At 38.0% G+C, this 116,921-nt stretch overlaps 1 protein-coding gene, 1 long non-coding RNA gene and 1 other non-coding gene across 5 annotated transcripts; 1 reads left to right on the top strand and 2 right to left on the bottom strand.

Annotated features, from left to right (window-relative positions):
• Nucleotides 1-5,187: 5,187 nt before the first annotated feature.
• Nucleotides 5,188-88,508, bottom strand: Gm4788 (predicted gene 4788). 3 transcript variants are annotated; one of them, NM_001160303.1, is made up of 15 exons: nucleotides 88,365-88,508; nucleotides 81,746-81,940; nucleotides 81,199-81,375; nucleotides 61,498-61,680; nucleotides 60,243-60,419; nucleotides 47,684-47,857; nucleotides 46,726-46,908; nucleotides 46,460-46,639; nucleotides 44,067-44,243; nucleotides 40,680-40,856; nucleotides 40,309-40,518; nucleotides 39,572-39,745; nucleotides 38,799-38,975; nucleotides 9,068-9,250; nucleotides 5,188-5,560 (listed from the first exon to the last, which is right to left on the bottom strand). In NM_001160303.1, the coding sequence occupies exons 1-15, from the start codon at nucleotides 88,435-88,437 to the stop codon at nucleotides 5,364-5,366; spliced, it is 2,637 nt and encodes an 878-aa protein (NP_001153775.1). In that variant the 5' UTR covers nucleotides 88,438-88,508; the 3' UTR covers nucleotides 5,188-5,363. The 3 variants fall into 3 exon arrangements, with proteins under 3 accessions (NP_001153775.1, NP_001025148.3, NP_001153776.1); NM_001029977.3 differs by having other exon boundaries at nucleotides 46,726-46,911; NM_001160304.1 differs by lacking the exon at nucleotides 38,799-38,975 and having other exon boundaries at nucleotides 46,726-46,911.
• Nucleotides 88,509-94,251: 5,743 nt separating this feature from the next.
• Nucleotides 94,252-94,355, top strand: Gm25619. The gene has a single exon (XR_003949200.1). It is a non-coding gene; the product is annotated as a U6 spliceosomal RNA (small nuclear RNA).
• Nucleotides 94,356-111,433: 17,078 nt separating this feature from the next.
• Nucleotides 111,434-113,968, bottom strand: Gm41963. Its single transcript, XR_878587.1, has 2 exons — nucleotides 112,637-113,968; nucleotides 111,434-111,649 (listed from the first exon to the last, which is right to left on the bottom strand). It is a non-coding gene; the product is annotated as a predicted gene, 41963 (long non-coding RNA).
• Between the last annotated feature and the right edge of the window lie 2,953 nt (nucleotides 113,969-116,921).

Raw genomic sequence — 116,921 nt, forward strand, 5'->3', positions numbered from 1 at the left:
CACAGTAAGGTCTGCTAGAGCAGAACCCCCTGGTGCTAGCTTTCACAAGGCTCAAAGGATTAGCATAAATTCTGACTAGGGTGTGAAATCCTTACCTGACATTAGCTGACTCTAGCAGGGCTGTTTTTTTTTTTTGTTTTGTTTTGTTTTTTCATTTTTTATTAGGTATTTAGCTCATTTACATTTCCAATGCTATACCAAAAGTCCCCCATACCCACCCACCCCCACTCCCCTACCCACCCACTCCCCCTTTTTGGCCCTGGCATTCCCCTGTACTGGGGCATATAAAGTTTGCATGTCCAATGGGCCTCTCTTGCCAGTGATGGCCGACTAGGCCATCTTTTGATACATATGCAGCTAGAGTCAAGAGCTCTGGGGTACTGGTTAGTTCATAATGTTGTTCCACCTATAGGGTTGCAGATCCCTTTAGCTCCTTGGGTACTTTCTCTAGCTCCTCCATTGGTAGCCCAGTGATCCATCCATGTGTGAGCATCCACTTCTGTGTTTAGCAGGGCTGTTTTATCTAAACATTACTTGGTCCCTGTCAGTCCTTTGAAGTCATTTCTCTGTTTTCTATATTATATAAGACTGGTGTTCACTTTGTGAAAGATTACATTCAGATTCAGCACTCCCTTGTGTCTGTGTCCCTTTGTCAATTCTCACCAACTCCATGCCCACCTGTCTGGAACCTCGATTTCCCATGGATTGAGGAAGGCAGACCACCAGAATCAATTTTCTTTCAGTTTTCAAGAGCAGCAGTAGACTTCCTCAGTTTAACTTAGACTTCCTCAAGGATATATTATCAGTGTCATAACTGAGTTATAAGGTGCAATGATTTGAATGTAAATGGCCCCCACAGGCTCAGAGATTTGAGGACTTGATCATGAGGAAGTGTAACCTATTGGAGTAAAGTATGTGTTTTTTGGAGGAAGTATGTCACTGGAGGTGGGTTTTGGGATTTCAAGTGCTTAAGCCAATACCAATGTCATTATTTTCTGTTGCCTGCTGATATGCATGAAGGACTCTCAGTGACCTCTCCAGCACCATGAATGCCTGCATGCTACCATGCTTTCCATCATGACAATAATGGACTAAACCTCTGAATCTAAGCAAGCCTCAATTTTATATATATATATATTTAAGGAGCATAATGGTCTGGTGTTTCTTCACATATACAGAACATTGTCTCTGAGAGACAGGATCTTGATTATCTATAAATTCTTCAAAGTATTACGTTAATGAAGTATAATGATGGCATGGTGATTGGACCAGGTAAGCAATAGGTAGCAACCATTTTAAACTCATTGGTAACACATATGGGTAGCAGAAGATGGATTTTAAAAAATTGTATCTGGTCTCTCTCACCAACAAAAGGAAGTAAAACTTCTAGTGGGCCTATTTAGATTCTGGAGAGATTACACTCCTCACTCAGGTGTATTACTCTGGTGCATCTACTAAGTGACTGCTAGCTCTGGGTCAGGCCTAAAACAGGAGAAAGTTCTTTCAAAAGTCTAAGCTGATGTGCAGGCTGATCTAATACTTGAACAATATGATTCAGAAGACTCGATGGTACTTGAGGTGTCAAGGGCAGATAGAATGCTTTTTGGAACATGTTGCAGGCCCCCATATGTGAATTACAGAATAGACATTTGAGATTTTGTAGAAAAGCTCTACCATCACCTGCAAGCAGCTATTCTCCATTTGAAAAACAGCTCTTAGCTTACTATTGGGCCATAGTTATCATTTGACCTTGGAAGCACAGGTGAGGTAAGGGTTACCTGACCCACCAAAACATAGGTGTGAACACTTTGCCCCTTCTTAGAATTGGGAACAAAACACCCATGGAAGGAGTTACAGAGACAAAGTTTGGAGCTGAGACAAAAGGATGGACCATCTAGAGACTGCCATATCCAGGGATCCATCCCATAATCAGCTTCCGAACACTGACACCATTGCATACACTAGCAAGATTTTGCTGAAAGGACCCTGATATAGTTGTCTCTTGTGAGACTATGCCAGGGCCTAGAAAACACATAAGTGGATGCTCACAGTCAGCTATTGGATGGATCACAGGGCCCCCAATGGAGGAGCTAGAGAAAGTACCCAAGGAGCTAAAGGGATCTGCAACCCTATAGATGGAACAACATTATGAACTAACCAGTACCCCGGAGCTCTTGACTCTAGCTGCATATGTATCAAAAGACGGCCTAGTCGGCCATCACTGGCAAGAGAGGCCCATTGGACATGCAAAGTTTATATGCCCCAGTACAGGGGAACGCCAGGGCCAAAAAGTGGGAGTGGGTGGGTAGGGGAGTGGAGGGAAGGGTATGGGGGACTTTTGGGATAACATTGGAAATGTAAATGAGGAAAATACCTAATAAAAAAAAGCAGTTTATTCTCAAAAGAAGGCTCTGAATAAATGATTGGGTCTGAGAAGCTCCTGAAGGCTGGAACAAGTCAATTACATGAAGAAGTCAGCCAAATGATTTTAATTCCTGTTAAAATGCTCCCTGCTGAAAAGTGTGCTTCTAGAGCCTCATGGTGTGTTTTTTGATTTATTAACTGATAAGGAGAAGACTGGGGCCTGGTATATTAGTGGTTCTACATGTTATACAGGCACTAACCAGAAATGTACAGGTGCAGTATTACAAACCCTTTTGGTAATGCTGAAAGCCATGGGTTAAGAGAATTCTGCACCACAGGCAGAAGTTCAGACAGTATATGTGGTCATATATTATGTTTGAAATGAGGAATTATCAGATGTAGACTTGTTCACTGATTTATGGGCTATAGCTAATTTGTTGGTTGGATAGGGCTTAAGGAAGATCATAATTGGAAAAATGATGATAAGGACCTTAGGGTAAAAAGATCTATGTGGATAGGTCTTTCCACATTCGTAGAAGGTGTGTAGAAACTTGATTACCATGGAAATGTTCATCAATAAGTGACTTTTGCTGAGGAAGATTTCAATAAGCAAGTAGCCCAAATGCCTCATTCTGTGAATAGTCAACTTCTTTTCACAGACATCCTGGTAAATGTCCAATATGCCCTTGAACAATGTGAAGATGGTGAAGTGATGAGGTATATACCTGGAGTTGACAACATGAAATTCTACTCACCAAGTCAGGGTCAAATCTGCCTATAGCACAGACCAATACTGAGCTCCTAATGTGGCACCATTCTCTTGGAGACTAGCCTGCAACCTGGTGACAAATTGCCTAATATTGGACCACTCCTTCTGTGAAAAGTACACCTTTTTATTTTTCTGGAATGGTTACATGTTCTAGTTATAGATTTGACTCTCCTGCAAACAATGCCTCTGGCAAAATGACTATCTGTGGACTTAAATAATGCCTCAATCACCATCGTGTTATTGCACACAGTTTTGCATTTGACCAAGACCCATGATCATAGAATCCACTGATCTTATAATGTTGCCCATTATTTTGCAGCAACTAGTCTGATGGAGAGATTAAAAAGGCCTTTGCAGATACAGCTATAGTGTGAAATTACATGGCAGCAGCTGGAAGAGCTGTTGCACCATTCTCAAGAGAGTAGAATATGTTTTGAATATTTGCACACTATACAGTATGATCTCTCCTGTAGCCAGGATCCATTGGTCAAGGATCAGGGGTTAGGAAACAGAAACCTACTATAACCCCTAGTGATACACTAGGAAAAGAATTGCTTCCTTTTCCTAAGACCTAAAGCTTGGCTACACCAGAAGTTTTTTTTTTTTTCAGAATAGAGAATGTTCCTGCAAGGAGCCACAACAAACATTCTATTGACATAAAAGGTAAGACCCCCATCTGGCGACTTTGGGAATCTAATATTCTTTAACAAAAAGGATAAGAAAGAAATAACGGTTTTAAAAGAGGTGATAGATCCAACATTACATGGGAAAATTGGATTGCAACTCTATAAGGGATGTAAAAAAGATTATGTCTCACATGCAGAGAATACTTATACAATGTATATACGTATATAATATATTATATATATTATATGTATATATAATATATGTGTGTATAATATGTATATATAATGCATATATATAAACAATATATTGCTTATATAATATATATGTGTATATATGTACATGAACAAATGTTTATATATATATATAATAGAAAAATTAATGACACATTAGCTGAATAAATGTTACATTTTCAATATCAAAAGATGTATAAGACTAACCTCTGTAAATAACACTCTCTTTAAAGATAATGACTAGAAACACTTTATAATACTAATTCTATAGATAACTATAGTTTTTACGAAATAATTTATATTTATTATATTTTTACTTTATTAATTTGGTTTCAGAGTATGTAGGTGTATGTGGTAGTTTCAATAGCTGTTGTACCCAAAGACTAATGTGCTTGAATTATTGTCTATCGGACATGATACTATTAGGAGGTGTAGCTTTGTTAAAGTAAGTGTGGGCTTGTTGGATGAAGTGTGTCACTGTGGAGACAGGTTTTGAGGTTTTCTATGCTAACACTATACTCAGTGTGACATATTGTCTTCTTCTGCTTGTGAATTAATATGTAGATATCTCAGCCTTTTCGTCAACATCATGTTTGCCTGGACACTGTCATACTTTCCACCATGATGATAACGGATAAATATATTAACTTTTAAGCCAAACCCAATTAAATGTTATTCCTCATACGAGTTGCCTTGGCTAATATGTCTCTTTACAGCAATTAATTCCTGCCTAAGACAATGCTCATTGCCTGTTTGTAAGTGATACCAAATATTTATAGTTTTTAGGTCAATATTATTACAGTTATAGAATCATACACCTTGTGAAAATCTTAATCCCTTTGTAAAATTGCTTGAATCTTTTATTATTTCAATGTACCAAATATTAGAATTTCATATGCAAGAAGTTTCTTAGAGATTCTTTTATTTGAAAGTATTATATAGTGATTAATTATATGCATTAGTGATATAATATATGATAGTTTGGTTGTTACATGCTTTGGGAAATCATATTAATTTGAAGAATGATTCAATATATCTTTCATTCACTATAAATCAAAACATTACATCAAAAGATATCTAGGAAAATCTGAGGAAGTTCTGAATAGAAAAACAATGCTGAAAAACATACATCAAATTTTCTTGTTTGAGTTTGTCCTTGGACATATAATGGTTTGGATTAGGAGTTTTGAATGTACTGCATTTGCATTTTGGCAATCATCTTTAAAGTTAAAAATTAATCACTATATAAAAAAATGTTTATATTTATGAGAAGACATGAGTTAAACAATATTTCAAATGCAAATTGAAAGTATATTAGTGACATGCTTGTGCATTTCTAAACAATAAAATCAATTAATAAATGTATTACAATTTTATTCACAAATGGGATAATTGATGGTGCCACTAATGCACTTTGTACGAAATGGCGGTGATCCTCTTGCTTTATGATATCCATATTTACATTCAAATTCAATATCCTCCCCTGAATGGGAATAAATATTTTTAGTGTGTCTCCATTTAAGAATTATTTTGCGTGCTTCCATAATGTTTTCTGGTATTATACATGCATCTGAAGGAAAAATTACCAAATTTCATTAAGTAATACATAAACAACAGAAATTACCCATATCTATAGACCAATTCCATTTATTTCTGAAAATTATCTATAAATGTAATGTCATTATCAGTAACCTCAAAAATTAATTTTTGATTTGAAAACTAATCTTTGTATCTGCAGTTAACTTATCTCAATAGACGTTCCAAAAAAAATTGTGTTAGAGAACTGATATCATATACAGTAAATGATATAAGGATAATTGGGAGATAATTAAAATTTCATACTGTCTGTCATTCTTGGCAAAGTCAACTGAAAGTTGGTCAATGACAGAGATGTAAGAACAAACCACTGAAAGTACAAGGAAACACAACAGGGAAACAGTTCATTGGTTTTGGACACTGAATGTGTGGAAGGGATTCCAAATTGTAAGGCAAAAAGCAAACCTTGACCCTTGGATTTCATCACAATGAGGTACTTGTGGATAACATAGAGCATAATCAATACAACTAAGAAATAGGAAGCTAGGTGAATCAGAGTAAATCGTTGTCTATTGTTTGTCTCTAGATAATTACATATCTTTTTAGGGGTATCTTATGCCAAGAAAATATGAAAAAGTGAAAATTAATTGTTTTGGTTTGGGTTGGATTGAGTTTGGTTTCATTTGATTTGATTTGATTGATTTGGTCCTGGTTGGAAGTTATTACGCTACTTCCTCTAAATCGACAATATCTTTTTGAAAAGGCTTTTCAGTCTTATATTATACTTAAATAATTGATCAGGATTTTAGTTTGTTGATAACTTTTAAATGAACTGTCATTAGTCTGTGGTAAAATGCATTTTAAAAGAAAAATAAGCCAACCAAAATTGTATAAATGATACTTCTCAAAAAAAAAAAAAAAAAACCCCGAGTGGGGGGAAAAAAAACCTTAATATCATTTGCTGTCGTTTTTTTTTAATCAAAGCCATAATAAAAATATTTTGTCACTCAGTTAAACAGCATTAGGGAAAGGAGCCCTTAAAATTACAAACGCTAATGAATGTGTGGTGAAAAACTCATAAGCTCTTGATGGGAATGTGACTAGGAGAAGTTACTATAGATGACAACTGAGATTTCTTAAAATTTAAAAATAGATTTTACATATATCATTGCTATATGCTTTTTTTGCTATACACTCAAAAGAAATAAAATGAACCTTCTAAAATTGCATGTGTATGATTATTGGAAACTGCTACATGACTGTAGATAAGATGCAAAAACTTTCTAAACTAATACCAATTTGATGAATTTATAAAGACAACATGGTATACTTAAGTGTGAAATTTTGTTCAGGCATTAAAAATATATTTTATTATTTTAGTTAGAAAAAGGCATTGGAGGATGCTAAGTGAAATAAACCAAACACAGGAATACAGCTACTTTGTGTTCTTTCTTAGAGAATGAAATGAAAGACTCAACTATCTCTAGAATGCATGACAGTGACTAATAGAAGTTACTTGTCTTTATCTAAGGGCAGGGGATGTTGTATGAGTTTAATAAATGCAGGATGTAGATAGTTGTGATTTGAAAAAGAATAGCTTCTATAGGGTCACATATTGCTTATTCATTGGGGATTGGTGATACTCAAAAAGGACTAGGAGCTATTGGCCTTGTTGGAGTTGGTATAGCCTTGTTAAAAGAAGTATGCCTATTTCTTATTTATTATCCTATTTTATTTATTGAACTCCCTATTTTATTAATATGTCCTTGGACTTTTTCTAATGTACTGTTTTATGTTTCAGAATAGAATTAGTCTACCCTAATAACAATCATCATGTGACAAGGTTGGAGGGCATTAGTCAGATACTTTTTAAAATATCTTTAAATTTGTGGTTTTCTAACTTTTGTATGGCTAGGGTAGGATTATAGGTTTGAGGGAAGAGCGCATAGAGAATTGTCCTCATTCTATCTTATCAAGGATATATGACATAAAAATTACATATTGATAATAACTTTGATCACCTGGCCAAGACAGAAATTGCTAGGTTTTTATAAAATTATATGCTTCCCTCTTCCTACACTCTCCTATGTGGAAACAAGTTTATCACTAACAACCACAATTAAGAAGTGTAAATGTCAACCACCAGTACCTTATAACTAGGATGACATATCAAATGAGTCTGTTCTGTCAGTATTGCTCCTAATAGTCATTGTGACTCACCATCTCTTCTGTTTCTTTATGCATATTATACTGAATGTCTTCACATCTTATTGTGTCTTTTAAATTCAGATATGTTCACTATATGTCAGAAAAAAACATCTTCTTTCCCATATGTGCTGGTTATTTTTCTTTTGTTGTTAACTTGATAGAAACTAGTCATCTGGGAAGAGGGAACCTCAACTGAGAAAAAGCCTCTCTATCAAAGTAGTCTATAGTCTGTGGTGCATTTTCCCGATTAATGATTGATGTGGGAGGATACAGCCTACTGTCAGCTGTGTCACTCTCTGGGTATGCATGTCCTAGGAGGTATAATAAAGATAACTGATGAGTATGGAGACCAAGCTAGGAAGCAGCATTCCTCTGTAGTCTCTGCTCAGTTCCAGCTTCCAGGCTCTTGCCCTGCTTGAGTTTCCATTCTACTTTTCCTCAATGATGGACTGTGGTGTGGAAGTTTAAGGCAATCAACACTTTTCCCCCCATATTGCTGTTGGCCACAGTGTTTATCATGGCAATAGAAAACAAGCTAAGACATATAGATAAACTAAGTCTCTACATAGAGAAATTCATCTTATTTTATCATAAATATTCCTCTTTTTTTAATTATAGAAAAGGACATTATAGCGATTTTCTTAAGATGGAGTCTTACTATGTTCCTGAGGTTCATTTCAAACTGGACTGAAACAAACTTTCTGCCTCAGTCTTTCAAGTAACTAAGAATACAGATATGTACCACAGTATCAAGAGTCTATTATACTGATATTTTAAAATTAAAATTATGTATTTGTTATCTTCTATGACTATATTTCAGGTTATATATAGATTTAAATGATATGCATATTATATATACAATATATTGTATAGTTATATGTGTATAAAATATATATACAACTAATTATATATGATATATGTGTATATGATGCACATAATATATAAAATAGATAATGTATATAAAATATACAAATTATGTAAATATATTCAATCTGTTATATGAAAATGTTTGGTTCAAAAAGAATAAGGTTATTCTCCATAGAGAATTTATAACATTTATGAAACTAGAAATTTGACTAATTGCATGCTAATAAAATTAAGAAATAAATTTTTGTTTCCAAAAAAAAAAAAAAAAGAGTAACATGCACAATTTTAGTTGACAGGTGGGTTTTATAAAATTTATCTAATAATTTTGTTTTTATTACATGCTAATGTTTAGTACTGGAGAACAAACAAAACAGTACATGTATTTTGTGAATGTTCTATTATTAACAGAAAAATATCCATAATATAAAACAAAATCCCCTATAATCTACGAGAATAAGGTACTTACGTAAGCAGGTTGGTGGCTCAGACCACTTTCCATTTCTACATGTTATTGTCTTCTTTCCCTTAAGGAGATAATACTTCTGGCACTGATAGTCAACTGATGAGAATGGTTCATATTCTGGTAATGACAAGGAGGTGATGTCTCCATTGTCAATAGGTGGAGGAGGCCCACATTTCCCTCTTGAGTCTAAGAAGAAATCGTTTGAAGGTTTGAGAATCAAGTCAAATTACAGACATAAGCAGAACCAAAAATAATATAATATTAAATAAGACTTTAGTGTTTTCTAGCAAAATAAATGATTACTTGAAGAAATATTAATCATATAAACAGAGTTGCAAGTTCTTCCTTCCTTTTCATCTAAAGCCCTTGCTTAACTACAGCAAACATGTCTGCTCTGAAGCCTTCAAGTACTAGTAAATACCTTAACAGCTTCTGAACACACAGATGCCAATGTAGATAGGCAACTTTTAAAAGAAACTTGATAGTATATGACCCTATATATTCCCACTCTTTATCATTTTTCTAGAAATACATTTGTAAATAAGATTTTAAAGTTTATAATGCTACAGAAGGCAAATGAGGGTTTCTGGGTTTTTGGTAGGGTCAAAATAAGCATAGACATCTATATATTATACTTTTGCTAAGTATATCTGAAATGCTTGGACCTAGTATTTTTAGTAAACATTACATGAAGAGATGAGACATTGAAAATTCTAGCAAAAATTCAGAGCTCATCTAACTGCATAATACTTTGCTATATGTTTTTGTTTTTGACTACTGAGTGCCCTTGTGAGGACATAGGAGAAGTCTGAAATCAAAACCACTAATTCCATTCAGTAAGATCTGAATAGGAGCATAATGAAACTAAACCAAATGCCAACATTTTTAAGATAAAAACAAAACATTCAAGATTCAAACAAAATTAATCTTTTAGTGTAAAAGAAAATGAAAACAATAGGTCGTAAGGCATGAATGGTCATATTCAAGAACTGAGTAAACTTAAATAGGACAAGTCCCATGAAGCTCCTGGAAATCCATCTACTGGAAATGCTTAAAGAAAACATCTTGGAAAAAAAATCAATAGAATGTCATCATCAACCACACTTTACCAAGATTCCAAAAAAGTTACCCCTATCTATGGCCACACCATAGGAAGTTAAAAAAAAAATGAGTGTCAGCCTTAAGTTCCATATCCTGTGGTCGTAGCCTTTTGAATAAAGACATCAATGAAGACATTGTCCAATAAAATAAGATAAAGGGGATTTATCTCCAGCAGAGTTTTTCCTAGAGAATAACGACCAGAATTCATTGCATAAGTAAATAAAAATTAACAATAGGCAAAATTTAACTGTAAAATTAGGGATATATAGTAGATGATCTTTGTACTCATAAAATTAGGTTTGTGTTTCAAGTGTAACATAGCATTTAAGAATAGTGATAAAAAACATAACCATAGGAGGCAGAGGGAGAGAGGAACATGAATGGGAGAAGGGAGGAAGAGGGAAAAAAAGTAGGGCAGGATCAGATATGGGGGAGACAGGACAGAATCCTAGAGGGTCAGGAGAATTAATAGAAATGTGCACCACTGTTGTTTGGAGGACTGGGGAATCTCAAGAAAGTGCAAGTCAGCAAGGATATAAGAGGCTCTGGAGATTCAATGGGGATACACTTAGCCAAAATATCCAACAATGAGGAGGTTGAACCTAAATAGACCACCAATACATAGGCATGGACCCCAGTTGAGGGATGGGATCACCCACTCATCTTAAAAATGTTTGAGCAAGAATTGTTCCTATCTAAAGGAAATGCAGAGATAAAAATGGAGCAGATCTGAACTTGGGATTGATGTGGGCTACTGGTTTGCTGTATATTGCTTTTACTATGTTTAGGTATGGGCCTTGATTCATGACATTTCCTAGACTCTTCAAATGCTATCTCTGCATCTAATGAAATGATCATGTGGTTTTTTTCTTTAAGTTTGTTTACATAGTGGATTACATTGATGGATTTCCATATATTGAACCATCCTTGCATCGCTGGGATGAAGCATAATTGATCATGATGGATGATCATTTTGATGTGTTCTTGGATTCGGTTTGCAAAAATTTTATTGAGTATTTTTGCATCAATATTCATAATGGAAATTGGTCTTCAGTTCTTTTTCTTTGTTGGGTCTTTGTGTGATTTAGGTATTAAAGTAATTGTGGCTTCATAGAATGAATTGGGTATTATTCCTTCTGTTTCTATTCTGTGGAATAGTTTGAAGAGTATTGGTATTAGGTCTTCTTTGAAGTTCTGATAGAACTCTGCACTTAAATCATATGGTCCTGGTCTTTTATTAATTTTTTTATTTATTTTTTATTATTATTATTATTTTTGGTTTGGAGACTATTAATGACTGCTTCTACTTTTTTAGGTGTATGGGACTGTTTAGGCTATTTGGGTTAATGAGTAGGGCCAGGGGCTTGTGGTAGGGGTATGGGTATTTTTGGAGGGGACATGAGGAAAGGGGATAACATTTGAAATGTACATAAAGAAAATATCTAATAAAAAAAAACAAAAAATAAGAGTTATCAAGCCATCATTTCTGTTGTTCATAGATGTCATCATTGAGTATCGCTGATGGTTGCTTCCCTCTTTTGGAAGTTTTCATGATACATTCTGGTATGAAAGCCAATTCTCAAGGAGGAATCTTTCAGATCAATACCAGCTCAAGATTCTCTTGGCCCTGTAGCTAAAGTATGTGGGTTATTCAACTACAGAAATTACTCAGATTCTATTCTGAGTAATTTATACATACTGACAAGAAAATCTTGGACAACCATGACTAATATCTCAAAATTGGTTTCTCATGCTTAATGTTGGGTTTATTGTTACATGGTCTATAGTTCTTGGAATAGAGCACTGTCAACCCATATGGAAACTTTTCATTTAAACTTTTACTTAATAAAATTTTCATTAAAAAAAGAAACTATTAGAGATAACATACTCAGATTGTATATTTGAAAGCAATTAAAAGTTCATGCTTCCATTAAATTCTTGAGAAACTCTCCTTCAAATCAAAGTGAAAAAGTAGAAAAATACCTGACCAGCTTTGCTGCTCTTCTGTAAACATCACAGCATGAAGGCCTCCCATGAGTTCTGAGAAAGAGATGGCCAGAAATGTACAAGAAGCCTATAGAACACCAAATAGATTGGACCAGAAAAGAAAATCCTCTCATAACATAATATTCAAAACATTAAATGCACAGAACAAAGAAAAGTATTAAAAGCTGTGAGGGAAAAATGTCAAGTAACATGCAAAGGCAGACTGAACAAAATCACACCAGGACTTCTCAACAGAGACACCAAATGCCAGAAGAGCCTGGACAGAGGTCATGCAGACACTAAGAGAAAACAAACACCAGCACAGGCAACTATACCCAGCAAAACTCCCAATCAACATAGATGAAGAAACCAAAATATTCTAGGACAAAAATAAATTCAAACACTATCAATCAATCAATCAATCAATCAATCAATCAATCAATCAATACAATCCTGCAGAGAAGTCTAAAAGGAAAACTCCAAAACACAGAGGGTACCCTCACCAAAAAAGTAAGTCATTAATAATCTCACAAAAAACAAAAAGAGAATCACATCCACATAATGCCTCCTCCTACAACAAACATAACAGGAACTAACAATCATCTGATTTAATATCCCTCAATATCAATGGACTCAATTCTCCAATAAAAAGACATAAGGTAACAAACTGGATATGTAAACAGGATCTAACATTTTGCTGTATACAAAAAACACACCTCAAAACAAAGACAGATACTACCACAAGTAAAAGGATGGAAAAAAAGGCTTCTAAAGAAATGGTCCCAAGAAACAAGCAGGAATTGCCATCAAAATATCCAATAAAATAGACTTTCAGTCCAAAAGTTATCAAGTGAGTTGAGGGAATATAGTTCATGCTCATGAAAGGAAAAATCCACCAGAAGAAAGTGTCAATTCTGAACATCTATGCCCCAAATACAAGGGCACCAATATTTGTAAAGGAAACTTTACTAAAGCTCACAAAAACAAAAACAAAACAAAAACAAAAAACAAACAAAAAACCAAACTATACACATTGAACCTCACACAATAATAGTGGGAAACTTCAAAACCCCACTCTCACTAATGGACAGGTCATTGAAACAGAAACTAAACAGAAGCATGGTGAAACTGATAGAGGTGATAAACCAAATGGATTTAACAGGTATCTACAGAACATTTCATCTTAAAATCAAAGAATATACCCTCTTCTCAGCACCTCATGATACCTGTTCCAAAATTGATTATATAATGGGTTTCAAAACAGGCCTCAACCGGTAGAAGAAGATTGAAATAATCCCTTGCATCTTATCAGATCACTGTGGCCTAAGGCTGGCCTCCAATAACACCAAAAATAACAAAAAGCCTACATACATGTGAAAACTGAACAACTCTCTATTCAGTGATAACTTGTCCAGGAAAAAAATAAAGAAATTTGAAACTTCCTAGAATGCAATAAAAAGAATTATACAGCATACCAAAACTTATGGGAAATAATGAAAGCAGTGCTAAAAGGAAAATTCATAAAACTAAAAGTATTGGTAAAAAATTCTAGACATTCTACACTAGCAACTTAACAGTATCCCTGAGTGCTCTAGAACAAAAAGAAGGTAACATATCCAAGAGGAGTACAGGGCAGGAAATAGTCAAATTGGGCAGAAATCAACCAAATTAAAACAAAGAGAAGTATAAAAGAACCAGCAAAACCAAAAGCTAGTTAGTTCACTAGTTCTTTGGGAGTATCAACAAGATAGATAAACCCCTAGCCAAACTAACAAAAGTACCCAGAGGCAGTGCCTAAATCAACAAAATCGGACAGGAAAAGGGAGGCAGAACAAGAGAAATTTAGGAAATACAAAAGGTTATCAGATCCTACTACAAAAGCCTATTCTTAACAAAACTGGAAAATCAAGATGAAACAAAGGATTTTCTAGACAGATACTCTGTACCAACGTTAAATTAAGAGCTGATAAACTAAACAGACACATATCCCATAAGGAAACAGAAAAAATTTCATTAAAAATCTCCCAACAAAAAAGAGCCCAGGTCAAATGGCTTTAGTGCAGAATTATACTAGACCTTCAAAGAAGAGCTAACACCAACATTCTTCAAATTATTCCATAAAATAGAAACAGTAAGAACACTACCTAATTCACTCTATGAAGGTACAATTACTCTGATACCTAAACTACGTAAGAATCCAAGAAAAAAAAGAGAACATCAGACCAATTTCACAATAAATGTCAAAGCAAAGATACTCAATAAAATTCTAGCAAACTGAGTCCAAGAATACATTAAAGCCATCATTTACCATGATCAAGTAGACATCATCCCAGGGATGCAAGTTTGGTTCAATATACAATAATCCACCATATAAACAAACTCCATGAAAAAAAATCACATGGTTATCTCATTAGATGAAGAAAAAAGCATTTGACAAAATACAACACCCCTTCATGTTAAAAGTATTGGATTGATCAGGAATTCAAGGCTCATACCTAAACAGAACAAAAGCAATATACAACAAACCCACAGATAATATCAAACTAGATAGAGAGATACTTGAAGCAATTCTACTAAAATAAGAGACAAGATAAGGATGCCAACTCTTCCTATATCTCTTCAATATTGTACTCAGAGTTCTAGCTAGAGCAATAACACAACAAAAGGAGATCAAGGGAATACAAATTGGCAAGGAAGACTTCAGGGTATCTCTATTTGCAGATGATAGTAAACATAAGTAACCCAAAAAAACTTACCAGAGAACTTCTATAGGTGATAAACCACTTCAGCAAAGTGGTTGGATATAAAATTAGCTCAAATAAATCAGTATCTGACCTTTATACAAATGATAAATGTACTGAGAAAGAAATTAGGGAAACATTGGGCAGTAGTGATACATGCCTTTAATCTCATCACTTAGGAGGCAGAGGCAGGTGGATTTCTAAGTTCGAGGCTAGCCTGGTCTACAGAGTGAATTCCAGGACAGCCAGTAAAATCCTGTCTTTAAAAAAAAAAAAAAGAAAGAAAGAAAGGAAGAAAGAAAGAAAAGAAAAGAAAAGAAAAGAAACTACACCCTGCGCAAGAGTCACAGATAATGTAAATTCTCTTGGGGCATCTTAGGGCAACTCTAACCAAACAAGTGAATTATCTGTATGACAAGAACTTTAAGTCTCTGAAGAAAGAAATTGAAGAAGACCTCAGAAAATGGAGAGATCTCCCAAGTTCATGGATCATCAGGATTAACATAGTAGAAATGGCCATCCTACCAAAAGCAATCTACAGATACAATGCAATCCCCATCAAAAGTCCAACACATGTCTTCAGAGACATGGAAAGAACAATTCTCAAATTTACCCGGAAAAACAAAAAATAAACAAACAAAAAGCAGAATAGTGAAAACAATTCTTAACAATAAAAGAACTTATGGGGGAATCACCTCTTCTGACCTCCAGCTCTACTACCCAGCAATAATGATAAAAACTGCATGGTACAGAGACTGACACACTGATCAGTGGAATAGAATTGAAGACCCAGAAATAAAATCACTTACTTATTTGACAAAGAAGAAAAAAAAATTGGAAAACAGAAAGTAACTTCAATAAATGGTTCTGTTCTCATAGTCAGTATGTAGAAAAATGTAAATAGATCCATGTTTGTCATCTTTCACATAGATCAAGTCCAAGTGGATGAAGGCCCTAAACATAAAACCAGATGTAGTGAACCAAACAGAAAAGAAATTTGAAACGGGCCTTGTACTCATTAGGACAGGGGGAAGTTTCCTAAATAGAACTACAGTGGCTAAGGTCATATGATTAAGAATTGATAAATGGGACACCATGAAACTGAAAAGATTCTATATGGCAAAGGATATAGACAATAAGAAAAATCTGCAACCTACAGATTGGGAAAAAATCTTTACTAACCATACATTCGGTAGAGGACTAATATTCAAAATATATAAAGAACTCAAGAAGCTAACCACAAAGAAACCAAACAACACCATCAAATGGGATATAGAACTCAACAATAGAAAAAAAATCATAGGAGGAATCTTGATTGACTGAGAAGCACTTAAAGAAATGTTCAAATTCCTCAGTCATCAGGAAAATTGAAATCAATGTGACCCTGAGATTCTCCCTTACACCAATCAGAATGGCTAAGGTCAAAAACTCAAGTGACAGCACATTTTGACATGAATGTAGGGAAAGAGGAACACTCTTCCATTGCTTGTGAGATTACAAACTGGTAGAACCACTCTGGAAATCAATCTAGAGTTTCCTCAGAAATTTGGAAATAGATATAGCTGAAGAACCGGTAATGCCACTCTTGGACATATATATCCAAACAATGTCCCAGGGCATGCCACAGAGGAGCATGTTTCACTGTGTTCATAGTGACTATCATTTGTGATAGCCAAAAGTTGGAAACAACAGAAATGTCCCACAACAGAAGAATGGATACAGAAAATGTGGTTCATTTACACAGTGGAATATTACTCAGCTATAAAGAATTAGGACATGCTGAGTTTTGCAGGCTAATGGATGGAACTCGAAATATTATCCTCAATGAAGTAACTCAGATCTGAAGGACATTCATAGTATGGTTACAATCCTCATAACTCAAGAAGTTTAAAAAGCCATAGGACCCAATTGAGGATGCCCCAGTACCACCAGGGAGGGATAGGAAAGTAATCATGGGTGGAAGGGGGAGGAAGGGAGCATGAGTGGGAGAGAGGAAATGGGGAATATGATCAGGTGTGAAGAACAGTCAGAGGGCAGTCTGGTAGGGAGATAAGGAATGGACTGTAAAAAAATAAAAAAAAATTAAAAAACAAACCCAAACCTATAAACAGAGAATCCAAACACAAAGTAACAAATGAACTGATATACAAAACAGACTAAAAATTGTTTCACATGCAAATGATCTGAATAGTGAGATTTGATTGTTGGACCAGGCAGTTTATGTTTCTTTATAGGTATGATTTAAATATGTCTACCACAAATATATAGTTCATATTTAATAATAAATAATTGAGAAAAATTAGAAAAATCCTGTGCTTATAAATCTAACTTTTAGCATGAAGTCATTGAAAATTCATGAGAGCAGGTGAGGGAGCCATCTTTTGTCCTGGGTCCCTCTGAGATCAGTCTGCGCAGATCAGCTTGCAAACTGTGAGGGTGAGTGAGCGGACTGCAGAAGTTACACAGCTTCTGGGAAAGGCAGAAGCAACACAGCTTCTGGGGATAGACCCTGTTTCAGGCTCCAGACATCCAGGCACCTTTCTCTCCAGAGGAGAGGTAACTGCCCAGGAGGGCTCTGACCACCAGAGCAGGTGAGGAAGCCATCATGTGTCCTGGATCCCTCAGAGACTAGTCTGTGCAGGTGAGTGCACAGACTGCAGAGGCAACACATCTTCTGGGACAGGCCCTGTTTAGGGCCTTCGTCTTCAGCCAGGAGGCAGGTCTGAACACCAGATTTCTGTCAACCTTCCCTGTAAGAGGAGAGCTTGCCTGCAGAGAGTACTTTGACCACTAAGACTCAGGAGAGAGCTGGACTCCCAGGACTGCTGACAGAGCCTAACAGAATCACAGGAGGAACAGGCTCCAGAAAGAGACACTATAAAAACTAACACCAGAGATTACCAGATGGCAAAAGGCAAATGCAAGAACCTTACCAAGAGAAACCAAGATCACTCACCATCATCACAACCCAGCACCCCCACTTCAGCCAGTCCTGGATACTGCAGCACAAATGAAAAGCAACATTTGGATTCAAAATTATATGTAATGTTGCTGGTAGAGGACCATAAGAAGGGCATTAATACCTCACTTAAAGAAATACAGGTGAATACTGCAAAACAGGTAGAAATCCATAAAGAATTACAGGAAAACACTGCTAAACAGGCTGTGGTCCTTAAAGAGGAAATGCAAAAATCCCTTAAAGAATTACAGGAAAACACAACCAAACAGGTGATGGAATTGAACAAAACCATCTAAGACCTAAAAAGGGAAGTAGAAACAATAAAGAAAACACAAAGGGAGATAACTATGGAGATAGAAACCCTAGGAAAGAAATCAGGAAACAGAGATGCAAGCATCAGTAACAGAATACAAGAGAGGGAAGAGAGAATCTCAGGTGCAGAAGATTCCATAGAGAAAATGGGCACAGCAATCAAAGAAAATGCAAAAAGATCCTAACTCAAAACATCCAGGAAATCCAGGACACAATGAGAAGACCAAACCTACGTATAATAGGAGTAGAAGAGAATGAAGATTTTCAACTTAAAAGGGACAGCAAATATCTTCAACAAAATTATAGAAGAAAACTTCCCAAACCTAAAGAAAGAGATGCCCATGAACATACAAGAAACCTACAGAACTCTAAATAGACAGGACCAGAAAGAAAATTCCTCCCAACAAATAATAATCAGAACAACAAATGTACTAAATAAAGATAGAATATTAAAAGCAGTAAGGGAAAAAGGTCAAGTAACATATAAAGGCAGGCCTATTAGAATTACACCAGACTTCTCACCAGAGACTATGAAAAGCCAGAAGATCCTGGACAGATGTTATACAGACCCTAAGAGAACACAAATGCCAGGCCAGGCTACTATACCCAGCAAAACTCTCAATTACCATGGAGAAAACAAAGTATTCCATGATAAAACCAAATTCAAACAATATCTTTCCATGAATAAAGCCTTTCAAAGGATAATAAAGGGAAAACACCAACACAAGAACAGAAACTACACTCTAGAAAAATCAAGAAATTAATCCTCTAACAAACCTAAAAGAAGGCAGTTTCAAGAACAGAATCCCAACTTTAACAACAAAAATGACAGGAAGCAACAATTACTTTTCGTTAATTTCTCTTCAAATCGATGGACTCAATTCCCCAATAAAAAGACATAGACTAATAGACTGGCTACACAAACAGGACCCAACATTTTGCTGCCTACAGGAAACTCACATCAGGGAAAAAGACAGACACTACCTCATAGTGAAAGGCTGGAAAACAATTTTCCAAGCAAATGGTCTGAAGAAACAAGCTGGTGTAGCCATTCTATTATCGAATAAAATCGACTTCTAACTCAAAGTTATCAAAAAAGACAAGGAGGGGCACTTCATACTCATCAAAGGGAAAATAAACTCTCAATTCTCAATATCTATGCTCCAAATCCAAGGGCATCCACATTCATTAAAGAAACTTTAGTAAAGCTGAAAGCATACATTGTACCTCACACAATAATAGTGGGAGACTTCAACACCCCACTCTCACCAATAGAGAGATCCTGGAAACAGAAACTAAGCAGAGACACATGGACACTAACAGAAGTTATGAAACAAATGAATCTAATAGAACATTTCATCCTAAAACAAAAGGATATAACTACTTCTCAAAGTACCTCTTCCAAAATTGACCATATAATCAGTCACAAAACAGGTCTCAACAGATACAAAAATATTGAAATTATCCCATGCAGCCTATCAGATCACCATGAACTAAGGCTGATCTTCAATAACAGCATGAATAACAAAAAAGCCAATACTCACGTGGAAACTGAACAACAGTCTACTCAATGATACCTTGGTCAAGGATGAAATAAAGAAAGAAATTAAAGACGTTTTAGAGTTTAATGAAAATGAAGCCACAACATACACAAACTTATGGGACACAAAGAATGCAATCCTAAGAAGAAAACTCATAGTGCTGAGTGCCTCCAAAAAGAAACTAGAGAGAGCATACACTAGCAGCCTGACAGCACACCTAGAAGCTGTAGAACAAAAGGAAACAAATTCACCCAAGAGGAGTAGACGGCAGGAAATAATCAAACTCAGGGCTGAAATAAAAAAGAACTATTCAAAGAATCAACCAAATGAGTAGCTGGTTCTTTGAGAAAATCAACAAGATAGATAAACCCTTAGCCAGAATCACAAGAGGGCACAGGGACAGTATCCTTATTAACAAAATCAGAAATGCAAAGGGAGACATAACAACAGAACCCGAGGAAATCCAAAACATCATCAGATCCTACTACAAAAGGCTATGCTCAACAAAGCTGGAAACCCTTGATGAAATGGACAACTTCCTAGACAGATACGAGTTACCAAAGTTAAATCAGGATCAGGTTAGTGATCTAAAGAGTCCCATTTCCCCTAAAGAAATAGAAGCAGCTATCAGTAGTCTCCCAACCAAAAAAACCCCAGGACCAGATGGGTTTAGTGCAGAAATCTATCAGACCTTCAAAAAAACTCTCCTCAAACTATACCACAAAATAGAAACAGAAGGCACTCTACCCAATTCATTCGATGAAGCCACAATTATTCTGATGCCTAAACCACACAAAGATCCAACAAAGAAAGAGAACTTAAGATCAATTTTTCTTATAAATATCAATGCAAAAATACTTAATAAAATCCTCACAAACCAAGCAGGGCGTGGTGGCGCATGCCTTTAATCCCAGCCCTTGGAAGGCAGAGGCAGGTAGATTTCTGAGTTCGAGGCAGCCTGGCCTACAGAGTGAGTTCCAGAACAGTCAGGACGATACAGAAAAAAACCTTTCTCAGAAAAAAACAAACAAACAAACAAACAACAACCAAACAAACAGACAAAATCCTCAAAAACCGAATCCAAGAACACATCAAAAAGATCATCGATCATATACAAGTAGGTTTAATCCCAGGGATGCAGGGATGGTTTGGTTTAATATATTCAAATCCATCTATGTAATTCACTATACAAACTCAAAGACAAAACACACATGATCATCCTGTTAGATGCTGAGAAAGCATTTGACAAAATCCAACACCCCTTCATGATAAAAGTCTTGGAAAGATCAGGAATTCAAGGCCCATACCTAAACATGATAAAAGCAATCTACAGCAAACCAGTAGCCAACATCAAAGTAAATGGAGAGAAGCTGGAAGCAATCCCACTAAAATCAGGGACTAGACCAGACTGCCCACTTTCTCCCTACCTATTCAACATTGTACTTGAAGTCCTAGCCAGAGCAATTAGACAACAAAAGGAGATCAAGGGGATACAAATTGGAAAAGAGGAAGTCAAAATATCACTATTTGCAGATGATATGATAGTATATATAAGTGACCCTAAAAATTCCACCAGGGAACTCCTAAACCTGATAAACAGCTTCAGTGCAGTAGCTGGATATAAAATTAGCTCAAAAAAAAAAAAAATCAACGGTCTTTCTGTACACAAAGGATAAACGGACTGAGAAAGAAGTTAGGGAAACAACACCCTTCACAATAGTCACAAATAATATAAAATACCTTGGTATGATTCAAAGTCAAAATGGCTATCCTGCCAAAAGCAATCTACAGATTCAATGCAATCCCCATCAAAATTCCAACACAATTCTTCACTGAGTAAGAAAGGGCAATTTGCAAATTCATCTAGAATAATAAAAAACCTAGGATAGCAAAAACTATTCTCAACAATAAAAGAACCTCTGGTGGAATAGCCATGCCTGATCTCAAGCTTACTACAGAGCAAATGTGATAAAAACTACATGGTATTGGTCCAATGAGAGACAGGGAGATCAATGGAATGGAATTGAATACCCAGAAATGAATCCACATACTTATGGTCACTTGATCGTTGACAAGGGAGCTAAAACCATGCAGTGGAAAAAAAGACAGCATTTTCAACAAATGGTGCTGGCTCAACTGGTAGTTATCATGGAGAAGAATGCGAATTGATCCATTATTATCTCCTTGTATGAAGCTCAAGTCTAAGTGGATCAAAGAACTCCACATAAAACCTGAGACAGTGAAATCTATAGAGGAGAAAGTGGGGAAAAGCCTAGAAGATATGGGCACTGGGAAAAAAATTCCTAAACAGAACAGCAATGACTTGTGCTGTTAGATCAAGAATTGACAAATGGGACCTCATAAAATTTCAAAGCTTCTGTAAGGCAAAAGACACTTTCAATAAGACAAAAAGGCCACCAACAGATTGGGAAAGGATTTTTTTTACTAATCCTAAATCTGATAGGGAACTAATATTCAATATATACAAAGAGCTCAAGAAGCTGGACTCGACAAATTCAAATAACCCCATTAAAAATGGGGTACAGAGCTTAACAAAAATTTTCAAGTGAGGAATACCGAAGGACAGAGAAGCACCTGAAAAAATGTTCAGCATCCTTAATCATCAGGGAAATGCAAATCAAAACAACTTTGAGATTCCACCTCACACCAGTCAGAATGGCTAAGTTCAAAAATTCAGTTGATAGTAGATGCTCGCGTGAATGTGGAGAAAGAGGAACAATCCTCCATTGCTGGTGGGATTGCAAGCTTGTACAACTACTCTGGAAATCAGTCTGGTGGTTCCTCAGAAAATTGGACATAGTACTACTGGAAGATCCAGAAATACCTCTCCTGGGCATATGCCCAGAAGAAGTTCCAACTGGTAATAAGGACACATGCTCCACTCTGTTCATAGCAGCCTTATTTATCATAGCCAGAAGCTGGAAAGAACACAAAAGAGTACTACTCAGCTGTTAAAAACATTGAATTTATGAAATCCTTGGGCAAATGGATGTATCTGGAGGATATCATCCTTAGTGAGGTAACCCAATCCCAAAAAACAATCACTTGATATGCACTCACTGATAAGTGGATATTAGCCCAGAAACTTAGAATACCCAAGATACAATTTGTAAAACACATGAAACTCAAGAAGAAGGAAGACCAAAGCGTGGATATTTCATTCCTCCTTAGAATAGGGAACAAAATCCCCATGGAAGGAGTTACAGAGATAAAGTTTGGAGCTAAGGCGAAAGGATGGACCATCCAGAAACTACCTCACTGGGGGATCCATCCCATAATCAGCCACCAAACACAGACACTATTGCATATGCCAGCAAGATTTTGCTGAAAGATCCTGACATAGCTGTCTCTTTTGAGGCTATGCCAGTGCCTGGCAAACACAGAAGTGGATGCTCACAGTCAGCTATTGGATGGAACACAGGGCCCCTAATGGAGGAGCTAGAGAAAATACCCAAGGAGCTGAAGGGGACTGCAATTTTATAGGTGGAACAACAATATTAACTAACCAGTAACCCCCCAGAGCTCCTGTCTCTAGCTGCGTATGTAGCATAAGATGGCCTAGTCGGCCATCATTGGGAAGAGAGGCCCCTTGGTCTTTCAATCTTTATACGCCCCAGTAGAGGGGAATGCCAGGGCCAAGTAGTGGGAGTGAGTGGGTTGGGGAGCAGGGCGGGAGGAGGGCATAGGGAACTTTTGGGATAGCATTTGAAATGTAAAAGAAAATATCTAATAAAAAGATTAAAAAAAAGAAATTTCACACATGTTGAATTCAAAATGTAAGAAATAAGGAAACATCACAAATAAAATATATTTTCTCATATAGATATTCTATTACATCATATTTACATTTGAAAATAATTATTTAGAAAATCTTTTCTCGATCTTTGTCCGGGACCCACCGAACTTAGGAAATTAGTCTGAACAGGTGAGAGGGTGCGCCAGAGAACCTGACAGCTTCTGGAAGAGGCAGAAGCACAAAGCCGCTGAGGCAGCGCCCTTTGTGGGCAGGGGACAGCTGGCCACAGTCCGGACCGGAGGTCAGGTGCCCGCCCGGCTGGGGAAGCGCCCTAAGCCACAGCAGCAGCGGTCGCCATCTTTGTCCGGGACCCGCCGAACTTAGGAAATTAGTCTGAACAGGTGAGAGGGTGCACCAGAGAACCTGACAGCTTCTGGAAGAGGCAGAAGCACAAAGCCGCTGAGGCAGCACCCTTTGTGGGCAGGGGACAGCTGGCCACAGTCCGGACCGGAGGACAGGTGCCCGCCCAGCTGGGGAAGCGCCCTAAGCCACAGCAGCAGCGGTCGCCATCTTTGTCCGGGACCCGCCGAACTTAGGAAATTAGTCTGAACAGGTGAGAGGGTGCGCCAGAGAACCTGACAGCTTCTGGAAGAGGCAGAAGCACAAAGCCGCTGAGGCAGCGCCCTTTGTGGGCAGGGGACAGCTGGCCACAGTCCGGACCGGAGGTCAGGTGCCCGCCTGGCTGGGGAAGCGCCCTAAGCCACAGCAGCAGCGGTCGCCATCTTTGTCCGGGACCCACCGAACTTAGGAAATTAGTCTGAACAGGTGAGAGGGTGCGCCAGAGAACCTGACAGCTTCTGGAAGAGACAGAAGCACAAAGCCGCTGAGGCAGCACCCTTTGTGGGCCGGGGACAGCCGGCTACAGTCCGGACCGGAGGACAGGTGCCTGCCCGGCTGGGGAAGCGGCCTAAGCCACAGCAGCAGTGGTCGCCATCCTGGTCCGGGACCCGCCGAACTTAGGAAATTAGTCTGCTTAGGTGAGAGTCTGTACCACAGAAGGTGACAGCTTCTGGGAACTGCCAAAGCAACACAGTGTCTGAGAAAGGTCCTGTTTTGGGCCTGCTTCTTCGGCCAGGAGGAGGTCCAAATACAAGATATCTGCGCACCTTCCCTGTAAGAGAGCTTGCCAGCAGAGAGAGCTCAGAGCACTGAAGCTCAGAGAAGAGAATCTGGCTCCCAGGGCTGCTGATAGACGGTAACAGAATCACCAGAAGAACAATCTCTAAACAGAGTCAACTATAACTACTAACTCCAGAGATTACCAGATGGCGAAAGGTAAACGAAGGAATCTTACTAACAGGAACCAAGACCACTCACCATCATCAGAACCCAGCACACCCACTTCGCCCAGTCCAGGGAACCCCAACACACCTGAGAACCTAGACCTAGATTTAAAAGCATATCTCATGATGATGGTAGAAGACATCAAGAAGGACTTTAATAAATCACTTAAAGAAATACAGGAGAACACTGCTAAAGAGTTACAAGTCCTTAAAGAAAAACAGGAAAACACAATCAAACAGGTAGAAGTCCTTACAGAAAAAGAGGAAAAAACATACAAACAGGTGATGGAAATGAACAAAACCATACTAGACCTAAAAAGGGAAGTAGACACAATAAAGAAAACTCAAAGCGAAGCAACACTAGAGATAGAATCCCTAGGAAAGAAATCTGGAACCATAGATTTGAGCATCAGCAACAGAATACAAGAGATGGAAGAGAGAATCTCAGGTGCAGAAGATTCCATAGAGAACATCGGCACAACAATCAAAGAAAATGGAAAATGCAAAAAGATCCTAACGCAAAATATCCAGGAAATCCAGGACACAATAAGAAGACCAAACTTACGGATAATAGGAGTGGATGAGAATGAAGATTTTCAACTCAAAGGTCCAGCAAACATCTTCAACAAAATTATTGAAGAAAACTTCCCAAATCTAAAGAATGAGATGTCTATGAATATACAAGAAGCCTACAGAACTCCAAATAGACTGGACCAGAAAAGAAATTCCTCCCGACACATAATAATCAGAACACCAAATGCACTAAATAAAGATAGAATACTAAAAGCAGTAAGGGAAAAAGGTCAAGTAACATATAAAGGCAAGCCTATCAGAATTACACCAGATTTTTCACCAGAGACTATGAAAGCCAGAAGAGCCTGGACAGATGTTATACAGACACTAAGAGAACACAAACTGCAGCCCAGGCTACTATACCCAGCCAAACTCTCAATTATCATAGATGGAGAAACCAAAGTATTCCACGACAAAACCAAATTCACACATTATCTGTCCACGAATCCAGCCCTTCAAAGGATAATAACAGAAAAAAACCAATACAAGAACAGGAACAACGCCCTAGAAAAAACAAGAAGGTAATCCCTCAACAAACCTAAAAGAAGACAGCCACAAGAACAGAATGCCAACTTTAACAACAAAAATAACAGGAAGCAACAATTACTTTTCCTTAATATCTCTTAACATCAATGGTCTCAACTCGCCAATAAAAAGACATAGACTAACAAACTGGCTACACAAACAAGACCCAACATTTTGCTGCTTACAGGAAACTCATCTCAGAGAAAAAGATAGACACTACCTCAGAATGAAAGGCTGGAAAACAATTTTCCAAGCAAATGGTATGAAGAAACAAGCAGGAGTAGCCATCCTAATATCGGATAAGATTGACTTCCAACCCAAAGTCATCAAAAAAGACAAGGAGGGACACTTCATTCTCATCAAAGGTAAAATCCTCCAAGAGGAACTCTCAATTCTGAATATCTATGCTCCAAATACAAGAGCAGCCACATTCACTAAAGAAACTTTAGTAAAGCTCAAAGCACACATTGCACCTCACACAATAATAGTGGGAGACTTCAACACACCACTTTCACCAATGGACAGATCATGGAAACAGAAACTAAACAGGGACACACTGAAACTAACAGAAGTGATGAAACAAATGGATCTGACAGATATCTACAGAACATTTTATCCTAAAACAAAAGGATATACCTTCTTCTCAGCACCTCATGGTACCTTCTCCAAAATTGACCACATAATAGGTCACAAATCAGACCTCAACAGATTCAAAAATATTGAAATTGTCCCATGTATCCTATCAGATCACCATGCACTAAGGCTGATCTTCAATAACAAAATAAATAACAGAAAGCCAACATTCACGTGGAAACTGAACAACACTCTTCTCAATGATACCTTGGTCAAGGAAGGAATAAAGAAAGAAATTAAAGACTTTTTAGAGTTTAATGAAAATGAAGCCACAACGTACCCAAACCTTTGGGACACAATGAAAGCATTTCTAAGAGGGAAACTCATAGCTCTGAGTGCCTCCAAGAAAAAACGGGAGAGAGCACATACTAGCAGCTTGACAACACATCTAAAAGCTCTAGAAAAAAAGGAAGCAAATTCACCCAAGAGGAGTAGACGGCAGGAAATAATCAAACTCAGGGGTGAAATCAACCAAGTGGAAACAAGAAGAACTATTCAAAGAATTAACCAAACGAGGAGTTGGTTCTTTGAGAAAATCAACAAGATAGATAAACCCTTAGCTAGACTCACTAGAGGGCACAGGGACAAAATCCTAATTAATAAAATCAGAAATGAAAAGGGAGACATAACAACAGATCCTGAAGAAATCCAAAACACCATCAGATCCTTCTACAAAAGGCTATACTCAACAAAACTGGAAAACCTGGACGAAATGGACAAATTTCTGGACAGATACCAGGTACCAAAGTTGAATCAGGATCAAGTTGACCTTCTAAACAGTCCCATATCCCCTAAAGAAATAGAAGCAGTTATTAATAGTCTCCCAGCCAAAAAAAGCCCAGGACCAGACGGGTTTAGTGCAGAGTTCTACCAGACCTTCAAAGAAGATCTAACTCCAGTTCTGCACAAACTTTTTCACAAGATAGAAGTAGAAGGTACTCTACCCAACTCATTTTATGAAGCCACTATTACTCTGATACCTAAACCACAGAAAGATCCAACAAAGATAGAAAACTTCAGACCAATTTCTCTTATGAACATCGATGCAAAAATCCTTAATAAAATTCTCGCTAACCGAATCCAAGAACACATTAAAGCAATCATCCATCCTGACCAAGTAGGTTTTATTCCAGGGATGCAGGGATGGTTTAATATACGAAAATCCATCAATGTAATCCATTATATAAACAAACTCAAAGACAAAAACCACATGATCATCTCGTTAGATGCAGAAAAAGCATTTGACAAGATCCAACACCCATTCATGATAAAAGTTCTGGAAAGATCAGGAATTCAAGGCCAATACCTAAACATGATAAAAGCAATCTACAGCAAACCAGTAGCCAACATCAAAGTAAATGGAGAGAAGCTGGAAGCAATCCCACTAAAATCAGGGACTAGACAAGGCTGCCCACTTTCTCCCTACCTTTTCAACATAGTACTTGAAGTATTAGCCAGAGCAATTCGACAACAAAAGGAGATCAAGGGAATACAAATTGGAAAAGAGGAAGTCAAAATATCACTTTTTGCAGATGATATGATAGTATATATAAGTGACCCTAAAAATTCCACCAGAGAACTCCTAAACCTGATAAACAGCTTCGGTGAAGTAGCTGGATATAAAATTAACTCAAACAAGTCAATGGCCTTTCTCTACACAAAGAATAAACACGCTGAGAAAGAAATTAGGGAAACAACACCCTTCTCAATAGCCACAAATAATATAAAATATCTTGGCGTGACTCTAACGAAGGAAGTGAAAGATCTGTATGATAAAAACTTCAAGTCCCTGAAGAAAGAAATTAAAGAAGATCTCAGAAGATGGAAAGATCTCCCATGCTCATGGATTGGCAGGATCAACATTGTAAAAATGGCTATCTTGCCAAAAGCAATCTACAGATTCAATGCAATCCCCATCAAAATTCCAACTCAATTCTTCAACGAATTAGAAGGAGCAATTTGCAAATTCATCTGGAATAACAAAAAACCGAGGATAGCAAAAACTCTTCTCAAGGATAAAAGAACCTCTGGTGGAATCACCATGCCTGACCTAAAGCTTTACTACAGAGCAATTGTGATAAAAACTGCATGGTACTGGTATAGAGACAGACAAGTGGACCAATGGAATAGAATTGAAGACCCAGAAATGAACCCACACACCTATGGTCACTTGATCTTTGACAAGGGAGCCAAAACCATCCAGTGGAAGAAAGACAGCATTTTCAACAATTGGTGCTGGCACAACTGGTTGTTATCATGTAGAAGAATGCGAATCGATCCATACTTATCTCCTTGTACTAAGGTCAAATCTAAGTGGATCAAGGAACTCCACATAAAACCAGAGACACTGAAACTTATAGAGGAGAAAGTGGGGAAAAGCCTTGAAGATATGGGCACAGGGGAAAAATTCCTGAACAGAACAGCAATGGCCTGTGCTGTAAGATCGAGAATTGACAAATGGGACCTAATGAAACTCCAAAGTTTCTGCAAGGCAAAAGACACTGTCAATAAGACAAAAAGACCACCAACGGACTGGGAAAGGATCTTTACCTATCCTAAATCAGATAGGGGACTAATATCCAACATATATAAAGAACTCAAGAAGGTGGACCTCAGAAAATCAAATAACCCCCTTAAAAAATGGGGCTCAGAACTGAACAAAGAATTCTCACCTGAGGAATACCGAATGGCAGAGAAGCACCTGAAAAAATGTTCAACATCTTTAATCATCAGGGAAATGCAAATCAAAACAACCCTGAGATTCCACCTCACTCCAGTGAGAATGGCTAAGATCAAAAATTCAGGTGACAGCAGATGCTGGCGTGGATGTGGAGAAAGAGGAACACTCCTCCATTGTTGGTGGGATTGCAGGCTTGTACAACCACTCTGGAAATCAGTCTGGCGGTTCCTCAGAAAATTGGACATAGTACTACCGGAGGATCCAGCAATACCTCTCCTGGGCATATATCCAGAAGAAGCCCCAACTGGTAAGAAGGACACATGCTCCACTATGTTCATAGCAGCCTTATTTATAATAGCCAGAAACTGGAAAGAACCCAGATGCCCCTCAACAGAGGAATGGATACAGAAAATGTGGTACATCTACACAATGGAGTACTACTCAGCTATTAAAAAGAATGAATTTATGAAATTCCTAGCCAAATGGATGGACCTGGAGAGCATCATCCTGAGTGAGGTAACACATTCACAAAGGAACTCACACAATATGTACTCACTGATAAGTGGATATTAGCCCAAAACCTAGGATACCCACGATATAAGATACAATTTCCTAAACACATGAAACTCAAGAAAAATGAAGACTGAAGTGTGGACACTATGCCCCCTCCTTAGAAGTGGGAACAAAACACCCATGGAGGGAGTTACAGAAACAAAGTTTGGAGCTGAGATGAAAGGATGGACCATATAGAGACTGCCATATCCAGGGATCCACCCCATAATCAGCATCCAAATGCTGACACCATTGCACACACTAGCAAGATTTTACTGAAAGGACCCAGATGTAGCTGTCTCTTGTGAGACTATGCCGGGGCCTAGCAAACACAGAAGTGGATGCTCACAGTCAGCTAATGGATGGATCACAGGGCTCCCAATGGAGGAGCTAGAGAAAGTACCCAAGGAGCTAAAGGGATCTTCAACCCTATAGGTGGAACAACATTATGAACTAACCAGTACCCCTGAGCTCTTGACTCTAGCTGCATATGTATCAAAAGATGGCCTAGTCGGCCATCACTGGAAAGAGAGGCCCATTGGACACGCAAACTTTATATGCCCCAGTACAGGGGAACGCCAGGGCCGAAAAGGGGGAGTGGGTGGGTAGGGGAGTGGGGGTGGGTGGGTATGGGGGACTTTTGGTATAGCATTGGAAATGTAAATGAGCTAAATACCTAATAAAAAATGGAAAAAAAAAAAAAAAAAAAAGAAAATCTTTTCTCAAACCTTACATAAATATTGTTTTATACATTTAATATTGAATGAATAAATGAATATCTTTTGTTGTAAAGTGATTCATTTCTCCTTAGTAGCAATGTTGTTCCTCTAATCTGATTCAATTTTGCTCAAAATTTCCACCATATTTCTTTATTATATTCCCCCAAACTGTATCATCTTATTTTCATTTTTTTTTAAACAAATGCTTCTCTTATCCCTTCGGTAGTGAGCCTAGTCTTTAACAACTGTATCATCTCTTGAATGACCATGCTCTACATTGGCTGAATGGTTAGTAACCAAAGACTGGACAACTCAGACACCTAGAACTGGTGTCTTGCCAAATTGTCCTCAAATGGGCTTTCTCTGGCAGCCAATGGGAGCAGAAGTGAGAGTCTAAATTAGAGGTTTTCATTGGGTACCTTCCCTTGGAGATCAAGGAATTCCGACAGAAGATGGCAGGTGAGCAGAAATGTTGGAGTCAGAGGGCATGGAGGACACCAGGAGAACCTGGCCCAGTGGATTAACTAAGCAGGACTCACATGGGCTCACAGCGACTGAAGCAGCAAACAAGAGGACGTCATGGATCTGCACAAGGTCTTCTGTGTATACTTTATGGTGTTAGCATGGTGTTTTTGTGAGACTCCTAACAGTGGGAGTGGTTGTACATCTGACTATTTTGCCTGCTCTTGGGACTCTTTACTCCTGTTAGGTTGCTTTGTCCAGTCTCAATATGAGAGGATTTTTAACTTGTCTTACTGTATCTTGTGTTGTCATGCTTGGCTATTGTCTCTTGGAGGACTATGATTTTCTAAAGGGAAGCAGAGGACAGGGGATTTGGGCGAGAGGTGCAGTTTGAGAAAGCTGAAAGAATTGGAAGGGGAAGAAACTGGCCCATTATAAAAAATAAAGTTAAAAAAAAATCAACACCCTAAGTCATCAAAGAAATGCAAATCAAAACAATGCTGAGATTCCTCCTTGCAACATCCAGAATGGCTTCTCAAGTCATTCAAGTGACAGTACATGCTGGCCAGGATGTGGAGAAAGGGGAACACCTCTCCATTGTTAGTGGGATTGTAAATTTATACAACCACTCTGGAAAACAATCTGGCAGTTCCTCCGAAAATTGGAAATCCTTTTACCTGAAGACCCAGTTATACCACTCTTGTGCACATACCCAAAAGATGCTCTACCATACCACAAGGAAAAGTGCTCCACTAGGATCATAATAGCCAGAAGCTGAAAACAACCCAGATCTCCCTTAAAAGAAGAGTGGATACAGAAAATGTGGTTCATTTACATAATGGAATGATATTCAGGCAATTTGGTGAAACTAGAAAAAAAATCATCTTGACTAAGATAACCTAGACCCAAAAGGACATTAATGGTATATACTCAGTGATAAGTGGCTATTAGCCCAAATGTACATAGTACCCATGATACACCCCACAGATCCTAAGAAGTTAAACAAGAAGGAAGGTCCAAATGAGGATGCTTCAGTCCGACTTAGAATGTGAAAGAAAATATTTATGGGAGGTAGAGGATGGGCATTACTGTTGGGAGCCGCGCCCACATTCGCCGTTACAAGATGGCGCTGACAGCTGTGTTCTAAGTGGTAAACAAATAATCTGCGCATGTGCCAAGGGTATCTTATGACTACTTGTGCTCTGCCTTCCCCGTGACGTCAACTCGGCCGATGGGCTGCAGCCAATCAGGGAGTGACACGTCCGAGGCGAAGGAGAATGCTCCTTAATAGGGACGGGGTTTCGTTCTCTCTCTCTCTTGCTTCTTGCGCTCTCTTGCTTTTCGCTCTCTCTTGCTTTTCTCTCTCTCTTGCTTCTTGCTCTCTCGCTTCTTGCACTCTGTTCCTGAAGATGTAAGAATAAAGCTTTGCCGCAGAAGATTCTGGTCTGTGGTGTTCTTCCTGGCCGGTCGTGAGAACGCGTCTAATAACAATTGGTGCCGAATTCCGGGACGAGAAAAAAAAACTCGGGACTGGCGCAAGGAGGATCCCTCATTCCGGAACCAGAACTGCGGATCACGTTTATAAAGGTTCCCGTAACACAGACTGTTGAGAAGGATTCAACTGCCGAATTCAGAACTCATCAGCTGGGGAACGACGGTGATAAAGGTTCCCGTAAAGCAGACTGTTAAGAAGGATTCAACTGTATGAATTCAGAACTTTTCAGCTGGGGAACGGCGGTAACCCGTAAGTATAGCTTTACAAGATAAGTCTGATCTTGAACTTTCTAACGAAATTCAAGACAGTCTATCAGAAGTAAAGTGGAAAATGTTTGGCCTTGAATTTTTTCTGGTGTTAGGAGCCCTTTTGTTCCTTTTCACATGTTATCAAGTGGTTAAGATAGGGCGGATTCTAGATGAAATTCAGGACAAGCTATCAGAAGTAAAGTGGGGAGAGAAAGTAGGAACAAAGAGGAAATATGGTACACAAAATAAGTATACAGGCCTTTCCAAGGGTCTTGAACCCGAGGAAAAGTTTAGGTCAGGTAAGAATACCTGGAGAGAGATTAGAAGAAAAAGAGGAAAAAGGGAAAAGAAGAAAGATCAATTAGCGGAGGTCTCTAGGAGAAGGAGCCTGTGCTCTGAAGAAACAGACTGGGAGAAAAAAGCGGCTCATTATGAAAGAAAAGGATACCAGCCGCCAAGTAAAGTGCTAACTAGTCATTTAAGGAAAAAGCCAAAAGCGGCTGGCGAAGGCCAGTTTGCTAATTGGCCTCAGGGCAATCGGCTACCAGGTGCACTCCCGCCCTATGCGGAGTCCCCGCCCTGCGTAGTGCGTCAGCCCGTAGTGCGTCAGCAATGCGCAGAGAGGCAGTGCGCAGAGAGGCAGTGCGCAGACTCATTCATTCCCCGAGAGGAACAAAGGAAAATACAACAGGCATTTCCAGTCTTTGAAGGAGCCGAGGGTGGGCGTGTCCACGCTCCGGTAGAATATGTGCAGATTAAAGAAATTGCTGAGTCGGTCCGTAAATATGGAATTAATGCTAATTTTACCTTGGTGCAGTTAGACAGGCTTGCCGGCATGGCACTAACTCCTGCCGACTGGCAAATGATTGCAAAAGCCGCTCTCCCTAGTATGGGCAAATATGTGAAATGGAGATCTCTGTGGCGAGAGGCTGCACAGGCGCAGGACCGAGCAAACGCTGCTGCTTTAACTCCAGAGCAGAGAGATTGGACTTTTGACTTGTTAACGGGTCAGAGAGCTTATTCTGCTAAACCTGATAAGAGGTATCAATGGAAGGTCTTACCACAGGGGATGTCCAATAGTCCTACAATGTGCCAGCTTTATATGCAAGAAGCTCTTTTGCCAGTGAGGGAACAATTCCCCTCTTTAATTTTGCTCCTTTACATGGATGACATCCTCCTGTGCCATAAAGACCTTACCATGCTACAAAAGGCATATCCTTTTCTACTTAAAACTTTAAGTCAGTGGGGTTTACAGATAGCCACAGAAAAAGTCCAAATTTCTGATACAGGACAATTCTTGGGCTCTGTGGTGTCCCCAGATAAGATTGTGCCCCAAAAGGTAGAGATAAGAAGAGATCACCTCCATACCTTAAATGATTTTCAAAAGCTGTTGGGAGATATTAATTGGCTCAGACCTTTTTTAAAGATTCCTTCCGCTGAGTTAAGGCCTTTGTTTAGTATTTTAGAAGGAGATCCTCATATCTCCTCCCCTAGGACTCTTACTCTAGCTGCTAACCAGGCCTTACAAAAGGTGGAAAAAGCCTTACAGAATGCACAATTACAACGTATTGAGGATTCGCAACCTTTCAGTTTGTGTGTCTTTAAGACAGCACAATTGCCAACTGCAGTTTTGTGGCAGAATGGGCCATTGTTGTGGATCCATCCAAACGTATCCCCAGCTAAAATAATAGATTGGTATCCTGATGCAATTGCACAGCTTGCCCTTAAAGGTCTAAAAGCAGCAATCACCCACTTTGGGCAAAGTCCATATCTTTTAATTGTACCTTATACCGCTGCACAGGTTCAAACCTTGGCAGCCACATCTAATGATTGGGCAGTTTTAGTTACCTCCTTTTCAGGAAAAATAGATAACCATTATCCAAAGCATCCAATCTTACAGTTTGCCCAAAATCAATCTGTTGTGTTTCCACAAATAACAGTAAGAAACCCACTTAAAAATGGGATTGTGGTATATACTGATGGATCAAAAACTGGCATAGGTGCCTATGTGGCTAATGGTAAAGTGGTATCCAAACAATATAATGAAAATTCACCTCAAGTGGTAGAATGTTTAGTGGTTTTAGAAGTTTTAAAAACCTTTTTAAAACCCCTTAATATTGTGTCAGATTCCTGTTATGTGGTCAATGCAGTAAATCTTTTAGAAGTGGCTGGAGTGATTAAGCCTTCCAGTAGAGTTGCCAATATTTTTCAGCAGATACAATTAGTTTTGTTATCTAGAAGATCTCCTGTTTATATTACTCATGTTAGAGCCCATTCAGGCCTACCTGGCCCCATGGCTCTGGGAAATGATTTGGCAGATAAGGCCACTAAAGTGGTGGCTGCTGCCCTATCATCCCCGGTAGAGGCTGCAAGAAATTTTCATAACAATTTTCATGTGACGGCTGAAACATTACGCAGTCGTTTCTCCCTGACAAGAAAAGAAGCCCGTGACATTGTTACTCAATGTCAAAGCTGCTGTGAGTTCTTGCCAGTTCCTCATGTGGAAATTAACCCACGCGGTATTCGACCTCTACAGGTCTGGCAAATGGATGTTACACATGTTTCTTCCTTTGGAAAACTTCAATATCTCCATGTGTCCATTGACACATGTTCTGGCATCATGTTTGCTTCTCCGTTAACCGGAGAAAAAGCCTCACATGTGATTCAACATTGCCTTGAGGCATGGAGTGCTTGGGGGAAACCCAGACTCCTTAAGACTGATAATGGACCAGCTTATACGTCTCAAAAATTCCAACAGTTCTGCTGTCAGATGGACGTGACCCACCTGACTGGACTTCCATACAACCCTCAAGGACAGGGTATTGTTGAGCGTGCGCATCGCACCCTCAAAACCTATCTTATAAAACAGAAGAGGGGAACTTTTGAGGAGACTGTACCCCGAGCACCAAGAGTGTCGGTGTCTATGGCACTCTTTACACTCAATTTTTTAAATATTGATGCTCATGGCCATACTGCGGCTGAACGTCATTGTACAGAGCCAGATAGGCCCAATGAGATGGTTAAATGGAAAAATGTCCTTGATAATAAATGGTATGGCCCGGATCCTATTTTGATAAGATCCAGGGGAGCTATCTGTGTTTTCCCACAGAATGAAGACAACCCATTTTGGTTACCAGAAAGACTCACCCGAAAAATCCAGACTGACCAAGGGAATACTAATGTCCCTCGTCTTGGTGATGTCCAGGGAGTCAATAATAAAAAGAGAGCAGCGTTGGGGGATAATGTCGACATTTCCACTCCCAATGACGGTGATGTATAATGCTCAAGTATTCTCCTGCTTTTTTACCACTAACTAGGAACTGGGTTTGGCCTTAATTCAGACAGCCTTGGCTCTGTCTGGACAGGTCCAGATGACTGACACCATTAACACTTTGTCAGCCTCAGTGACTACAGTCATAGATGAACAGGCCTCAGCTAATGTCAAGATACAGAGAGGTCTCATGCTGGTTAATCAACTCATAGATCTTGTCCAGATACAACTAGATGTATTATGACAAATAACTCAGCAGGGATGTGAACAAAAGTTTCCGGGATTGTGTGTTATTTCCATTCAGTATGTTAAATTTACTAGGGCAGCTAATTTGTCAAAAAGTCTTTTTCAGTATATGTTACAGAATTGGATGGCTGAATTTGAACAGATCCTTCGGGAATTGAGACTTCAGGTCAACTCCACGAGCTTGGACCTGTCGCTGACCAAAGGATTACCCAATTGGATCTCCTCAGCATTTTCCTTCTTTAAAAAATGGGTGGGATTAATATTATTTGGAGATACACTTTGCTGTGGATTAGTGTTGCTTCTTTGATTGGTCTGTAAGCTTAAGGCCCAAACTAGGAGAGACAAGGTGGTTATTGCCCAGGCGCTTGCAGGACTAGAACATGGAGCTCCCCCTGATATATGGTTATCTATGCTTAGGCAATAGGTCGCTGGCCACTCAGCTCTTACATCTCACGAGGCTAGACTCATTGCACGGGATGGAGTGAGTGTGCTTCAGCAGCCCGAGAGAGTTGCAAGGCTAAGCACTGCAATGGAAAGGCTCTGCGGCATATATGAGCCTATTCTAGGGAGACATGTCATCTTTCATGAAGGTTCAGTGTCCTAGTTCCCTTCCCCCAGGCAAAACGACACGGGAACAGGTCAGGGTTGCTCTGGGTAAAAGCCTGTAAGCCTAAGAGCTAATCCTGTACATGGCTCCTTTACCTACACACTGGGGATTTGACCTCTATCTCCACTCTCATTAATATGGGTGGCCTATTTGCTCTTATTAAAAGGATAGGGGGAGATGTTGGGAGCCGCGCCCACATTCGCCGTTACAAGATGGCGCTGACAGCTGTGTTCTAAGTGGTAAACAAATAATCTGCGCATGTGCCAAGGGTATCTTATGACTACTTGTGCTCTGCCTTCCCCGTGACGTCAACTCGGCCGATGGGCTGCAGCCAATCAGGGAGTGACACGTCCGAGGCGAAGGAGAATGCTCCTTAATAGGGACGGGGTTTCGTTCTCTCTCTCTCTTGCTTCTTGCGCTCTCTTGCTTTTCGCTCTCTCTTGCTTTTCTCTCTCTCTTGCTTCTTGCTCTCTCGCTTCTTGCACTCTGTTCCTGAAGATGTAAGAATAAAGCTTTGCCGCAGAAGATTCTGGTCTGTGGTGTTCTTCCTGGCCGGTCGTGAGAACGCGTCTAATAACACATTACCTGTGTGGGAGAGGGGAAAGGAAGGGAAATGGGGGTGGGGGCAGGATCAGGTATGGAGTGGAACAGAAGAGAAACACATAGGGCCAGGAAAATAATTGGAACCCTGAAGCTTCCTTAAAGTCCCTGAGACCCAGGATGGGAGAGGCTCCCAGGTCTCATTATGGGTGACCTTAAGCAAAAGTACTCTGGGAGGGGGCCACTGGTAAGTGATAACATTTGGGATTTAAATAAAGTAAATTTAAAAAATTAAAAATTTTTTCATTTTATTTTCACTAATGTACAATAACTAAATTACATTGTAAATAAACATTAGCAAAAATGATGCCCTATCTTGGCGCTTCCGTTGTTCTGTTACATCTAATTAAATGAGTGCCAGAGGGGTCGCATGGAACTCCAAAAGAACATAGTCAGCCTGTTGACAAGACTATAGATTGTACCCCACAACGTGAATGCAAGGCTACATCGTGAAAGACACCTATGCATCTCACTTAACATAGCAAAGTTGCACTGTTACCTACATAGGACCTTCACGCCTGAAGGCAACCATCTTTGGTATAGCAAGGTACTTTGCATGCTGTCTTATATATTATGGCTTTCAGGTTAGTATTTTAATGGAATTCCTGAGTGTATAAATTGGGGCTTTGTGTCTATTAGTTTCTTATGCCTTTTCTTCTGCTGTTTTCTCTAAAATTATTTGTTTTGTCACCTCCCAGTGTGTTTGCTTCCATTTTATTATTATTACTCCTTAGAAAACTATTTCCTTTCTCCTGAAATACTGAAAGGGTATAGATCAATGATACAGGAGGTGGAAAGAAACTGGAACAAGTGGAGGGAAGAGAAAACATAATCAGGATATTTTGTGTGAGAAAAAAATCTATTGGCAATGTTAGACGAAAAAAGAACCTTGTTTTAAAAAATCCCATAGCCATAAGAAAATTATGATCACATAAAACATCTTAATATCCTAACAAAATTGATAAAATGATAGGTAAGCAAGATCTCAATTGAAAGATAATTATTTAAAAATGTATCAAAAATATTTAGAGACTACAGAACCTTCCAAACTGAGTCATACACAGATCCCTGCAAAGGCATTATGGGAGGCTGAAGGTCTCATCTCTAGATGTTTTCCCATTGAGGATGTCTACCATGTACTCCTCGGTGTTAATTTACAGTTTCAAAACATGGTCCGAAGATATTGGTGCTGATGATTTTGAAATTAAACTCTGAACACCATCATGCTATCAACTTAACCATTGGGTTTTCAATTCAGTGCTTCTTATTATTTTTTTAATAAAACCCAATTTGATCACCCTGTAAAACTAATACCTGTACCCCTTTCAATTATGTCATTCTCAGACACTAAAATAAATACATGTTAAAAGCCCATCCAAATACCTTTGCATACTGGCTTTCCAATCCACCGGCCATTAATACATGTCACAGTGTCTGAGCCATTCATTTGATAAGGAGATTGACATCTGACTGTCACTTGTTCTCCTGTCCTATATGATTTTTTGTTCTTTCCTCTTATTATGGCATTTTCAATTGTGGGTAAAATGTCACAATCCGTTTCTAAAAAAAAAGTTTGAACATATATGTTTTCAGAAAGTTGCAGAATATAAAATATATGGAATAATAGGTAGCTTCATAGAGAAAAATATAGTAGTAGTTTTCCTATTTTGACTTAGTTATATTGAATTCTTCCATATTTATGAAAATGAATAAAGTAGATATAGAACGCTGATGATCAGAATTCTTGAAAGTTTTACATTGAATTTTATCTCACATTTTCCATGCTTATAGAGTATTTCTACTTTTGTTTTATCAAATGTAAATTACTCATGATTATTATTTCAAAATTTTAGAGCATATGTAATTGCAGTAGCATTGTTGCTAAAACTGTCATTGCAGTGATGACCCTGTTTAGAGGAGCTTGTGTGTTCTGGAAATCTGAGGATTCTGATATCTCAGACTACATGGAACAAAACAATTTAGATAGGCTGAAAGATAAAACTATGTTTTTACCAGTACTGTATTTGACTTCCAGCATCCAGAGCTATGCAGCAAAACCTTCTTATATGCTAGAATTAAGGCTTCATTTCTTAAATGTGCCACATAGAGATTGAATTAGATTATATACTACACAAAGAATGATAATAAAACTATACTTATGCATTTTGGTGGGTCAGACCACTTTCCTCCTTCACATTTAATAAGTGCTGGTCCATCAATTCCAAAGCCTGTAGAACAATGGTATGTAACCTCTTCCCCATGTTGGTAACTCTCTAGCTCAAGAGAAACAGTACCAAGAGGAATTGAAGGTGGAGGTCCACAAGGAAGTCCTGAAAAAGACACAAATGAGAGTAACATAGTTAAAGCATTCCTCATTGCATTAAATTCACTTGTTTGTGTTAGTTCTGTATATAACTGTACTAAAAGGAAATGTTAATAAGCAAAATGTGCCATCAGAAAGAAGGTGGGAAATGCTTCCTAATACCACATTCTGTTGTTTTGCATCTGTTAAACAACAAATTAATAATTATAAAGAATTAATAATCTCAGAAAATACAATATATTGTGGAATGGGTGGGAGGATCATATTCTGAGAAAAAACATTTTGGATTTTAATACTTGGAGGCAAATCAAAATATACAAGAGTGGGTGAATTCTATAGACTTTATATATATCTAAAAATAGAAATGCGAAAGTGAAACTAGATTTCAATAGAAAGAGTACAATCAACTAAAGCAGCATAGATTGAATTATGCAAGTACAAATTCATGATTAAAATATATAAAAGTGTATATGTTCTGATCTAAATGATTCTGTCTCCTGGCTTGGTTGAGAGTAGACTACTGGTAATGATTTGTTTAAAACCACTATTGTGTTTTCATGTCACTCTCACCAACACAGCGAGGTGGAGTGCTCCATTTTCCCATGTAGCAGGCTACCCCATTTTCTTCAGGTATCCTGAAACCATCATCACAGACATAGCTGAATGTAGTTCCATGTTCATGACTGCTGAACTCAATGGATTTTCTCCTTTTTTCAGATGTTCTGGGTAATTTAATAGATCCATGTTCTATTGTAGGGGGCTGGGAACATGGGATTTTTTCTACATGAAGAAATAGTCAAATAAAAATAAAAACTTACATTAGAAAATAAAAACACAGTGTTTTAATTATGTGTCCAGAATATTTATAGTATGGCCTTGTTTTTCAGTACCCATCCCTTCATCTGAGTTCTTTTGGTATAAAGTAAGTCATAGCTACTGACCAATGCAGTGAGGTAATGACTGCCACCTTCCATCTTTGCACATCATTTCTTCTGGGTCCTGAGTTAGGTAATTGTCTTGGCAAAGAACAGATAATTTTTCTCCATCCAAGTATTTCACAGTGGTTTCAATCACTTGGGTATTTGGAATCTGTGGTGGAGGAGGGCAGGATATTTTCCCTTTTCATAGAAAACATAAAAAATCATAGTTCTTACTAAAGACAGTATCTTACATTATGATGTAATAGTTTTTAGTAAATAGTAAATTAGTTATGGCAATGTAAAAATTACCTATATTTTATACATTTCATTTGCAATTTAATATTGTAATTTTTGTTCTCCTTTGAAATTTTTCTCATTTGAATGCAGTTTTATATTATTTTTATAAAACTTGCTTCAATTATTTCTAGACTTTAAGATATCTTAACTGAATTATACACTTAAATATATTATGTTAAGTGTAAGCTAACATGAATATTTCTCCAGAGCTGTCTATGGATATTTGTGATCTAATATGTTGGATTACATTAAAAATCTTCTCATTTCTGTGATAAAATACCTGAAAAGAGAAGCTTAGGAAGGAAGGGGAGGAAGGAAGGAGAAAGAAAAGGAAAGAAGAAGAGAAATAAAGAAAGAAGGAAGAAAATGATGGAAAGAAGAAACAAAGAAAGGAAGGAAAGAAGGGAAGATGGAAGGAAGAAAGCAGGAATTGTTTAAGTTAGCTCATCGTGTAGGAAAACAATGGCATCAGAAATGTGAAGCTGCTGCTAAGATTGAATCTATAGTCAGGATACACAGTCACCTTTCCCTTTGCATTACCTTAGGAATCCGGCCCATAAAATGGTGCCACCTACACATATCGTTCTCCCTCAGTTAACCTAATCTAGAATCGTCCTTACAGATATGCTCAGAAGTGGCTTTCCTAGGAAATTATCAACTCATGAGGTAGAAAATAAGTACTAGTCATCACAATTGATAATCAATTTTACCTTGACTCTTGGTCAATAAGAATATGGAGTATGATCAAAAGTGGTTTATATTATGTTATTCAAAGTTTCAGACAAGTGACCAAGCTCCACCTTCAGACTACTATAATGGCTATTTCCCTTGAGATGCTAATGACCAAGTTCCTTCCTACAGGGGGGAAATGACCCAAGATGAGCTCAAAATCTCACCAATCACTGAGCTTGTTCCCATACCTTGATTTAAAAAAAAATCCCACCAATCCCAAGGTGCCCTTGAAAGCATATGCACCTCCCTAGGCCCCCAGAATATCCTATGCAAATCAAACTCCTGCTAAGTCTTTGCTGCTTCAACCTGGAGCAGACACAGCTTTCTCAAGTCTTTTTAAATAAAGCTCTTGTGTGAGGTTTGCTATTTGTGCTGTGACTTTGTACTTTTCCTTGGCTCCTTGCTGCCAGTGTATCTTTCCCTTCAGCGCTTTCACACCTGCACTGGGAAACTAAGAGCTGCAGCACCTCCATTGGGGAAGTATTTCCCTTCAGAGCTGTAACACAATTCCTATATAACCCAGACTGGTCTGTATTTCAAGAAATGTCCTACTTCTACCTCCCAAGACATCTTGACAGGGGTAGACATCCACATTTGAGTGGACCTTTGAATCTGCAAATCAAATTTCTCAGTATCTGCTACTAGTTTTTTTAAAAAAAATGTTTTTTTTTTTCAATTTTATTGTCGTTTATCCTCTGCCCTCGTACTGTTCAAGGTTTCCTTTTTATTTCTATTACGTCAGAAATCCTGCCCATAAAATGGTGCGACCTACACATATAGTGGATCGTTCCCCCTCAGTTAATCTAAACTAGAATCGTCTTTACAGACATGCTCAGAAGTGGTTTTCATAGGAAGTTGTGGTCTCAGTCAGGTAGAAAATAAATATTAGGCATCACAATTGATAATCAATTTAACATAGACTCTTGGTCAATAAGAATATGGAGTATGATCAAAAGTAGTTTATATTATGTTGTTCAAAATTTCAACTACCCTGGACGTTCTATTTAACCTAAAGTAGCTAGAGATGTGAAAACCGATGGTTCACAACCAGGATAATTTAGTGCTGGTATTAACACCCTTCTGACAAGTTTTCACTAAATCACTAAAAATCAAGACACCTCAGATTCATCTCTCAGATTCAAAACGTGAAAGGGTACTTTCTAATGGTTACTGATAATTTCATTCTTTTATTATATTTCTGTTTAAGTAGAGTGGAATTATTAGAAATAAATCAACACTGTGTAGTAAATACCTTTCTCTACATTATTTGAACAACTAGCTAGCCATGCAGGAAAGAAAAACAATTAATATCTTAATAGTACAATCAAAATAGTAGCAGCAATGATAAAATAACAGAGACAACAAGTGTACTCCATAACACTCATGTAGTAGGTTTAATTTTGTAATGGCATGAAAATACTTTCTGTGAAATTTAGTCTTTGAAAAATATTTAAAATATCAAATGAAGCAGGGCCTCCATAACAACAGTGATAATACAAATAGGGAAGCAGAAATAGTAGTAGAATGCCTCTGTTGTCTACTGACGTGGAATGGAAGGTGTCAAATAAACCGAAATTTTCCAGGTAAGCTGATTACTAGAAGAGTTAAATAAATTGTTAGGTTGACAGATCACACAATCATACTGAATGGCATGATGATTTAGCATAGGCATAGGAATAACATAGCACATTTGTTGTGGTACAATTATCATATGTAGTGGAGCTCTAAGAATAAGGGACCATATGACACATAGGTAAAGCCATGTTGATTAGGTTTGTTTGTGTGTTTTACAATTCAGGTAAAAAACAAACATGAGACTGTAATTACAAACTTTTTTTTTTCAGAAAATATGTTAGAAGATAATATCTTCATATATGGCAGGGTACCTGAACTCATGAAATCTCAAATGTGTGGTCACCTAACAAGATATGCATATTGACAATACCAACTGAAATATTAGTATGGATAGAGAAAATGCTATACGGCCATTCTCCTAAATGAAGAGCTACAGGAAATTAATGGAGGTCTACACTGGAATAATCAGTCTTCTCTCTGGATGAGAGAGCCAACAAATAAGTTATCCAATCCCATGAACTTAGTCCTGAGCTCATAGCCATAGAAGAAACACTTAATGGACTCATCAGGTTTAATTTACATATACAAGTTTTATATGTAATATATCAAGAAGAGGTCATAAAATGGATATTAAATTGGAGGGACACAAGAGGAGTTGAGTTGGAGAGAGAAAAGGGAGAGGTAGAAATAATATGAATAGGATTTCATATATAAAATTCTAGGAAAATTTTATTAAGGAAATAAAGACACTACTACTATAGTTGAAAATGCTAGGACACTCAGACAGTGCCAATAAGCACTTACTTATACAGTTTGGTTCAGGATTCCATTTTCCATTGATACAGATGGAGTGTTCATACTCCTGCTTGTCTCTACATTTGTAATACATGGTGGAGTTATGCTGAAATTCTTTTCTTTTTGGTTTAATTGCTTCTATGTCAGTTGACTTCAGCACTCTACACTTCTCCAGTTGGTCTGTTGCTATATGAAAATATTTCCATGAAAATAAAAACACGTAATGAGTGAGTGAGCTACTACATTAAATATATATATATACAATAAATGTACTATGAAACTATGTCTTAATACACTAAATTCTGCCAAACAAAATGCTGAGATTCACCGTGCAGAAGTGGCCTATGTGTGGAAATGGGATATCATGTCCACTCTTTTATGTCTCAGCAAAAATTTGTGTCATGAAGGGACTTGGTACTAGGCAACTACAAAAGCATAAAAGAAATCACTGTCTCAGATGCTGTATATAAGATATGATTATGACATGATCAGCTCAGGTCATAGCCTTAAAAGCTGAAAATGTTCAAATTCATTACTCTCCCATTTTTTTCATAACGGTAAAATGTTAAAATTTTCAAAATTAAAAAAAAGGTGGGGATAGGATGTAGAAATTTTCTACTTCACATTTCCTTCTTTGATAAATGTGATACAAGAAAAGAACATTTAAGTTATACTATGTAGAATATAAATAATTCAAAAAAATTTTTGAGATAATTGGTATAAGAAAATAGATGCTTTTAGTCACCATCTGTCTCCTTTATATTCCCTTCATTTGAGTCTATAATAAATACTTTCATATTCTAGACTATTCTATAAAACAGAAATATTAAGTTATAGTAATAAATTGTTCTAGTTGTGTTATGAGTTAAGTAAGTACTATATATTTGGGCTTTTTAGTATGTTATTTATTTTAATTATTTGGTGTAAATGAGAGTCTGCTTTTAATTTAACATTTTAGTACAGGCCCTGGATAACATTTGTTAATAATTTTAAATCTAGAGTGAAATAAACATAGTGCAAATAAAAGTAAATAATTCGAACAAATTGTATAACATTTAAAATGTTGATGAGAGTTCTGCGAGAACTAAACATCCCTGAGAATCAGCCCCTTCCTAAAAATTGGTCCACCAAAGAGAGATACTGATGTTCTGTGAAGGAAAAAGAAGGTCAAAGGGGCATGGTGGCTATGTGGTTGATTTGCTTCTGAGTCTATTAGTCATCAAGAGAAAGCTAAGGATATGCAAAAAGGTAATGTATACAGTCAAGGTAAAAATATTTGACTCATAACATTAAGTTTGTAGCCCAGCAAGACATAACTGGAGAGAGTCATATTAAGGTGGCTACAGGCAGATTAAGCAAACTAAACCTCTGATATCTGAATGAATAATAAAGTAGAATAGAGCATAGAAAAATAAGTATAGAATATAAAAAAGAATTATTTTTATATGATATTATGCCTGATTTTCTCCATATGAAATTAGCTGTTAGACAGTTTTAAAGCAATGATGAAGATGACTTTGACAAAATGTGTTTGTTGAGCAAAAATTTATTAGGATTAATATGCAGTAGAGGTATTTGTTTACATGACAAATTAGTACGAAGTTTGGATGTCTGGACATGGATAACAGGTCATTAAATAACACAAGTATAGGTACTCTATACAAAGGTGCTCCGTGTTTCCCTGGCATTAACAATTACCCAAAACTCCAATAAATATTAAAAACTGGATACCAGGGACCATGCTTAAAAAATGACCAAGATCATGCTAAGAAAACCTTCCATTTCAGAGAAAATAGAATGTAGACAGCAAGATGATTTCAGCTACTCATTAAAATTGAATCACCAAAAGAACACAGTGAATCAGTGCAGAATGATAAGTGGGACAAGGTTTCCCATCCAATCCCTGGTATCTACAGCTGCTAGCAAGGCAGATGGTTCCAGCTCCAGAACATTGACTTTAGAATGCAGCCCGTAAAATAAAAACAAGAATTAGAGCTGTGCTTAGGGAGGAAAGTCTGTGATGGAAGTAGGAAATGGGTGATTAGCTGACTTTATTTCTTAGCTTTCCAAGAGTAGAGTCGCATACAATAAAGGCAATGATATTTTTGTGCCATAGTCATATCTACTTGGGTGTTAATATTCACATTTCAGTCACATGAAATTTCATAATTAACAACTAGACTTATATTAGGGTAATGAACAAAATTTTATAGGTTATATTAATGATTTCTGTTCTTCTGTAAAAATATAGCAAATTATAGACAATGAAAGTTTGGATTCATATTATGTAAGACTAGTTATTTCCAAAAAGATCACTAACTTCAACAGTATACAATAGTAAATATTTCTACAATACAAATATTAAACTTTATAAAGTATCCATTTTATGCACACATACTTACCAACACATTTAGGAAGCTGGGTCCACTTTCCACTAAGGCAAAAAACTGACCCAAGTCCAATCATTGTGAAGGTTTCTGCACAAGTGAACTCCACTGAATCTCCATGGTGGTAGGGAGGGACAGAAAACTTGACAGAGCCATGTTCAAGTTCAGGAATGTCTCCACATGTTCTCTCCTCCTCTGTAGATGTTTCACAAAAATGTACTTATGATCAATGCACCACTTCAAATACAAAATATCTTTGAAGTAGTAATGTTTTTACTTACCAACACATACAGGCAAGGTTGTCCACATCCCATCAACACACTGGATTTTATTGGGTCCCTTCAGTAGGAATCTAGGTTTGCAATCATATCCCACCACCTCACCATGGCTGTATTCAACTCTTTTTGCTCCATTAATTTCCCCATTAGGAATTTCAGGAGGTTGTGCACATGATGCTACTTGACCTGCTGCAGAAATAGTGCATAAATATAAGTGAAACTGTCCATCTCACAGTCTAAAATGTTGGTAAATAAATATAAGTGAAAGTGTTCATTTCACAGTCTAAAATGTTAGGAAATGGAGAAATTTAAAGTTTACTCACCATATCACTTTTTATAAAACTTTTCTAAGTAAATGGTATTTACACTAGATTTACATTTCACAGCTGTAATACATTTGCTGAAATAGCATTCCAAATGTATTGAAGGTGGAAGAATTATTGGTAAACCTGACAGCTTGAAGATACATGCAAATCACTCAGTAATCGTTGTGTTGATTATAATAATTTTCACATTGACTGGTACTATTTTATCATACAGTTATCACACTGTGAAAAACATCAGCACTGTACCTTTTATCTATTTTAATTTGTTTAAAACATGGTATGAATTAATTGAAATCTGCTTTTAGATGTTTGGACATACTCTATGAAATATGAGAGAAGGCCTATGCTATAAAAACACCAGCACTAACAGTAATGCAGACAAAAAGAAAGAAATCTCTTCAGTCTCAGCCATCATGTGTGCATGCGTAACATATTGATAACACATTTAAAGGAGCAAGTTAGCTTGGTATTAACCTCATAAATATGTGGCTGTGTATTGGTCACATAAAACATCTCCTTCATGGATGTCAATTTCCCTGAAGATTTTAATATTATAGACATACTGGATAAATGGGGAACATTAAAAGAAGAGAAACTTCTGATCCTAACTGATCAAGTATAAAACACATACTGACCTTTACATGTAGGGAAACTAGGAGACCATCCAAAGTGGTAGCATTGCACTGAATCTGGCCCAACTCTGTGTCCTGAACGGCAGGAGAATTCCAACAAATCTCCAACTCTGTATTTTTCTTTTCTGGGAGAAACGACTAGTTTTCGGTCTAGAATGGGAACGCTGCATTCTATTTCTTGAAAAGTAAGATAATTAGAATATACAATTAATCATTGATAAGTAGGTTTATCTATCTCAAGTACATTCACAGGAAAGCTTCAGTAACCCTTTTCCGTTGCATACTAGCACTAATATAGCCGCTAAATCAATATGGTATTCTGTGAGAATTATAAGAAATTTAATAATATATTATAGTCAAAACTGATTTAAAAATCAACGTATTTTTACTGGATCTGATTTGCTGCACATAAATATTAATATGAAAGTAATAACTTTCCTATTCTTACAACATAAAGTTGTTTCCCTCAGATTTGAAATTGGTGTCATACAATTACTAAATGACATATTAAAATACTTTCAGTTTAGTATAATGGGAATGTAAAATATATTAAATAATTTCTAATGTTTCTGAAGTCAGGTAAATATAGTTAGTATATTTTGCAATTAAAAAAAACAGAAGAAACATGCACACAACCTTTACATTAAACAATTTGTTATACTTCTAGTTCTAATTGATAATTAATTGTCAATTATTCAGATGCAAATTAAGAATATAAAACATTTTCCAATATGATAAAATTTCTTTCAATTTTTGAAATTGTTGAGTTTTACCCCAATAACTAAGTAAATAAATAAATAATATAAAATAATAACAAATAATAATAAAATAATTTTCTGCCTGAAAATTCCCCTTCTTCTAATGTATAAATTAAAAGTCACAATTTTTAATTAGGGTTATTTATAAAATATAATTGCTGAATTATCAAAACTGAAGGGATGGTATCAGGTGGAATCAGGTGGGGTAGAGTGAGAAAGTTTGGAAGAGATGACTAGAATTTGGGGCATTTCAGGGGCAAGATGGAACCTTAGTTCAATGGAACTCCAAAGAATCTTTGAGGGTATGTCTAGTAAAGACTCCTAGTAGTGGGGTTTAAAGAACCTGAACCAGCCATCTTCTGTAATCAGGCAAGATTTCCAGTAGAGGAATTGGGACACCAATCTAGTTATAAAATATTCAATCTACTATTTGTCCTTCCTGAAAGATATAACTACAGCATTTGTGGGAATGGCCAACAAATGGTTAGTACAGTTTAAGAGCCACGGAGTGAGAGAGAGTCCTGTCTGACACAACCTTGAAGGCCAGCAACCAGAGGCTGGATACCTTAAAAACCTAGATGCCCTACACCTGAGGAATGAATAAAAATGTGGTATATTTAAAAAGTGATATATTACACAGGTTGTTAAAAAAATGTTATCATGAAATTTGCAGGCAAATGATGGAACTAGAAAAAAGAAACCATCCTGAGTGATGCAACCAGACCCGGAAAGACAAAAAATAATATGAATGCTTAAGTAGTTATTAAAGATTAAGTAAAGGATAATCATGATACAGTCCATAGACCAAGTGAGGCTAAGTAAGAAGGTGGGTTAAGTAAGAAGGAGATCACCCTGGGAAGCGGCAATAGAATGAGTTTTGTGGATGAATTGAGGACAGCAGGGAAATATGGTCCACAGAATCAACTAAGGAGGAATCATAGAGGCTACAGAGACTGGAGCTGCAATCAAAGAGCCTGCATGTGTCTGTGCTCCATCCTCTGCATACATAGTGTTGTTTTTCTTGGGCATTTTGTGGGACTCCTAACATTGGAATGGGAAATGTCTCTAATTCTTTTGCTTGCTTTTGAGATCATTATCCTACTTGATTACTTCATCCAGCCTTGACATGAGAATTTGTGTTCAGTCTTATTGCATCTTGTTATGTCATGTTTGGTGGATATCAATGAGAAGCATGCACTTTTCTGAAGGGGAAGGGAGGAGAAATGAGTCTGGTGGAGAAGGGAAGGTGGGAACTGGGAGGAGTCAATGAAGGGAGGCTGCAGTTGGAGTTTATTGTAAGAGAGAAGAATACGTAAAAATAAAAATAAACAAAAGTAAAGAAAACAAAAGAAAAGACGTTTGGATTACTGGAGTTCCTGATGTAAGATATCTAACAGTTTGTTTTTTGCTTTTGTTAGACAGGAATGAAGTGGTCGTTTTACTAGTGTACAATGGTAAAGATGAACAATTGAGGGGAGTAAAACACTTTCTTTTGTTCAGCTGTAGATTCTGTAGATAATTGTAATGCACACCTTTTGGTATCCAACTTTATAAACGCTCCCTTTATCCCCCTTTCTGTGCTGCTAGCAGTAAGAATAAATTAATTTAATCTAAACTTGAATTGAGTCTAAGTGTGTGCTCTTTCCCAGTGGAAAGAATGAATGCCATAATACAACCAGCTATTATTATAGTTTGATTTGTTCTATCCTGTTTATGTATTTTTGCCTCTTTTATACAAAGTATTTAGTAAGGATACCATAATACTCTGTTTTAATGTGAAAAACAATCATTCCTCAGCTACTGTATTTATACAGAGTGTGCCAGCCCATAAATTATGTCTGTAATACCTGTGTGTGTGTGTGTGTGTGTGTGTGTGTGTGTGTGTGTAATATAACACTATCTGATCATATCAGTTCGCATTGCCATCTCAGTCACTCCATTTCCTCTCCTCTGATTCACATTTCCTGTCTGGCCTGGAGATATTGAAAGTCCATGGGAATTTTTTGGGTAACTGTTTCTTTGAGATTAAAATACTCCATCCTTCAGGGGAGTTCCTTAAGCATGGAGGTAAACAACTCAAAATAGCTTCAGGGAGTCCCTGAAAGTGAGCAGATTCAGCAGGCTTCTCCCTACCAGAGTAAACCAGATAGTTAGATTGTTGAGAATCACTCAGACAAGCAAAGCTGCAAGGAAGGAGCTCAGACCACCCTAGATGCAAAAAAGAAAAATGACATCATACCAACTTCCCAGAAGAAGCAGGATCCTACCCAGCACCTGGAAGGTGCTTAGTCAGCTGAGTCACTTGGAAAAAAAAAAAAAACACATTCTTAAACCTATTGTGCTGCCTACCAGTTATGTATTATGCTCATCTGTGTTTTTGTGAGCTGTCAGCCAGAATGGGTAGGCTTTGGGGATATAGCTCTCTATGAGTCATTTCTTCTCTTATAAGAAATCCTGGAGAGCCACAGAGCTCCTGAGGCAGCACCATTTTCGGCTCCAGACAACCGGCCACCTTCGAGTCCAGAGGACAGGTGTCCACCCGGCCCCGGAGGTTTCTGCCTCAGGTTCCGCAGGAGCCATCTCAGTTCCAGGACTCTGCAGCAGGCAGTCTGCAGGTGAGAGTGTGGACTGCAGAGGCTAGCAGCTTCTGGGACAGGCGAGAGCCACAGAGCTCCCGAGGCAGCGCCATTTTTGGCTCCAGACAACTGGCCACCTTCCTGGCCAGAGAACAGGTGTCCACCCAGCCTGGGAGGCATTAGCCTCAGGATCTGCGGAAGACATCTTGGTTCCAGGACTCCGGGGAAAGTAGTCTACACAGGTGAGAGTGTGGACTACTGAAACATTGACTTCTGTGACAGGCCAAAGCAACACAGCTTCTCAGAAAGATCCTGTTTGGGGCTTTCATCTTCGGCCAGGAGGGGGTCCAAATGCCAGATAACTGTGCACCTTCCCTGAAAGAGGAGAGCTTGCCTGCAGAGACTGCTCTGACCACTGAAACTCAGAGGAGAGATCTAGTCTCCCAGGTCTGCTGATAGAGGGTAACAAAATCACCAGAGGAACAATCTCTAAATAGAGACAACTATAACAACTAACGCCAGAGATTACCAGATGGTGAAAGGTAAACAATAAGAATCTAACTAACAGAAACCAGGACCACTCACCATCATCAGAACCCAGCACTCCCACTTCGGCCAAACCAGGGCACCTCAACACACCCGAAAAGCTGGACCTGGATTTAAAAGCATATCTCATGATGATGGTAGAGGACATCAAGAAGGACTTTAATAAGTCACTTAAAGAAATATAGGAGAACACTGCTAAAGAGTTACAAGTCCTTAAAGAAAAACAGGAAAACACAACCAAACAGGTAGAAGTCCTTATAGAAAAACAGGAAAACACATTCAAACAGGTGATGAAAATGAACAAAACCATACTAGACCTAAAAAGGGAAATAGACACAATAAAGAAAACGAAAAGTGAGGCAACGCTGGAGATTGAAAACCTAGGAAAGAAATCTGGAATCATAGACACGAGCATCAGCAGCAGGATACAAGAGATGGAAGAGAGAATCTCAGGTGCAGAAGATTCCATAGAGAACATCAGCACAACAATCAAAGAAAATGGAAAATGCAAAAAGATCCTAACTCAAAACATCCAGGAAATCCAGGACACAATGAGAAGACCAAACCTACGGATAATAGGAGTGGATGAGAATGAAGATTTTCAACTCAAAGGACCAGCATATACCTTCAACAAAATTATAGAAGAAAACTTCACAAATCTAAAGAAAGAGATGCCCATGAACATACAAGAAGCCTACAGAACCCCAAATAGACTGGACCAGAAAAGAAATTCCTCCCGACACATAATAATCAGAACAACAAATGCACTAAATAAAGATAGAATACTAAAAGCAGTAAGGGAAAAAGGTCAAGTAACATATGAAGGCAAGCCTATCAGAATTACACCAGATTTTTCACCAGAGACTATGAAAGCCAGAAGAGCTTGGACAGATGTTATACTGAAACTAAGAGAACACAAATTCCAGCCCAGACTACTATACCCAGCCAAACTCTCAATTACCATAGATGGAGAAACCAAAGTATTCCATGACAAAAACAAATTCACACATTATGTTTCCACGAATCCAGCCCGTCAAAGGATAATAACAGAAAAAAACCAGTACAAGGACGGAAACCACGTCCTAGAAAAAGCAAGAAGATAATTCAACAAACCTAAAAGAAGACAGCCACAAGAACAGAATGCGAACGTTAACAACAAAAATAACGGGAAGCAACAATTACTTTTCCTTAATATCTCTGAATATCAATGGACTCAACTCCCCAATAAAAAGATATAGACTAACAAACTGGCTACACAAACAAGACCCAACACGTTGCTGCCTACAGGAAACTCATCTCAGGGGAAAAGACACTACCTCACAGTAAAAGGCTGGAAAACAATTTTCCAAGCAAATGGTGTGAAGAAACAAGGTGGAGTAGCCATTCTAATATCTAACAAAATGGACTTCCAACCCAAAGTAATCAAAAAAGACAAGGAGGGGCACTTCATACTCATCAAAGGTAAAATCCTCCAAGAGGAACTCTCAATTCTGAATATCTATGCTCCAAATACAAGGGCAGCCACATTCATTAAAGAAACTTTAGTAAAGCTCAAAGCACACACTGCACCTCACACAATAATAGTGGGAGACTTCAACACACCACTTTCACCAATGGACAGGTCATGGAAACAGAAACTAAACAGGGACACAGTGAAACTAACAGAAGTGATGAAACAAATGGACTTAACAGATATCTACAGAACATTTTATCCTAAAACAAAAGGATATACCTTCTTCTCAGCACCTCATGGTACCTTCTCCAAAATTGACCACATAATTGGTCACAAAACAAGCCTCAACATATGCAAAATTATTGAAATTGTCCCATGTATCCTATCAGATCATCATGGGCTAAGGCTGATCTTCAATAGCAAAATAAATAATAGAAAGCCAACATCCACGGGGAAACTGAACAACACTCTTCTCAATGATACCTCAGTCAAGGAAGAAATAAAGAAAGAAATTAAGGACTTTTTGGAGTTTAAAGAAAATGAAGCCACAACATTCCCAAACTTATGGGACACAATGAAAGCATTTCTAAGAGGAACACTCATAGCTCTGAGTGCCTCCAAAAAGAAACTAAAGAGAGCACATATTAGCAGCCTGACAACACAACTAAAAGCGCTAGAACAAAAGGAAGCAAATTCACCCAAGAGGAGTAGAAGGCAGGAAATAAACTCAAGGGTGAAATCAACCAAGTGGAAACAAGAAGAACTATTCAAAGAATCAACCAATCGAGGAACTGGTTCTTTGAGAAAATCAACAAGATAGATAAACCCTTAGCCAGACTCACTAGAGGACACAGGGAATGCATCCTAATTAACAAAATCAGAAATGAAAAGGGAAACATAACAACAGATACTCAAGAAATCCATAACACCATCAGATCCTTCTACAAAAGGCTATACTCAAAAAAACTGGAAAACCTGGATGAAATGGACAAGTTTCTAGACAGATACCAAAGTTAAATCAAGATCAGGTTAATAATCTAAACAGTCCTATATCCCCTAAAGAAATAGAAGCAGTCATTATTAGTCTCCCAACCAAAAAAAGCCCAGGACCAGATGGGTTTAGTGCAGAGTTCTATCAGACCTTCAAAGAAGATCTAATCCCAGTTCTTCACAAACTATTCCACAAAATAGAAACAGAAGGTATTCTACCCAAGTCATTCTATGAAGCCACAATTACTATGATACCTAAACCACAAAAAGACCCAACAAAGATAGAGAACTTCAGACCAATTTCCCTTATGAATATCGATGCAAAAATCCTCAATAAAGTTCTTGCTAACCGAATCCAAGAACACATCAAAACAATCATCTATCCTGACCAAGTAGGTTTCATCCCAGGGATGCAGGGATCGTTCAATATATGGAAATCCATCAACATAACCCAGTATATAAACAAACTCAAAGACAAAAAACACATGATCATCTCGTTAGATGCAGAAAAAGCATTTGACAAAATCCAACATCCATTCATGATAAAAGTCTTGGAAAGATCAGGAATTCAAGGCCCATACCTAAACATGATAAGAGCAATTTACAGCAAACCAGTAGCCAACATCAAAGTAAATGGTGAGAAGCTTGAAGCAATCCCACTAAAATCAGGGGACTAGACAAGGTTGCCCACTTTCTCCCTACCTATTCAACATTGTACTTGAAGTCCTAGCCAGAGCAATTTGACAACAAAAGGAGATCAAGGGGATACAAATTGGAAAGGAAGAAGTCAAAGTATCACTATTTGCAGATGATATGATAGTATATATAAGTGAGCCTAAAAATTCCACCAGAGAACTCCTAAACCTGATAAACAGCTTCGGTGAAGTAGCTGGATATAAAATTAACTCAAACAAGTCAATGGCCTTTCTGTACACAAAGGATAAACAGGCTGAGAAAGAAATTAGGGAAACAACACCCTTCTCAATAGTCACAAATAATATAAAATACCTTGGCGTGACTCTAACTAAGGAAGTGAAAGATCTGTATGATAAGTACTTCAAGTCTCTGAAGAAAGAAATTAAAGAAGATCTCAGAAGATGGAAAGATCTCCCATGCTCATGGATTGGCAGGATCAATATAGTAAAAATGGCTCTCTTGCCAAAAGCAATCTAAAGATTCAATGCAATCCCCATCAAAATTCAAACTCAATTCTTCAACAAATTAGAAAGGGCAATCAGCAGATTTGTCTGGAATAACAAAAAACCTAGGATAGCAAAACTTCTTCTCAAGGATAAAAGAACCTCTGGTGGAATCACCATCCCTGACCTAAAGCTGTACTACAGAGCAATTGTGATAAAAACTGCATGGTACTGGTATAGTGACAGACAAGTAGACCAATGGAACAGAATTGAAGACCCAGAGATGAACCCACACACCTATGGTCACTTGATCTTTGACAAGGGAGCTAAAACCATCCAGTGGAAAAAAGACAGCATTTTCAACAAATGGTGCTGGCACAACTGGCGGTTATCATGTAGAAGAATGAGAATTGATCCATTCCTATCTCTTTGTACTAAAGTCAAATCTAAGTGGATTAAGGAACTCCACATAAAACCAGAGACACTGAAACTTGTAGAGGAGAAAGTAGAGAAAAGTCTGGAAGATATGGGTATAGGGGAAAAATTCCTGAATAGAACAGCAATGGCTTGTGCTGTAAGATCGAGAATTGACAAATGGGACCTAATGAAACTCCAAAGTTTCTGCAAGGCAAAAGACACCGTCAATAAGACAAAAAGACCACCAACAGATTGGGAAAGGATCTTTACCTATCCTAAGTCAGATAGGGGACTAATATCCAACATATATAAAGAACTCAAGAAGGTGGACTTCAGAAAATCAAATAACCCCATTAAAAAATGGGGCTCAGAACTGAACAAAGAATTCTCACCTGAGGAATACCGAATGGCAGAGAAGCACCTGAAAAAATGTTCAACATCCTTAATCATCAGGGAAATGCAAATCAAAACAACCCTGAGATTCCACCTCACACCAGTCAGAATGGCTAAGATCAAAAATTCAGGTTACAGTAGATGCTGGCGAGGATGTGGAGAAAAAGGAACACTCCTCCATTGTTGGTGGGATTGCAAGCTTGTACAACCACTCTGGAAATCAGTCTGGCGGTTTACTCAGAAAACTGGACATACTACTACTGGAGGATCCTGCAACACCTCTCCTGGGCATATATCCAGAAGATGTCACAACCGTTAAGAAGGACATATGCTCCACTATGTTCATAGCAGCCTTATTTATAATAGCCCAGAAGCTAGAAAGAACCCAGATGCCCCTCAACAGAGGAATGGATACAGAAAATGTGGTACATTTACACAATGTAGTACTACTCAGCTATTAAAAAGAATGAATTTATGAAATTCCTAGGCAAATGGATGGACCTGGAGTGCATCATCCTGAGTGAGGAAACCCAATCGCAAAGGAACTCACACAATATGTACTCACTGATAAGTGGATATTAGCCCAGAAACTTAGGATACACAAGATATAAGATACAATTTGCTAAAGGCATGAAACTCAAGAAGAACGAAGACCAAAGTGTGAACACTTTGTCCCTTCCTCGAAATGGGAACAAAACACCCATGGAAGGAGTTACACAGACAAAATTTGCAGCTGTGACGAAAGGATGGACCATCTAGTGATTGCCATATCCAGGAATCCATTCCATAATCAGCTTCCAAACGCTGACACCATTGCATACACTAGCAAGATTTTGTTGTAAGGAACCAGATATAGCTGTCTCTTGTGAGACTATGCCGGGGCCTAGCAAACACAGAAGTGGATGCTCACAGTCAGCTATTGGATGGGTCACACGGCCACCAATGGAGGAGCTAGAGAAAGTACCCAAGGAGCTAAAGGGAACTGCAACCCTATATGTGGAACAGCAATATGAACTAACCAGTATCCCGGAGCTCTTGACTCTAGCTGCATATGTATCAAAAGATGGCCTAGTCAGCCATCACTGGAAAGAGAGGCCCTTTGGACTTGCAAACTTTATATGCCCCAGTACAGAGGAACGCCAGGGCCAAAAACGGTGAGTGGGTGGGTAGGGGATTGGGGGGGTGGGTATGGGGGACCTTTGGGATCGCATTGGAAATGTAAACGAGGAAAATCCTAATAAAAAATATTAAAAAAAGAATTAACTTTTATAGTTTAATCACTCATTTTATATTTGCTGAATACTATATTTTAGTGCAGGTGCTTTAAGTTATACTTTATAGAAGCCAATTGTATTGACTGTTGAGCTTCTGTATAGACTTACAGCTTTTTTTGTGAAAAAATAAATACCATCAGACTTTGAAAAAAAAAAAGAAATCCCTCCTCCATATTTCTGAAAGCAACATTAATAAAATTCTGAAGAGGTGAAAGGCAGCAATAGTTATTCATTCTTGTGCTCTACACTCTATTTTAAGCTGCTCTCCATGGAGAAATCTGCTGTCCTTGGAGAAAGCTGGTGTGCTTGGAGTAATATGGCCCCAATTCTTGGACTCTGGGAAAGTGACCACCAAACATTCAAAGTAAACAAAAATAGATATAACATCTATGGACAGCTTACAGCAACAGGAAAAGATGGTCACAATAACAAGATAAATTAAGAAAACATGAATAATTCCCAAGACAAACTGCCCTGTTTTAGATGTGTGTTATTTCCCTGACAATATCAGTTTGAATGTTAACATTCCTTTATTCATTTACCCAATCATGTAATACGAGGCTTGAATGCCACAGCGTGCAATTTTTTCCCTCTAGAAACCCTAAGTCCCTAGATCTGTGTGCCTTTCTCCTTTCTATTCCATCAGCAAAGTTTGTGGCCCAAACTTGAGCTTGAGTAAAGACTTTCATGGACTTGCATTGTGGTTTCTGGTAGGGTTTTTTTTTTTTTTTTTTTTTTTTTTTTTTTTTGTCATTTTGGGCACAACTAAAGGTTCAAGTTGGAATTTGGTGGTATCTGTACATTGGTCTGTCAAGAGCTCCTTATCTGGGGTAGGTAGATGTTTGTATATTCCCTCTATGGGAAAAAATTCTCATACATGAGAATGGTATATAAATAATTTCATATTATATTTTATTTCATATTTGACATGGTAGCACTGACCCTCAGGTAAAGTACTGTCTCATGGAACTAATATCGCTTTACTTACCTTCTATTTTAGTATTGTATTGTAGAAAGTCCTGATTTCATAATTTTGAACTGCTTTTAATCAGAGAGAAACTAAATCATCACCCTTTGTTTAATTTGATTTTTTTAAATATGTAAGTCACTTGTTTCTGTTTGTTTGTTTGTTTATGAGATTTCTTCATTTAGAGTAAAAGATCTTGAGCCCATTTCCAGGTTTAAAACCTACCCAAACCTATCAATCCTTAAATCAGAAATCCCACCAATCTCTGAGTATGAATACGCACCAATCCCTGGATTTATCTTGAAATCTCATCATTTCCCCACCCTGGAAATGTTCATCCTCCTAAACTCACTCTATGTACACCCCTCTGTCCCCCCAATCTTATATTTACCTGCCTCCTGCTCAGTTTCCTGCTGCATCTTGGCCAAGCAGAGGCAGCTACCTCCTTACTGTAAGCCCCTTGAGGTCAGACAAGGGACCAAGCTCCACCTTCAGACTACTATAATGGCTATTTCCCTTGAGATGTTAATGACCAAGTTCTTTCCTGGTGGTGGGGGGGGGGGGAATGACCCAAGATGAGCTCAAAATCTCACCAATCACTGAGCTTGTTCATACCTGTTATACCTGGATAAAAAAAAAAGCTTGTTCATACCTGTTATACCTGGATACTTGTTATACCTGGATAAAAAAAAAAAATCCCACCAATCCCAAGGTGCCATTGAAAGCATATTCACCTCCCTAGGCCCCCAGAATATCCTATACAAATCAAACTCCTGCTAAGTCTTTGCTGCTTCACTCTGGAGCAGACACAGCTTTCTCATGTCTTTTTAAATAAAGCTCTTGTGTGAGGTTTGCTATTTGTGCTGTGACTTTGTGCTTTTCCTTGGCTCCTTGCTGCCAGTGTACCTTCCCCTTCAGTGCTGTCACACCTCCAAGGGGCTGCAGCAACTCCATTGGGGAAGCATTTCCCTTCAGAGCTGTAACACAATTCCTATATAACCCAGACTGGTCTGTATTTCAAGAATGTCCTACTTCTACCTCCCAAGATATCTTGACAGGGGTAGACATCCACATTTGAGTGGACCTTTGAATCTGCAAATCAAATTTCTCAGTATCTGCTACTAGTTTAAAAAAAAAGTTTTTTTTTTCAATTTTATTATCGTTTATCCTCTGCCCTCATATTGTTCAAGGTTTCCTTTTTATTTCTTTTTTCTTTTCTTTTTAAAGATTTATTTACTTTATGTATGAGTGCTCTATATGTATGGACACCTGCATACTAGAAGAGGGCATCAAAACTCTTTACAGTTTATTGTGAGCCACCATGTGGTTGCTGGGAATTGAATTCAGAAACTCTAGAAGAACAACCCATGATGTTAACCACTGAGACATCTCCCCAGCCCTCAAGTTTTCATTACCTAATTTCATACTTCAATTCATAATTTTGATACTGGAAACCTAGCCTACATAAGTAAGAGCTTGAATATTAAAAGTATTGTCTTCTAATAAGAGATACATGATATACCCAGGCTACACAAAGGATTCATTAATTTAATGAAATTTTTGGTTTGTTTGCTTTTGGAAACAGAACTTAGTATGTAGTCCAATATACCCTCAAAATTAAAATTTCTTGATCCTGGGTCTTAATTGCTAGAATCATAACGGTATCATATACAACTGATAAAATATATTATTTTAAATACAGATTATCAGGCCAGAATGATGGCTGTCAGTGAGAGTGCTTGCCTCTAAGCCTTGAGTCCTGAATTCAATACCTCAGACACTTATGATGAAAAGAGAGAGCTGACTCCCACAGGTTCTCTGACACCTACATGTGTATTGCAGTACATATACCTTCATAAATGTACACACACAGGATAAATAAGTGAATGTAATGAAATAATAAATGCAAATATAAACATCAATGTCTTAGAAAATGGTCCTTTTTCGTAGGTTACATAAAATCATAAGGAAGATTCTAAGAATTTCAATTTTTAGCACACAAGTTCACTATTTTTCTTTAAAAAATATTCCAGAGAAAATATCACTCACCATAACATGAGGGCGTATCAGACCATCCATAATAAGTACACGTTATAGAGCCTTTGGTATGTTTATATTCATTTTCATATCCAATGAGACATTCATAGTCTAATTTGTCATTGAGCTTAAACCATGTACTATTATTCTTAGTTACAGAATTCTCAAATACTGGTCTTTCACAAGACTCTAATGAAAAATAAAAGAGATAATTTTATTTCAGATATGTCAATAGTCATTATGAGTAATTAGCATGAGAACAAAAGTCTTAATAGATTAATATATGATAACAAATTAAATACACTATTTAAGAACATAAGGAGAACAACAACAATTTACTTCCTTGAAAGTTATTAAAATGGAAGATAAAATTCTATATAGCATTGATATTCTTAAACATTTATAAAATATTATTTTAGAAGTAGCTTCTTAGCTTAATTTTTTGTATACTTATTGCACACTCCAAAAGAATAGACAAGTGAAAATGTGTATTTTTTAGGGGAATATGATAGCATTTTGTGAATTAACATCCTACATTTAGTAATTAAAATGATTCATAAAATAAGGAAGTAGATTAGCTGAACTTAAAACTGGAACTATACCAAGGGTTTAATTTTTAACAGTAAAAAAAATCCAATAAATATTTGTCAGTTACAATTTAATATAGATGAATATTACATGGGTATAATTTTAATTGCCATTTCTTTAATAAGATCTTGTAAAATTACAGTGGATTAAAATATTAGATATTATAAAATTAGTGAATATCTTAAATCACCTTATTATTTAAGTTATGTTGAATATTTTTTGAAAAAGAGCACTGGGTATTTTTCTAATAAATAAGATTAGATGAACTAATTGCTGATCATAGAAAATCTTTATTAACCTTTTGTCCTAAAACAAGGGATTGTTTCCAAACACCAAAATTTGTTGGTACCAGGAAGCATTTCTTTCTTTCCAATATCAAAATATTTAAAAAGATCTTCTAAGAGGGATATGTTCTGACATGGACCTTAACTCACAGTGTCAAATACATATTATAAGGTCATCATGCTTTCAGGGAGTTGCAGCTCTTCAAAGACTTCTTCACTAGATTTAAAACTATAGGATATTTTAAAGCACTGTAAAGGCAAATGAACGGATATTCTACAATGCAGGAATAAGTCAAAATAGAAAAAAAAGTGGTGTGTATTTTTTCTTGAAATTTACAAATGAAAAATAATATCTTCAGTATAACTGCAACAATAAAATAAAATAAAATACTCACTAATGCATGAGGGTTGAGGTGACCATCCATTTTGAAGGCAAGTTATTGATCCTGATGTTTCTCCAGTATTTGTCACATATCCCTGTTTACATCTATAGGATGTTTCTCTATTTAGAGCATATGTACGAAAAGATTCAGAAAAAAACCCATTCTCAATTTCTATATCTGATACTGAACATGTCTCTGAAAGGGTAAAAAGTGAGGGAAAATTAGTGTATGCACAGCAGCTTAAGGATTTACAATATTAAAAAATACAAAAGCAGCCATTAGTCATTTATACATGAAAACCAGAAATAATCAAAATCATTCACATTACTAGGCCACAAAAAATAAAAATGAACAACAACAAATCTTATAGGTTTTAAGATAGATCATCATAGTCATCTGAGATTCTGAACACTCAAGTTTTACCAAAAAAGTTTGCCAAACAAATCTAAATAATTTCAAATGGAAATCAATCAAACTCAGTATTCCTATTCTGCAGTTTTCCAATCTCAAGCACTAGCAGTAAGTTTTCCCAGAGCGCTGCTACTTTATTCAAGGGATTGTGGTGGATATGAATGAAAATACATACATTTGTGGCACCAATTTATTCCTCCAACAACAACAACAAAAATTTCCAGACACACATTTGGTAATGTTCACCCATTATATGCAAGTATCAATAAGAAAGGTACATAGAAAAATCTGTGTAATGACCACAAAAATCTGTCTGTACTCAATATTCACATAGAAACCTATGTTAGTAACCTGAGACACTTCAGAGGTTAGGCATGGCCCCCTGGTTGTGCGATTGGTCCACCTACCCATATCTAAAATTTTAACCCAGAATTGTTCCCATCTAAAAGAAACTTAGGGACAATGAGAAGAGCAGAGAATGAAGGAAAGGCTATCCAGAGACTGCCCTACCTGGGGATCCATCCAACATGCAGACACCAAACCCAGACACTATATTAGATGCCATGAAGTGCTTGTTAACAGGACCCTGATACAGCTGTCTCCTAAGAGAGTCTACCAGAACTTGATGAATACAAACATGGATGCTCACAGCCAAACTTGGGCAGAGCACAGGGTCCTCAATGGAGGAGTTAGAGAAAGGGTTTGTCCTTCCCTAAATTTCTTTAAGAGAGACTTCTTCACCTCTTCTTTTTGGACCACTATCATATTCATTAAGTAGGTTTTATTGTCATTTTCTTGTGCTTCAGATGTTTTGGAGTACTGAGGGCTCCATGGAGTAGGATACATGGGCTCTAGTCGAAATATGTCGCCTTATCTGTTGTTGGTTGTATTCTGGTTTATAAACAACTGTGTTTAGAATGAATTTTATCTCTAGATATTGATTTCTGGGCTTATGGTTGTTCGATGGTTTTCATTTTTTCCCTCTCTGGTTTCTGTTTCTTCTGTGGTCTTTGGATCTCTGTGGATGATTGAGCATGGAGCCTCCACCAGAGATGGAAGATAGACTTCTGTTGGCCTGTGTGGACTCTGATCTAGTACATATTCATTTTCTAGTTGGAGGTTGGTCTTCTGACAGGAATAACCTATAGTTGGTGAGTGGGTGTCAGGGTGAGGGAAGCAAGAGAGCAGGGAATGTTTGTAGGAGGCTGGCCTACTGGTCTATTGGTTGTCATTGGCTGTGCATTGTTTTCTACCTTATTCCATTTCTTTCAGTAGTATGTATGTATTGTTCTTCTATGTTATTCCTTTTATAACAACTGAATTTTATTTGAAAGATGGATTTATATGGATCTATAACAATTAAGCTATTTATACAACTGGAGGAATATTTTGACTATTTTATAATGTGTTAAATAGTGAGCTATTTATGAAAATTTGAATATGTTATTAAATTTTATAAAGAATTTATTATAAAAATGTCTACAACTAAAACTAATAAGTACTATGACATTGTGTAGGATTCATTCTAGTAATCTAGCCTATGGCTTATAAGTATGATTGGGACATTTTGCATCCATAATAGCAATGAGCAAGGCTTCCAGTTGAATTGTTGAATGAATACCTTAAGGAATGTCAAGGATTCAAAAAAAAGAAAAAAAAACCTGAAGGGGAAAATAAAACTCAACAAGATCTAAAACTGGAAACAAAAACAACAAAGACAGCAAAAAGTGAAGAAATTCTTGTAAAAAATCTAGATAAATAAAGAAAACATTGGATGCAAGCACCACCAGTAGAATACGAAAGATGAAAGAGCTGTTGTAGACACAGTAGAAAAAACACATACACTGATCCAAATAAAATGCTAAATCTGAAAATTTCCTAACACAAAATAGTCCAGGAAATCATATCTACTATGAAAATAACAAACCTCAGAAAGATAGGAATAGAAAGAGAATCCAACTCAAAGTCTTTAGTGATTTAAATATGATTAGCCCATTGAGTGTGGTCTTGTTGGAGAAAGTAAGTTACTGTAGGCATGGGCTTTAAGACCTTCATTCTATCTGCCGAGAAGCCACTCTTTTCCTAGTGGCCATCAAATGAAGCTGTGGGATAGTGAGCTCCTCCTGCACCATGCCTGCCTGAATGCTGCCATGTTCCTGTCTTGTTGATAATGGACTGAACCTTTGAACCTGAAATCCAGCCCCAATTATATATTGTCTTTATAAGAGTTGCCTTGGTCCTGGTGTCTTTTCACTGAAGTAAAACCTAAGACAATGACCCAGAAAATAATGTCAACGAAGTCATAAAAGAAAATTTTTCTTACCCTAAATTAATAATTCCTTATAAAGATACATAAAGCACACAGAACACCAAATAAAGGGGATCAAACAAGAAAGATCCCCTAAAACATAATAAACAAATTACGAAGCATTCAGAACAGAGAAAGAATATTGAAAGCTACAAGGAAAAAAGAGCAATTAAGGTAGACATATTAGAATTACATCTGACTTCTAAAAGAAAATATCTAAAGTAAGACAAACAGGTATCCTTCAGACTCTAAAATATCACAGATGCCAGTCCAGACTACTTTATACAGCAGAACTTTTGAACACTGTAGATGGAAAAGGCAAGAGTTTCAATGACAAAGCCAAATTTAAACCATGTCTATCTACAAACACCACCCTCCAGCAGCTACTAGAACGAAAAATCTAGCCCAGTGAGTTTAACTATACTCACAAAAACAAAAGTAATAAATACACTCTCACTAGCAAAACCGAAAGATGGAAAAACACACACACAATTCCACCACCACCACCAAACTAGTGAATTAAATGAATTAATAATCACTGTTCATGGATATTTCTAAATATCAATGAGTTCATTTCTCCAGTAAAAAGAAAAGACTAACCAAATGGTTTTGAAAACAAGAAAAATCTTCTGTGACATGTAAAAACATACCACATCAAAGATAAACATCGAATCAGTGTCAAGGATGTTAAAATATGAGCAAATTGGCCTAAGAAGCAAGCTGCTGTATCCAATACAATACCTAACAAAATAGACTTCGGACCAAAATTATTCAAAATATATAAGGTAGCAATACTTATTATTCATCAAGGACATGATTCACAAAGATTATATTTCAATTTTTATCATCTATGCCCCATCCACATTTGTAAAAGAAAGTTAGTAAAACTTAAAACACATCAACCCTCAGACACTGGTAGTGAAAGACTTCAACATCCCACTCTCTCCAGGTGACTGGACATCCAAGGGAATGATAGAGCAAAAAAAAAAATGTTATAGAGAAAATAGATATCTACAAACATTTTATCAATTCCATGTGTTTATATATGTGCATAAAATTTATGGGACACAAAGAAAGCAGTACTAAAAAGAATACAAATATACACATATATATCAAACTACACAAAACTGAAGTCCAAGTGGACTGAAGACATCAACATAAAAACATACTGAAACTACTAAAAGAGAAAAGGGAGAACTTCCTTGAACTCATTGGCACAGAAAACAAATACCTCCACAGAACACTAATAGTTCTGATACAAAGATCAACAATTAATAAATTGGACCTCATAAAACTGAAATGTTTTTGCAAAGATAAGGGCATCATCAATAGGACAAAGTAGCAGCCTAGAGAATGGGAAAAGATATTTACCAATCTTACATCTGGCAGAGAAATAATATCTAAAATACACAAAAATCCTAAGGCAGCAAACCAAATATGCCAATTGAAAAATGGAGTACAAAGCCAAACAGAGAATTCTGAGCTGATGAATCTTGAAATGTTCATAAATGCTTAAAGAAATTCTCAATACCCATAGCCATCAGAGAAATGCAAATCAAATGGATGCTGAGAAACCATCTTATACCTGTCATAGTGGATAAGATCAAAGACACATGTGACATGACATCTTGTTGAGGATGTGCAGGGAAGGGAACACTCCAGCATTGCTAGTGGGGAGTCCAAACTGGTACAATCACTTGGAAATCAATTTGTCAGTTTCTCAGAAAATTCAGACCCAGCTATATCACTCCAGGGCATATACCAAAAGATACCCTACTATTCTTCAAGGACACTTGCTCAAATATGTTCGTAGCAACTTTATTCATAATAGTCAGAAACTGAAAACAATCTAGATGCCCCTCAACTGAAGAATGGATAAAGAAAATGTGGTATAGCTACACAATAGAAATACTACTCAGCTATTTTTAAAAAAAGGTATGAAATTTTCATACAATTCAATGGAATGAGCATATATTGTCTTGAGTGTGGTAGCCCCTCTCTGGGAGTAGATAGAGACTTGGGGTGAAGGAGTGAGGTTCTGAGAAGTCTATTGAGGTAATGCTAGTATATTGCTGTAATGCTAGCTGAGATTCCTACCAGTAGGGGATATGGAGACTGAAATGCATACCTTTTGTAAACATGTGGAACTTCCAGGTAGGGGGACACCAATTCACCCACAAAATCTTCAACTCAAACATTTTTTATTAGATATTTTCTTTATTTACATTTCAAATGTTGTCCCCTTTCCTGGTTCCTGCCTTGAATACACCCTATTCCCTCCCCTCTCCCCCTGCTCACCCACTCCCACTTTCTAGCCCTGGTATTCCCATATACTGGTGTATAGAGCCTTCACAGGACCAAGGGCCTCTCCTCCCATTGATGTCCTACTAGGCCATCCTTTGCTACATATGCAGCTAAAGCAATGTGTCCCACAATGTGTTTTCTTTGGTTGGTAGTTTAGACTCAGGGAGCTCTGGGGGTACTGGTTAGTCCATATTGTTGTTTCTCCTGTGGGGCTGCTAACCCCTTCAGCTCCTTGGGTACTTTCTCTAGCTCCTTCATTGGGGACCCTATGCTCTAATCAATGGATGGCTGTGAGCATCCATTTCTGTATTTGTCAGGCATTGGCAGAGTCCCTCAGGAGACAGCTATATGAGGTTCCTGTCAGCTAGGATAGCAAAACAATTATCAACAATAAAAGAATTTCTGGTTGACCTACCATTCCTGACCTCAAGCTGTACTTCAGAGGAATTGTGATAAAAACTGCATGGAACTGGTACAGTGACATACAGGTAGATCAATGGAATAGAATTGAAGAAACAGAAATGAACTCACACACTTATGGTCACTTGATCTTTGACAAGGGAGCTAAAACCATCCAATGGAAAAAAGACAGCATTTTCAACAAATGGTGCTGGCTCAACTGGAGGTTAGCATGTAGAAGAATGCAAGCTGTTCTTTTCTTATCTCATTATACAAAGCTCAAGTCTAAGTGGATCAAGGAACTCCACGTGAAACCAGAGACATTGAAATTTATAGAGGAGAAAGTGGGGTAGGGCTTGGAACTTGTAGAAACAGGGCAAAAAATCCTAAACAGAACAACAATGACTTGTGCTGTAAGAACAAGAATTGACAAATGGGACCTTATAAAATTATAAAGCTTCTGTAAGTGAAAGAACACTGTCAGTAAGACAAAAAGTAAACCAACAGATTGGGAAAAGATCTTTATCAACTCAAAATTTCCTCTGCCTACTATATATGCAGATATAAAGATGGAGCAGAGACTGAGAGAATGCCCAACCAATGGCTGACCAACTTGAGACCCATTCCATGTGAGAAAGACAACCACTGACACTTTCAATGATACTCTGTCATATTTACAGACAGAAGCCTAGCATAAATGCCTCCTTAGAGGCTGCATACAGCAGTATATGGAAAGAAATACAGGGATCCATGTCATGTGAGATCGACAACCCCTGACACTTTCAATCATACCCTGACATGCTTACAGACAGAAGCCTAACATAAATGGTTCCTGAGAGGCTGCATCCATCAGTTTACAGAAACAGATAAAGGGGCCTACAGTCAAGTATTAGGCAGTGATTGGGGTCCGTTGTGGAACAGTGAGGCATAGAATTTAATAAATAGGAGAACTCAAGAACACCACAGGAAGTCCCACAACATCTACTATCCTAGGCCCATGGAGACTCACAGATACTGAACTAACAACTAAAGAGCCTGTCAGCACTGGATCCAGTCAATCTATGCACTTGTAGCAGATGTCCAGCTTAGTTTTCACGACTTCTGTCTAATTATAGAGGAGGCTGTTTTGGTTGCCTGCCATTGCATTCCCTTCCCCTAACTTGACTGCCTGGTTTGGTCTCAATACTAGAGAATGCACTTGGCCCTTCTGCAACTGGATGTCCCCAGGGTGTGGTCATAACACAGGAGGGCTTCCTCTTCTCCTTAGAGTAGGGGAGAGGGTAATTTTTTTTTGGGGGGGGGTTATAGTTCTGGGACTGGAAAGAGATGTGGGAGGAGAGTCTTGATCAAGATTTAAGTTAATTAATTAATTAATTAACTAAAAAAACAAACTCTGTTTCAGGGTCATCATCAGTCATGATTTAAGCTCTATTACAGATATGTAGTAAAAAAAATCCAAAACACTGCATAGTATTGGCATAAATACCAAAAAACAGACAGGATTACCTTTGGAATAAAATTGAAGATCCAGTTGTAAATTCATAAAACTATGAACACCTGGTTTTTAAAAGCAATCTAAAATTAAATTATGGGAAAAGGAAAGCATCTTCTACAATGGTGCTTGTAAGATTAGGTGCTCCATAATCCCATCCCACAACTTGAGACTGCATAACTCCCAGGAGCTCCATCATACCCAGGCTCACAGTGAGTCCCACCAGCCCAAACGCCTGGCCTAACTGGGACCCCTTGTGGATGTTGGACCTATTCATCCTATCAGAGACACATCTTTATTCCAGTCCACAACCCTGCCCAGGGCAGACTTGGCATTCAAACCCCCTTAACCTGTAACCCATACCCCTTAGAAACTGCCTGACTCTCAGGAAATCTGCCATAACCAGGGTCATAGGACATCTACCATAACCTGGATGGCAAGAAGTCTTCAATAACTAGTGAAAAAGCAGACCCCCCCTAACAAGAGAAAATACTCTTTGCCTCCCAGAATATCTGTTCTAATTCGGCTTGCAGATCTGCACCTACCTACGAGGAAGGACAGGCTCAAGGCAGAGACAGTAAGGCCAGTTATCACTAGAGATAGACAGATGGTGGTAGGCAAGCACAAGGACTTAAGCAACAAAAACAAATGCCACTTGGCACCATCAGAACTCAGTTATCTCACCACAGCAAGCCCTGGATACCCTAACAAATGTACCACATTTTCTGTATCCATTCATCTGTTGAGGGACATCTGGGTTCTTTCCAGCTTCTGGTTATTATAAATAAGGCTGCTATGAACATAGTGGAGCATGTGTTCTTATTACAAGCTGGAGCATCTTCTGGGTATATGCCCAGGAGCGGTATTGTTGGATATTCTGGTAGTACTATGCCCAGTTTTCTTAGGAACTGCCAGACTGATTTCCAGAGTGGTTGTACCAGCTTGAAATTCCATCAGCAATGGAGGAGTGTTCCTCTTTGTCCACATCTTCACCAGCATCTGCTGTAGCCTTTATTTTTGATCTTAGCCATTCTGACTGGTGTGAGGTGGAATCTCAGGGTTGTTTTGATTTGCATTTCTCTTGATGATTAAGGATGTTGAACATTTTTTCAGGTACTTCACAGACATTTGTTATTCCTTAGTTTAGAATTTGTTGTTTAGCTCTGTACTCCATTTATAATGAGGTAATTTGATTTTCTGGAGTCCAGCTTCTTGAGTTCTTTGTATATGTTGGCTATTAGTCCCCAATAAGATTTAGGATTGGTAAAGATTCTTTCCCAATCTGTTGGTGGCCTTTTTGTCTAATTGACAGTGTCTTTTGCCTTACAGAAGCTTTGCAACTTAATGAGGTCTCATTTGTTGATTCTCCATATTTCAGCACAAGCCATTGATGTTCTGTTCAGGAATCCCACCCCCACCCCCACCCCCTCTGCCCCCGTATCCATATCTTTGAGGCTTTTCCACACTTTCTCCTCTATATATAAGTTTTAGTGTCTCCAGTTTTATATGGAGTTCTTTGATCCACTTAGACTTGAGCTTTGTACAAGGAGATAAGAATGGATCAGTTCAAATTCTTATACATGCTAACCACCAGCTGAGCCAGCACCAATTGTTGAAAATGCTGTCTTTTTTCCACTGGATGGTTTTAGCTCCCTTGTAGAAGATCAAATGACCATAGGTGTGTGGGTTCATTTCTGCGTCTTCAATTCATTGATCTACATGTCTGTTGCTGTATCAGTACCATGCAGTTTTTAACACAATTGCTCTGTAGGACAGCTTGAGATCAGGCATGATGATTCAACCAGGGGTTCCTTTATTGCTGGGAATAGTTTTTGCTATCTTAGGTTTTTTGTTATTCCAGAGGAATTTGCAAATTGCCCTTTCTAACTCAGGGAAGACTTGAGTTGGAATTTTGATGGAGATTGCATTGCATCTGTAGATTGCTTTCGGCAAGATTCAAAAAAATTCTTGAAAACCAAATCCAATCACACATCAAAATGATCATTCACCACTATCAAGTTGGTTTTATCCCTAGGATGCAGGGATGGTTCAATATATATAAACAAACTAAACAAAAATAAATTACATGATCATCTCAGTAGATGCTAAATAAGCTTTTGAAAAATACAACACCCCTTCATGTTAAAAGTATTGGAGAGAACAGGAAGTCAAGGCATATACCTAAACATAATAACATCAGTATACAGCAAATCAAGGCCCAACATTAAATTAAATGGAGAGAAACTTGAAACTATCCCACTAAATTCACAAACAAGAGAAGGCTGACTCTGTCACTTTTTATACAATATAGTACTGGAAACTCTTGCAAGATCAATTGGACAACAAAAGTCAGTCAAAGGATACAAATTGGAAAGGAAGGAAACAAGGTATCATCATTTGTAGGTTATATGATAATATAACTAAGTAACCACAAAAATTGTACAAGAGAATTTCTACATCTAATAAACAACTTCAGAAATGTGGCTGGACATAAAATTAACTCAAACAAATCAGTAGCCTTCTTCTACACAAGGGATAAATTGGCCAAGAATGAAATTAGAGAAACAACACCCTTTATAGTAGACATAAATAATATAAAATATCTTGATGTAACTCTAACCTAGTGAGTGAGAGGTCTGTATGACAACAAGTCTCAGAAGAAAAAAACTTGAAGAATATCTCAGAAAATAGAAACATCCCCCATCCTCATGGATCAGTAGTGTTGAAATAGTAAAATGGCCATCTTAACAAAAGCAGTCTACAGATTAGATGTAATCTCCATTAAACCTTTAACTAAATTTTTCACAGAGATAGAAAGAGCAATTCTCCACTTAGTATAGAATAACCAAACCAAACCAAACCAAACCAAAACAAAACAAAAAAACCCAGGTAGTGAAAACTATGCTCAATAATAAAAGAACTCCTTGGGCAATTACCATCCCTGACCTCAAGCTGTACTGCAGAGCAAATTCATAAAAACCCATGGCATTGGTACAGAGACAAACAAGCCAATCAGTGGAATAAAACTGAAGACCCTGAAATAAACCCACACATCTATGATCACTTGATCTGTGAAAAAGAATATAAAAGCATACAGTGGAAGAAACAGAGCATTTAAACAATTGTGGAGGATTACCTGGCTGTTGTGCATAGAAGAATGAAATTTGATCCATATTCATCTTCTTCCACAAGGCTGAAGTACACATGGATCAAAAATATCTATATAAAACCAGATATGATGAATCTAATAGAAGAGAAAGGGAGAAATAGCCTTGAAAACTTTGGCACAGGGGAAATTTTCCTGAAGAGAACAACAATGGCTCAGACTCTAAGATCAACAATTGACAAATGAAACATCATGAAATGGAAAAGATTCTGTCGGGCAAAGGGCCCAGTCAATAAGACTAATTGGCAACCTACAAATTGGGAAAAGATCCATCCCATAAAGGGCTAATATCCAAAATATAGAAGTTACTCAAGAAATTAGACAACAGAAAATCAAATAAACAAATTTTTAAAAATGGGGTAGAGATGTAAATAAAGAATTTTCAACTGAGGAATCTTGAATGACAGAGCAAAATAAAGAAAAGTTCAACATCTTTAGTCTACAGGGAAATGCAAATCAAAACGACCCTGAGATTCCAATTTACACCAGTAAGAATGGCTAAAATCCAAAACTCAGGAGATAGCAGATCCTGGTGAGGATGTGGAGAAAGAGCAACACTCCTCCATTGATGGTGGAATTGCAAGCTGTTACAACCACTTTGGAATTCTATCTGGCAGTTCCTCATAAACCTGGAACTAGTTCTACCTCAAGAACCAGCCATACCCTTTCTGGAAATATACCCCGAAGAGGTTCTACCACATCACAAGGACAAGTGCTCCACTATGTTCAGACTTTTTTCTAATAACCAGAATCAGAAAATAACCAACATGCTGAAAACAACCATTGAAAACAACCACTGGAAGAATGGATACAGAAAAATGTGCTATTTTTATGTGTTCCATTTATATAATGGAAAAATACTTAGCCTTTAAAAACCAGAACTCCATGACTTTTGCTGGCAAATAATTGAACAAGAAAATATCATGCTAAACAAAATATTCCAAGAAAAAAAAACAAAATTAAATAGTATCTATCTAAAATTCTAGCCCTACAGTGGAACCTAGAAGGAAAAGTCCAACAAAAGCAAGGTACCTATATGAAAGAAAAGATAAGATATTAAACATCTCACAACAAGCCAAAAGGAGAGAAATAAAGCACATAAAGCCACCTACAAAACCAAATATAACAGGAACCTATAGTCATTTACTCACCTATAAAAAGACATAAGTTAACAAGACTGGATATGAAAACAAGATCCAGCATTTTGCTGCATACAAAAACCATACCTCAATAACAAAGAAAGACACCATCTCAGAGTAAAAGGATGGTAAAAGGTATTCCAAGCAAATGGTCCCAAGAAACAAGCTGGAGTTGACATCCTAATAGCCAATAAAATAGATTTTAAGCAAATGATATCAAACATGATGAGAAAGGACAGTTGATATACATCAAAGGGAAAATCCACCTGGACAAAGTCTCACTTCTGTACATCTATGCCACAAGTACAACGGCACAAACAACCTTAAAAGAAGCTTTACTGAAGGAAAGACCATATAGAGCCTCTCCCCCCTGTATATCAATCCCATACACAGTCACCAAACCCAGATACTATTGTAGGTGCCAACAAGTGCTTGCTGAAAGGAGCCTGATATAGCTGTCTCCTAAGAGTTCTGCCAGTGCTTGACAAATGCAGAGGTGGATGCTCTCAGCCAACAATTTGATTGAGCACAAAGTCCCCAATAGGCAAGCTAAAGAAACAACTGATGGAGCTGAAGGAACTTGCAGCCACATTGGAGGAATAACAATATGAACTAACGAGTACCCCCAGAGCTCCTATGGACTAAACCACTAGCCAAAGAGTACACATGGAGGGACCCATGGCTCCAGCTGCATATGTAGCAGAGAATGGACTTGTTGGACATCAATGGGAGAAGAGAACCTTAGGCCTGAGAATGCTTGATGCCCCAGTGTAGGGGAAAGCCAGGACAGAGAAGAGGGGTTGGGTGGGTTGTGATCAGGGACAGGGGGATGGGAAAGTGGGTTTTCAGAGGAAAAACTGGGAAAGGGGACAACATTGTGAAATGTGAAGGAAGAAAATATTTAATTAAAAAAAGGAACTTTACTAGAGCTCAAAAGACACATTGAACCCCACACAATAATAGAGGGAGATTTCAACACCTGGCTCTCATCAATGGACAGGTTATTGAAACAGAAACTAAACAGAGACACAGTGAATCTATTAGAGGTTGTGAACCAAATGGACTTGACAGATATCTACAGAACATTTCACCCTAAAACAAAAGAATACACCTTCTTCTTAGTACCTCATGGTTACTTCTTCAATGTCAAGCATATATTGGGTCACAAAACAACCCTCAACCAATACCGGAAGATTGAAATAATTTCATGCATTCCATCTGATCACCATGACCTAAGGCTGGTCTTCAATAACAGCAAAAATGGCAGAAAGCGTTCATACACTTGGAAACTGAACAACTCTCTACTCGATAGCTTGTTCAGGCAAGAACTAAAGAAAGAAACTAAAGTCTTCCTGGAATTTAAGGAAAAACTTGACACATCAAATCAAAACGTATGGGACACAATGAAAGTGGTACTAAGAGGAATGGCCTAACTGGCTGGCTGCATGTAGAAAAATGAAAATAGACCCATACTTGTCACCTTGCACAAAGCTCAAGTCCAAGTGGATCAATGACCTCAACATAAAACCAGATAAACAGAATCTAATGGAATTGAAAGTGAGAAAGAGTCTTGAATTCATTGGCACAGGGAGAAATTTCCTAAACAAAACTCTATTGGCTTAGGCTCTAAGATCAAGAATTGACAATTGGGACCTCATGAAACTGAAAAGATTCTGTAAGGCAAAGGACATAGCAATAAGACAAACAACCCACCTACAGATTGGGAAAAAAAATCTTCACTAACCCTACATGCAAAAAAAGGGCTAATATCCAAAATATATAAAGAATTCAAGAAGCTAACCACCAATAAATTCATACATACATACATACATACATACATACATACATATAATAAAAAATAGCAAACAACCCCAACAAATAATGAGGTATAGAAATAAACTAAGAAATTACAATGGAGGAATCTAGAATGGCTGAGAAGCACCTAAAGAAATGTTCAACATCCTTAGTCAGTAGGGAAATGCAAATCAAAACTACCCTGAGATTCCACCTCACACCAGTCTGAATGGTTAAGATGTAAAAGTCATGTGACAGCAGATGCTGGCTAGGGTGTGGAGAGAGAGGATCACACCTCTATTGTTCATGGGACTGCAAACTGGTACAACCACTCTGGAAATCAATCTGGAGTTTCCTCAGAAAAATGGTAATTGATCTACCTGAAGACCCAGTAATACGTCTCTTGGGAATATACCCAAAAGTTGCCCCACCATGCCACAGGGACATGTGTTCCATTACTATGTTCATAGCAGCCTTCTTTGTAACAGCCAGAAGCTGAAAACAACCTAGATGTCCCACAACAGAAGAATGGATACAGAAAATGTGGAATACCTTTGCACAGTGGGATACTACTTAGCTTTTAAGAATGAGAACTTCCTGAGATTTTTGGCCAAATGGATGGCACTAGAAATTATCACCCAGTGTGAGGGAACTCAGACTTACATGGTATATACTTAATAATAAGTGACTATTAGCCAAAAAAAAAAAAGGTACATAATAACCAAGATACAGTCCATAGAACTCAAAAAGTTCAACAAGCTGAAGGGCCCAAGTCAGGATGCCTCACTCCCAAATGGGGGAGGGACAAGAAAGCAACCACAAGTGGGGATGAATCAAGGGACCTGGGAGTGAAAGGGGTAGGGTGGGGGACAGGAGAACCTGATCTGGTACTGGGTGGGAGAAAAGAAATGAAACCCTGAGGGCCAGCACAAAGAATGGAAGCAGACATCCTCTGGAGGGAGTTGATTGGGGGAACTCTCTAGAATGTATCAGAGACTTAGGAGGTAACTGAAACTCAGGACTCAAAGGGAGGGACCCTAGATGAAATGACCTACAGTGTGGAGAGGGAATTGTAGAGCCCACTTTCAGCAGAAAGACAGGACATCTCTTGAGTGATGGGGTTTCTTCCCCACCTTTAAATCTCTGACCCATAATTGTTCCTCTCTGAAAGAAGTACAAGATTGGAAATGGAGAAGAACCTGAGGAAAAGAAGGTCCAGTGAGAGTCTCACAGTGGGATCCACCTCAAGGGGAGGCCCCAAAGCCTGACACGATTACTGAGGTTATGGAGCACTCACAAAAAGGGAACTATCATGACAGACAAAAGAAGAAAATAAAGAAAATATCCTGAGTGAGGTAACCCATACATGAACGGACATATGTAGTTTATACTCACTGATATGTAGATATCCCAAAAGCTCAGAATACCCACAATACAATTCATAGACCATATGATGCTTAAAAAGAAATAAGATCAAAGTGTCAAAGTATGTATGCTTCAATCCCACTTAGAAGGGGCAACAAAATGATCACAGGAGGTAGAGGGATGGAGGAACCTGGAAGACAGAGAGATTAATTAGGCAAAAATGTGTGAGTGTATGTGTGGTGGTGGCTAGTTATGGGAAGAGCCAGAAGAGAAGTCAAGAGGGTCAGGAGAATGAATAGAAATATGCAGCAGTGGGGTGGGTAGAGGAATTAGAAAGTCCCAGATGCCAGGGAAGGGAGAGGTTCTCAAGATCCTGTGGGGAAGACATTAGCCAAGATACCCAACAAAGTGGAGAGAGAACAACCTCCAATAGATAGACATGGCCCCAGTTGAGGGATAGAGCCACCCACCCATCTCAAAAATTTTAACCTAGAGTGGTTCCTCTCTAAAGGAATTGTAGGGGGTGGGGGGAAACGTAGCAGAGACTGAAGGAAAGGCCATTCAGAGACTGTCCTTTGTTGGGATCCATGCCATCTACAGTCACCGAATCCCTACAGTATTGCTGATACCATGATGTGCTTGCAGACTGCAGCCTGATATGGGTGTCCTCCTAGAGGCACTGCCAGCACCTGACTAAGACAGATGCATATAGTCTCAGTCAACCATTAGACTGAGACTGTAGACCCCAACAGAAGAGTTATGGGTAGGACTGAAGGAGATGAATGGGATTGCAACTTCAGAGGAAGAACTGCAGTATCAACTAAATGGGCCACACAGAACTCCCAGGAACTAAACCATAAATAAAAAAGTTATGCATAGGCTTCTTCATTCTAATGCTACATATGTAGCAGAGGACTTATCTGACATCAATAGGAAGGGAGGCACTTAGTCCTGTGGAAGCTTGATGCTTCAGATAAGGTTGATGTTAAAGGATAAGGCAGGAACGGGTAGATGGGTAGGCGGGGAAACAGCTTCTTAGAGGCAAAATGGTTGGGTTTGGGGAATGGAAAATTGGAGGGGAGATGAGGAAGTAAGACAAGATTTGAAATGAAAATAAATAAAATAATTAATTAGAAAACTGACAGTTCCATGGTTCGCAGAGTACTCTCTAAACACCAGGTGGCCTAGCATGCCCAGAGTCTTAGGATCTCTGGTGAGATGAACACAACATCTGTTCCAACACAACCACGAGTGCCTGGAGCCACCAGGAACAGGGACACAGGAACCCTGCTGGACGAGTGGCTTAGGTTCCTTCAGGTTGTGCTGGTCTACCATGGTTTTGAACTCAGTGGAGAGCCCCACTCAAATTCCCCAGAAGAAGTATGATTTCCAGGTGCCATACCATGCCCAGGATTTTAGGATCGAAGAATCCCAGAATCCCAGAAGCTTGGTCACACCAGGATCTCAGCATCTCAGAGGAAGCTTGACTGCTAAGAACTCTGACACACCCAGAATTTCAGGATTACAACATCCCAGAATCACAGTATCACAGAGAAAAGATGAACTCTAAGGAGTGCCAGGGACTCTGGTGGAGTCAGCTTGACAAAGCGAAAGTTGGGAAGCTGGTTCATGAAGCAAAGAGTTTCAAGGAAACTCCCTTCCCGGGGGCCTGGCATTTTCTCCCTAATCTATATAAACCATAAAGTTAATCTTTCCATTCCCACATTAGTCTAGTGTATAGATCCACGTGCACTCTATATAGCATTACCTTATAGTAAATGCCTTTTAAGACTGTATTCTAACATAGCTAAAGCCATTTTCCAGTGTTCTTAGATTCCAGATAGCAGCAAGGAGCTTAACCTATTTAGTAACTAATTAGCCCCACCATAAAACAATATAACATCTGTCATTTACTCAGCTGTCTGTAGATAGAGACTAAAAGTCTCACTGAGATAGAAATCTTTTACTACAGGCTACATTCCATGTCAAGTATAAGTTGATATACTACCCTGATAAGGGGAAACTCTCCAGACAAGATAAGTTTTACTAGACCTAAGAATTTAGAGCTCTGTGATAGCGCATTACTCTTAAGGCCTGTCAAGAGTTAACAACCCCCTGATGCTTTTAACCTTAAAGTGTGAAATTCTTGCCTGGCATTAGGCTGATCCCAGGCAGGGCTTGTTATCCCTAATGTAAACATTTAATTAGTCCCTGTAAATTCCTTTCTGCTGTAACTGGTGAATTTCAGTGTATCTTGTCTTTTTGTGATTTGTATCCTCTGATAATTCATTGTTATATAAGTCTGAAGCTCAACCAGAACATTACATTCAGATCCAACACCATTCTCCATGTTCGACTGTCTGTCACTACATCTTATCTCTGCCCATCTACTCTAGAGACCCTTTCTTACGCAGGCACAGGGGACCAGAGGGCCTGCGGCAAAGGAGTTCTGACTCAACTGGGATTACAGATAGGACAGGCTTCAATAAGATATATTGAGGGCAGGGAACACTTGAGATAATCAGATGGTGGGAGGCAAGCATATGAACAGAAGCAACAGCAACCAAGGTTACTTAGCATCATCAGATCCCAACTTTGACACCATAGCAAGTCCTGGATATACCACCACACCAGAATAGCAAGATATGGATACAAGGTCACTTCTCATGATAATGATGGAGGACTATAAAAAGGACATAAATAACTACCTTAAAGAAATACAGGAGAATATAGAAGCACTTAAAGAGGAAACACAAAAATCCCCTAATGAATTATAGGAAAAGACATCCAAACAGGTGAAAGAATTGAACAAAACCACCCAGGATCTAAAAATGGAAGTAGAAACAATAACGTAATCACAAAGGGATTCTGTAGGGATTTCAATCTGTAGATTGAAAACCTAGGAAAGAAGTCAGGAGCCATAGTGGTAGTTGTACTGTGGGCCAGGGAAACAAAGGCCTAAAACTTTTCACCCACTACCTGTCCTGTCTGCAATATGTGCTAGGGTGAAGGAATCTCAGTGTTTATGGGAGTGACCAATCAATTACTGGTCTAAATTGAGGCCCAAACAATGAAGGGAGTCCTCCACAATGGGAGGATGGCCAGGAATGGAAAGCTGTATGACTAAGAGAAATGTAGTGATACCAAACATTACTGACAAACAAAAAATGTCAATATGCTAATAATATTCTGCTACAGTCATAGATTAGTGACTAGACTAATCATCTTCAGAAGGCTTTGTTGAGCACCTGAATGGAAACAGATGCAGAGACACACAGACAAACAATAGGCAAAGATAGAACAACCCAGTAAAAGATGAAAGAAAGGATTTTAGGAGACAGAAGGATGGAGGACACCAGGAGTATATGGTAAACAGAATCAACTAAGCAGGGCTCATAGAGGATACAGAGATGGAAGCTGTAATCCTAGATGCTGAGTGGGTCTGTATATACACTGTGTTTTCTTATTTTGGGCATTTTGTGGGACTCCAAACAGTGGTAGAGGGACTGTCTCACTCCTTTGCCTGTTCTTGGGACCCTTTTCTGCCTACTGGGTTGCCTTCTCCAGCTTTGATATGGTAATTTCAACCAAGTGTTATTGCATTCTGCTATGGTGTATTCATTTGGTATCCCTAAGATGCATGCACTTTTCTGAAGGGAAATGGAGAACAACTTATATGGAGGAAATTGGAGTGGAAGGGACTGGGAGGAATGGAGAGAAGTGTGGCTGAGATCAGGAGGTATTGCATGAGAAAAGAATAATGAAAACAGAGTAAAAGGAAAATTAAAATTCTAGAATGAAAACAGGCAAGCAAGCAAACAAACAAAAACCTACAATGCATTACTCTATTGATATAATGTAGTAGAAACAAACTATAACAGTAAGGAAAGGAAATTTTAATATCTAGAATAGTAGACTTGAACTCAGGCTGAAGAAGGAGGGAAAAAGATAAATTCCTCAGAAGACTGGTTCTAGATGGTGTTGTAGTCATAGAATCAGGCTCATCTTTCAATGCCACTGACTTGAGCACGATCTATTTATCAACTGTTTGCTGAAGAAAAATGATTTTTTTCGTAGGTAAGTCCTTGGAATATGAGCATAAAGCTTTCAGTTCCTTTAAGATATTTTGAGTTACTTGAAGAAATCAAACTAAATCAATCAGCCTTAATAGGACTTTAAAAAGTAAAAAGACCAGAAATATTTTTAAAATACTGTATATTCATATAGTTCAGACCAATTCACAAAAACTCTAGAAAGAATATGTAAAATTAAGGTTATAAGCAAAACTTGTATAAAAGAAAAACTACCAAATAAAAACACAGTAAGGGTTTTAAATTGATCAATAATGTTAATATTTTAAAATTTTAAATAAATAAAGATAAAAATTCTTGGAAATTAAATAAATCAAGGACAAGTGTCTGAAAAACAATGAGGCTAAGAGAAGTTTCTCATCAGTGAAGTGGTATAATAATAGGCAACTGACAAGCATTCAAAATCAGTCTATACTTTTAAATGTGTATCACATTCATAAAAAGGAAGACAATAGTATATGATAATTTCAAAATTGTTCTGAAAATGCAAGATAATGGCAATCAAGTCTCTATAAAAAAAGTTGGCAGTATTAAGTCTAAAAAAAAACCACTTCTGTGAAGTGTATAAGTAAAGGATTATTTTTTAGAATTCTTCACTTTCTAGAAAAACAATTACTAAAGTATAAATTAGAATAAAAATAAGTTTGAAAAATGGTTAAGTATGAATTGACTTAGGATCATATTTTAAAAACCCAAGTGACATTTAAAGGAATGTATATCAACACTATGATGTTGTAACAGTTTATAGATATTTATTTTAAAAATAATAAATTGAGACAAAACTCAGACATTTACAAGGATACACAACAAGAAAATTGGCACAACATAAACAGATTGGTACAAAGATTGGAGAAAAACATCAAATCTGAAACAGCACACTACTCAAGAATTCCCTTCCCCATAACACATCATAGAGAATTCAGAGTTAACTAGCAGTTATTTAAAGTGTTAATATATGTACATTGCATTTAGCTACTTTGTTTAATGGTAAATTATAATTTTATAATTGTTTTGAGTCAAATGCAAAGTAAGCTAAAAGCACATACTATTATAAAATTAAGTTTGCTAAATGTTTTGTTGTATTATGGCTTAAGATTGACTAGGAGTGTTTAGGTTGTATATACTTATCAGGAATCTTCAATATTCACTTATACACACTGTAAACAATGAAGCATTTTGCCACAGTTAATACAGAAGGGACAGAGAGCCATGAGAATCTTGTGATGTAAGGGCTGGTTACTTACTGATACGGATGCATTTGGGAGGAGGGGACCAGCCATTCTCTGTACATGTCATTGTGTCTTGACCATTTTGAAGACTATAGCCATTGTAACACTGGACTTTTAAAGACTGACCCTGCACATATATTTTTTCCCAGTATGCAGATTGTCCATTCTCCACATAATGGAAAACACATTTCCCTAAGAAACATAAAAAATCAAAATTAAAAAAAAGTAAAAGCTTTCATTTGCTTAAGTTAAATGTTATCTTTTCAGCTGTTTAATGAGCATGCATTGCATTCAGAAATAAAATTAATAACAAATGTTTAAATGATTAGCATGTATATTTAGTTTGTATAAATAAAATATGCAAGAGATAAAGGCATTTCCATAGTCCCTATTGTGTGTGTACATTTCATGAAGAGCTGCTCCCAAAGGAGAGAAACTAGCCTTTTTGCTCACATGTTTTTTCGTTGGTCTTATATTTGTCATGAGAAACATAACTGTAATTATGTATGTGCTTTCTCTTTAAAAGAGTTAAACATATTTAAATACAAAGACATTGGCTTACTGACGCATGGGACTTCAGGCTCCCACCCTTGTACTGTGCAACGAAGGTAGTCCCAGAAAATCCCAGAAGGTGGTGAAAACCCGTTGTCACACTTATAGCTGTACTTATTTCCTATAGATACTGGGAAGTTGGGTCTCAGGATCTCTTCATAATACAGACGTCCATATTTGAATTGTGGAAATTCACAAGATTTCACTTGAAATAAAAAAAAAATTAAATAAAACAACCAGAAAAACACTCAACTCACATATAAAACTCTTGATTAGCAAATTACTTTTAATGAATTGAAAGAACTGTGGGGGTGTGGGACAAGGAAATAAAACAAGAGAAAACATTGGTTTGTGGGGATATCATTTCATATGAAATCAAGTTATGGCTGATACTCCAAGAGAGAAGAGGATCAGAAACGTTTGTTAATAACAAATATGATAACTGCTTACTTATAATTTTCACTGAAACTAAAATATAGTATGAATATGGAATCATATGGAGCTAGTCCCATACCATTAATTGAAATTCTGTATTGTTCACTATATTGTTTATATGTAACATATGATTTCTTCTTTTATATAGATAATAATTTGTGATTATTATTTATAATTTGTAATATTGGATGAGAAATATATCACTGTTTCATGAAGTATGTTTCTGTTTTAGGAAATCTTGTGCAATATATTAAAAGTTATTTCAACAAATACATATATAGACCAACTAATTTCATTAGGCTTCCTCATTCATTTTAGTTTTTGATTTATGAAAAAAATTCTCCAGAACTCTTTATATATTTATCACATGGTTTAAAAACTGTAATTCCTTTTATAGTAAATGTTCTTCTTTAACATTTTGAGAATCATACTTTTCATAGTATATCAAGTTAAATAAGCTCACTGAGATTTTGTTTTAAAAAGTCACAAAAGGAGGCATGGTTCAGGGTAGGAATATCATTATTTCCATGGTCCTAAATTTTTTACCTACTCTTCATTCTCCAGTGGGCACAGGAAAACATGTTTACCCTCTTTATACACAATTCTTGAAACAAACATAACATTCCTTAAAGTATATGATCACCTGAGGTGGCCAGTACCTAACTGAGCCTTGTTTGACATCTTACACTTTCAAAATGCATCCATCCTGACCAAGTAGGTTTCATCCCAGGGATGCAGGGATGGTTTAATATACGGAAATCCATCAATGTAATCCAGTATATAAACAAACTCAAAGACAAAAACCACATGATCATCTCGTTAGATGCTGAGAAAGCATTTGACAAAATCCAACACCCATTCATGATAAAAGTCTTGTAAAGATCAGGAATTCAAGGCCCATACCTAAACATGATAAAAGCAATCTACAGCAAACCAATAGCCAACATAAAAGTAAATGGTGAGAAGCTGGAAGCAATCTCACTAAAATCAGGGACTAGACAAGGCTGTCCACTCTCGCCCTACCTATTCAACATTGTACTTGAAGTCCTAGCCAGAACAATTCGACTACAAAAGGAGATCAAGGGGAAACAAATTGGAAAGAAAGAAGTCAAAATAACACTTTTTGCAGATGATATGATAGTATATATAAGTGACCCTAAAAATTCCACCAGAGAACTCCTAAGCCTGATAAACAGCTTCAATGAAGTAGCTGGATATAAAATTAACTCAAACAAGTCAATGGCCTTTCTGTACACAAAGGATAAACAGTCTGAGAAAGAAATTAGGGAAACAACACCCTTCTCAATAGTCACAAATAATATAAAATACCTTGGCGTGAATCTAACTAAGGAAGTGAAAGATCTGTATGATAAGAACTTCAAGTCTCTGAAGAAAGAAATTAAAGAAGATCTCAGAGATGGAAAGATCTCCCATGCTCATGGATTGGCAGGATCAACATTGTAAAAATGGCTATCTTGCCAAAAGCAATCGACAGATTCAATGCAATCCCCATCAAAATTCCAACTCAATTCTTCAATGAATTAGAAAGAGCAATCTGCAAATTCATCTGGAATAACAAAAAACCTATGATAGCAAAAACTCTTCTCAAGGATAATAGAACCTCTGGTGGAATCACCATGCCGGACCTAAAACTGTACTACAGAGGTATTGTGATCAAAACTGCATGGTACTGGTATAGTGACAGACAAGTAGACCAATGGAACAGAATTGAAGACCCAGAGATGAACCCACACACCTATGGTCACTTGATCTTTGACAAGGGAGCTAAAACCATCCAGTGGAAAAAAGACAGCATTTTCAACAAATGGTGCTGGCACAACTGGCAGTTATCATGTAGAAGAATGAGAATTGATCCATTTCTATCTCCTTGTACTAAGGTCAAATCTAAGTGGATTAAGGAACTCCACATAAAACCAGAGACACTGAAACTTATAGAGGAGAAAGTAGGGAAAGGCCTCGAAGATATGGGTAGAGGGGAAAAATTCCTGAATAGAACAGCAATGGCTTGTGCTGTAAGATCAAGAATCGATAAATGGGACCTCATAAAATTGCAAAGCTTCTGCAAAGCAAAAGACACTGTCAATAAGACAAAAATGCCACCAACAGATTGGGAAAGGATCTTTACCTATCCCAAATCGGATAGGGGACTAATATCCAATATATATAAAGAACTCAAGAGGTGGACTCCAGAAAATCAAATAACCCCATTAAAAATTGGGGCTCAGAGCTGAACAAAGAATTCTAACCTGAGGAATACCGAATGGCAGAGAAGCACCTGAAAAAATGTTCAACATCCTTAATCATCAGGGAAATGCACATCAAAACAACACTGAGATTCCACTTCACTCCAGTCAGAGTGGCTAAGATCAAAAACTGAGGTGACAGCAGATGCTGGCGAGGATGTGGAGAAAGGGGAACACTCCTCCATTGTTGGTGGGATTGCAAGCTTGTACAACCACTCTGGAAATCAGTCTGGCAGTTCCTCCGAAAATTGGACATAGTACTACCGGAGGATCCTGCAATACCTCTCCTGGGCATATATCCAGAAGATGTCCCAACCGGTAAGAAGAACACATGCTCCACTATGTTCATAGTAGCCTTGTTTATAATAGCCAGAAGCTGGAAAGAACCCAGATGTCCCTCAACAGAGGAATGGATACAGAAAATGTGGTACATTTACACAATGGAATACTACTCAGCTATTAAAAAATGAATTTATGAAATTCCTAGACAAATGGATGGACCTTGAGGGTATCATCCTGAGTGAAGTAACCCAATCACAAAGGAACTCGCACAGTATGTTCTCACTGATAAGTGGATAATAGCCCAGAAACTTAGGATACCCAAGATATAAGATACAACTTGCCAAACGCATGAAATTCAAGAAGAATGAAGACCAAAGTGTGGACACTTTACCCTTTCTTAGAAATGGGAACAAAGCACCCATAGAAGGAGTTACAGAGACAAAATTTGGAGCTGTGACGAAAGGATAGACCATCTAGTGATTGCTATATGCAGGGATCCATCCCATAATCAGCTTCCAAATGCTGACACCATTGCATACACTAGCAATATTTCGCTGAAAGGACCCAGATATAGCTCTCTCTTGTGAGACTATGCCGGGGCCTAGCAAACACAGAAGTGGATGATCACAGTCAGCTATTGGATGGGTCACACGGCCCCTAATGGAAGAGCTAGAGAAATTACCCAAGGAGCTAAAGGGAACTGCAACCCTATAGGTGGAACAACAATATGAACTAACTAGTACCCGGGGGGCTCTTGTCTTTAGCTGCATATGTATCAAAAGATGGCCTAGTCGGCCATCACTGCAAAGAGAGACCCATTGGACTTGCAAACTTTATATGCCCCAGTACAGGGGAACGCTGGGGCCAAAAAGGGGGAGTGGGTGGTTAGGGGATTGGGGGGCTGGGTATGGGGAACTTTTGGGATAGCATTGAAAATATAGACGAGGGAAATACCTAATAAAAAAAAAGAAAGTGGAAACTTGTAATCACCATATATTTTATGAGATAAGAATCTCTTTTTCATGAAAGAACACACATGGTATATATTCACTGATAAGTGAATATTAGTTCAAAAGCTCCGAACACCCAAGGTACAATTCACAGACCACATGAAGCTCAAGAAAAGGGAAGACCAAAGTGTGGGTGCTTCAGTCCTTCCTATACAAAATACTTAAGGGAACAAATAAGGAGACAAAGTGTGGAGCAGAGACTGGAGGAAAGTCCACCCAGAGATTGCCCCACTGGGGATCCAACCCATATACAGTCACCAAACGCAGACACTATTGTGGATGCTAAGAAGTACATGCTGACAGGAGCCTGATATAGCTGTCTCCTGAGAGGCTCTGCCAGAGTCTGACATATACAGTGGTAGATGCTGGCAGGCAAACATAGAACTGATCACAGGGCCCCTAATAGATGAGTTAGAGAAAGGACTGAAGGAGCTGAAGTGGATTGCAACCCCATAAGAAGAACATAAATATCAAACAACCAGAGCTCCTACGGTCTAAACTACCAACTAAGGGATACACCTGGAGTGGCCCATGGATACAGACGTACATGAAACAGATGATGGCCTTGTTGGGCATCAATGGAATAAGATGCCCTTGTTCCCATAAAGGTTCGATGCCTCAGGTTAAGGGAATGCGAGAGCAGGCAGGGATTTAGAGGTTGGTAGGTGGGTCGGGCACACACTCATAGAAGCAGAAGGGGGGGTATGGTAGGGAGGTTCTGGAGGGGGGGAACTGGGGGAGGGGGTAAAACTTGAACTGTAAATAAATAAAATATCCAATAATAAAGGAAATAAAAAGAATCTCTTTTGCATAAAAGGGAAAAAAGAATCAAGATTCTTTTATAATAACAAGATTATAAAAATGATAGATGATAAATAAATGTATAGATAGATAAGTAGATAGATGGATGATAGAAAGGAAGAATAATATAATCAAATTGGCTTCTCATAATAACCTGAAGAAATGATTGAGGCAAGCTATTTTATGTCAGCCAACTAAAGTTCACAGGGCAGAACTGTGTTCCAATGCATGAAGTTTCCACAAAAAAGAAAAAAAATAACAGAAAGGTAACTTCATTAGCACTGATTGCAGATAACCCCCAGAGGAAGCATGTTCAGGCAGCTAGCCTGAGTTCTCGATCTGGATTCTCAGGAAGAGTAGAAAAAAAAAAGAAATATCAGACAGCCAATTTATCTACAGGAGGTGAGGGTGGGAAACACAACTGGAAACTTCAGCTTATTGTTTCAACTTTTCTAGTCAGTTATTGCTGGAAATTGGGAGCACCTGGTTTGATTATGTGATCTCTACCATTGCTCTCTGTTCTATTACTTAGAAGTATCATGCAGGAAGACTTTCAGAAGGGGAAGCCCAGATATCTACCATAAGTTAGCTGCCATAAGTTAGTTACCCTAGAAGTGTTGAACATCTTAGTTCCTGAAATAATGTTCTCCATCTGTTTGTTTGTCTATCATAGTTCAGTCTGTCTGTTTGTCACCTAATTGTCTACAACTTACTCATTACTTGTTCTTTTACTTTTCTTACTGTATAGTTTGTGAACTCCCTCATTCAAAAGGAAAAGTGTGACTATTATTCTCCACACTGTACAGAATATCAGCCATACAGTATTTACAAATCATATTGAATGGACTAAGCAGACTGTATTTAGACATATATTTAGATATATATGTATATAGATATAGATATATGTGTGCAATAATAATTAGGGAAAAAAAGAAAACCTGAGTCGCAGAACAAGGAAGAGACTATGGGACAGTTTTGAAGAAATAAGATATTAATATATCAAAGTTATACAAGTACAAAATAATTGAAAGCAAATATTTTGTCATTTCACAGATAGACTTTTCTCTCACTGAATTCCTGCTTTCCTATGACAAAAAATTCAAAGTGAATTCAAAGTTACAGCAAAAGACAATGAGCTTAAATCTCTGAAATGATTCAGAATGAGAAAGGGTGGATCTTAAAATAAATGTAATATGGGGACTGAGGAATTTCATAAATCACCCCTCATTTTGTGGAAACATTAGCAAAAAACAAACAGGAAAATAAATACTGTTGCAAAATAACATAATTCTTTCTTATCTTATTAAATACATGTCCATTATCTGCAATATAATTTGTTTGAAATAGGAAAAGTTACTCATTTTAATGAGTATGAAATTAAAATATATCCAATTTGTGGAGATGAAATCAATCCCACATCGACCTAGATATATTTAGACTCTGTCAGATACTTTTTCCTGTTCAATTGCTGTATTTCTTTAGGTGAAATTTCATTTTGAAATTTAATCTTCTTATCTGTACTATTTACACATTTACAAGATGAATTTTTCTTTTCTCTCCAAATTATAATTTAGAGGCTATTTACATTTTTCAAATTAGAGAACTGAAAAAATCCCTTTAGTCAATTTTTTTCTCTTATTGCTTATCAGAGACTATTTCCAAAATTTAATTCATTTTTACTATCAATATGTTTTGTTTTTACCTAAAATATTTCATAATTTAGTTTTTATTAATACTGTTTTATCAAAGTTAAAATAAATTTAAAATATTCTCATAGACATACAGGAGTTAAAATATTTGGCTAGAAATTGCATGTTTTAGATCTGCTTGAACTTACCTTCCCCTTTAGCAGTGGAAAGCCATGCAGTTAGGAGGATATTGGATAAGAGCAACATGCTGCAGAACCCCATGTTCTCAAGCTTAAAGCTCCAGATGTGGTGGTCCTTCTGGGAACCCTGTCATTAACAATGCTGTGTATGACATTGAACTTCAGTGTGTTACTGGCATCCAGTTTGGTAAACATCAAAGTTCAAAAGGGAGGGGCAAAATAAACAATATTCAATCAACTATTTCACAATAATAAGTTAATCATTTTACATTTATGAAGGAATTTAATATTCAATTTTTGGTGCCAGTTTTTTGGTCAGTCAAATTGTTATGCAGAAAGGAAGATGAGAGAATAAATTACTCTTGGCGTATAGGCACAATAGTTGGTTAGGGTGGTTGGTGATTTTTTTTTTCTTTGTAAGCTTACATGGCTACTTCTAATAAAATGAATGCTATACATCAGGTAGGAAATTTCAGAACAGATTAAGCTTAGAATCATTTGGGCCCTGTGATATGGAATTGTAGCCTCCCCCAACCTTGAAGCAGGCTGATCAGACTTTGCTGCCACTGAATATGAGATCACCTGGGGTGGAACCTTCAGACTTAGATGGCTCTATTGTTCTGTCACTAGCTGCTGCTCTTCTCTAAGACACTGCTACCTACTGAGAGGCCCTTGAGATATTCTGGAGACAGCAACCAACAGGCTGGCAACAGATGACATCAAGAATGGATTGGCGGGGAATGGGCTTCCCTCCTTTATAAGCACAGACTCTTAGTAAACTTTGGGGCCTTGAACAGAAAAATGTCTTGGCCTTCATTATTTCTCTCGCCGTTTTCTTCCATACAGCTCTGGCCTCCCATTCAGGAACCCAGTTAGTGTGGCTGCAGGCGGCTACATCGAATACACAATTTAGAATTATCTACCTCTTGGGGACAACAAAGTGCCATAGAAACAGTCATCAGTATCTTGACTTCTATTAGACAACCTTGACCAGCAACTCAGAAGAGTGCTTCTCTTGTCTAATACTGTTGTTTGATAGATGGCTTTGGTTGTAGATATGGGCCTTCACATATAGAACCACTTCCCTAAGTATGTCACTCTCTCCTTTTGTTTCCTATTCCTTCTGCTAAATAATTTGTATTCTATTCTCCTTTCTGTTGTTCATCCACCCTACTACTCTGGCAATGGTCTATAGTTTCCTTTCTGGTTTCTGCAGTTGCTTCAGTGTATAGCCTTGCATGTGAAGATTTGGGCTAGACCTCTCTAATAAGGAAGATTATGTGAAGTTTGTCTTCATCGGTCTGGGTTACCATACTCCATACAATCTTTTCTGGTTCGCCCATTTTCCTTAAAAGTTTATGATTTCACTTTTCTTTATAGTTGAATGGTATTCCATATTGTATATGCCAGGAATGTTTATGATCTGCTCATCATTTGAAGAACATTTAGGTGGCTTTCATTCACCATCTATTGTGCAAAGAGCAGCGATGAACATAGATGAGCAAGTATATGTGGGTCAAGATGTCAACTGATTTGGCATTTATCAAGGCATGGTACTGCTACGACATGAGGTAGATTTATTTTAGACATAATGAGGATTCTCTGTGTTGATTTCCATTATGCCTGCACCAGTTTTCAATATAATAGAAGTCTCATGAGGTTTCCATTTCCACCAGCATTTGTTGTCAGGGTTTTGCTGTAATTTTGGTATTGGTGGTAGTTGTTAATCTTCACAATGCTAACAGAGACATGTGAAAACTAAAGAGTTTTTTTGATTTACATTTTCCTAACTACTAGAGTTCAAGATCCTTGTTTGAAAAATTTATTATCCATTTTTCATCTTCTTTTATCTCTTTTCTTTTTATTACTCATCTTTCATTTAATACATCCCAACAGCAGTGTCTTCTCCCTCCATTTTTTCCATTTTGCCCTCTACATCCTTCCCCTTTGCCTAGATCCACTACTCCTTCATTTTATTTAAAAAAAGAACAGGTTTCTAAGAAATATCAACCAAATACACCATAACAGGATGCAATAAGACTTGACATAAATCTTTTGGTTTTTCTTTTGCACACTCTCTGTGCATATCCCAGGCCTGTTTTTGAATGGGACATCTATTTTTGTATGGGTTATTTCTTGCTTTCTGAGTTCTTTTTTATTTTTGATATTAGTCTTTTCTCACATGTATCACTAGAAAAGATCTCCCTCCCTTAGTTGGTTTCCTCTTCATCCTGTTGATTGTTTCCTGGGTTGTGCAAGAGATTTTTAGGTTTTAGAAGTTCCTCGCATCTAGTGTTGAACTCAAATATTGTACAAAGGGAGTCATATACAGAAATGTGGAGAGCTGTAAGTAATCGCCATTACAAGATGGCGCTGGCTCCCACTGTGCCTAACTAGTAAACAAGCATTGTGCACAGGTGCAAGAGTGAATTCACGCCAACTCACTGCCCATCTTGGGGAGTAGTAATGAGGTGATGGACGAGCAACAAATCAGGTGCTGACACGCCACCCTGAGGGTTATATAAGCAGCACCATTTTCCGGGTTCTGGGTCTTCCCTCCTGAAGAAGCAATAAAGCTTTTGCTGCAGAAGAATCTGGTTGTCCGAGTGTGTTCTTGCCGGCGAGAATAATAGCTCTGGACAAGTGGCGCCGAGAACCCGGGAACTTCCTACCATCACTGGTGAAAGGGAGACCCTCTGTTCGCGCAGCGGGTTCAGAACTGCGGGACATGTAAGGCTCTGTAAGGTATGTTTGGTCTTGAAATTTCTCCAGAGTTAGAGGCCCTTTTGTATGTTTTCACAGGGCTCGTTCTTTTTCTTTTGATTGCGTACTGCTTCCACTGCTGGAACTTCTGACTGGTTCTCAGGTGCAGTCAGGCACGGTTAGATAAAAGGGCAGCGGGCAGTATGGGAACTTTCCAGCCAGTCCTGAGGCAGCGTGGCATGAAGATCGCCACTAGGACTCTAGAGGGTTTTGTAAAAGAGATAGATCGCATAACGCCATGGTATGCACGCTCAGGGTCCTTAACTATCCCCTGAAATTTGGCTATCTATGCTCAAGAATTAGTCGACATCTGAGTTCTCTGCTATAGCATCCCACGGATTTGTGGATCCATTGCACTGGGATGAGAGAGACTCAATGATCATTGATCAGCCCTTGCACATCGCTGAGGTTTCCTCTTGCACGCGATAGGGTGATCATGATTTCCCCACTAATTCATTTTTTGGCTCCCCTCTTTTGTAGAGTTTGCCCTAGGTCATTTAGCAGTTACTGTCACACAGTACTGTGGTATCCAGAGACGGGCAACTTTCCTCATGCACAGACCAACCTAAGACACATGGCCCGGTGGCCATAGGGTTACCCTATGACAGGTAAGGCTGTGACATTGAAGGAACGACCTAAAACAGGAGCCACAGCAGATGGACATAACTGCAGAGGCCTAGACCAGACTCATTTTAAATAAAACTTAAAGGGGGAGATGTGGAGAGCCATAAGTAATCGCCATTACAAGATGCGCTGGCTCCCACTGTGCCTAACTAGTAAACAAGCATTGTGCACAGGTACAAGAGTGAATTCACGCCAACTCACTGCCCATCTCGGGGTGTCGTAATGAGGTGATGGGCGAGCAACAAATCAGGTGCTGACACGCCACGCTGAGGGCTTTATAAGCAGCACCATTTTCCGGGTTCTGGGTCTTCCGTCCTGAAGAAGCAATAAAGCTTTTGCTGCAGAAGAATCCGGTCATCCGAGTGTGTTCTTGCCAGCGAGAACAATTGCTCGGGACACCGAAAGTCCTTTCACGCACCTATATCATGCAGGACTTTGCCTATCATTTTGTCTAGACATGTGTTTCAGTTTTTAGGCTTAGTTCTTTGATGCATTTCGAGTTACTATTTGAGGAGGGTGAAAGGTTTTAGAGTTTACACATGATCTTTCTAGGTCCTCTGCCTCTCATAATCATTATTGAGAAATCATGTGTTAATTTTATGTGCCTGCCTTTATGTGTGAGTGAATGCTTTTCCCTTTCAACTTTAAAATACTCTATGTCATGTACACATGTTGTGTTTAATTTTTAAACATCATGGGGATTTTCTCTTTCTGTAATTCTCTATTTCTTTTCCTATGAGACTATTTTACCCTGTTAAGCATCACTTTCTTTATAATAGGATACATTTTCTTTCATGTTTTGTTAAGAGTATTTTCTTATGTTGATAACTAATCATATAGAAAATGTTGGGTACTGTATGTGTTGTGCCTTGTTTTTTATTTCTTTTTAATTTTCTTTTTAGAATTAATATTTCATTTGACTGGGATTTCCATTTCTTCTATCTTGTCTTCAAGTCCTGAAAATTTCTCTCTCTCTTTTCTTCCTTTGACATTTTTGGTGGATACTTTCTTTCTTTATATTTCAAATGTTATCCCTTTCCCAGTCGCCACCCTGGAAATGCCCTATCCCACCCCCTCCCCCTGCTAATATGAGGGTGTTCTCCCAACCAATCCTCCACATATAAGAGAGAGATTCACTCCATATGTTCTCTTACTCGAGAAAAACCTGATTAATATATCAAGGCACACTGAAAACAGTGTTGGTTGAAATCTATTTTAAATACCTAATCTTCTAATAATTACATTTAATTACACAGGGTTTTTCAAACATTGACTGGTTACCTTAGTCAAATAGGAGCTATGGTGAATTATTCTCCCCATTACCAAATTGTTATATTGTGCACACCCAGACACACATGTACACACATATGTATATAAAATATATAATATATACAATGTATATTATATAATATGTTTTATTATTTTATAGGTTTATGTGTATATATATTATATATATATGTGTGTGTGTATGTGTGTGTATGTATAATTATATGAACAAATGATTGTCTACATGTATAACAGGAAAAATTGAAAACTCATTATTATTTGCTGAATAAATATCACTTTTCCACTATCAAAATATTTATAAGACAAGTCTGACCCATGTAAGTTAAAAACTCTTTAAGATAATGAATAGTAACCTTTTACCTTATTAACTCTAGATTCAAATAGAGTTTCTATAAATTAATTTATATTTATTGTTACTTTAAGTTCTTTATTAATTTACTTACAGAGTATGTATGTGTATGTGGTAGTTTCCGTAGCTGTGGTCCCCAAATACTCATAAGCTTGACTGCTTGTCCATGGGAAATCACACTATTAGAAGGTATAGCCTTGTTAAAGTAGGTATGGACTTGATAGAGATGAAGTGTGTCACTGTGGAGGCAGGTTTTGAGTTTTTTGTAGCCATGCTATACTCAGTGTGACACATCATCTTCTGCTGCATATGGATTAAGATGTAGAATCCTCAGCTTTATTGTCAGTATCAGGTCTGCCTTGATACTGCCATACATCCCACCATGATGATAATGGACTAAATATGTTTTAGTCTTGTAAGCCAACTCTAATTATATGTTATTCCTCACAAGAGTTGCCTTGGCTAATATGTCTCTTTATTGCAATAAAATCATGCCTTAGAAGTGGCTCATTTCATGTTTATAAGTAATGCCAAATGTTTATAATTTTTAATGTGAATATTATTACAGTGATAGAATCATATATCCAGTGAAAATTTTAACTCCTTTGTATAATTGCTTGAACGGTTTATTATTTCAATGTGACAAATATTAGAAGTTCATATGTGTGCTGGGCATTGGTGGCACATGACTTTAATCCCAGCACTTGGGAGGAATAGGCAGGCAGATTTGTGAGTTCGAGGCCAGCCTGGTCTACAAAGTGAGTTTCAGGACAGCCAGGGCTACACAGAGAAACCTTTCTCAAAAACACAAAACAAAACAAAACAAAACAAAACAAAACAAAACAAAACAAAACAAAAAAGAAGTTCATATGTGTGCTTGCTTCTGCAGCTTGTATACTAAAATTGGAACAATACAGAGCTTATTAGGGACCCTGTACAAGGATGACACTCAAATTTGTAAAGCATTCCATATTTCCTTATATAACTTATTCTCAACCCCTCACAGTACCTTTTCCAAAATTGACCAAATAATCAGTCAAAAACAGGCCTCAACAGATACAAGAAGATTGAAATAATCCCATGCACCCTATCAGGTCACCACAGATTAAGGCTGGTCTTCAATAATAGCAGAAACAACAGAAAGCCCACATACACATGGAAACTGAACAAATCTCTACTCAGTGATAACCTGGTCAGGCAAATAATAAAGAAAGAAATTAAAGAGTTCCTTGAATTCAATGAAAATGTTGACATATCATACCCAAACCTATGGGTTACAATGAAAACAGTGTTAAGAGGAAAGTTCATAGCACTAAGTGTCTTTGTAAAGAAACTGGAGAAATCTTACACTAACAACTTAACAGCACACCTGAGAGTTCTAGAACAAAAAGAAGCAAACTCACTCAAGAGGGAGTAGAAGGCAGGAAATAGTCAAACTCAGGGCTGAAATCAACCAAATAGAAACAATGAAAATACAAAGAACCAGCAAAACCAGAAGCTGGTACTTTGAAACAATCTACAAGATAAATAAAGCCCAGGGAAAGTAAGTAAGGGGTCAAGAGGCTGAATCCAAATTAATAAAATCAATAATGAAAAGGGAGACATAACAAGAGAAACAGAGGAAATTCAAAAAAAAATATCAGATGCTACTATAATAGTCTATACTCAACAAAAGTGAAAAATCTAGATAAAATGCATGGTTTTCTAGTCAGATGCCACATAACAAAGGTAAATCAAGAGCAGGTAAACTATCTAAACAGGCCCATGCATCACACTTTTTTGCCTGCTCTTGGGATCTTTCTCCTCTCATTAGATTGCCTTGTTGAGCATCAATAAAGGCTTTTGACTTGTCTTAATATATCTTGTTTTGTCATTCTTGACTGTTGTCTCCTGAAGGGGAGGCCTATTCCTTTCTGAAGCAAGAGGATCTTCTTCTGGTGTGAAAGAAGGTATGAGAAAGCTAAGAGGAATGGAGGAAGAGAAATTGTGATCAATTAAAAAAAGAAAATTAAAAAAACAACATCCTTAGACATCATGGAAATGCAAATCAAAATGACCCTGACATTATACTAAACAGAATGGCTAAGACCAAATAGTCAAGGACTGAAGGAGCTAAAGGAGCTTGTAGCCCCATAGGAGGAACAAAAATATGAACCAACCAGTAACCTCAGAGCTCCCAGGGACTAAACCATCAACCAAAGAGTACATATGGAGGGGCCCTTGGATCCAGCCTCATATGTAGCAGAGGGTGGCCTTGTTAGACTTCAATGGGAGGAGAGGACCTTGGTCCTGAGAAGGCTCAATGCCCCAGTATAGGGTAATCCTAAGACATGGAAGTGGGAGTGGGTGGGGTAGGTAGCAGGGGTAGTGGAGATGGGACAGTGGGTTCTCAGAGGGGAAACTAGGAAAAGAGATAACATTTGAAATGTAAATAAAGGAAATATCTAAAAAAAAAAAAACAAAAAAAACCAAAAAGTAGAAAGGGGAAGACCCCTTAGTAGCTAGTAGTATTGCAAACTTATACAACGACTCTGGAACTCAGTCTGACACTTACTATAATACTGGAAATAGTTCTACCTGAAGATCTAGATCTACTACTCTTGGACATATACCTGAATGGTATTTAACCATACCATAAGGACACCTGCTCCACTCTGTTCAAAGCAGTCTTATTGGTAGCCAGAAAACCGGAAACAATTGAGATGTCTCTCAACCAAAGAATAGATATGAAAAATGTGTTTCATATATTCAATGGAAAACTATTCATCTATTAAAACAAGGACATAATAAACTTTGTAGGCAAATGAGGGGTGCTAGAAAATATCATTGTGAGTGAGGTAATCTATACTCAAAAATATGCATGGTATATATTCACTGATAAGTGGATATTAGTCAAAAAAGTACAAAATATCCATGATCCACTCAATGGATCATAAAACATTAAGCAAGAAGAAATGTCCAAGTCAGGATGCTTCAATCCCACTTAGAAGGGGGAGCAAAATAGCCATGGGGAGTCAGAGGGAAGAGGGAGGAGAAAAGGGGCAATATCAGTAATATGATTTTAAAAAAAGGAGAGATGCTCAGATGGCCAGGGGAATGAATGGAAATACGCAGCTGTGGGGGTTGTGGTAATGGGAACCTCTAAAAAGTCCCTAGATTGGGAATGGTGGAGGCTCCCCAGATTCAATGTGTGTGGTTTTAACTGAAATGCTCAAGAGTAGGGAGATAGAACCTGAAGAACCCATCTCCAGTAGATAGAAGTCTCATTGGAAGGGTAGGGACACAACCTACCTTCAAATTTTTTTTGACCCCAATTGTTCCTGTCTAAAGGAAATGCAGGGACTAAAATGAAATATATACTGAAGGAATGGCACACCAGTGACTGGCCCAATTTTGGATCCATCCCAGGGCCAGGCACCAAACTTTGGTATTATTACTGATGATGCTGTGTTGGACTTGTAGACAGTAACCCAAGATTGCTCTCCTCTGAGTGGTTCTACTAGAAGCTGATTGAAAGAAATTCAAAAGCTTACAGCTAGGCATAAGAATGATGTCTGGGAATCCTATGGAAGGATTGCAGGAAGAATTAAATGAGCTGAGGGATATGGCAACCCCATAGGAAGTCCAACAGTGTCAACTACCCTGGACACCTGGGACATTGCAGAGACTAAGCTAACAATCAAAGTGTACATAGAGGATTGCCTTGTCTAGCCTCCAATTGAAAGGATCCACCTAAGCTTTATAAACTTGATGGTCCATGTAAGGAGAATAAAGAGCACTCTCTTCAGAAGCAAAATGGACAAGGGATGTGGGAAGAATTCTGGGAAAGGGTACGAAGGAAGGAAGCAACATATGGGATGTAAATAAATAAAATAATTAGATAATTAAAAAATTTAAAAACAATTACTTCAGTTTATTTTCAATAATGAACAATCATTACATTGTCAAATAAACCTTAGGGAATAAGATGTTCTCCGTTTGCATTTCAGTTGTTCTGTCCAAATCCCATTTTGACACACGTCTTCTACATCCCCAAATAGTTCAAAATGTTTATTACATTCATAATGTAATCTGTCACCAGATGGATATTTAGCCAGGGGCCTTGTTACTATAATAGCATTTGCCACATGTGTGGATTCCCACAGAAATTATCTGAGGAGCAAAATAAAGTCTCATTAAGTAATTGTCCATCTTGTGCATCTAATTAACATGAGATTCCAAATATGTATCTGACCTGGTCAATGGATAAAGTGTTAGATACACACACACACACACACACACACACACACACACACACACACACATGAAATCATGAAATAGACAGAAAAATCATCCTGAGTGAGGTAACCCAGACTCTGAAAGTTGTACATGTATGTTTTTGCTTATATGTGAATATTAGCTGTTAAGTCAAAGAAAGCCAAGGTATAGTGTATACAACAACAGAGGTTAGGTATATAGTAAGGTATTGAGAGAGAGAGAGAGAGAGAGAGAGAGAGAGAGAGAGAGAAAGAGAAAGAGAGAGAGAGAGATTGTCTCCTTAGAACTGGGAAATAAAGTAGCTATGGATACTGAAGGGGAGACAAAGAAAACAACACAGGGAGGGACATCAAATTTAAGGGTCATTTCAGGGATATTATAAAAAACGTCATACAGTACAAGAATAATAAAATATACACATATATGAAGAGAATATAAATTGAGCTCCCAAACAATGCAAAGAGAAAGAGCCCCAGTGAACAAATATTGATACCAATGACGTTTTTAGTATTGGAATTAGGCTATATCTAATCGAATTGATGTTAAATGGGTCACTTCCAAACAACACAGGCTCTTAGCAATACTATAGAGTGTACCCCACAAAATGAAGGCAAGGCCATATTTTGAAATACAATACTTGTGCAACTCACTGAGCATAGAAAAATTGAACTGGTGCATACAAAGGACCTTCACCCATACAGGCAAGCATCTTTTGTACAGGAAGATACTTTGCATGTTGTCAAAGTAGAAACTTAAACACCAACCTAACCACCAACACTTGGATCTACAAAGGCATTCTGCCTGCAAGTTATGCTAGGCATAATTAACTTAGCAACTGTGGCAAACAAGGTCTGAGCCAGCCTGCTAGTGGTGGTGGTGGTGGGGGTGTCACATTTCCTCCCTTTATATTTATTAAAATTAGCTGGACTGGGGCATAAAATTTACTTATGCTCCATGGTCTTGCCTGGGAATTATAGTGGCTGGCCACTAAGTCTACCTTAGGTCTGAATCTATTTGACTCTTTCTGACCCATCTCAGAGAATACAGGCTGCTTGTTTGTATTTATTTGCCCAAATGAAGCCTTTTAGTGTTATGAGCAAACATGGCCTCTTGGCACTGACCTCTGTCTTAGCTTGATAAGAGCCATAGACCAGTGATCTGTCCTTGATTGCCAGCCCTCATAGCACACCCTTTTCCCATTTAGACCAAAGCCATGATATGCACTCAATGTATCTTTTCATAGATGAGTAATTTCCATCTGAGCTTTGCTGAAGTTTATACTGTGTGCAGGTAACTGACCTGCTTGAAATACAAAGTCAAAATTTGAAAGGAAGAAGATTAAGTTTGCTTTGGGAATGTCCAAGGTACTCTATTCAGTTGCAAATTAGTAATGATCAGACCCAGGTTCTGGCCTCCTGGTGTGGTAGTGAGGGGGAAGTGGCTTTGAGAATCAACATAAAAACTGTTACTTCTCATGTAAATAACACAGGCTATGCTCTGAGTTAACTCAGCTGGTTAATAAAGATGTTCAGCTATCTCCATAACAGGAACTCAAATATTGGATTTATTTCTATACCAGCCCATGATTGAGTCAGAATAACTGGTCACATTAAAGGAAAGAGAAGGGTCATTTTTAACTCCCCCTTTTGATTAATTTTTCTAAGTAAATTTCCACAGTCTCTATGCTCTCTGTCCTATAAGGTCTAAAAGATTGGAGCAAGGCAGCTTGTCTAATCTGGGACATAGGCAAGCAGAGGTGGGTCAAGAACATACACAATACAGCTTTCTTGTCACCATTGTCAGTGCACTAAGAAAGCTCACAGCTCAGCATTATCCTTTTGTGTCAGCATGTCACATCAATCACTCTGGCAGCTAGCAAGTTCCTGCAGGATTCTGTGGAAAAAATCACAAACATGCCCTCTTCCCTACATTAAATAAATATCTGATCAGGATCATGCCATATGCCAATAAGTGGATCATTCCATCTCACCTAGGCATGAGTATGTCTAGTTGTAGGATGCTAAAGACACTCAGCAAAGCGTTCTTTGCCATCCTAATTTTTAAAAAATAAAACAGTAATTTAAATAATGTGCACATGGATATAATTCCTCCTTTTTTTAAAAGAAGATATTGTTTGTTAAGTTCCATAATGCCTTGTCCTTGAGAGGTATTAAAAAACAAAACAAAACAAAGCAAAACAAAGCCTACAAAACAAAACAAAACAAAACAAAACACCAGTAACAGGGACAACATTAAATAGTTGGCGAAATATCTCAAGTGCTTGACTGTAATAGCCAGTTCCATTATCTGTCTTAATCTGATATGGAAAACAAGCATAAAAAATTAACATAGTCAATGACTAATTACATTCTTAGTTGCTTCTCTTGTTAGAGCAGTTGAAACTAGAATGCCTGAAAAGGTATTGGGAACTATTAAGACAACACTATTGTCCTGATCTCTAAATTGGGCCTCTCCTCCCGAGAAAAAAAGGGGGTCAAAGGTGGGCCACCAATTCCGAGAACAACCACAGAATGTTCCAGCCCTAAGTCATCGCCTTTGTCCTGACCACACCCTGATACCACCAATTTCCTGGTTCCCTGTGTAGCTGCCAAAAGGAAAATTTTCTATTGCCCCCCCCCCCCCACTGATAAGTACTTCTCCTTTTGCTTGTATTGCCCCACCCCTCCAGCTGATAAGTACCTGTACTTCCCCTTTTGCTTGTGCATTTAAACCTTGGGCCTGGCTAATACATTGGGGCCTTGATGCAACTCAGAACGTTTCTGTGTCGTTATTCGCACAGGGCCCTCCTCTCTATACCCCACAATTTGGTTCTTAGGAGAAGGTCCCCTCGAGACCCTCGAATAACTGGACCTGCTGGACGGGTCAAAAGGTATCAATAGTCAAATGTTCATATTTTTGTTTTCTAAAATTAGAAATATGAGTATCCATTTACAGTATTTGATTAAGTATATGTCCTTGAGAATTAACACCATTATGTGGTAGAGGTAGAATCTGAGGTCATTGAGAACCAGTCTTTACAATTTGACATGCACATTCTCTGAAACTACCAAATTATTATCTCCAGACATTACTATCTTGATGATGTAAAGAATGAGATCATATGGCCAATTGTTCTTGTATAAGGCCTATAATCTGCCTGGGATACAAATCTGGGGTAGAATTGTCATAAGGGATCTTGTCCAGGAAATCCAGGATGAGTTCTTAAATGTCCAAGGACAGTCCTTTAAAGGAACAGTGTTTTCTCTTAACTTGAGTTGTATATGCATAGACAATTGCAAAAGTTAAGAATTAGCAGTACCTAAATAAGGAACAAGTTCAAGCAATTGTAAACCCTGAGATTTTATCTATATATATCTATATATATATATCTATACACACACACACACACACACACACACACACACAAACATACATATACATCTACGTGTGTGTGTATATATATGTATATACATATATATACACACACAAATATAGTGGCTATCAGTATACAAATTGAAGCTTGATTTTTCTCTTCTACAGAAGGACTTATTTTGAATACAGCAGATGTATTCTTTATAGGATGCATGCATAAATATAAAGAAAATACAAAAGCATGCATAGACACAAATTTTAACAACTTATTTTTGGTAATGATTATCAATTTTGCCTAAAACTTTTTCTATACAGTAGGCTAAATACCAATATTCTGCAATAACCAATTTAGTTGCTGCTTGAAACAAGGAATAGATGCCTCATCAGACTTTTAAGACATTCTTTCCAAAATTCCTTCACGATTCTATCCTACGATTCTTTATTAACACTGTAACAGCTTTATAATAGGATGTTAAAACTTTCCTTGGAGATGAAGAGAGATGAATCCACATTAATGCTCTCTTGCCAAAGAACTGCTGTGGGCCCATTGAGTAACAATAACTAGAACATGCAGTTAAGGATTGATTACAGAAGCTGCCTCTACTTTCTGCAAAAGATTTGTCTCTCACCAGTTAGTTTTGCGTCTTCCATGATAACAATTCATCAAAGGCTTAAGTTCTCCTTTGGTAAGCTTAAGGTGAGGTCTTAGACAATTATCATTTCCTGGAAGCTTTTGAAAATAATTTGAAGTGAGCCAAGCATCTTTTCTTTCTTGAATTTTCTGAGCGACAATTCTTTAGGATACAATCAAGGCCCCAAATATTGAAAGAGATTTCATCTCTGAATCTTTTCTGTAGCAACAAGTAGTCCCCCAAACTTTAAAGCTTATTGTATAAGAGCAAAGGTTTGTAGTAAAATTCCTTTCAGAGGCCTTAGCTAATAAAATATGTTCAATATAATAAACAATATACACTGAAAGATTAAAAAGTCCTAGCTTCTTGTATCGAAGCAGAGACAAAAAATTTTATATAATGTATGGCTATTAGCCATTTCAACAGGCAAAACCTTTCAAGTATTACAAGGTCACTCTAAGCAAACACTTTACAATTATCAGGATACAAAGGAAAAAAAAAACAACCATCCAAATCCATAATAATTCTATATGGAGTAGGCTGAGCAGATTGTACAGCCTCCTTGACGTTTCATACATCTTAAGTTTAAACTTTATTTTGAGCATCAACTGGATAGAATTGTAATATTGTTGTTTTGGCTTAAAAATAATTCACAGGAGGTAAGCAGAGGCAAGGTCACAAAAACTTCCCTAGTCAGGGTTTGCAAAACAGAAGAAACCAAACAAGCCTAGTTGAGGCTTCTCTGAGCTTTGCATTAGCTCAAATGCTAATATTTCTTAATCTGAGCATACTGCCTGAGTCATGGCCCAAAGAATTCCCCTCCTGCAGTGAGGACAGATTTCAGGGGAGCAATTCTACTGTCTGTCTTTTGCTTTGTAAGGTCGGTAGGATGGCAGCAGTGAGCTGCATTAGTGTTCTCATAAGACAAATGGAACCCCTGCTTGAGAATCTCCAACAATTCTACTAGCTGTTTTTAGTAGCATATCCACAAAATCCTGAAAACGTTCATCAGGGGCCTGTTTGAAACCAATTAAATTTCCACTGAGATCTGCTTTCCAGTCTAGGGGGGTTAAAATTTGCTTCTAACACTGTATTTAATAAAGCTTGTGTAAAGGGTGGCAGCAAGCACATACTGGCCACAGTTGTTTTTAACTCTTATTACCTTGTAATCATCCTAATTACAATATATGGGTGAATTAAGAATCCTGAGCTGTGATCACACTATAAATTGCAGTCAGTGGAACACTGGCAATTTAACCATAATCTTTAAGTTTCTTTTGCAATATTAGAACATAACCATAACTTTTGTGCCGCAGGTGAACCTCACTTGGGTCCTCGATCCACAGGCAAAACTTGGGTTCCAGTTACAAGTGGACAAGGAGTTGTTGAGAAGGGGGTGACAAACAGACAGGACACAAGGGAGTGTGGATCTGAATGTATATTTGTCTCAAAATGAGTATCAGTTTTATAATACAGAAAACAAAGGAGTCAGATATCACAGCAGGCAAGGTACATCAAAGTATCTCACACAAAACAGAGGAATGCCTACAAAGGACTGGCAGGAACCAACTGGGATAAAATTCAATGTTAATAACTGGGATCAAAAGCAGCCCCACCTAATGTTGGCTTAATCTTAGAAGCCAGGGCAAGGGCTTCATACCCTTGCCATAGTTCCAATTCTAGTCTATTGTATAGTCCACCTTCCCCCTAGGCCATTGTAAATTCCTGTGTACGGGTGTAACTCAGCTATCTATATTTCTAAGTATTTACTCTAGTTCCTTCTTAGACCACAACCTTTCTTCTTCCTAGATAATGGTAAATTCCTGCATGTGGGAGTAGCTTGCCCTGAGATTTCTAACTCTAAGTAGTAGATAGTAATGCCTGATTTCTCTCCTTATCTCTCTTACAATACTAGAGGCAAATCTGAATGTCACTGAATAGGCAACATTCTAACTGAATTCAAAGCCCATGGTCGGCTCAAGGATTGCCTAGGACTGGTGAGGAATCTAATTTAGATATATGTAAAAAATCAATCCTTAGACACACTTATAATGAAGCAATATTAAGGGAAAGCACACAGATCCGTTTACCAACTAAAGCAAGGACACTGGAGCATTCATTATACAGGATGCCAGGGATCCAGGAGACTAAGTTTCCGTGAACTTTTCACCTCGGTACTGAGTCCAGGCTTTTTGGCCTGTCAGATGGGTCACTACTGGAGTGGATATAGCACTTTTAGAAAGCAAAACCCAACCTTAAATAATCCATTCCCTTTAAAATCCAAAGAAAAGCATTACTTTCATGTTACAAAGTTTGGCTTCCAATTCTTTATGTATGATTGCATGATAGTACAACTTTTAGCACTTCATTAAAGAGGCATTGTTTAAATTTTATCCCTTACAAGTCTAGTTTTTAGAATAAGAATTACATAAAATATCATCTCAATTTTGAAATATCTTTAGAGGACTGGTTTTCCTGGGCTGGTTCAGGCCACGTATTGTTGTTTAAAATGATTCCAACCCTGAGTTACCAGTTTTAAGCTAACTTTCTAGTTACCAATTTTATACCTTTTTAATCATAACCAATAACTTATCAGCCAATACTGTATGACCAAGACATGCAGAGCATATTTATAACTTCAAGATCAGTCAGAAACCAAATAAAGTGGCTACTTTAATCCCGAGAGTTGGGGTTAAAGGCATGTGCCATGAAGCCCGGCAATATCCACTTATTCATGAGTACATACCATATATGTCATTTTGGGTCTGAGTTATCTCACTCAGGATGCTATTTTCCAGTTCCATCCATTTGCATGAAAAACTCAGGATGTCCTCCTTGTTAATAGCTGAGTAGTATTCCATTGTGTAAATGAATTATATTTTCTGTACCTATTCATCTGTCCTCGGACATCTAGGTTCTTTCCAGCTTCTGGCTATCACAAATAAGGCCACTATGAACATAGTGGAACACTTGCCCCTGTGGCATGGTGGTGCATTTTTGGGTATATTCCCAAGAGTGGTATAGCTGGGTCTTGAGGTAGATCTATTTTCAATTTTCTGAGGAACCTCCAGATTGATTTCCAGAGTGGTCGTACCAGTTTGCTATCCCACCAGCAATGTAGGAGTGTTCCTTTTTCTTTCTCCACATTCTCTCCAACATGTGTTGTCACCTGAGGTTTTGATCTTAACCATTCTGATTGGTTTAAGGTGGAATCTCAGGGTCGTTTTGATTTGCATTTCTCCTATCACTAAGGACTTTGAACATTTCTTTAGGTGCTTCTTTGCTATTATAGATTCTTCAGTGATGAATTCTTAGGTCTACACCCCATTTTTTGATTGGGTTGTTTGGTTCTTTGGTGATTAACTTCAAGAGTTCTTTATATATTTTGGATGTTAGCCCTCTACCAGAAGTGGGGTTAGTGAAAATTTTCTCTCACTCTGTCATTTGCCAATTTATGTCCTTTGCCTTACAGGACCTTGCCAGTTTCATGAGGTTCCAATTATCAATGTTTGATCTTAGAGCATGGCCATTGGGTTTCTGTTTAGGAAATTTCCTCCTATGCCAATAATTTCAAGGCTCTTTACCACTTTCCCTTCTAATAGATTCACTGTATCTGGTTTTATGTTAAGGTCCTTGATCTACTTGGACTTGAGTTTTGTACAAAGCGACAAATATGGTTCTATTTTCATTCTTAAAACTAGTCAACTTTTATAGGGAGTAAGCTTGTATGGAAGTTTATGTTAAATCATTTTGACTGAAAGTATGGAAGAATCCTGATAATTAGAAAGCTTAGCATATTTTTGTTCATTTCTGGTTTATGTCTTCAATTTTATATCTAGGCACTACATATTTTGTTCAATCTATATTTGAATAGAGATAGCGAGCATGGACATGAATGAAAAGACAATTAGTAAGTGTTACTTAGCTAATGATTTAATGTCAGGCAGTCTTTTGGGGAATTTTCCTGTTATATTCCAAAATATTTATTGAATCTTCATTCTAAAGTCCTAGATATTTTATTTTTCTTCTATTTTATTGGATATCTTCTTTATTTACATTTCATTTTTTATCCCTTTTCTCAGTTTCCCCTCTGGACACCCTATATCCTAGCCCCATCCCCTTCCCCCTGCTCCTATAATGGTGCTCCCCTACCCACCCAGCCACCTACTCATGCCTCTCTGCCCTCGAATTCTCCTACAGTGGGTGATCGATCCTTGACAGGACCAAGAGCCTCTCCTCCCACTTATATCTAAAAGGGTCATCCTCTGCTACATGTGCAGCTGGAGCAATGACCCCCTCCATCTGTGCTCTTTGGTTGGTCGTTTAGTCCCTGGGAACTCTGGGAGATCTGGTTGGTTGATATTGTTATACTTCCTATGGGGTTGCCTTCATCTCCTTCAGTCCTTTCTCCAACTCCTCTACTGGGGACCCCATGCTCAGTCCAATGGTTTATTAAATACTAAAAGAAACCAAATAATCAGTCATTGGTTCTACAGAGATAACTCAGTATTTAAGAGCATTTCCTGCTTCAGCAGAGGAATAAATTTCAACTTGCAGGACCTACAGGGCAGCTCACAATCATCTGTAACTCCATTTTCCAGAGTATCTGATGCCCTCTTCTGACCACTGCAGACAACAGGTCCATCCATGTCACATGGACAGACACACAGGTAAAACCTCCATGAGCATAAAATATGAACAAATAAATCTTTAAAGTAATGTCTTTTGCTTAATATTTTCTCACTGTATTTTAATATCTTCTGTTGAATTTACTTTTTTATATGAGAGTAATTGTATATATTCTTTATTTTAAAATCATCACCTTTAGAAATCTTAACTAGAGTGCATAGCTAATGAATATTATCTTCTTCATTTTTGGGGGAGGTTTGAAATGGCAACATAAATATGCTACATGTAAAGGTGTATTGACTTTTAGATATGCTAAATACAATATAGAAATATGTTTTTTATAGAATAGATGAAATACAATGTACAACATTATAAAATGATTTCTTTATATTTTATTCTTTAATCTTTCTTTACAGTTCAGTCATTATCCCCATCCCAGTCAGCTCGGTGGTTACTGTTCCATTTGCTCCCAGTGTTCTTAATCCCATCCCCCTTCCCTTGGCCTCTGAGAGGGTGCTTTCCCACCCACCCACTCCCATCTCACCTGTCTCAGATATCCCTTTTCTGGGGCATCAACCCTCTACAGGGCTAAACATATCACCTTTGACTGACACCAGACAAAGAATTCCTCTGTTACATATATATGAGGGCCTTAGACCAGCCCATGTGTATGCCTTTAGTCCCTGGGAGTTCTGAGAGGTCTAGTTAGTTGATACTGTTGTTCTTCCTATGGGGTTGCAAGCCCCTTTAGTTCCTTCAATCCCTTTCCTAACTCTTCCATAGTGTTACTTGGGCTCAGTCCAATAGTTGGTTGTAGGTATCTGCATATTTCTCAGTCAAGTGCTGGTAGAGTCTCTCAGAAGACAGTCATGCTAGGCTTCTCTGTGAAACCACATCTTGGTATCAGCAATAGTGTAGGGTCTAAGTGTCTGTGCATGGGATGCATCCCAACTTGGGAATGGTAATTTTATTTGCTTATTTATTTTAAACTACAGATTTTATTCCCCTCCTGGTCTACCTTCCAACTGTTTCACATCCCATATCTCCTGCACACCACTTCTTTCTGTGGGACCACGAAAGACAGCCTGTTTTCTACTTGTTCTAGGTTTATACCCTGGGGACTCATCAGGTATTCCTGCAAGGAATGTAAGGTCATTTGCCATGTGCCCAGACATCAAGCTGGGCATCAGTCACATAGGGTATAGCCCCAATCCTCTGGTATTCTTTCTGTACTCCACCCCCACAGGCGCCTGCAACAGCCAGGTAATCCTGGACCACTATAAAAGGGGCTGCTTGACCCCTCCTTCCTCTCTTACTCCTACTCTCTTACTCTTGCCTCTCTCTCCTGCCCTCTTGCTCTCCCTCTCTCGTCATTCCCTTTACCAAACTTTCCATGTAGCCATGGCCAGCCTCTAATTTTCTACTCTTTCACTCTCTCTGGCTTTCTCTGCCTTTACTACCCTCTTAGCTCCCTTTCACAGACACTCCTCTGTGCAACAATAAACACCTTAAAAACATGGACTGCCTCTTCTCATTTGAATCCCTGGTGCTTGAACAATGAAGCATGTCTTCCTCTAAAGATCCATGTGCCTAATCTCTGACAGAAATCCTTTCTGTGTTCTCAGGCATGAACACCAAGTCAAGCTGCCAGCCACACCTGCCTAGAAAACCAAGGACTCTCCAACCCATGGGACCCAGCTGGAGTGCTCTCCTGCCCTTTTCCCTTCAGCCCCAGGCTAGAGCCAGCCAACAGTCTCCCCAAGCCTTTCTCGGCAATTCTGAGGCATCTAGTGGTGTCTGTGGTGCCTGAGAATCTGAGGTGAATTCTGGAAGTTCTGTGGGAACCCCAAACTGTGCCCCCACCCCCGGAGTGTGAACCTGTAGCTTCTCAGAGAATAAAGCCCTCCTGGTAGCAACAAGGGGAGCATGCAGTTAAACTTCTTGCATCCTGCCTCCATTGTCAGACCTAGCCTTGTGGCAAGCCAAATATGAGACACCATTGTAATCCACATGTCTCCACAGAGATGTCCCTCTCTCCCCGCCCCCTCCACCTGACCTCTAAACTCCCTAGAATCTCCATCCTCTTGGGGGTTAGATGAATCATCTCTGATTGAGCAGTGAATATGCAGTCCTCTTCTGCATATGTTTTGGGTGCCTCGTATCAGCTGATGTGTGCGGCCTGTTTGGTTGTCTGGTGTTTGACAGATCACAGGGATCCAGATAATTGAGACTGCTAGTCCTCCTATAGCTTCACCCTCCTCCTCAGCTTTTTTCCACCTTTCCCTGACTCAACCAAAGAGATCAGAAGTTTCTGTCCATTGGTTGGGGGCAAATATCTGCATCTGACTCTTTCTGCTGCTTTTGCTGGGTCTTTCAGAGAACAGTCATACTAGGTCTCTTTTTGTAAGCACTCCATAGCCTCAGTAAGGTGTCAGGCTTTGGAACCTCCCCTCAGCTGTATCCTACTTTGTTCCTGTCCCTGGATCTTCTTTTCCTCAGGCTTCTCTCCAATTCCATCCCTATAATTCTTTCAGACAGTAACAATTATGTGTTGACTCTGGGTGACAACCCCATCTCTCACTGAGATTCCTCTTACAGCAATCAGAATGGCTAAGATTAAAATCTCACGTGACAGTGCATATTGGTAAGGAGATGGAGTAATAGGAACACTCCTCCATTGCTGTTGGGATTATGAACTAGTACAATCACTTTGGAAATCAATCTAGAGTTTCCTCAGAAAATTGGAAATAGATCTACTAGAAGACCCTGCAATACCACTCTTGGAAATATGCCCAAGAGATGCCCAACCATGCCACAGGGACACATGTTCCACTATGTGCATGGCAACCTTGTCTGTGATAGCCAGAAGCTTGAAACAAGCCAGATGCCCCAGGGATACAGAAAATGTGGTTCATTTACACAAAGAACACTACTCAGGTATTAAGAATGAGGACATCCTGAGTTTTCCAGGTAAATTGATGGAACTAGGAAATATCATTCTGAGTGAGGTAGTCGGAGCCAATAGGACATGCATGATATGTTCTCACTAATAAATCTATATTAGTCAAAAAAGTGTCAAATAACCAAGATATAGCCCACAGAACTCAAAAAGGTTAACAAGCTGAAAGGCCCAAGTGAGGATGTCTCAGTCCCACTTGTAAGGGAGTAGAAAGAAACCACAATGTGGGGAGGAGGGACCTGTGAGGAAAAGGGGTGTGGAGAGGCAGAGAGAGGAACATGATTGGGTATTGGGCAGGGGAAAAACACTGAAATCCCTGAGGGCCAGCAGAAAGAATGGAAACATTCAACCTTAGGAGGTAGGTGTGTTTAGGGGCAGGAGGAACCTCCAGAATGTACCAGAGACCTGGGAGGTGAGAGACTCTCAGGACCCAAAGGATGGACCATAGATGAAATGCCCTACATTGGGGAGATAGAACTTGTAGATATGGTAATTTTTAAAATATGTATCACTTCTCCATGTTAAATCAAGGTCAGATGAACTATTTAAGTAGACCTGTAACCCATAAGGAAATGGAAGCAATCATTAAAAATCTCATGATCCTAGAGCTAGGTGGTTTTAGAGAAGTATTCTGCCATTCTTTCAACAAAGAATTAATGCCAATATGTCTCATACTAATCTAGAAAATAAAAGCAGTAGAAACATTGCTCAACTCATTTGAAAGACATTTAGGTTGTTTGCATTTATTATCTATTGTGCAAAGAGCAGCAATGGACATATAAGAGCAAGTATATGTGGGTTAAGATGTCAACTGATTTGGCATATATCAAGGCATGATATTGCTGTATCATGAGGTACATTTATTTTAGCCATATTGCCATTGTCCCCATTGATTTCCATTGGCAATGTACCAGTTTGCAATATTGATAAATGTCTCATGAGTTTTCCCTTTTCTCACTCCCCTCCAGCATTTGTTGTCAGGGTTTTGGTGTAGTTTTGGAAGTGGTGGTGGTTGTTAATCTTTCCTATGCTGACAGAGTCAGATGAAATCTCTAAGTTGTTTTAATTTACATTTTCTTAACTACTACGGTTCAAGATCCTTTTTTGAGGAATTTATTATTTTCCCTCTTCTTTTATCTCTATTCGTTTTATTACTCTTCTTTTATGTAATACATTCCAGCAACAGCCTCCTCTCCTTCAACTCTGCCAAGTTCACCCTCTAACTCCACTTTCCCTGGATCCACTCCTCCTCCATTTTCCTTGAAAAAAGTATTCCTGAAATATCAACCAAACATTCCATAACATGATGCAATAAGACTTAACATAAGTCCTCCCATATTTCTTCTGTGAACTCTCTGCAGATCTTAGGTCATTGTTTTGAATGGGACATTTATTTTTGTTTTGTTGATTTCTTATATTTGAGTTCTTTATGTATTCTGGATATTAAAAAATTAAATTAGAAAAATAATTTACATTTATCATTTAATGCTGACATTAATGGTAGAGGTAGTGATAAATTAAAAATCAATATTAATATCCATATTCTACACTGGTGTTACTTCCTACTAGTCAAGTGTGATGACTATTTCTCATTGTAAACTTAACTGCTTCTGTAATTAAGTAAAACCTAGAGATAGAGGACTTAACTGTGTGAAATTTTTAGCTGGACTTTAAGTGGGTAAATTGTCTTCTAGTCAAGACCATTGAGGTAGGAAAATAAACACCCTTGATCTGGAGCTTGAGGCAGAAAGGCATATGTCTTTAATTCAGATTGCACACCTTTAATCTAGACCACAATTCTGCTGGAAGCCTGTGTAAGGACATAATGGAAGGAAACTATTGCTCCTTACCTCACTATAACATCTATTTCTTCAGAGACATTAGAACATAATTCTTTTGGATTGCAGAGTATATTAAATACAAAGTGAGACATACAACCTTGTGGACTAAGTAACTACTATGACTTTCCATTCATAGACAGCCTTTGTTGGATTGGCTGGACTGTAAACCATTCTAATAAATCTACTTCTCTCACACAGATATAGACAGACAGACAGACAGACAGACAGGCACACACACACACAAACACACACACACACACACACACACACACACACACACACACACATACACACACACAGAGTTGCGAAACTGTCATGAATAGAGATTGAAGACATAGTCAAGAAGGGAGCCTCAGACTAGGAGGTTAGGTTATAACAACTAATTTATTCATAAACAGCAATAAACAAGTAAATGTCAAAATGTGATCACAGTCATTCCTTTCGGGTCTCTGCTTTGGGGTCTCGCTGGGGTACCATCCATGGTGTGGGTTTGTCTCATTTCAAAGAGAGAGTCCAGGTCATCTCTCAGGATGATAGCCTCTCCTTAGGTTTCTGAGAGCAAATGAGTTGCAGTGCCATACCTGGGGTTGTTGAACTATTTTTAGCCAATCATAATTAAGGCATTCATCAGGCTTCAACTTTATCACACTCACTCACACACTCTAGGCTTTGTTTCCATTTCAATTTTCTTATGTTATTTCTTAGGGAGAGAGAGAGAGAGAGAGAGAGAGAGAGAGAGAGAGAGAGAGAGAGAGAGAGACTCATCCTAGATCTGTTACTGTAGAAACTTGTTTAATAAAGATTTTGATATAAGAATTGAATTGAGAACAATAGAAATGTAAGGAGGAATCTTTTAAATACCTCGAATAAGGTTTTCCATATTGTAAAACTTAAAACTCCTGAAGCCTATCTAATTTTCCCCTTTCCTGGGATCTGGGAGAATCCTGAAAGCCTATGATTTAATGTATATTACAAACTTGAGAAGATATGTGTATTTGATTCACCACTTGTTATGGGCAATTGTTAACCTTGTATATGAAACTTTTGACAATTGCAGGGAAGATTAGAAAAATAATGTTCTGGGTTGGTTACTCTTAGCAATTCTAGATCAGTTGGCAAAGGATAGGGATTAGTTTCATGGTAAAATTAATTAAGGGCAACAAGGAAATTAGTAATAAAACCAACTGGGCCCAAGTGCACATAAATAGCCTAAAGCTTTCTGAACATACTCAAAAAGAGAATCACTTTTCCAGCCACACAGCTCACATTGTGGTAAGGCAAACTCAAGTCATCCTTATAAGTTTAGCTGAATTACAGTGAAAATTCAAGTCTCAGTCTCTGAAAGTGAGGCTAGCTAAAGTAAAGGCATTAATTTGTAAAGAATGGATTCTGTAATTTGATGTAAGGATATGTATGTTTAAAAAATCCTGTTGAAACTGTAAACTTGGAACCTCATATAATCAAGGTGTACTTTTTCTATTAAGGAAGCAGTACCCTCATCTCCAACCCCTGACATATTGCCTTTTTCTCCTTTGACTGAAGAAATTAATTTTTCATTGTCTGCTTACCTAGCAGTGACTGACTCTGAAGGAAACGAGAGGCAATATCCACAATATCCCTCTGGGATAACCAATAGTTTCCCCTAGATGTATATCCAGACTTAAAGCACAGTAGACTCCTAGAGGGGAGGTAGAAAGTGTAGTCTAAGAGGAGATGCAACATGCTAAGGATCTTACTCACTTTGCTAGGGAATATGTGTGGGAACAAACTTTAAGGCTGTGGGATAATGGTGGAAGGAACATGAAGCTGGATTATGCTAAGATTATTGACACAGGCCCATTGAGTGGAGACTTCAAGTTTAATATGGAATCCTGCACAGTTTAAAAAAATGTCTTAAGTTTGTTTAATGATTGGCTGAACAATTTATCAAAAGATTACCGACTAAAAAAGAGTTGGAGGGTGCCTGACATTCTCTGACTTAGTGTTGATGAAGGAGTTTCAAGGGTCCTGTAGTTTTTAAAACTAGAGTTGGTACTCTAAGTAAAACATAACTCTCCATAATTAAAATGCCCAGGATACATGCCCTTTATGAGTCCTACGACATACAAAATGGTGAGAGGGATACAAACACATTTAAAGAGTTTTGTTGTGAATGTTTTCCTTGTGGCAGAACTTAGAGTTGGAGACATTGCTGGTCAGTTGTGTGAATTAAAGACAATGGGTTTAATTGTGTCCAGAAGTACTAGAGGCTAGGTAAAGCACTGAATCAACAAAGGCAAGTCGATTGCAGTTACCTCAGTGGGCAGTATAGACAAATCAATGTGCATAATGGCCTAATCGTAGTGATGAGTATGGGCAAAACAAATTCTATGGTGGCATGAATATGGACCTGTGTACTGGATTATCAATTATGGCATTTTCAGGCATGATATAGATAAGAGAGCTCTGAGTAATTGTTTGATCTGTATAAGCAGAAAAACTATTAAACAAATGAAAGATTCCACTGGATCCTGGCAAAAGGCAATCTCAGCCAGTTAATCAATTTTCAGACTTGAGTCAGTTTGTTAACCCAAAATGCCTTGAATGAAGAGACAGCCAGATACCCCTAAGTACTTTTATAGTGGAAGAAAGGAAATGGTCAGACTTTCCAGGGTTTATGTGATGGTAGTTCTGAATTGATGCTCCTTAGGGAAGATTTTAAGAAATATTGTGACCCTTCAGTTAAAGTGTGGACTAGTGGAGATCAGATGACTAATGGAGTTTTCATTAATTGACTTGGCTAAACCCTGTCTTTTAGTATGTTCAGTGGGTCCCTGAACTCATTCTGAGATTATCTCCTCAATACAAGAATGTGGTAATGAGATTTTGTATACTTAAATGTTCACAGACATTTTTAAAAAAAGTTTTCCAATTTTTTTATTAGGTATTTTCTTCATTCAAATTTCAAATGCTATTTGAAAAGTCCCTTATACCCTTCCCCAACCCTGCTCCCTTACCCACCCATTCCTACTTCTTGGCCCTGGTGTTCCCCTTTACTGGGGCATGTAAAGTTTGCAAGACCAAGGGGCCTCTCTTCCCAATGATGGCCGACTAGGCCATCTTCTGCTACATGGGCAGTTACAGACATGAGCTCTGAGGGTACTGGTTAGTTCGTATTGTTGTTTCACCTATAGGATTGCAGAACCCTTCAGCTCCTTTGGGTACTTTCTCTAGCTCCTCCATTGGGGACCCTGTGTTCCATCCAATAGCTGACTGTGAGCATCCACTTCTGTATTTGCCAGGTACTGGCATAGCCTCACTTGAGACAGCTATATCAGGGTCCTTTCAGCAAAATCTTGCTGGCATATGCAATAGTGTCTGGGTTTGTTGGCTGATTTTGGGATGGACCCCCAGGTGGGGCAGTCCCTGGATGGTCCATCCTTTTGTCTCAGCTCCAAACTTTGTCTCTGTAACTCTTTCCATGGGTATTTTGTCGACTAAGCCTCTAAATATTTTTTTAAAAAGAACATAAGGATCTGGTATATATAGAACACTGTCTCAGAGAGACAGAATCTTGATTTTCTATAAATTCTTCAATTATCATGTTGATGAAGTATAATAATGGCATGGTGATTGGACCAGGTAAGTAATAGGAAGGAACCATTTTGAACTCACTGGCAACACATATGGGTAGCAGAAGATGGATTTCTAAAAATTGTATCTGGTCTATCTCACCAACAAAAGGAAGTAAAACTTCTAGTGGGCCTATTTAAATTCTGGAGAGATCACATTCCTCACTCAGGTGTATTACTCTGGTGCATCTACTAAATGACTGCTAGCTTTGGGCCAGGCCTAAAGAGGAGAAATCTCTTTCAAAGGTCTAGGCTGATGTGCAGGCTGATCTAATACTTGGACAGTATGATCCAGAAGATTCGATGGTACTTGAGGTGTGAATGGCAGACAGGAATGCTTTTTGGAACCTGTCACAGGCCCCCATAGATGAATTACAGAATAGACCTTTGGGATTTTGTAGAAAAGCTCTACCATCCCCTGCAAACAAGAGATTCTCCATCTGAAAAACAGCTCTTAGTTTGCTATTGGGAGATAGTTATTTGACCTTGGAAGCAGAGGTGAGATAAGGGTTACATGACCCACCAAATCATAAAGTAGGAAGTATACAGCAGCAGTTTATTCTCAAATGAAGGCTCTGAATAAATGATTGGGTCTGAGAAGCTCCTGAAGGATGGAACAAGTCAATTACATGAAGAAGTCAGCCAAATGATTTTAACTCCTGTTAAAATGCTCCCTGCTGAAAAGTGTGTCCCTAGAGCCTCTTGGTCTGTTCTTTATGATTTATTGACTGATAAGGAAAAGACTGGGGCCTGGTTTACTAGTGGTTCTGCATGTTATACAGGCACCAACCAGAAATGTACAGGTGCAGTATTACAAACCCTTTTGGTAATGCTGAAAGTCATGGGTTAAGAGAAATCTGCAGCACGGGCAGAAGTTCAGACAGTATACATGGTCATATATTATGTTTGAAAAGAGAAATCATCAGATGTGAACTTGTTCACTGATTTATGGGCTATAGCTAATTTGTTGGTTGGATGGGGCTTGAGGAAGATCATAATTGGAAAATTGATGATAAGGACCTTAGGGTAAAAAAAATCTATGTGGATAGGTCTTTCCACATTCGTAGAAGGTGTGTAGAAACTTGATTGCCATGGAAATGTTCATCAATAAGTGACTTTTGCTGAGGACGATTTCAATAAGCAAGTAGCCTAAATTCCTCATTCTGTGAATAGTCAACTTCTTTTCACAGACATCCTTGTAAATGTCCAAAATGCCTGTGAAAAATGTGAAGATGGTGAAGTGATGAGGTATATACCTGGAGTTGACATCATGGAATTCCACTCACCAAGGCAGCCCTGGCTATAGCTTTATTCTTAGGGTCAAATCTGCCTACAGCATAGACCAATACTGAGCTCCTGATGTGGCACCATTCTCTTAGGGACTAGCCAGCAATCTGTTGACAAATTGCCTAATATTTGACCACTCCTTCTGTGAAAAGTACACCTTTTTATTTTTCTGGATTGGATACATATTCTAGTTATAGATTTGCCTCTCTTGCAAACAATGCCTCTGGCAAAATGATTATCTGTGGACTTAAATAATGCCTCATTCACCATCATGTTATTGCACACAGTTTTACATCTGACCAAGACCCATCCATGGTCATAGAATCCATTGATCTTATAATGTTGTCCATTATTTTGCAGCAACTAGTCTTATGGAGAGATAAAAAGGCACAGCTATAGTGTGAAATTACATGGCAGCAGCTGGAAGAGCTGTTGCACTGTTCTCGAGAGAGCATAATATGTTTTGAATATTTGCATACTATACAGTATGGTCTCTCCTGTAGCCAGGATCCATGGGTCAAAGATCAAGGGGTAAGAAACAGAAACCCACTATCACCCCTAGTGATACACTAGGAAAAGAATTGCTTCCTTTTCCTGAGACCTAAAGCTCGGCTACACTATAAGTTTTGTTTTCAGACTAGAGAATGTACCTGCAATGAACCATACAACAAACATTTTATTGACATAAAAGGTAAGACCTCCATCTGGTGACTTTGGGCATCTAATGTTCTTTAACAAACAGGCTAAGAAAGGGATAACAGTTTTAAGAGAGGTGATAGATCCAACATTACATGGGAAAATCGGATTCCAACTCTACAATGGATTTGAAAAAGATTATGTCTGGCATGCAGAGATTACTTATACAATGTATATATGTATATAATATACCATATATAATATATGTGTATATAATAGGTATGTGTGTATATATTGTTTATAAAATATACATGTGTAT

The sequence above is a fragment of the Mus musculus genome, chromosome 1 (assembly GCF_000001635.26).
Source record: "Mus musculus strain C57BL/6J chromosome 1, GRCm38.p6 C57BL/6J".
Taxonomy (NCBI): Eukaryota; Metazoa; Chordata; class Mammalia; order Rodentia; family Muridae; genus Mus; species Mus musculus.

Bases quoted from the DNA above. Each gene is read 5' to 3' on its own strand.
- Gm4788 (NM_001029977.3), bottom strand. From the start codon at position 88,437: ATGGGGTTCTGCAGCATGTTGCTCTTATCCAATATCCTCCTAACTGCA. The intron at 47,858-60,242 runs GTGAGTGATATT...TTACTTTTCAAG, and splicing joins TGATACGCCCTCATGTTATG to AAATAGAATGCAGCGTTCCC. The intron at 40,857-44,066 runs GTAAGTGCTTAT...TTCTATGAAAAG, and splicing joins TCCTGAACCAAACTGTATAA to GGAAAATATCCTGCCCTCCT.